The sequence below is a fragment of the Rhipicephalus microplus genome, chromosome 2 (genome assembly GCF_043290135.1).
Source record: "Rhipicephalus microplus isolate Deutch F79 chromosome 2, USDA_Rmic, whole genome shotgun sequence".
Taxonomy (NCBI): Eukaryota; Metazoa; Arthropoda; class Arachnida; order Ixodida; family Ixodidae; genus Rhipicephalus; species Rhipicephalus microplus.
The window spans coordinates 134,676,507-134,820,685 of NC_134701.1; the positions used below are offsets into that span (position 1 = coordinate 134,676,507).

The window sequence follows — 144,179 nt, forward strand, 5'->3', positions numbered from 1 at the left end:
GACGCATCGTGGTAGCAGTTATACACGAAGACATTACAGAATAGCCGCGTTTTTCAAAGATTGGGCCCTTTTTCGCCTCAGGCTGTTGACCGTGGTGCTGTCGACTCACGTGGGGGGAGGAGTGGAGTGTGGAATGATCGTAATCTCACTTGTCTGGCCGGTCTTTTTTTTCTTTCTATTTTTCAGCAAGCCGAGAGTTGCACGTGCAGGAGCTAACGTGGAGGAACCATGACGAGCTGACGACCACCGAACGGGTGAAAAGGCGCCTGCACTCTCAGAAAAATGGTGGTAGTACTTGCTAACTTTGGAGTAGTGACGGTTTGTCACATATGTTACAACCCTGGTAGTAAGCGCAGATAGTAACGGTGAGGGAGGTAATAGCTACTACCTTTGCTGTTACTACCAGCATTTAGTAACTGTTACTACCGTAGCCATTATCACCCATGGGTAGTAGGAAGCTTTAAAGGTTGCAAGAAAACAAGTATTAACCGATACTACCTTCCTTGTTTGTTCATTTTTACATATTATTTCTCCACCGCTTATGTTAATGAATGTCTTAATACTAGACAACTTCGGGTAATGAAGCGTGGTGTGCCATGACCGCGAATGAAAGGTACCCCTAACATGCTTATTGTTTTTTACCCATACATGTAGTATGCAGTAATCGTGGAGTACATGTAGCCCCTACTTTGCATGGGCATGTTTGACACAGGGGACCATTTGTGTTTCAGGACAAATTACAACAAATTTTAATCTATAGCACCATAGTACACGACCTGGTTACGTGTGTTTGGTGACGTGGCACAAGACGTTTAATCAGGCTTACTTATAAAATATGTCATATTTATATTTAATAAAATGGCCACAAAAACATTATGTACAGTAGCCGTAACAAGGTACAAAACTTGTTTTCAGGGCATTTGAATGATTGACACGGCTAATATATCAGCGTTTAAAAGGTAATAATCGTTTTTGGGGTTTTACGCACCAAAACATTGATAATATTTGAAGACGCTGCAGTGAAATAATTGTGACCGTCATCGGGGCTAATTGTGACCGTCTGGATATTTCAATGAACCGATCTTGTTAATATTTGCTGCAATTCACTAAGTTTTTTGTAATTGTTTATTACAACACGTGTAGCGCTTGCTTATGGTTCGTTGCTTATGGTTCATTTCGACATTATCGGAATGACGTTTACATATCTCGGTTGCGTAATTTAAAACAAAATATATTCTCTTGATCTATATATATCTTCTGCGTCATTATTCTGTTTATTAATATACGTCGAGACGATTCTTCTGATAAATTGTCAAATATGCATCACACACTATTTTGGCTCATCACACATTACAGCCGGGTAGCAAAATGGTAGTAACAGGGCAAGAAAGGCAGTAATGGCTGCATTTACTACCTCTTTCATTCCAGTTACTAACTGTTTACTAGCATATAGTAAACAGGTCGCAAAAAGTTAGTAACGGTTGCAGCTAGTAACTGTTTACTAACCTAGCTAGTAAACAGGTAGCAGAAGGGTAGCAACGGTCCAATAAAGGTGGTAACCGCTGCAGTTACTCCCTATTTGCTTGCAGTTGCTACATTTTTACTAACTTTTTTAAGAGTGTGGGCCCTTTAACTGTTGCAATTAAGAAAATAAAGGAGAGAATAATAATTTGTAGAATGTTTAACATTTCGTTTTGAAAATTTGAAACTTAGTTCTCAAACAAGCTTCACAGTATTAGCTGCCAGTTACACCCGTGTGAAGTGTAAATTTGAGATGGCCGGTTTGCGCTTGTTGTGCATCCCTCCACACCGCCCTTCTTTTTTCTCAATCGCTCACCGGAGTCACACGTGCGGCTCGTGTTCGTCCCTCGTGATTTTTCTTGCTCTGATTTCGGGTAGAGTGAGTGCCGCGATTTACGCAGACCATCTGCTCAAAGGCGAAAAAGCTACTGATGTGATACAATTGTTACGGTACCTCAACATTTGTGTCGGCAGCACGTACGGCTGTTCATCTTCCTCCTTAAAAATGGACACCTCGCTTACATGGAAAACTCTAGTGCAGCTTTCTTTCTGCAAACTGCAAAAATAGACGCCGCCTATACATTCTGCCAAATGCAGAATAGACGCGAAAAGTTGAAGTACAAAAGGAAGGCAACCTGGACACAGCGTACACTAACAACTGGGACTTTATTGGAAAAAAACAGATCTATATATAAACGGTGACGAGAACACGTACAGTGATAGAAATAATTAGAAGAGCAAACATATTGTATTTAATAATGCGTTTCAGCTTTTCTGGAAGCGCACTCTACATTTTGTTTAGAAGGCACTCAACGGCTTTCTAGTACGATATTGAACCAATCATATTTTTATGTGGTATCTCTGAGGTGATGCCATCATTCCAATTTCACTACTTCTTACACGGATCACGTCGTGCAGTGCCTTCAGCCGGTACATCAACTTCGTTTTTATTTTCTTTCTCGCATTTCTCTTTACACCTCAGAGTTGTTATCTGGATACTTACTACTTTTTACTCGTATGCCGCTATAACACGTATTGCATCGCACAGAACCACGAGCATGATGTTGTTCCTCCTTTGCACCGGTTGCTTTGCGAGACAGCCTGAATAAATTTTAAAAATTCTCATAGCGTGGAACGACACCACAGACAAAAAAGCCCCAAAAATACACAGCACTTCGTGTGTCTCATGTTCTATAATTCACTGTGGTGTCACCCCGCGCTGTATAGAAACAAACCCACCAAATATATTGCTTTGTCAAACTTGGCTGCAGCCAGTGTGGACACAGCCGAACTTTTTTATCTTCCGCTACTAGTATTCTGAGTGGGAATCGAGCTCTAGATAGCGTTTATTGAGAATGAACAACATATCTATGTTTCAAAGTCGATGGCCTTTCTTGGGATAGTTGAACACAGAAATGTTGGTCTGTCTGTCTGTCTGTCTGTCTCTCTGTCAGACAATTCAGCCCATCTTCCGAAGTTTAAGACTTGCTGAACGCCCAACCACCCTTAGCTGGTGGCCGCCTTCATACACGTGAACATTTTTGATCAAAAAGCAAATATTACGCATATCTGAGGCGCAACGTGAATGCGCAAGTATTAGACGGTGTGATCCTTTACTATAAGCTCTATAGATACATAATTAGGACAGTAGCGTTCCTTACGCTGCGCTCAAAATGCGATGCGTTGCACAAAAAAGCCCCCTGCCGGCGATATGTGCTGCCCCCAGGCAGTACGGAAATGGTACGAGAACAGCATCTCGGGTGGCCGCGTATGGGACCAGGACTCATGTAGTACGGCCAGCAAAATACAATTGACATTCGATGATATCTGCAGCGAAGCACGTAGATTAGTCGCCATTTTTGTTTTCATTTAAAAACACTTAAATAACACACCAAGACATATAGCTTTGTGTAGCGGTAGAGGTTTATTGTGGATGCAACATTCTCAGACATTTCAAGAAATAAATCTTTGGCAGTTGTGCGAAAGGTGCACGTTAACGACCATTAACGTTGTTGTTCATGATCAGCTCCGTGCTGGATGTGAAGGAGGAAGAAAACATACGCTCGAGATTCCTCGATCATTACCAGCCTATCTGGCAGGTTCCTGATCGGCCAGCTGCTGCCAATATCTCATCTGCGCCTTGATGGCTTCCCATTCGGCGTCACTTGGCGTATGCTCGAATTCTATCCGAGCAGATTCTGCAGCGTCAGCGTCTCGGGCTCCTGTAAGGTTGACCAGCGTCAGGGCAACAAGGGCTGCAATGTCGAAGATCCAGCTCAGTTAAAAAACGATGTCTTTGGTACTTGAATGCAGAAATTTAGGTCTGTCCGTCTGTGCACGAAAAGATAAACTGTCGTTTGCAGAGACCAAACCTTCGACCGTAAAGAAACGTTTTCATTGCTCGAGCAACTAAGCCTGGTCATCTTTCCGTCTGTTTTACGGGTATATGAGCATTTAAACTTGCGAGTATTAGCACCTCCAAAGACATGAAGGTTACTGTGGAAGGCTACCTTTCTGCCTGCTGGAGTCGCGAAGTGTGTGATCTTTTCATGAGTGTGCAGTTCACTAATAAGCACATGCGTACTGCCCGGAGGCATCCAGTCTGCCTGAAGAGACCCCCCTCTGTGAACGTAGTGTCTGCTGTGCATACCCGTTAGAGCGAACTAGGAAATAATATGCGTGAAGTAGCACTCACGAAGCGCAGCAAACATTCGATTGAGTAAGTACTTTTTTGTGGAGTTTTTGCACTCTGTTCAATTCATTGATCGATATGTGGGGTTTAACGCCCCCAAACCACCATATGATTATGAGAGACGCCTAGTGGAGGGCTCCGGAAATTTTGACCACCCAAGGTTCTTTAACGTGCACCCAAATCCAAGCACACGGGCCTAAAACATTTCCGCCTCCATCGGAAATGCAGCCGCGGAAGCCGGGAGGGATTTGATCCCGCGACCTGCGGGTCAGCAGCCGAGTACCTTAGCCACTAGACCACGACGGCGGGGCCACTCTGTTTAATTAAAAAGTTACAAAAATAACCAAAAAAGAACATCAGCGCACCGCAGCAAACAAGAAACAAAGCTACTAGTCCTCGGCCCATGTCTTTCATAAACCTGCATGAAAAAAATAGGAAAAAATTCGTGAGGTTATGTGATGAAACCTCAGATTCAAGCTGCGTTCTTTAATTAAGTAGTTTAATTCAATTTTAATTTTATTTAATTGAATGAAAATGGTCACCACCTCATTCCGGTGATGAAGCCAATGACCCGCCATTATTCGTTCGTATGTCATTTTCAGCGAGTTGAAATGACAGTGCTTTGTTTTGCAGTACAGCTATAAAGCCCCCTTTTTAGAAATACTTCCCTGAGTGTTCTGCTGATAATATTTATATTTAGATATTTCTCGTCAACTTGCTACTTTGCGCCAGTTTAGTTTATCTGCACCTGTACGCCAGTTTATTTTAGGATTTCTGGACGATCACATATTTCGCCTCTGCGGGTCTTAAGTAAAGCTTTCACAAAAGTGGGCCTTGTTGAGTAGTATAACTATAAATTAATAGTCGAATGTTACGTGGGAACAGGAGTACGTTTTAAGTTGTCTTTGCATTTAATAATCATACCCGTTCATCTCCGTATAAATGTGTGACGTGGCTTAATTGTGACCTAGCTGTTATCTCTGCACATCACTAAGCCATGGTTTTTTTATTATGGTGTTTTAGGCCAACATCAGTCATCCATGACGTCCAATGCATTGAGTTCGATCAATTTTCGTTCGACCACTACTGATGTTTATGTCTAAGAATGAAGCATGAGAATCGCCAACACTCGTTGCTTGAGTGTAGCATGCAAACATCTAATTAGGTAAATCAAACTATAGATGCGTGGTACTCATCTATCTTAGGTTACAAATATAAGAATAGCAGATTACAGAGGCTAGCATAGATGATTGATTGATTGATATGTGCGGTTTAACGTCCCAAAACCACCATATAAATATGAGACACGTCGTAGTGGAGGGCATCGAAATTTCGGCCACCTGGGTTTCTTTGACGTGCACCCAAATCTGAGCACACGGGGCTACAACATTTCCGTTTCCATCAGAAATGCAGTCGCCGCAGCCGTGATTCGATCCCGTGACTTGCGAGTCAGCAGCCGAGTAGCTTAGCCACAAGACCACCGCGGCGAAGCCTAGCATAGATGAGAAACACACTGTATTGCCAAGCGAACGTTTCGACAAGCACTCTAGACATTCGTTGCTGCCTGAGGGCTGCACCTTCATTATGAAATCCAGGCAGCTCAGTACAGAACCAGCTTCTGTCAAAAGTTATATTCGAGATGGCTCGAAAAACTTATAGTACAATGCGGTATTGCGCGTCTTAAGCCGAGACATCCACAAGTACTTGTTAAAGAAACAGTGGTCATGCCAACAAGACAAGAAGATCATGAGACGGTTTAGGTGAAACTAGGCTCAATAAACTTCAGTGTCATATATGTGATAACTTCTGTGTTATATTTACGGTGGTGTTTAAAAGTGTGACACTCACTGCCGCGACTCGCCTTCATCACAGTGAGAGAGATGGTGTTTCTTGATAGGAAGAGAAAACGGGTAAGCTGTCGATGGTGACTGTCGCTGAGGTGAGGACATCTCGACCGTGACACACAGAATAATGGAATGGGACAAGAAGGGAATAGAAAGAGAGAGTTATTGGTGAATGGAGGGGCAGCGACATCGTGTCGAGTTGCGCGTGAAAAGGGAGACGAACGGCCGGGCATGCGCGGCTCCATGCCACCCCCTGATGGCTGACACTTTGGGGCCAAATGGTTTTAGCATTATGCACCTAGCACAAAGCGGCAAACCTATTTTGCAACCGTGTCAGTTTTCAAGTTACAGCTGCTGAGGACAAGCCCTTGCAGGCAGGTTTGAGCACGCTAATACAAACAAGAAAAATCTATGCATATCTGGCTAGCCATGACGTACAAGTGTTTTTCACCACTCCTTCGATGAAGACGACCTGCATGTCGGTGCGAGAAGGTTTCGAAAGCTTTCTTTCTCTTCGTTTAGGTCTGTACGTGCTAATATAAAATTATACTATCTAGAGTTTAACACTGCGAAAACCACGACAGGATCACAAAGGGATAGTGCAAGGCTCCAGAAATTTAGTCCGTCTGGTGTTCTTTAATGTGCACTGACATTGCACAGTACACAGGCCTCTATTATATCGCCGCTATCTAATTGAAACTTCCGCGGCTGGAATCGAACCTGCGACCAGCAGACGTGCACCGTAGCTGCTCCACCACTACGGTGGACCCCGGCCGGTCTGCACTTTGAATTATGATGCAGTACTTTTTCCGGGAACGGGTCTCCGTTCCTAAAATATTCCTACAGGTACAATCACTGATAAGTTTGTCACGGAAATAAATGCAACCTTACTTCCAGCGTAGACTTAGTTTTGCGGCAAGTTGCCAGGAGAAGAAGTGTCAGATTTTTTTTCTATGCCATAGCCTCCTAGTACCGTGTGCTTTCAACTTACCGATCGGCTTCTTGGATATCAGTGGGATGTCGATTGGGAGCTTCGTCCTCGGTGAGAGTAAAGCAGTGCGCATACCTCTTTTTATACTACATTCAAAGTATTGCAAAACACAGTGACGTGTATGCATAACTATCCAGGTGTTTGGGAAGGACGTGGTGAACCAAGCGATCGCTGAAAAACAGGAGACGTGGCGCTAAAATTGCCTGAAACGCAATTCATGATTGAGGAATAAAGCCTTAACTGCTCGAATAAAAGAGAATGAAAGACAGACTTTGTTTCAAGAAGCGATTAAGCAGGGCTCAATTTCTTTTGAACTTCCCATGGTCTACCTTTTTTTTCCTGTCAAATGCAAAGCACGTATTCATTCTCTAGCCATATAGCTAAGGGTGCTCTGCTCTCTGATATAGCTCTTTAGTGTAACGCTGTATATTACTCTAAAATATAGTTCTTTTGCTCCTTTTAGCCATTGGCTGTCTATGCTTTGTAACTGTAGGCCGCCTCTCTTATTTGTGCTTGCGGGGTTGTATTCTTTTATTTTGTCGAATACCTTCTGACCTCGTCTGATGTTTTAATTGAGTTGGCGAGTATTTGAGGGCTGCAGAGTGTTCACTGTGGTTCTCAACCCGTTCTTCACGTCCGCTCCCAAACTTGACAAAATGCCGGCAGTTGGGCGTGACCCTGCTCTTGCTTGCATCCGCCAGTTCCGTAAAATGGCTTCCGAGTTACACGACACATCACGCTCCAGCTAAACCCCCCTCGCTTCCGACGGCACCTTTCTTGTATTGTCGAGCACGTATTGTTGTATTGTATTGATGTATCACTTTAACATAACTACTGGTTGACAGCATTGCAAACCACGACATATGTCACCGAGATAGTTTTCAATGACCAGGATCTCGTCAAAGGTAGAGAATAATACTGCTGTCTCCGATTACTGCATTAGTACTCATGGTGCAGGCAAACATGTGGTTACGAACCTCTAGAAAATTCAAGAAAGAACCTCTATTTCGCTTAGTCTGTTTGTGCGAAATCCCACACCGGTTCTTGCAGGTATGAATACATTTAGTTCCTCACCATCAGTCACGGAAAATGACAACAGGGCGCACGGGGCAGTGAACTTGATGAATGGATAGAAGTGCCATAAAAGCGACAGGACGCTTTCAAAAGAAAGGTACACTGAGTAATGTTACCTAGTGTTCCTATGCTATCGAATGAATACATGTAAATCAGGCTTACATACGGAAGACAAAATGGGAGAAGGAGAATACGCCATGGTACAGTGAAGACTAGAAACAGTGAACCTAGTGGCCACCTTCTGCTTTTATCCACACCCTCTTTTCGCTCACTTTTTCTCCTTCTTCCTATGGAATGGAGGAAGAACAACAACAAAGAAGGCAGGTATGTTAACCAGGCACATGTCTGGATGGGTACCCTACGCTGAAGGAATAATAAAGGGGGTTGTAAAGATGAGGGAGAGAGAGAGGGCGGGAAAGAAACGGCAAAGACACGATAAAATTGTCAGTATAGGGGCTGACGCGTACGCCACAGTGGTACAAAAATCAAAAGCGTTCACATAGGCCCGTAGTTATCAGAAAGCGCAAAAAACGGCAAAATACGTGTATGCTAGGCTAAACCCGTCTTCCCTGGCTCTTTTCTCCCTCCTCACCCTCACTTCCTCATCTCCCTTGTCGTAAGTATGGATGGATGGATGGATGGATGGATGGATGGTTGGATGGATGGATGGATGGATGAATGGATGGATGGATGGATGGATGGATGGATGGATGGATGGATATGGCTGTACTCTTTAGATCGGGTGGTGGCTAGCGCCACCAAGCCGTAATACTTAATGAACCAAAAACTAGATTTATTTTTTTCCTTTAAATAGTGAGGTTGAGGATTCGTGCTTTGCAGTGACAAGTTTAAATTTCACTCGTGCCTTGACTTTAGCCACAAATCAGATAACCTCCTTCTAGTTAATTCTACCCGCTTAAAGTCTATTTTGCCCTCCCGGTCCCTAAACCCCAGTGCTTTGAAAAACTCTGCGCCATCATCCTGAAATATAGGGTGAAGCCCTTTACAGAACATTGTCAAGTGTTCGGCAGTTTCTTCTTCTTCTCCACACGCACTGCGTACCATGTCTACCCCTTCGTATTTGGCCCGATATGTCTTGGTTCGCAATACTTTCGTCCTGGCCTCAAACAGTAGAGAACTACCCCGAGTATTATCATAGATCCTTTCCTTGGCAATTTCCTGCTTAAAAGTTCGATAGATCTCTAGTGTGGACTTCTTAATCATGGATGTATAGATGGCACCAACAAGGAAGATTTGCGAGATTTATATACATCTGCATGCAGTAAAGAAGGAGAAAGGTTAGAATTGAGATTCAGTGAGGAAAAATCGGCAGTCATGATTTCTAATGGTAATAAAGGCAGCGAGCTTAGGATACAGAAGGTCGCGCGAGAGATAACGGATAAATACAAATATCTGGGTGTATGAATAAGCAATGGGGCTAAATGCCTAAGGGAACACGAAAGATGCGTAACGACTAAAGGTAAAAAGAATGAAGCAGTGAGGAAAATAGGGCACTGTGGAATTACAATAGGTAAGATGTTGTGGAAGGAATATGGAAAGGGGTCATGGTTCCTGGTGTTACGTTCGGAAATGCGGTCTTGTGCATGAGATCAGAAGTTCAAGCAAAATTAGAAATTAAGCAACGTGGAATAGGTAGGCTTGCCTTAGGAGCTCACGGGAATACACCAAATCAGGGAGTACAAGGTGATATGGGATGGACATCATTTGAGGGCAGGGAAGCTAGTAGCAGGATAAAATTTGAGAAACGATTGAGAGAAATGGGGAGGAGCGTTGAGCTAGGAAGGTATTCAGCTACTTGTACATGAAGAATGTCGATACAAAATGGAGGAAGCGAACCAGAAAATTGACTGGTAAATACTTAGAAAACAGCAGGAGGCCGAACCAAAAAGTACTGGTTAAGAAGAAGGTGAAGAAAACAGAGACTGATATGTCAAGAATCGGCATGATTAAGAAGTCGGCACTAGAGATCTATCAAACTTTTAGGCAGGAAATTGCCAAGGAAATGATCTATGATAATTCTAGGGGTAGTTCTCTTCTGTTTGAGGGCAGGACGGGAGTATTGCGAACCAAGACTTATCGGGCCAAATACGAAGGGGTATACATGGTATGCAGTGCGTGTGGAGAGGAAGCGGAAACTGCCGAACACTTGATAATGTTCCGTAAAGGGCTTCACCCTGTAGTTAAGTATGATGGCGCAGAGTTTTTCAAAGCACTAGGGTTTAGAAACAGGGAGGGCAGTATATTATTTAACGTGTAGAAGTGAATAGAAGGAGGTTATCTGATTGGCGGCTACAATAAAGGCACGAGTGAAAATTAAAATCTTCACTGCAAAGTGCCAGTCTTTGCAGTAAAGATTAATTAAAAGGAAGAAAACGTAAATATAGTTTTTTTACAAAGTATTACGGCTAGGTGGCGTTAGCCGCCACCCGATCAAAAGCGTACAGCCATATCAACCCATCCCTCCATCCATCCATCCATCCATGCAAAGCGTCGTCTTCTTACGACTAATGGTCAGACGCGGGAGGTTTCCGTGCACGATTCGTGGGATAGTTTATGTTCGTTAAATGATATCTCGGGCTTAGAAGTGCATGTTTCTTTGTTGATTAGACGTAGAGTGTCGGATAACTCGCACAATTTTTTTTTGATTTTTCACCGGAGGTATTATGCGATAGTTTGGACTGTTGAGATTTGACATCTCAGCGTCTATAGCTTGCCAAACACTTTTTAGTTAGTGTTTTTAACGTGTTACTTAACTTCATTTTCGTACTACAGATGTCACGGCACTGCGCACTACAGATGTCACGGCGTAGTACTGCGCCGTGACAGCCCAGTCACGGCGCAGTACTACACGGTGCATTGCCTTGTAGGAGAAGGGAAAGGGGCTTGAAGGATTATAGGGTGATAGAGGTGTGTTTATATATGTAGAAAGCCGAGGCGCCCAGAGCGGCAAGCAAGCGTCAGCAGGGGCAAGGACAGGGGGTCCCAGCTATACGGTAGACAGCAATCTCTGTCGCGTCCAGGAACTCGTCCAGGCTCCACAGTGCTGGCATGTTAGGACGGAACGGGAAGAGCAAATGTTCCAGACCGGAGGCAGGCAGGCCCTGTCTCTGGTAGGCCGTGGTGACCCTCGAGTGTTCCTGGGCCAAGCCTGGGCAGGCCCAGAGGAGGTGCTCGAGGGTCTCGGGTTCCCCGCAACGACTGCAGGTAGAGGAGGCACAGTGACCCTTGGCTTGGTGGCAGGCAGCAGACCTTGGCTAGCATGTCCACCTCCTTGTTGCCGGCTTTGCCCACTTAAGACGTCAGCCAGTGGAAGTAGGTGGACGCCACAGAAGGAGCAAGGTTCTGGTCTTTGGCCACCAGGAGGCTCCCGGTCAGTCCGGCAAGTCGGGTGTTGGCCAGGATCTGCAGCGTTGCCTTGCTGACACAAGAGACGGCAACAGGCTCCATCGGGACATTATCCGTCGGAAGGTCAGCCGCCAGGTGGATCCCGGCCAACTCGACCACTGCGGAACTCACTGAGAAGAGCAGTATACACTGCCTACTGTTCTTCTGTGCAGGGATGACGCAAGCCGTCACGGCAGTTCCGTCTGGCATCACGTATTCGTCCATGTACACCTGCCGGTGGTCCTGCAGTTGCTTCTGAAGTTTGCAGGCTGCTGCCTGCTCTAGAGCCACTGCAGGTGTTCCTCGCCTTTATGCCTCATTCAGGTGGAGGTGAACCTCCGGTGGCCGGTGGTGTGGTGGTGGTGGTGAGTCAGCAGGGGTGGGCGGATCCGGGACCATCTCGTGGTAGAGCGTAGATGGAGCAGTTGGCCGGGAACCTGATGTCTGTCGGGAGGGAAGCTGGAAGTCCTGCTAGCGCCATGTTGAAAAGAGAGCCCTGTGGGACACCAGCTGTGATGTTCCTAGGCTGGCTGGTCCTCCATCCAACACGGACGCGAAAGGTCCTTCTAAACAGGAAGGCGGTAACAAAGCCTCGGAGCACCCGCTTATACCGAGCCGGTCCAGGGCCGCCTCGATGACCACGTGCGGCAGACCATCAAAGGCACTCTCAACATCCAGCAGCAGCAGCATGGCTACATCCACGCAGCTCTTCGCGTCCTCCAGGGTGGTGACGACGTCTGCAATGGAGTCAGCAGTGCACCGGTGCCACCTGAAGCCCGTCTGCTGCTCCAGTAAGAGGCCGAGTTTGTTGGCAAATCACTGCAGTCTCTCCGAGGCCACCTTCTCCACCATCTTACAGGCTGTAGAGGTCGGACATACAGGCCTATACGAGGACAGTGCAGTGGCTTTCTTCCAGTGGTTCAGGATGGGTGTCACCACCGCAGTGCGCCAGGAATCCGGGAGCACTCTGGTATCCCAGGCGTGGTTGTAGTACCCCAGGAGGCGTTGACGGTCTCCTTTCTCCTGGTTGTGGAGCATCTGGAAAGTGATTCCATCAGTTTCTGGGGCACTGCGATGCTTGCAGTTTTCAAGGGCTGTCACGAGCTCGTGCATCCGGATAAGTTCGTTGCACAGTTCCTCAATCTGTGCGACCACCCCTCCTGGATAATGGCAGGAGGCTATACACAGGAGGGCGGCCAGCTGGGTTAGTGGGGCCAGCTGGGCGACGTTCCTTGTGGCAAACCGGTTGGCCAGGAGCTCAGTCAACTCGGCGGCGGGGATGACCAGGTAGACCGCCACGAACCGCACCTGATTGAAGGCTTGAGGCATCATGAGTAGGCACCTGAGCAGGCGCCAGGCACGAGCACCACACTTAGAGTCGTTGATCGAGCAGCCGATGCTCCGCCAGCCCTGGTTCCTGCTCATGCAAGCGGGGCGTCTGCACACTTCGTCGACCCTCTGGAATAGAGTCCAAAGGTACCATAAGGCCTTCATCAGGGCCTGTCACTGTGCTCGCGGCTGTGCTGCCCTCAGTGCCAGGTGTTTCATGCCCGGGACGGGATGACCCTGCTGGACCATGGCACCGACCATTGCTGCCCTGGCACTGTCAGCCACCAGCCACATCAAGTCCCTGCCACTTGTGCCTTCCTGAACTGCCGGTAGAACCGCCAATTCACGACATGGTATTCACGATCCCGGGGGCCCTGCCGTGGTAAGGAGACAGCAGGAGGGGTAGGTAGTAGGAGACCCATATGTCCTGAGCCGGTGACTATGAGTACTGGCATCCGTCCGTGGTGGCACTGATGTCGATGGCCGTGCGTGCTGCCCGGCTACCGCCACGAATTAAAGTGGGGACGCCGGTGTTCAGTATCATCAGGCCCAGCTTCTCCAGGACGTTTTTATAGGCGTTTCGGCAAAGAGGAACATATAGAGGCACGTACGTGCGCTGCGCGTCGTCCGCGTATGTTATCCAGAACCCTCCATACGATGTCCGGAGTCACTGTGGGACGCTAAACCCCACAAAGAAACCATTTAAGGACAACCATTTAAGGACAATGGGAATTTAAGGCCTCAATAATAGATTGATTCTAACCAACTGATAACAGAGTGTATTAAAACACAAATTGCTAGATGGTTGACAGGCTGCTCACGGACAGTGTTCCTTTGAGAGACATTACTCAGGATGTCTGCTGAACAATACTGCTTTGCCGTTCGTTACGGTGAACACGATTCTGTTCAAAGTTAGTGGCTGGTTGCGGTCAGAGAGTTGACAGAAAGTTGGTAAAGAAATAAAAATATCGTAGACACTTTCTAGATTGTTGGTAGGTTCTAGCAATAATCATCTTTAGACGGTGAAGTTATCGTTACCAAACATTTTTAAAGGTAAAGTATGTTGAACCTCAACTCTGCTTTGCAATACATTTATATAGCTCAAATGATTTCTCGCATTGGTTTGTTAGTGATGAAATCGCACGATATTTAACGTTTGTGATGCATTATAACAGCCTATTGGCTGTTCCAAGTGCAGCTACTCACCGCTGACGCAGAACCTGTGCTGTTCCGTTGAGCATTTGAGGTGAGATTGGACAATAGTGGTGATTCCGATGGTTCGAATGACCACGACGACATGTTGAAGAACTGGGCGGGCCAGGTTGCTCAGTTCTTGGCAAACGTCAGTTTATTCACACACTGAAACTTATTAACAAACAACTCCTGAGGCAGACACTAAACCCGACCACGCAGTAAGAACTGGGATGGATTCACGCAGGTGTTACCTGCCAAACTTTTAATACGCTGCACACATCGACACATAATTCTCAATGTAATATTCAATCCCGGAATCAGAGTCGGCACCAAAGACGACCTCTGTGCCACTCTTGCTCAACTACTTCTCGAGCACCAAGTTAGCTTCCTTTCCACCCCGACTCATCTGAGACCGCCTTGTGGGATGAGCCCCTAGGGTCTTGATGCTCCCTCAATGAATGAAGCAACTTACTTTCTCTCAGATATATGTCTACGCCTCTACTTTCTCACACTTTGCTGCCCTTATGCTGCAGGAAATCAGCACAGAAGCAATCAGTCATTTAGTCAAGGTACAGGTTTCAAATACTGCCGCAGAACCAAATAGCCCTGCAGAAAGCCGGTCCGCTGCCTAAAGTTTGTCTGTGACAAAGCGCGCACTCCCACGCCATCCTGTCGGGAGGGGCGTCACGACGGCGAACACTGGTTTGCCAGTACATCACTCTCTTAAGAACACTTCTGCCTCGTGGGCGATTCACCAGCGAAGAGAGCCGTGCACAAAACCTCACGGGTTTTGGCAGCCAAGGCACGTGCAGGGGTGAACGGTATAGGGACCCGTCTGAGCAGTCACTTTCCATAATAATATCCCCTTTGGCCAGGTGCCGTGTACCAGCCAGCCGTCTTTCGCTTGCCCTACCATAAAGAATTGTTTGTGGACATCACAGTGACGAAAGCAGACTGCATTTTTCAGAGGTTTATTGCCGTCCAATTGGCAGCTATGTACTCTATGTGCATAATTATATAAAATATCTATATTTTGAAAAGAACGAGGTTTTTAAATACACAAACAAATATACGGGCACGGTCTGCCACCCCGTGGCTGCGCCAGTGTTTTGTCTCAATTTCCTTTGCCGATGTCCTCTTCACTTGTCCGTTAAGCAAGTTGATAAAGCCTAGTGAATCCCCTTATTTTCACTGCTACCAGGCAACAGAGACTCACGATCTTGAAAGCGCAGAACTCCCAAATAGACTCCCATAAAGCACCGTTCGTGTGGTCGCCGAACGAGGGTCTGACGCCCTCGTCTGTCCTCGCCGTCGTCGCTGCGCTCGCGGGGTGAGGGGCGGGTGATCGCGGTGCTGCGTTGTGTCAATACGCCAGTGATCCGACTGCTTCGGGGTTGTTTCCAAACTACTGAAGCCATAAGTAAACAGTGTCAGGGCTGACTGCGTGGACTGGTGGCATCTGCACACTCGTGGCATTGCGACAAGTAGTAGACGGACAAGATTTACGCGTTGGAGCGAAACTTACGGCTGTGGCCACCGGGTTTAATCGCGTGGGGAGCTTGTTTTTCGCCACGCGCGTGTTTAGCTCATGCCTAAGTTTTAATCCCCCATAGTTGTAGTTTCAATCCCCATTCTAACAGCCGCATGTAACGGCCGTACGCTGCCGTTCATGTTTTGAGCAGTTTCCAGTACTTGCTTGTACTTGCGAGTTTTAAACAGATCGGTGCGACTTGTCTAAATCCAACATTTTGTAATGTACATACCTACCCGCCCAGTTCAGTTAGCTAATGCAGGTGAACTTTCTTCACTCTGCTTCTGAAAACAGTGTTTACACTTGAGCGCAGCGTGTTCAAGTCAATATATGTCAAATTTATTGAAACAGTTATGCAAGAGCTATATTGCAAAAAAAATCACATTAGCAGGTCCCATGGTTCAGAAAAACTGCTGGGAGCCTATTGTGAATATGCATGTTGCCTGTCTGAAGCCATCCGCATGAAGACAGCAAGAGTGACTCACAGCGAAGGCTTAATGTGGAAGCGTAGAAATAATAAAGTGAGTTGGTGGCAACGAAAAATAAAAAAAATTGCTGAGACAAGGGGAACCCGATGACAATATTCACAATATTTTTACTTTCTTTGTCCATTAGTACTTTCTTACTTATAATAAAACACCTGATCCTCTCTGAAGCACGCAACCATATAGGTAACACTGTAAACTTAGAAATTACTAATGCTTACTTTATTTGTGTGCATTAAATTTTTTTCGCCCTTCTGCGGTGCCTTCAGGCCTTGGAGGTGATACAAGTAAAACATCTGGCATAAACAAACATACTCTTGCAGAAATATATTGAAAACTAAAGTCACCCTTGACCATACATAATTCAGATTTTTTTTGCACCATCTGCCTATGATCAATATTTTTTTTTTCTATTCGTCCCTGTAGTATGCTGCTCAGTACCATCACAGTGATACAGTCGGCAACCACGCACATGTTGTCAAATCTGGTTTTTGTTTTGCACTGCAACTACCCCGTATCTCCCTCGTTTTGCTTCAAATATTACCCACGGTCACATGCAAAATAGACAAGTGCAGTATTTTGGAGAATGGCTGCTGCACAAAGCTCGCAAAACTACGGCAGGCATCACGAACCGACACTGCAATGTCAAGTAAATATGCAGTTTATTTTAAAACTGGACATAGTGATCGAACAATTGTTTCACGTTTTTGCACCGCTCTCGCTGCAGGTAAAAACAAAAGACTGGGGCGTATTATGAGCACTTGTTTAAACTCGCAATTACAAGCGATATATATGCATCGATCATGTAGGCGAGCCCGTCAGTAGCCTCGAAATTGCTCAAAACTGGAATGGTGACATACGGCCGTACCTGCAACAGCGTAATAAGCTGACCGGATTAAAGCTTGACATGCGTTTAGGAGCCGTGACGAACATGCTGTGAGATCTACGGGAAAAAGTGAGCCCTGATGCTAGATTCCGTGCCGATCAGTTGTGCCCTCACGATCTCCGACGTCAGCGTAGCTCTGGCCGACTGGGCTTGCCCTACGTCATCTCCTGACGCCGACCTCCGACGACAGCGTAGCTCTGACCTACTGGACTTGCCCTACGCCATCTCCTGACGCCGACAAGAGCTCTCGCAATTGGTGCCCCGTCCTTGGACTCCTGTGACCATGTTTCCATCTTTCCTATCTCTCCTATCCCCTGATATGTCGTCGAGCCCCAGGTGGTCGAAATTTCCAGAGCCCTCCACTACGGCGTCTCTCATAATCATATGGTGGTTTTGGGACGTTAAACCCCACATATCAATCAAATCAATCAATCCCTGATATGTCGCCGCTCTCTAGCTTACCTCATCTCTCTTTCTCTCTCTCAACACCTTTATTCCTGTCCTTTTAATCCCTCCTCCCCCCTATTCCTTGTGAGCTACTGCTGAGGTGTTGCACCCTCATGCAGACAGTTGCGGAGCTCACTTTTCTCTTCTTTTCCTTCTTATACATAAACACTTCCCCTGATGCTAGCGACGCTGCGGCTAACAAATGCATCCTATGGGCAGTCCGTCTACGTCATTTGTCCGAGACTGTTTACTTACGGTATCAGTAAAGAACCCAAAAGCAATCTGATTCACAAAACACACCACGCACACAGTTGCTCTCAGTATTACCGGCGAGTCCGTGGTGGCCTTGGTTGCTGGCGCGGCAACCGCAAAAAACAGCGAAAATTCTAACTGAACGCGGCAATGACGTTTGTGGTAGCCGCTCCCAATGAGTGCCGTAGCAGACGACATGGGCGTCTTCCTTCTTTCTCGCGCGTTCTCTAGCATAAGGTTGTCAAACACGTGCCCTGGTCGACACGGAGCTAAGGTAAGTGTTCAGACGTAAGCCTCACACGGTTTGTCGTCTGCGAGCATCACTGCCAGCAATTTAGGCAGCAATGATCCAGACGAATCAAGTCAGGACGCACGTACGTGGGGACGGTGATGATCTGCTCGGTTGCCAGCTAAGTGTACTTGTGTGCCTCATATGCTTGAGTTACGATGCAAGCCGTTCCCCAATTTCACTGCGGGGTCAATCGGTACTACTTTAAGATGCAAATTATTAAAATCTTCAGCTCGACTGAGAATCGAACGCATGCGTGGCAAAAAGCTGTATTCCCACAAAGTCACTCTCTCTTAATTCGATTTCCCCCTAAAACACAGTGGCCATAACGTTAGTGCACAGTTTGACGAGGTGCTTCAATGACACGGAGCATGTCAACCAAGCAGCAAGCCATGTCTTGCATCACTAGTGCACCTCCATTTATGTCCACATCGTTGTGGTTGTGCAACTGGGCTGTTTGATCCTGGCATTGGAGGTCACATTTCAATAAAGGCGAAATGCTGGAGGCTCGGTTGCTGAGATTCACGTAAGTATTAAACAGACCTACGGGGTCAAAATTCCCAAAACCCCCCAATACAGCGTATCATGGATTTGGCACGTAAAACATAGACATTATTATAACTTGCATGCTCTGTCCCACTCGAGCTTTTATGACGCGCATTACTCAAAAAGAAATCGCTGTGGAGTTAGGTACAAATTTCGACCAACAGTAAAAAAATGTTCATCGTAGTCCATTTTCTTATACTTATGGAACCAAGCATTGTCATTTTTTGTGCACGATAACTTAGAGCTTGCTTAGGTGCTAAGATTTCTTAACATCTTATTTGTGGCAAATTTGTAGTTTCCGATTGTCTACTCGGCCTAAAGGAACTGGTAAAGTCAGCGGACATGATTATTTTACTGTTAGAAGAAAAAACTTTGTCACTTTTAAATAATAAATTCAAGGCACCGAGCAAGACCTTTGAGGTAGCTTCTCGTGAAGATGACTTCAAAGTTTCAAGCAGAATCTAAATACATTACTGAGAGAGAGGGAGAGAGGGGAGAGAGACAGAACTCTTTATTAAAATGCAGAGAATTTAGCCGGCATATAAAATTCACTGACTTACTACTCTGCGGGGGGAAGGAAATCGAAGATTGAAAGTACGAATAGGAAGAGAGAGGGAGAAAAAAATACATAACTGACATTTTAACTATTTGGTGGATATACAAGAGAAATAAAGGTTCGTGAAGATGTCTTGCCGACGCCGCATCCTGTCACAATTAACGTGCCACGATTCCCTCGAGGAAATATTATAGAAAACTCGGTTATTGTAGTTGTTAACCGACAATTGTCCTCCGAGGCCACTCGTATGGTTATTGTAATATCGAAATATAAATTAGGTGCACGCCCGAATATTTCACCAGCGTTATTGCGAGTGGACTGCGAATATTTCTCATTACACAGATTACGGCAGAAAATTAGGTGTCCTCGCCCATTTATACCCGCCTGCAAACGCCCCTTTTATGCGAACAGTAAATTGCATAAATAGCCATCTGATCTTTACCAAAATCTTTCGCGGTCAATGTGAAACAATGTTTGCACATTTGTAAAACGACTGAGCAGTCGCTTTTTATTGATGGCCCGAGTAATTTGAGCATTGTTTATTGTTATATTTAGGCTTTCTCTAAATATCTGTGACGGCAATCACGACAATGTACCAATACGTCCGCGATATTCCAGTCTCCGCTATTCTGACCCAGCTATTCTTCTGCGTAGAGTCCATTTTATCACCTCTTTGAGGCCCGCCTCGGTGGTGTTGTGGTTTCGGTGCTCCGCTGCTGACCCGACTGGTCGCGGGTTCGATGCCGGTGGCGGAGACTGCATTTCGAAAGAGGTGAGAGAGAGAAGAAGGGAAATTAAGAAAAGCGAAATACTAAAAGCCAGTGCAGTAGCATAAATCCACAACATCACTTGAGGGGACGAAGATCTTGGAATAAACACCATAATATTTTATATGCTTTATCTTATTTATATAACATTGAAATTATGCAGTCACAATCATATGTAAACATAAATGGGCATGATATCCAATAGTGCATAATAATAATAATAATAATAATAATAATAATAATAATAATAATAATAATAATAATAATAATAATAATAATAATAATAATAATAATAATAATAATAATAATAATAATAATAATAATAATAATATTAATATTAATAATCTTAATTGTCATCTTGAGTTGTACAAACCAAATAACAGGCCTGTCAAAGCCAGACAGTGGCTTGGAGGACTTGGCCCGGCACATCGGCAGACGAGAGATGACATATATATTGGAAAGCCTTTAATGTAAACAATCTGAAAAAGAATACGTGTAACCCATTGACGCTATATATAAACACAATAACAATCGAGAATCAAGTTAGCGGAAGCAATACTAGCTGAACATAAGAAATGTAAAGACCAGCATTGAAAAATTTGAAACAGATTATACCCAGTATGCAAGAAACTAGAAAAAAAATAATAATGCGATAACTAATACAGCATTAAAGAGACCTTGGGCTCTTTCGTAGACTGCGTTTAGTTGTTGCCGAAAAGACACTGTCGAGGATGTCATCAAAAACATTAGGGACATAGACCTTTCTAGTAGGTTTGCCATATCGTGTTTTGACGAGTGGTTCAGAAAAGCGGGCAGTTTTTCTAAATATACGAGGGGTAATGCAGTCGTTTTCGAACTGAGAGCCCCAGAAATGCCGTAATACAATGATTTGGTTAAAGGACGCTTTGAAAGACGGTAGGCGAAGTAGAGAAAATAAATGTACATTGTCTGTTGAAGAACAGTTATACACAATGGATTTCAACATACTTTTTAAAAGATTGTCAACTCGATGCTGCCATCGCGAAGAACAGAAATCAAATAAAGTGATGCCATATCGTAAGATACTATACGCAAGAGCAAGCATGATTGTCACTTTAATATTGGTGAGTGCAATTGATGTAATATTGAAAAGTAACCACGAGATTTTTCGTAGTCTGTCACAAGTGTAAGCCAAATGATCATTCCAGGATAGGTTGCTATCGAAGAATACGCCAAGATAGTTTATTGAATTAACATATTCAATTAGAGTACACTTACAGGAGGCGCAATCACGGGCATGAAAAAGTAGGGGTGCATTCGTAACAATTGCTTTCAATGGATTTTTAAAACTTATTATTGTGTTTTTTTCTGATTAATCACCAGACAATTATTTGTAAACCATGACGCAGCCTCATAAACACTGTCTTGTAGTAGCGACAACGCTTTATTGTAACATACCTGTTTCGTAACAGAACAGTGTCGTCTGCATACTGAAATACAAGACATTTTGGAACAGCAGCAGTAAAATCATTTATGAATATAATAAATAAAAGAGGACATAAATCGGATCCCTGTGATACACCAGCTTTCAAGGGAAGCCTATTACTGAAAGGTAACTGATTGTGTAACCGCACTAACTGGGAACGATCAGAAAGATAATTTTTTTAGAAAGTCGTAGAACAGACCCCTAAAGCCAAGAAAATAAATTTTTTCAAGCAATATTGAGTGGTTTACGGTGTCAAATGCTTTAGAGATATCAAGAAATAAAGCACAGGCAAACATGTTATGTTCCAAAGCATCATTGAGTTCATCAGAAAATTCCTCAAGTAGATCAATTGTGCCACGACCTGCGACAAAACCAAACTGGCGGCTTGAGATGAGCGAAAATTTATCTAGAAAGGAAGTCATGCATTGCAATAAGAATTTGTCAATTATTTGAGATAAGAAAGGTAAAACTGAAATGGGTCGGTAACTGTGAAGGCTATCTTTTGGTCCACCTTTAAATAGTGGCTTTACAATTGCTGTTTTTAAGTCTGATGGAAGAGAAGCCGTCTCCAGGAATCCATGAAGCATGAAAAGCAGAATTTCTGATAATGCGTCCAGATTCCGCTGCAGCAAAGATACAAAGATACCGTCAATACCTGCTGGTTTCTGCCTTTTGAAGCCGAAAAGTATTCTAGTGAGGTCATCTATTGTTAAAGTTGGAAGGAAGGGCGAGGCAAGAGTTGATTTCTTTAAACCAGAACGGCCTTTCGCCGCCGAAGGAAGTCCACCAGACACATTTGCGAAGTGGCGATTGAAAAGATCAGCTGTATGCGCAGGGTCCCCAGTAAACGCATCAGTATGATTAGCATCGCTATTTTCTTTAGCTGGAAGATGGTTTATCAGTGACCACATCCGCGCCGGGTTTTATAATAATAATAATAATATTAATAATAATAATAATAATATTAATAATAATAATAATAATAATAATAATAATAATAATAATAATATTAATAATAATAATAATAATTTATTGTTATAGTAATATATTATTATTATTATTATTATTATTATTATTATTATTATTATTATTATTATTATTATTATTATTATTATTATTATTATTATTATTATTATTATTATTATTATTATTATTATTATTATTATTATTATTATTATTATTATTATTATTATTATTATTATTATGTTCGCTGAAACAGCAATATGTACCGTTCATAGATATCTTGTGAAGCAGCGACTAAAAGTTCACACAGGGCACACGAAATGCGTCCCTATTGGTCCAAGCTTGTGTGCGTCCGCCCTTGAGCAGGAAAGGCTGCGCACTTCTAAACTAGTATCTAATACCACGTTCCTACGAAAAATAAAAGTAGCCGACGGTTAAAGAAAAGAAAACACGCCCGAGCAGGAGCTCGAACCCTGGACCAATAATCTCTTTAATACTGCATCAGTAATCGCATTTTTATTTTTTTCTAGTTTTCTGCATACTGGGTATAATCAGTTTAAAATTTTTCAATGCTTGTCTTCACATTTCTGCTGTTTAGGTAGTATTGCTTCCGCTAATTTGATTCTCGATTGGTATTGTGTTTATATGTAGCGTAAATGAGTTACATGTATTCTTTTCCTGATTGTTTACATGAAAAGCTTTTCAATATATATGTCATCTCTCGTCTGCCGATGTGCCGGGCCAAGTCCTCCAAGCCCCCGTCTGGCTTTGACAGGCCTGTTATTTGTTTTGTACAACTCAAGATGACAATAAAGATTATTATTATTATAGTTATTATTATTATTATTATTATTATTATTATTATTATTATTATTATTATTATTATTATTATTATTATTATTATTATTATTATTATTATTATTATTATTATTATTATTATTATTATTATTATTATTCACTGAAACAGCAATCTGTACCATTCATAGATGTGCGAAGCAGCAACTAAAAGTTCACACAAGGCGCACGAAATGCGCCACTATTGGTCCAAGCTCGTGTGCGTCCGCCCTTGAAGAGGCAGTGCTGCGCACTTCTAAATTAGTATACAATACCAAGTTCCTATGAAAAAGAAAAGTAGCTCGCGAATAAAGAAAAGAAAACACGCCCGAGCAGGGGCTCGAAGCCTGGACCGTTAGGTTAAAAAGCCTAACGCTCTACCGAGTGAGCTACCCAGGCTTTTTTTTCTTTCTTTATTGCCTGTGTACATACAACAGTTACAAACGAATATACATCGAACAAAGGAGAAACATGAAACAAAGAAAAGAGGTAAAAAGCGTCATATTTAACAGGCTTTTTAAAATTCCTTCATCTGTAGAAGGCTTTCTACTTGATGAAGCCATTCGGGCACCTCTTGTTGAACCTTTTGTGATTCGACGAACGAACAGGCAGATTGAAAGAAGTATTGCCTAACGGGACGTACATTAACATCAGCATGGCGCACCGCCATTCTAGATTGCCATATACCGTGCAGGCCCAGTAACATAACTAGGTCGAAAGGTATTCCTTCTTCATTTGATACTGGTAGAAATCTGATGCCATAGGCATCGAGAGGCAGATCCCTTTTCAGAGTCCTTTGGAGAACATCCCAGAAAAAGACTGCACCCCAGCAGTCCAAGAAAACATGTTCGATTGTTTCCGGCTTTCCGCAGAGAAGGCAATCAACACCCCAAGGAACGAATAAGCTATTTCTTGCATGTATGTTTTCACGGGCAAGGTCCCAGTGTGCAATTTAAAGAAAAAGGATTTCGCTCCAGGTGATACCTCCATTTTTTTTTACACGGCTTAAGACATTTTGGCCTGGGCCTACATAGTGTAATGTTTTATTTAGGGGAACAGGAAGAACTGTTTCTACTAAATTTTGTATAACGTTTCACGCGACACCGTACTGAGGTATTCCAATAAAAAACTCGTTTTTAGAAAAAGACATGAATCAACAACTTCTTTCAGGAAACCTCTAATGCTTGCTTTCATGTGGCCAGATGCTACCACAAATTCTGGCAACCGTCTTCCAAGCCTAAGCTGTATAACAGTACGTATGAATGGGTCTGGATTATTTTGGAAAAACATAAACCGATCAACTAACTGACGAAGGTACAAATGACACAGACCAAGTCCACCAGAGCGAACTCGTCTGAATAAGTTAGTTCTACTTGTTCGCTCCCAAGAAGAACCCCACAAGAAAACAGCAAATATTCGATGAAGCTTCTGTAGATTCACACGTGAACAATGTAATACCTGAAGGACATACCAGAGCTTACTGATGAAAAATACGTTAAAAAAGGTCGCTCTGGCAAAAATTGATAGCTGGAAACCATTGAGTTCACCTTTTTCTCGTAGCTCCACGGCCTGCCGCTGCCAGTACGGTTCACTGTCACAATAATACTGCAATGGCACACCTAGGCATCGTACCGAAGTAGTAGTCCATGAAATACCAGCCACAAATTGTGGAGTCACAGGCCATTCGCCATGCCAGTAACCTACGCACTTGCTCCAGTTTACCAAACTACCACTTGCATTACAATAAAGGTTCACAATTTTTATCGTTTTAGCGATACTATCGTAATCTTTACAAAACACAGCTATATCATCTGCGCATGCCAGTACTCGTACTTCAGCTTCTTGTTGTTTATACCCTACTATGTTACTGCTTTTCATAACTTTTTGGCAAAATGACTCTATATAAATTCAAAATAGGAGGGAAGACAAAGGGCAGCCTTATCGTACAGAACGTCTGACATTAATTCGTTTCTCAAGAACTTTGTTGGTGATTAGCCGAGTTTTACATCCAGTGTGTGACATTCGAACTGTATCTTGAATTACTTCGCCAACATTGACATAGTCTAACAAAGGAAAAAAAAATTTCGTGCATTACTCGGTCAAATGCTCTTTCTAAATCTATCTGGATCATCACGATGTGATCCTTTGTGTCATCGCAGCACTCCAATACACTTCGTGTCTTGTGAATGTTTGTGAATATAGTGCGCCCTTTAATTCCACATGTCTGGTGGTCCCCTACAGTGTTTTCAATAACTGTCTGCAGTCTCCTAGCTAGCACTTTCATCAAAATCTTGCAGCCGATATTTGATAGACTGATTTACCTGTACGATTTCAATTCACGTAATTTAACTGCGTCTTCAGTTTTTGGAATTAGTATCGTATGAGATAGCAGAAAAGAAGGTGGCAGAATCTTTATGTCTAAAGCTTCGTTAAAAACCGCTGCTAAGATCGGTGTTAGTTCGTGTTTGAATTCCTCATAAAATGCAGCTGCTAACCCATCAGGTCCAGGGGACCTACCCAAATGGAGGGCAATAATTGCTTTTGTCACTTCCGGTTCAGAAATAGGACATTCTAAGCTGCCTTTCCTGAAGTCTTCAACCTTTGCATTAAATTTACAAATTCATTCTTGAATTCATCTACATTTACTTTACATTTATCAAATAATGTGGTGTAGTACTCGTTGAAAGCATCCTCTATATATCTCTGTACACTTGTAACGTTACGCCTGTATTCAATCTGATGTATAGCATTCCCCTGAGCGTTTCGTTTTTCGAGACCAAGCATTCTTTTGGTCGGTTTCTCTCCTACGGTCATTTTTCTCTGCCCTTGCCCTTATATGCGCACCACGATACTTCTCCTCATAAATTTGTTCTAACTTGTACTTTACTGACCCTATATCATTTATGAATAATCCTGGCGTTTTGGTTTCCTCTGCTAGCAGTTCTTTCAGATTTAAGTGTAGGGTTCTTTCTTAATCGCTCTTTCCGTGTTTTATTACACATGAGCGTTCTATAGCTTTCAATTTTATGTTCTGTTTAAATTGTTCCCACTTCTCTCCATATTTTTCGTCTCCACTGTCTATGTAAACCAACGCCTCTCGAACACTGTCCATAAATATTTCATTTTCCAAGAGATTAAAATTTAGCTTCCACGTGTCCCAGTTAAATACTGGTCTACGTCTATCTCTTTTACTATTACAAATAAAACTAAGCAGTGATCACTAAATGAAATTGGGAGGACATTGTACTCACTGATAATCGGAACTAATTCCAGTGACACGTAGGCCCTATCTGAGCGCGCATGACTGGAGCCTTGGAAATGCTTATACAGTGTTAGTCCTTTACCAATACACTCTGCAACATCCTCAAGGTCTAAGTCAGAAATCCGATTCGTTAACGCGACTGTGCTTGGGTCGTTGAAATCGGATGTACTTGTTTTATCATCGGCACTGATCACACAATTAAAATCTCCCATTAGGATGACTATGCGATCGCATTCAAAATAAGTACGAATTTCGTCGAATGTTGCACACTGTTTGTCAACTTTGAGAGGTGCATATTAACAAATCACTCGCCAATTAAGAAAAAAGAAGGCCAAATCACAAACAACAAACCTTCCGGATGAATCATACGTGAAATTTTGAACAGTGGCACCTAAACTATCCCGCACAAAGATCACACACCCTGCCACCCTACCAACTGCATGACTGACGCTGGCGGTGTAGCGTCCTGTGAAACGCCTGTGAAACGTTGCAGTAAGCTCTCGGTGGCGTCCATGCTCTCGACTTTGCTTTCCTGAACTGCAATAATGTCCAGGTCTTGGTCCATGGCTAGACTGTAGAGCTGAGTCTGTTTCTTTCTGGAAGCATGTCCTCGTACGTTGAGCGTCGCTGCTTTCACGAACCCGCTCAGCGACGTGATCGGTGAGGGGGTCCGAGCTGAGAGCCTTGCACGTTCACTTATTGGACTGTCGTCGTTCAGGGTGGATCCAGGTTGTTCACCTTTAGTTTGAGCGGCCATCGTCGCATTTGAGCGACGACGACCGTTGTCGTGCAGCGTTTTGTTTCTTGCCTCCACTCACAACCTTCCACTGCACTTCCGACTTCACTTGTGTTTCATTTACTTGCGCGCCATCGTCCGAGTTGCTACGGCGTTTTGCAGACGCCAATTCTAATTCCATCCTTGGGGTATCCAGGTCACCAAGCAAATCCTCAATCTGGTGTGTTTCGTTTGCCAAAGAGTACTGTGAAGCCGAGTTTAGAGGAGTCGAAGTGGCGTTGGCCGGGGACGCCGGTGTTTCAGAGCGCGTTGCTTGCAGCTGCGATGCGAAGTGCATCGTGGGAGCAGGACGCGTCTGTTCGCTCGTCGTTGGGGCCGCTGGATTTCCCATTTTCCGCCCGGTGTTCGTGTCTAGGGCTGAATAAACTTGCTTGCTTTTCTTCAGCACCGGCGCATCGTCGAATGTCGTCTGCTTTTGTGGTGTCGCAGGCAAAGACGCTTGTTCAGATTCCTCCTCATCCATAAGAAGTTCACTCTGTTGAGTCCCTGGTCGTTGCCCTGCTGCTCGTGCGTATGAACGGTTGCAATCGTCTTGCTCATGACCGAAAGAGTGGCATTCGCTGCACCTTGGGACTTTGCAATCGCGTCTCATGTGCCCCATGCTTCGGCACCGCCGGCGCAAAGGTGGTCTTCCCGGCACCACGACCAGTGCCGTACTGCTGCCAATACGCACTTGATGGGGCTGTGGACACACAGAAACGCCGTCTCGTAGTTGCATGCGTATTACGCGAGTTGTCGATTCAACTACTTCAAAATCCTCCACTCTCCATTGGTCATCGGTCGCCTCCTTGACGTCGCCGTATTCATAGGAGGCACGTCGAATAGCGTCTTGTGGAACATCGAACGCTAGCCAGTGCAATTTCATCTTCACCTCTTGCCGCGTCGGGTCAATGACGAGACATACCAGGTCTTTAACTTTGAGAATGCCTGCATCTGTCAGCGCTTTCTTTGCTTGCTCGGTCTTCATGTTCAATAACCGCACGTGCGACATCTGATATGCTCCGATGCTACTTACTTGCTGTATGACGCCTAAGTCTTTGAGAGGTTTCCTGAAGTCGTCGATGCGATACGGTCGGCCGCTGACGTCGCAGTGTAGAGCTACTGCTCGACGGATCGCTTCACCTGATGCCAACGAAGGCAGAATAATCCTGTAGTTTTTTGGAACGAGGGGAGACGCTGTACCGCGGGTCGGCCGCTGTCACTGCTCGGGACGAGCTTTCCATCCTGCGTCTGCACCAACCGGCGTTCAGAAGCAGAATGACTGAGCCGACTGAGCTACCCGGGACTCGGGAGTGCGCACCTTTATACTGCTGAAACTAAAGTAAAAAAAGGAAGAAATGAAATGTTCTGTACGTGTTTCCGTTAAGAAACTGAGGCAGCACTTGTATGTCTTGCGTCAATTTTAAAAGCGAATCATTTCTTGGTCGCACAATGTCATGCTTCGGCATGGCGCCGTGCACACCTCCACTGCACATGCTCGGCTTCTCTTCTCCCCATTTGAACGCGGGTGGTGTAAATATAGTTGGAGGATGGGACTTTTCGATTTTCACGCAGGCCACCAAATGTATATATATAATCTGTTCTTTAATTCTGGTACACAATGCAGGTTTTGCATTGCTCGCGTATGAACTAGGGAGCCTTCGTGTGCGCGCGTCTCCGTGTTTTAGGGCGGTGACAACACCGATCATTGTTGCTTACAACTGGCTAAAACAGCCCCCATACTTGACGGGCCGCCATGTTGGTTTTGAGTGGTCGCTCATATACATTGACGGCAGCGTGAGTTTCAACGAGAAGAGGGTATTTTTTATATAGCAAGTGCTGAAGGCTGAAAGGTTGTTTTCTGAAGTTAGCCGCGGTTTGGTAGAACCAGAAAGACATGTTCGTGACTCGAGTTTGTATAAAATACTGTTAAAACAGTTCGTTTATCCCACTTGATAGACCCACGCATTGGCGGAGTGAGGTTATTTAGGGAGTCTATCTTTGCGAGGTGAAGAACCTCGATGTCACTATGAATGGACTTCAATGTCTGAGCGCCATTCAAGAAGCATATTCACCTTAGCACTGCAAATACCTCAAAGGCCTGTTATTGCAAGGCTCGAAATCATGCTATTTATATCATGGAACTCGTAACGGCACGGAAGGCAGGACAAACAACTGGGTAGCTCGCTATGTTCTCTGTAAACCGAATAGCTCAGCTAGCCTGTTTCTCATACCCCAAATATTGAGTTTATCCGTAATATAATTTCCTACAGCAAGTTTAGTTCCTGCGAACGAATCTGTACAATGACTGCTTAAAAACCTCACAAGCTGTAAGCATTGACCGAAAAAGTAGGGCATTCAATAACATTACACCCCCTCCCCCTAAGCCCACAAGCCTATATATTAAGCTAGAAGAAAAGCAAAGGGGAGCAACGAGGGACAAATCAAGTTTTCCAGGTCAGATTTTATTGCAAACAGCATCCAAACGGCATCTGGCCTTGTGCCTTCAAACCATCCTGCCTCCTTTGCTAGAAGCTTGTGTCCTCGCAGTGGGCCTAGAGTAAAGCAATAAGACGAAAAATCATACACGGCTCCGGCCACATATACGGAGTTCATACACATTTTCTCTACAAGCACTAAATAAAAGCGGAGTTAACGATATGAAATCATCTGTGTGTCTGGTTATAAAACAAAAGGACGACACAAATAACGATGCACCACATAGGGCATATCTGAGTTATGGGCTGACAACCGACTTGCTTAGTGCACATATACTGCTGCTTTCAGGACCGACAGATAGACAGTAGGATGGACCGACACGAACAGTAAATCTGTCGCGTTCTATGTTATTAAAGAGAAGTCCTGTTTGCAATTATTGAGCGAGTTTTGGTGTGGTTGCGCGTGTCATTGAAGTGAAGAACGAATACCCCAAGGCAAGGCGCACAAAAAGTTAGTTGCGTTGCAACTGTGCAAGACAAGCGCCTACAGGGAACGCATTCATCAGCTCGTCTGTCTACCTCTCCAAATGCCCTTCGTCAGCGACAGAGGCAAAATTGCAGGAATGCGAACATCTGCCAGCAAAGGAAGACGCGAACGGGAGCGTCTGTAGGTGGTTTACGGGCCTGGCGTTTTCCGCGACGAATGCAGCGACGGCTTCGGAAACCGACGAAGTGCAGATAGTGAATGCATGCAGGACCACATATTCGACTAGTCATATCATTCGATTGAGGAACTGCGCTTCGACTACAAGGATGAACAAGCATACTCAACCATCTTCCGCTCGCACAGCGTAACCGAACGAAGCATTATTCATCATTATACAGAGCACGTTGTCGTGCTTACTTTGCTCAAACTGCTTTTCGCTGCATGGCTAAGTCAGTCATTTCACGAAATGAGCGGTGATATACTCAACGCACTCGCAATACAACGGGTACTCACCTCACAAACACGGCGAGAAGTAGTCGCCTCCAAGCAGTCTCACTTCACTTGTGTAGCTCAGCGTTTCCGTAGGCTACAGCAAGTCGGGAAGCGGGAAGGTCTCCAGATGGTTTTGCATTGTGGCACGCCGCACCCGGGCATTTACACTTCAAAGTTCTTGTAGGTGCGCTTAGCGCGAGGGTGGTGTCGTAGCGGAAGCTACGTCTAAGGGGTAATCAAACGCAGCTCATACCGCAGCTTGCACACCCGCGCCAACATGCAGCTGGTGCAGTGCGACGGAGCAGGAACGCCTGGCCGCAAGAACCAACATGGCGCCTGTTGCCACGGAAACCGGGACTGGCAACATTGTGTTTTAGCGGGTGGCGGCAAGTGGTGGGTCAAAGGCTGTCACCATCCTAAAACACGGAGACGCGCGCACATGAAGGCTCCCTAGTATAAACGTGCAGAAACTGCACCGTGTGTTTGCAGTATTTATATATATGGGGATCAGCGTGGGAACGTTCTAGTCGCACCAATTTTTTTCGCCGTGTTTGGTTCTGTGGTCTCAGTCTGTCACATTTGTTTTAAAGACAGGTCGTTAGTCGTTTTATGCTCGTGCGAGACAAAGGAGACCCGTTTTTCCGTGCAGTTATTCAGCTGAAGCGTAGAAGACTTCTTCACTCGTTGTCAACTTGGACTGTGTGCGTGCGTTGGGTGCTTTATGGCTATTTAAAAGAATTCGTCGGTATATGCAATTTTTATTGGCACGTTTTTTTAGCTAGTATCTGGTGAGAGTAAAACGAAAAAGTTTGTATAGAGACGTTCTCGCCTGAGTAAAAAAAAAATGGCTGTCCCTTCTAGTTCAAAATCACATTTCTTTAAGTTTCATCTAGAAGTTTGAAACGTGGGTGCAAGAAAGGGGTCTATTTGTACCGTTGGAAATGCACTGTTTTCTCTGTCGTAAACCTGAAACCATCGAACAAGTTTTTTTCTGGGTTGTTGGGAAGGTGTGTCCTTCTAGGATATTCTGCACAGAACTATCAAAAAAGATTTACCAATTGATGCCTATATACGCGCTCAGGTTTTTACCAGTTAATGAAGAAGACGATGAAGCAGCTTATAATACTGTTATGCTGCTCAGCCTTCGCAGTGTTTAGAAAATGTACATGGCAGTCCACCATTCTTACATCAATACATTGTCCGTTCGTGAATACTTCTGCCAAAGGATCATGCATTTTATTGAAGAGTGTAAAATTCAAGACCTATTTCCAGAGTGGCTCAAAGAACTTGAGGCACCTATTCATATAACAGAACTCTAGTCACTATATAACCATTTTGTTCATTACCTCTGTATGTACTGTTTATGCCTGTATTGATATTGAATGGTGTGCAAAAGTTAGTAATAAAGGAAAAGTGTACAAAGCGGCGAAGCGCGCGTTCGGAATCCAGTCAAGAGCGTCTCCTCTCCGTCCGATACTACGACGACCCCAAGCAATAAAAATCTTACACTCATTGCCTTCGGTTCTCCTTCATGGAAAAAATAATAAGAATAAAGACTAAATAACAATTAGGCATTCCCAAGCCATACCCGATTACACAACATTGACATGATACCCTCACCATTCTGGAATATTTCAATGGTAGTTATTACTTGCACTATTATTATAGCTCATCGTCCTGCCAATCATCGTTCACGAATAGCCTTTAAATAATGGTATAAGGGTTTATGGCAGGCACCCCATGCCAAACTCAGCCGTACGGCTGATTTTGGCATAGGGTGCGCGTATGCTAGTGTACACGTGGGTGTTGTTCCTCTTTCCCTCAGTGTAGGGTGCCTCGATGTACTCCTCTGCGCACATCGAGGCACCCTACACTAGTGGTGATGTGAGCACTGCAATCGCTGTGACGTGTACGGTTAGGTCACATGATGTCACTAGTGTGAAGGAAAGCTGGCGGTTCAATGCGTTCTTATACCCTCGATTTCACGGCGCTTTTCTATTTGAACAGCGTTATTTTGCTCTCATTTTATGTTTGCGGATGCCTAGAGGCTACGCGATCCAGGAAAGTTCAGTAAATGTTACCGACGACATGGCACTTTTCTGCTCCGTGCCATGGGGCACTGCGCACGCAATTGAGCTTGACCTCAGTTTTCACTTTTACCCCTACCCTGGTTTGACAGAACATGAAGCGGCCATCACATTCATTTCGCTATTATTATTACTTAAAGTCTGCGGCGCTATAATGGGCACCGACCGCGAATATATAACCTAACAGCAAGGCGTTTGAGCTCCAACATGGGAGCCTTGTTCACAACGAAATGAAAGGGCGAGCAATCTAGGTATGAATCTCCTAAACATGACTTACCAACATGCATACACGTGAGGTAAGTTCCCATAATTGCGATAGAGCGTGTGCATCATACTCTCGATTTTCAGACTCAAGATAAAGCCGAGAGGCCCTTTTCTCTCTCTCTCTCTCTATATATATATATATATATATATATATATATATATATATATATATATATATATATATATATTATTGCTGCTTGCCTTCTCGCAGTGTTTGTTGTGGCCAGTTGCTTCAGTGTGTTGTGTGTTAGGCCACCACTTTCAATGAAGCCTTCTTTATTAGGTCCTAGATGCACTGCTCGAGTCTTTGCTGAAAGTCACTTGCCTCGCCGACGTAAGTTACAACCCCCCTGACCCCTCTACGATTATATACGCCACTGTGCACTGTACTGTGTGCACTGTCAGTACACGTTAAAGGAACTGCCTAATGATTTTTCTCGACCTATTTTGCTTTTAGGGCGTGACAGAAAGCTCAATCTTTGTAGTGTCTGTAACTGCAGTAGTTTAGTCTAAAACACGCCGTTATTCTGGAAGTAGTATTTCACAGTTTGAAAGGCACAAACGTATACATATAGCTTTCCTCTGGCAACGCTGAAAATCTAAAGCGATACCGCCAGCCATTCCTACGATTTGTGAAACTTTTCGCCGTTTTGCTTTCGCATGGGTTCTTGTAACTGTGCTTAACAACCTTTATTTTGAGATTTTCAGCTATATTTGAGAACGAAAAGCTGTTACAATAAAACTATGTGGCATTGCACCTTGTCTGTATTTGCACCGAGTTCTGTGCGCCTCCCCTCAAAGCTGGTGGTTTGTCCCGGCGTCGTTACTCTCTCGATACACAAGCCGAGCAAAGTAACAGAAAACGGCACTGTATACGCAAATGCACAGCAATGCTGCATAGCAATGCACGTCATTTCTGAGATAAAGTGTAGGTAGCAGAACTATGTCCCTTCAAATTCTTAGCGATCTGGAAACAGCGTGTAGGGTTGCATGAGCACGCTGAAAAGTTGCTCAAGACACTCTGACGAGCATGAGATCACCACGTCGCGCTAACGCAGGCAGTGCTACTGTGACGCATATTCCTAACTCAGGCCTAAATGTACATCGTTATAGAGTAATATATGTTCATGTTTATTAACACCATAGTTTGAATGCGAACAAAAGTTTCGTCTACCACGTAGAGCAATAAATGGTCACGTAGCCAGGTACGTCGTATCATTGACATGGTTTTGCTGCCTTAGGCCCACCAGGCTATTTTTCGCGATTTTGCCTAAAAAATACGTGTGGGCCTGTAAGCTTATATATCCGGTCCATCTTAAAGGGATATTGAACAGAATTGCAAAAAACCAGACGAAACTTCTAAGCCTTTGCCAGCTCAAACATCCACTTTAGAAGATGGTGGAGGTTCATCGTGGCAGCTTCCCTCCCTACTAATCTAATGTATGGGGCAGATTAGGCACCCTCCCCCCCCCCTGTCTTTGTGAGAGTGGCTGCCCCCCCCCCATTCCACCTGCACAAACCTAAACAAATGACACGCTGAATTTAAGGGAACTTTGTCGCAGCTTCTTTTGCATGCGTAGAGAGCACAATGAAGTGGGTATGTTTACCAAATTAACAATTGGTACAGACACCACCAAAAAAGTTGCGTACTCTGTTGCATGCTTTCTTTCGTTGGTGATTTATTGGTCAGGCATATACATGTTCACTGGTCAAACGTCATTGTGAGGTAGATGCAATCCCAAGACAACTAAAATTGTGTGCGCGCGGCAAAAACACGTCGAACTGCTAGTTTGTGCATCTGTATATAAGGTCATAAGAATAGTAAAAATTATTTTTATTTTCTTCTATCTCTGGCGTAAAGATAATTAGCGATAATATCTCCAGTTAAAATAAGTGTTTCGGTGAGCAGTCTTGCGGACGGGGCGCGGTTTCATTGACGCCAGCCGCCCCCTGTCGTCAACCTCCCTCGTCACTCGCCAGCGCCGCGTCGTGGTGCATAGAATCCGGTTTCTCTGCCGCCGCTTGGGAAGACGCCCGTTCGCGACTCATGGAAAACCTTTCTAGCTGCTATAGCTCATGACTAAATAATCAACTCTGGGCCATTCAGCAGGCCAAAGAAGCTGCTGAGAGACATGGTCTCTCAACCAGCTTCGAGGTGGGAACCCAGCCTGGTAACCTGCAGGAAGCGAATAAAGTTGTTCACACACTATAGTTTGATCCTCGCCGCACCAGCTGTGCGGCGGTGCGATGCTAATATACGTCACGGAGCGTCACAAAAGGTCACCACTCCGGCTGTTGCATCGTCGCAGCGCACGCCGCATCGCACGGAAAATCGCACCGTTTGTGCTGACATGCGATTTTTCGCGCGATGCGGCGCGCGTTCTCGCATGGCGCGGCATGCCGCATACGACGTTTCGGGACACATGGGGGAGCTATCGGCGGCAGGCTCCCCCTCATGCGGCGCCTCGGCATGCATGGTCGGAAGACTAAATTTGTATCCTTGTAATGAAGCTTAAAACAAGCAACCTTGCACAACCACGCTTCATTTCATATAAAAAAATAATGAATACAACGCCTTCGTGAATGACAAGCGCGTCGCAACAGCGGTGACAGCTCATTATATCGCTACTCCAACAGGTAGGCCTAGCATGGCGGGTGCCGGCCTTCGCCTATGCCATTCACACGCGAGCTCGTCATCGAGTGCTTCTTTTTGACAACACTATTAAGCTTTGCACTCGTATGTAATACGTTAGCCTGCACTATTACTTCTTAGATGCCATTGATGTGAAGAGCAGAGGTGGAAGCGAAGCGAGCCAGCGCACAGACGCCGGTAGCAGTGTTCACCTGCGAAATGACCTTGCATTGCTGCTCACGATCTCCGACCTCACTAACGGTTTCAAAACTGGCGTTGTCGTGAAGAAATAGCAGACTTCAAGCATCACTTTATTCAATCCGGATTAATATCACTTCACCAGAAAAGTGTATTCGATGTTTGTCACGCCACCGGAATCGGCGATTTATACAAATCCAGGTTCGCACCACTACATCGACTCGCGTGAACTCAACATTTCTAGAACCAAGTTCTAACAATGTTGCCTGAACTAGCCTGGACTACGAGTGATGGAAGTGGCGACGAGATGGCGCCACCGGCAGTGTGACGCCACTCGTCTGCTCGTGCTCTGATTGGCTGTGGCCATGCGGCGGTGCGATGCATGGAGAAAGGAAACATATTCAGTTTCTCCTTCCTCCATGGTGCGATGCGGCGACGAAAATATCTGGGCGGTTTGATGCTCACCGCACCGTCCACGCGGTGGTTCGATGCGATGACGTCACCATTCCAGCTGGCGCATCATCGCACTGCACGCCGCATCACACGAAAAATCGCACCATTTGTCTGGCGCTTTAGGTGACTGTGAACACGATAGGCTTAGCAACGACACGCTGTACGCTATGGCTCGCAAAGCTATATTTTCGAAGCTACTGTTTTACTGCAGTGCTTTTTAAGAAGTGGGCAACGTGAGTTTTAAAACTAGCATGATCTTGCGCATATTGCAAGTACGCCATTTGGCTAATAAAACAACTTTGCTTTGTCAATTTGTGTTTATTTTTGTTTCTTTTCCCCCGCATGCAATTAACGAGGCACAAAGCGCAGTAAAATTGTGTAATAATAAAGGCACAAAATAGGTCAGCAATTAAAAAAAAGTTTAATTTCACGCAATGTAATGCAAACGCACGACGTCGCTACTGCTTCCGGTGGGGACGTCATATTGTATTTTTTTTTAATTTTTTACTGTTAGTTGTCTCCTCCTCATGTAGATGGCGACGGTGGCAAGGAGCCGCCGACAACTGGATTCATGAGCTTCTATGGAAGTTACGCAACCAGTTTACATATGCCTTGCTGCCGATGCCAAGAAATCCTGACGGCTGGTCGCAGTATGACAAGTGTGACAACGGAACAACGGTGTCCTTCTTTGTAACATTCATAGAGTTATAGTATAGTGGGTTACCGGGCGTACCGTGATACCGGAATCGAAGTGCACATGCACTTCGATTACGGTATACGTACGCTACCCATACCACTTACCACACGCGGGGTATTTTTCAGATTTAACGTTACCGTGGTAGTGTAAGTGTACGTAGTGTACGTAAACATGGCGGCGCTCTCAGACGCCCGCTTCAAAGTGATTTTAGCGTAGTTGTTGAAAGATTCGCCTTGCTCTCAACAAATGACCGTTTAAAGTGGCTTCGCTTGCCTTCAGTTAGCTTCGATGACCGAGTGTAGAAAACAGATTGAAGATGGCGCTGGGAGTCGAGGAAGAAGAAGTGGCTAGGGGCACGCTCTGTATATTTTTTATTCGTGTTCTGTCAACAATAAACCGAAGACGTATTGGTTCTGCGGTCTCTTTGGTCCTTCTGAAACATGGTGCCGTGACCAGGATATCTGAGGACAGACGCAAAGACTTCAACCCCATTCGCTACAACGGGTTGAAGAACGAAGCAGCGGCGTCTGGCTCAAGGACGAATCGTCGAAAGAAGGACCACGAACGACGACTGTTGGCGACGCACATAAACAAGCAAGAGCTCTTTCAACACGTTTGAAGCATGAAAAAAGAGGTCCTATCGGAGAAGCGCAAGACGCTTTGAGCAAATGTGACAACGCTTACGAGCGAAATTCAAATGAAGATAGAAGTAGACGCCGATCAAGAGCAACTTATGATGCTTCTAAGCCAGATAAAGAGCGTGTCACAGACCCTAAAAAAAGTCCACGAACAGATTGAACCGTTCATTGAAGAAGACAACGCGGAGGCAGAATTTGAAAGAGTTTTGCATTATGAGATAAGATCGTCGCTGCAACGACGAAAATGGAGAAGCAATTACACGAGTTAGAGCAAGCGACGTAACTGACTACGAGAATATTCACAGAACAGGTGAGATCAGTGCAAGGTACTAACCAAATCTCGAAGACACAAGACCTTGTCAAGTTGCCATGACTTGAGATGATCAAGTTTGATGGGAAAAAAAGCATGGCCAAGGTTTTGGCATCAGTTCGAGACATAAGTGCATAACAGAGTGAACATGCCGAAGAATCAAAAATTTAATTACCTTCTGGCGCCTCTGAGCAGAGAGGCTGCGTCCCTCATAGAAGGTTTGCAGTTTTCTGATCAGAATCACGAGCATGCAGTCGTTCTTCTGAAAGAAACATTCGGACGACAAGATCATTTAGGAGAGACCTACATTAGAGAGGTAGCAAACGTGGAAGCAGTGAAGAGTTCTAAAGATGTAGATAGGTTGAAGAAACTCTTCCAAAAGTTGCAAGTGAACACACGAGCATTGCAGTCGTTAGGAGTGGAAATGGATAGTTATGCCACTGTGGTAGCTCCTGTTGTAAAATCTGTGCTACCAGTGGATATGAGGATTGAGATACAGATGAAGGAGATAGAGAAAGGTGACAATAGACCAGTAACTACGGAATCGGACTCAGCGTCAAGAGACAGCAAGAGCAGTTTGAAAGAATTCATGGAGTTTTTGAAGATATATATACGCAGCAGAAAAGAAACTCGAGAGGAAAAATTGAACGTGAGCCAGTCACCGCACGGTATGAGGCGCACGCTTCAAAGCACCTCGATTAAAAAATGCATCTTCTGTAAGATGACTGGACGCTACAAGGAAGATTGCAGAAGAAGCATTACTGTGCAACAAAGAAAGAAGCCTTGCAACGGGAGCGAAGATGCTTCAGATGCACCAGACCTCACCACACGGCGAAGATATGCCGCGCTAACGTACGCTGCAAAATATGCAAAGGATGGCACGCGGCATCAATGTGTCGACCACGTATGCCTGCAGGAAAGTCAGAACAGCAGAGAAGCGGTGATGATGATGAGCAAGTGCGCAAAAGCACGCAACCTGATCGGTTAGACACCAGCAAGTCCTGCAACATGCACGCACAGCAGTCTGGTGAACACAATTGCATACTACTGCAGACAGCCTTTCTGTGAACGGAGGGAGAGGACAGCGTATGCTACGCACGGATTCTGCAGGACAATGGGAGCCAGAGGACATTCATCATCAAAAGACTGTCAAGAAAACTAGCGTGCAAGTTAAAAAGATTCGAAAGGATTACCGTAGGATCATTTGGAGGAGGAGAGATGGAACTGAACATGAAAATCGTCGAGGTCAGCATGAGGAAGGACCCCTCATTGGAGCCAGTCAGGATTGAGGTGCTGGAGATAGAAGTTATATCCTGTGACGTGCTAACATCGCCACCGTTGACAATACATGAAAGAGCAAGATCGATGGGAATTCGTTTGGCTGATGACAGTGAGAAGACGGACAAAGAAAGAAAAAATATGGAAACTTCGATATTAATTGGAGCAGATTATTACTGGACCATAGTCACTGGTCGCATGCGCGAGATTCATCCCAAAGTAATGGCAATAGAAACGATGTTGGGATGGACGGTCCAAGGTCTGGCAGGACTTCATCGTGTGCCAATGATATCATCGACGGTTATGGAACTCAAAGTCAGTGTCAAGTCGGAAGTCGGACACGACTGTGGACGAACTGCATCGATTCTGGGACTTCGAAAACATGGGCATCAAGGAGAAATCAGCAACGAAGATGAGAGATGAACACGTGCTAGAGTACGTCCGGAAAACAACGGAGTTCATGCAGGAAGATACCAAGTGCGGCTACCATTGAAGGAAAACGTAACATTGGGCGACAACAACACCATTGCAGAGAAGAGGCTCATCTGGGTGACAAAGAAATTATACAAGGATAAAGATGAGCTCCTCGCCTATGACAAAGCTATCCGAGAGTACTTCGAGCAAGAAATAGCAAAAACGTCGAAGAAGATGCTGAATTAGATATACATAACAAATTTGTATACTATATGCCCCATCAGGTGGTAATTAAGAAGGACCGAACAACGACAAAAATACGGATCGTATTTGACGCATCGTCAAGCCAGAATCCTTCGAATCCTTGAATGACAACTTGGAAAATGGACCAAACCTATACCCGACATCACAAGCTTGCTGATAAACTTTCGACATCACAAGATCGCTATGGCAGCCGACGTCGAAAAATCATTTTTGCATATCAAGATACATGAAAATGATCGAGACTCACTGCGTTTTATGTGGTGGGAAAGAATACCCAGCGAAAATATGCCAACCCCGAAGATAAAAACGTTGAGGATGACGAGGGTTACTTTCGGAACTACACCAAGTAGCTTCCTTCTAGTGGCCACAATTCAGCGACATTTGGATAAATTTGAAGAGAAATATCCTGCAGTTGTGGCACAACTCCGGAAAGGAATCCACGTCGATGACGTTTTACTAGGAGCCGACGAATACTCGACATCGACAAAGATACACAACGATGCACGAGACATTTTTCGTAATGCGGGAATGAATTCAAGGAAATGGACTTCAAACGACGCCAAAATAAGAAAACTATTTAATGAAGAAGGAGATGATTTGGATCGAGGAATAAGAAAAAGGGGGCAAATCAAGACTTTCGGACTGAAATGGAATGTCGTAGACGACGTGTTGAGCTTTCCCGACACTACATGGCGAAATGACAAGGACATGAGGCAACTCTCAAAAAGACGGGTTTTGCAAGCCACGGCAAGGCTATATGACCCTCTAGGTTTTTTGACACCATCTTAAGTTAGAGCAAAAATATTGCTGCAAAAAATTTGGATGGATAAACTGAAATGAGACGACCCGTTACCAAGCCAGCATCGATCAGCTTGGAAAGACTGGTCGGAGGAGCTTGAGCACTTATATGACTTCACCGTTAACAGATGCTATGACAACAGGCAAGCTGAAGTGAAAGTATCGACTCTACACGTGTTTTCCGATGCAAGTCCAATGGCGTATGGAGCAGCAGCATACATTGTAACAGAATACTCCTATTGAAGCAATGCAGCCAATTTAATCATTGCAAAAGCTAGAGTCGCTCCAATCAAAAAAATTACGTTGGCAAGATTGTAGTTGTTGACTAACGCAACATCAGTCAGATTGGCCAGTCATATAACTGAGAATTTCATCAGGAAATTAAGGAGTGTGAAATTCTGGACTGATTCTCAAATTGTATTATGCTGGATAATGTCAAACAAGACGAAAGATCTGTTTGTTCGCAACCACGCAGCAGAAATCAAGAGCGAGTCCAACGAGAGTCAATGGGTTTATGTTAAATGTGATAAAAATCCTGCGGATTTGATGACAAGGGGGATGAAGATGAAACGTTTGCTGAGCAGTGAATTATGGTGGAAAGGCCCCACGAGGATGAAGAATGAAAAACAAAGGCCTGATTATGACATCGCGCAAAGAGCGGACAGTGATGACAACAAAAACGACGAAAAGACCATGGCAAGTTTAACTACAACCACGATTCAAGAAAAGATAATTGATGTGAACAGGTTTGGATCAGAAAAGAGAGCGTTACGAGTTACAGCGTAGGTGATGCGTTATATAGGAAACCGACGAAAATAAAGGAAAACAGGTTCGCTCACAGGAGAAGAATTGGACAAGGCAGAGTTTGTGCTGATAAAGCAGGAGCAGAAAACGTTACAAAATGCAGTGACACGAATATTTGACAACATGAATCTGTATGGCACGAACATCTTCGAAGATAATCAAGGAGTCCTAAGAGTAAAAAGGAGGCTTCAGTGGAGGGAATTGAGCTTTGATGAGAAGCATCCTATTGTTTTACCAAGAGAAAGTCACTTTTCAGAACTCCTAGTTCTGAACGCGCATCAAGTGACAATGCACGGTGGCATTGCGGCAACATTGACACATTTAAGAACGAAGTTTTCGATTGTGCGTGCCCGACAGATGGTGAAATATGTGATAAGGAAATGCATCACATGTAGAAGATTTAATTTTAGACCCATGGCACAAGAAATTTCACCACTACCAGCTGACAGGATAACGCAGACGATGCCATTCGACACAGTTGGTATATACTTTGCTGGACCGCTAAATGCTCGAGGAGAAAGGCAACAAAATTACAAAGTCCTGCTTTCTGATATTTGCGTGTGCAGAACTACGGACTGTGGTTGTTGAAGCAGAAAGAGTAATTAACAACCGACCTCTTACTTATGTGTATGACGATCCTAATGAGCCACAAGCCATGACACCGGCGGACGTTATAGGAGGCAGGCAAACAATGAACAAGGAGGAAGACAACAGACTTGGAGAATACAGTTTGCTGAATTACTGGAGGGCACGAAAACAGGCAATGTTAACATGGTGGACCAAATGGAAAAAGGAGTACCTGAGGGAGCTTAAGTGTGCCAGCAGAAAAATAGAGGGTCACACAAGTGACTTGGGGGCCAGCGGCCTCGTCAAGCTGTCCAAACTACAGCTTTTTCCGCCCGCCCCGTCATATCATTCATTGTATTGATGCGAAAATAAAGTCATTGTCATTGTCATTGTCAAGTGTACAAAAAGGAGATGTACTTCTGCTTGGAGAAGCACGAAAAAGAACACAATGGAAACTCTGCAAGGTTGAAAAGATTTTCCCAGGCAAGGATGGACTAGTGAGAACATGCTTGCTTCGTACACCTGAAGGCAAATTAGTCAAAAGGCCAATTCAACTGTTGTATTCGATCGAAGGTTGCTTCGGCATAATCTGGCCGGTGGGAAGATGTAGAAAACAGATTGAAGATGGGGCTCGGAGTCGAGGAAGAAGTGGACAGGGGCACGCTCTGTATATTTATTTATTGTTCTGTCAACAATAAATCGAAGACGTATCGGTTCTGCGGTCTCTCTGGTCCTTCTGAAACACCGAGTATTACGGGTAAGTTGGCGTAGTTTTTGAGGTAGCTTCCCATTTCAAACGCGCCTAGGCCTTACAAGGTCAATCTAAACAAATAGGCAATGGAGATGTTTTCGCGTTTGGTGCGTGTTTCATATTTATTTACTTTTATTATCATAAAGATAAACTTCTAACAATGCTTCGCGCGGTGGCATAGGCAAACATTCTCGGTTTCTTTTCATTTTCACTGTTTAACTTATTACCCATCTAATAGGTGGTGCCACCAACCCATTTGGGGCACGTAAACCACGTAAGCGCTATTTCGCTAAACTATAGGACGCTGCACACAACGAACGTTTGCTGCACGGTGTTGTGACTTCCTTTATTCATCCCTTGCGGCAGAAGAGCAGTCATCATCATTATTGAGCCTCCTCACGAGCAGACGCTTGGCCTCGTGGCAGCGCCAGCTCACCCTTGTCCTTTTCTTTCTTCTTTAGTTCCATTAAAGCCTTTCATCTGGCAAGACGTGTTTTCACTTGATGTGAGCCGCGCCGCAGCAGAAAGACTCAGAGGTCCAACACATGCTGCCGAAAACCCGGGACCTTTGACGACGCCAACATCATCGACGTTAGGAGCCGCAACACCTCGGAAGACGGCACCTGCGATCTTGACGAGATACATCGACTGTGGGTGGCAGAATGGAATGATATCTTTGACGACGCGACAGCCTGCGGTCCCAACTGGATGCCCTGTTGTCCGAGGTGGAAGACCACTTGCGAGGAAATCAAGCTGTCATGGCAGCAGCAGTCAGTGTATTCCTCGACCGAATAAGCTCATTTTATGATCAGATAAAGTGGATGAGGCAATTTTTGAGGAGACGCCAGACGACCTGTTGGACAACGAGACGTTAGACGCTGGAGAATACCGCGACAAGGTTGTTGCTCTCACAGCGAATCTACGAGTCAAGCTCAATGAATGTCTGGCTCCTCCAGCCCCACTATTTACGAACATTCACCCGTTATCATCTGGCAAAAGCAAGCTTCCCCAACTAGAACTCGTAAAATTTAATGGTAACCGCAGATTATGGCCGAGATTTTGGACGCAGTTTAAATCAGCAGTCCACAACAACAGCGAGTTAAGCACAGCTGACAAGTTCAACTACTTGAACAGTTTGGTTACCGGAGCGGCCACGTCGGCCACATCGGGATTACAAGCTACCGAAGAGTGCTATAAAGACACTAATAAAATTTTAAAGAAGCATTTCGGAGATGAACAGATGATTGTGCACGACAATTTGCAAGGTTTGCTGGATCTAAAGCCGGTGTCGTCGACAGCAGACGTTCGTAAGCTGAGGCAACTTTACGACAAGGTACAGGTTCATATTCGAAGCCTCAAGGCGCTTGGCACAAACTCGGCAACTTATTGCGCCATGCTTCGGGAAATCTTGCTAAGAGCTCTACCGACGGATATGGTGCTGCGTTTTCACGAGATGCACAAGGCATCCTCGTCGACTGCATCCTCTTCGAATACGCAAGGCAATTCAAACCGTGTAACGGTTCCAGAAGATAACGATCCTCGAATGCTTCTGGAATTCTTGGAACTTTAACTCACTTGTCGGGAAGCTGTTGCTGAACAAGACGTAACAGAAACTAGTTGAGCCCCAGATAAGGGAGGACTAAAACACAGTCATGCACGTGACGTTTCCACGACAGCTGCTCTACAAAGCTCAACAAAAAGTCCACAACAATGCCTGCTCTGCCGGTCTGAAAAGCATTCTACTGAAGTCTGTAATACGAAGGATATCAACTTCTCAAACAAAAGGGGGATGCTCATCAAAGCTGGACGATGCTTTCGTTGCCTAAAACGGGGCCACATGGCAAAAAATTGCAGAAGCCGGTTAAAATGTGGCAAGTGCGCAAGAAGGCACGCAACATCTGTTTGCGCATCCGACGACATCAAAAACGACAAGAAGGTGATACCTGCATCGGTCAATCTGGTGTCCAAGCAGGCAAGGTCAGTCGTAATGCTGCAGAGTCTGACTGCCACCGTATCGGGCACCAAATCATCCGGTCGCTACCGAGTCCTTTTTGATGGCGGAAGTCAGCGAAGCTTCAGTACAACGAAAGCTTATGGAAGACTTGGATGCGAACTAATAGAAGAGGAAACGTTAGCCATCGGTGTATTCGGGGGTGATAAGATGCGGAAAACCATGAAGAAGGTTCATGTATCAATTCTCCCTGTAAACCAGAAGCTTCCGATTTCAATAGAGGCGCTAGTGGTGCACACGATATGCACTGAATGCATTCCGGTACCAGAAGAAAACGTTATAATAAAAATGAACAAGATGCACTTGGATACGCTAGCTCTCTCTTTACAAAGAGTAGAAGACAAACAGATTGTGGTCCTTATTGGATAAGACTATTATTAGGATATAGTAACGGATACTGTGAAGCCTGTGTTCGAAAAGTTGAAAGCTGTCAAGACGAAACTGGGATGGACTAAGCAAGGACCATTTTCTACTGCAGCCGACGTTACACATTGTGCCAGTATTGCAGTCCTACGATCCACAGTGACCGAGCAAGATATCGCGAAACTTTTGACTCGTTTCTGGGATATAGAAAGCACCGTATCCCGGCCGAAAATAAAGGAACGACGGTCGCTGAATCGGTGCTGGCAAAATTTGAGAACAACATCAATAAGAAAAACAATCGATATGAAGTGGCGCTACCGTGGAAGGAAAGGGTTGATCTGGGTAAAAACATCGCAGTTGCACTCAAACGTCTGCACAGTTTGATGAAGAAGCTTAACAAAGACAGTGAGCTCTTAAAACAATACGAAGCAACTATTCGAATGTACCTCGAAGAGTTATATGCTGAAAAAGTACCTTCAAAAGAAGACCAACCAATTGGACCCCGGTATTTTATGCCACACCGAGCAGTCATACGTGAGGACCAATCTACTACGATGGTACGCATCGTGTTCGACGTTTCGTCTCACGAATCCGGAATGAAGTCCTTAAGCGGCAATCTAGAAGCTGGCCCAAATCTAAATTTTGACTTAGTGACGCTACTGCTTCGTTTCCGACGCTACAAGGTAGCAATAAATGCTGATGTTGAGAAGGCGTTCCTTCAAATTGACCTGCAAGAACACGACAGAGATGCGCTTTGCTTCTTGTGGTTCAAGACTTCACCTCAAGTGGCCAGCCCACTGCCGGAAACTGAAGTTTGGAGAATGACGAGAGTGCCCTTTGGAGCTAATTCCAGTCCTTTCCTATTGACTGCTACCTTTAAGCGCCACTTCAGGTCCGAAGACAATCGCTTTCCTTCGACAGCCCGGCTATTGCAAGACTCCATATTTATGGATGATCTTCTTATTGGCGCTGACACCATTGATCAAGCTATTCAAATGTATGAAGAGATAATTGAAATCTTCAAAGATGCTTCAATGAACATTCGTAAATGGGCCAGCAACGACCCCGTTGTATCTGCCGTCTTCGTACAAGGAATCTCTTCCTCCGAAAAAATCACTTTGCTCACCTTCTGGACCTCTGAAAGTCCTGGGCTCTATTGGAACAAACAGATGGATACCATTTCATTTAGGCCCCAGGATATTCTACAGTTCATGGAGGAGCATCGAATTACAAAACGCTTTGTGCTCCAAGCTGTTGCAAAGATCTACGACCCTTTGGGGTTTCTGTCATTTTTTATAGTAAGGGCGAAGATCTTCGTACAAGATCTCTGAAGGGAAAACCTCGGCTGGGATGACAACAAGCCAATGAAGCTGTCAGCTGTCTGGAAAAAATGGAGCAATGAGGTAGCCGTGCTACATGAGATCAGTGTTCCCAGGTTCCTCGCAGCGGGCAGCGAAGGCGCTTATCAAAAGGCAGAACTGCACATCTTTTCCGACGCTAGTGAGTCAAAATACGGTGCTGTAGCCTACCTTCGTACCGTCGATTCAAGTGGTACCGTCCACACTATACTGTTAATGGCAAAGACAAGAGTTGCGCCGTTAAAGGCAGTCACCTTGGCGAGGCTGGAATTGAAGTCAGCTTCGCTTGCAGCCCGTTTATATGCCTACATAATCAAGAACTGCGACCTGGACATTGGCTAAGTAACATTCTGGTCATATTCTCAGATTACCCTTTGTTGGATTTACAGGGACCCCGTTTCTTGGAAGGTATTTGTACGGAACGGAACGCAAGAGATCAGACATTGGACCGAATATTCTCGATGGCGATTTTGTCCCGGAAAAGAAAACCCTGCAGATTTGCTCACTCGAGGCTTGACTGTACACAAACTGAGTAGATCCCAGTTGTGGTGGTATGGACCCGGATGGCTTGCCATGTCTCATACATTCTGGCCTGAATTCAGGGGAATCTTGACCTCGAAAACGAAAAGCTCGAGGCAGCTGAGACGGGTCCAGAAATCAATATCCACGCTGTTAACACGAGAACATCGATGCCAAGGCTGATTGATAACGAACGATTCCGCAGCCTCACAAAACTAGTAAGAGTAACGGCATGGGTTTTCCGTTATGTTAAAAAGTTGAAGAAGGAAAGCGATAGGTTTGAGGGGCTGTCTGCTGAAGAAATTCAACAGGCGGAGTGCTACTTGATTCGCGTAGAACAAAGAGCTCACTTTGGTAACGAAGGCAACTGCGTCGCAAACGAGAATCCGATTCCTTCCCAAAGTCAAGTTGGACGATTAATATTGTTCCTCGACAACAACGGGCTGCTTCGGGTACAAGGAAAAGTTGAGATTACGGACAACTCGTATGGTTCTCACCATTCACTCCTCCTACCGAAAGACTGTCACTTCGTTACTTTAATCACCGATCATGCTCACGAAAAAGTCTTCCACGGAGGAGTACGAAACACACTGACTGAAATAAGAGAACAATACTGAATTCCACATTTATGACAGCTGGTGAAATAAACAATACGACGATGTGTCATCTGCCACCGCCTATAGTCTAAACCAGTCGAACAAGTTTCACCTTGTATGCCCCAGGATTGTTGTAAACAAACGCCTCCGTTTCGTGTGACTGGAGTAGATTTTGCGGGTCCACTTTACATCAAAGGGCATCTTCACCAGCGCTCTTACATCGCTCTTTTTACTTATGCTGTAACAAGAGCTCTTCACTTAGAACTTGTTGAAGATTTGACGACGATGGCTTTCCTTTGGGCACTTAGGAGATTCGTATCATGTCGAGGCCTCTGTCACACAATGTACAGCGACAATGCCCGAACCTTCATCAAAACGTCCAAAGATCTACAGAAGCTCTGGCGAACAATTCGGCCTCCCGATGTACTTGCATATTTCTCTTCCTCGAAGATTCAGTGGAAATTCATTTGCCCAAGTGCTCCTTGGTGGGGCGGATTTTACGAGAGACTCGTACGTTCTGTGAAGTCCTCCTTGAAGAAAATGCTTGGTCGATGTTTAGTAAATCAGACAGAGTTGGTCACTTTATTAATGGAAGTGGAAGCAGTAATAAATTCTCGGCCTTTAGCATATGTGCACAATGACGTGGATGAGCCATGGCTGATGAGCCATGGCCCCCTATCTCCCGCAGAATTTCTCGTTGGAAAAAGACTGACAACGCTACCACCTTACGACCTCAAAATCAAAACCGAGTTGACCAAAGATCAACTGAAAAAACTTTGGAGCAAAAAGGAAGAGGATCTGCAAACTTTCTGGTCTCGTTGGTTAAAGGAGTACCTCAATGAACTCGGGAAAACACATTCTACCAAGCAAAAAGAAATCACATATTGAAGGAAGGCAATGTAGTTCTACTCGGAGAAAAAAACATTGTCCCAGGCAACAGTGGACCTTGGTTCGAATAGAAGAACTGATCGGTGGACGTGACGGCATCGTGAGGACTTGCTTTCTACGCTTGCCCGACGGCACTGTTGTGAAGCGTCCTGTGCAGCTACTGTAATCATTGGAAGCCACCTAGCGCCATCTGTCGGCGCGGGAGACTGTTTTGACTTCCTTTATTCATCCCTTACGGCAGAATAGCAGTCATCATCATTATTGAGCCTCCTCACGAGCTGACGCTTGGCCTCGTGGCAAAGCGGGCTCACCCTTGTCTTTTTCTTTCTTTTTTAGTTTCATTAAAGCCTGGGTGATTCCACGAAAGATCGACACGGGTCCAAAAGTTGATATTTTAGATTTCATTGGGTATATTTCGTGCACCTCTCACCAGGTAGCCCGAAAGTCAACTTCGTTTTATTAGTAACAGCGTAACTTACGAGAAAAAAATATCAAGCTTCACCAACACGGAAGCACCAACTTCGTCACCTGTCATTTTCGAAAATTGCAGATGCTATAAAAAAACAAATATCTTTGTTTCAAGGTAGATATTTTTTACCTGAAATGAATGTCTAATGAAGAACGAATTCATACGGTTTCAAGCTTGCAGACCTTAAGAAAATAGCTTTAAAAATGTCTAATGTTGCGACAGTTTAAAATAAGTTAATTATTCCCCATTTTTTTTCTTCGAAAGTAATGCAAGCAGCGTTTTGAAACTTGACACGTTTCAAGAATATAGTGTGTTAATTAGGTACATAAATTATTGCTGCCGTAGGGCAAATGTAAATTTTTATATATTGCCTCAAAAATCTCATATTGGCAAAAGTGTACGCCACTAAATTTGAATATTAAAAAAACATCTTCAATTTTCTTAAAATCTCGTAAATATACAACCGAAGGCCATCATAACGCAACATATAGAAATAATGCAACATATAGAAAAATATGTTGCATTATTTTGTTTTTAGCGACAATATCCGTGGTACAAATGAGAGCTTTTTGAGAATGCGCTGATAAGTTGAGAAATCTTGAAATCGGAGCGGAAAAGCGGCAATGAGCTTCAAACGCGAGTAAACGTGACCGCATTTGGTGAAGAAAGGCTGTTTTAGCACTGTGACAAATACGTACCCATGAAAGCGCATTTATTCTCCTGATAACACAGCTCTAATGGAGGAAATCTTCGACATTGTAACTCAGTTGCAAAACATCTGTCTATATTTGCAGATAAACTCAAACATAAAAATGTTCCAACGCAAGTGTTGGGTCTCGCTAGAATAAGCATATGCGCTTGAAGTACCCTCACTGGTATTTTGGTGGTGACTGCGTGAAACAAGAGATGCGCTCAAAATGGCTGCATCTTTTGCAGATCACATTTAGCAGTACGTGACGCTAGCAAAACACGACTACGATCAGTGCCCTCAGATGTGCTTAGCCAAACATGCCAAGAACGTATGCCTGGAACACGTGGCCACAATTTCCACTGGCTCTTCTTAAACTGACGGAATGTTTCTAGCTCGTCTGCATTTGAACACAGCAGCTTGACATTCTTGAGCTTCGCGCTCATTTGCGCCACCATTTGGGATGCTGACATAAGCACAGCTGAGCTTGCCGCTCTGAGGTTATAGAGCGTAGACTGATGCTTTAGTAGGCCACCAACGCCGTCACAAGAGCTCTTGCCATGTCCTGTGGCCGAAAAAATCCACTTTGTTGATATATGATCTTTCTGACATAACTCGAACAACTGGTACTTGTTTTTGAAGTGACTGCATGCACCATCAGAAACACAAGTACACTCTAAGCCAAAAACGGCCGAAATGGGAGCAACGGCTGGTTTTACTCCTTCAGACCGACTGTTACTCTCAGAAAAGACCAAGCGGAACAAGATGGCCGACTTGTTCGAGAATGGGGAAGCAACTGTATTCATCTTAAGTTTGTAAGAGAGCAACGGAAGGAGGAACCGCTGTAAATGCTCTCGTCACGCAACGGTTACTCCCCGGCAGGACACCGCACACAAATATTCATGCCGCCCACATTGATATTCATGAGCCTGATTATTGTTTGTTCTGTGTGCCAAACTTCACCAAACCAAAACAGTGATTTATTTTAGCATCCACAGATAATAAGATAGCAGCGCTAACACAGAAGGCCTGAGAATACAGCTACGGCAAGTACCTAACACACGCAACAGCAGAATGGAGATTTGGCACGTCAAAACGGACCGAACGCCGAAACACGTCCAAAACAACGATAAAAAAAAAGCCTAGACACGCCGTTCGTCCGCGAAGGAAGGGCGTCAAAGTCGATCAAGCACCGAAACACGTGCATAAGGAGCCCCCCCCCCCCCGCCCCAGATATATCGAAGAAGAAAAAAAAAGCGGACCCAGACGCACTTTTCATCAGCCTTACACTTAGTAGCACGCTTCACCGTGTAGTTTGAGGGCAGAATGACAAATCTGCGCCATCTGTGCCCGCACGACAAGTGTGGCGCTAGTGTAGCAAGCGTTGTAATTTACAAAGTAATTTTTATTCAGTGTTTATGTTTACTAGCACTAAATAAAAATTACACTCAATTTTTTATATTTGCTATATGAGTTTTAGTGTACCTCAGTTTTTTTTACAAGTGTATTAGGAGAACACACTGAAAGCATTGCGCTGACGCCTGTGCTGCCACTGCTCGACGTTTTTTTTTTTTTTTCGGCGCAACTAGGTTCGCGTTCGCACTACTCATATTCATATGGCCTGTGGTCGGCGAGCACATGGACATGCGAGCTTGTGAGCTATGTTTTGATCGTGTGTGTGTGTCGCAGATTTGCGTTTCGACTTATTCGTGATGAAGGTTAGTGTATATTTATCTTTATGGAGCGCGAAGTTGTTGTGGATTTTGCTGCTGGGTGGAACAAACACATCGTAAACACGTCTTCAGCTTTCTGAAAGCCTGTTCGCTCATCGGACAAAGGACTGTGCATGCATCAGCGTGCAGGTGAGTGGCATTTCCAGCAACATTTAATGCTCTTACAATACATTATTGAGTGGTTGCGCTATTAAAAGAGAAATGATTTGCTCTTTCTTATTTACCGTACCCATTGCTAGCCGTATCGGACTAAATTACCTCTATTATTACCACCTGCATACCCTATTGCTTCCCCTGTCACCACTGCAGTGCCAGTGTACTTTTGCAGTTAAAAGTTCATTTCCGCAACACTACCTCGCTTGAAAAAATATTGGGGCGGGGTTGTAGCTGCCTTCATACTGGCACTTTTCTACCATTGGCTTTATGTAACGTTAACGGCTGAGTGTTGGGGCCTTGGGCCGTATTTTTTAGAGCTGTAAAGTGTATGTAAATCAGTAAGTGAATAAATCATTGTCGCATAACTTCACTGGCATAGCCAGGCGGTTGCGCACAGAATTTTTTTTAGGCCGGGCGTAGGGAGCCCATAATGACGACCATATTCACTTGCCCGGCCTATTCAGATAAGCGGACCCCCCCCCCCTCCTCGCACGCCAAAAAAAAAATCTGCCCACATCACTGTGTCACTTGCTTCACCTCTGCGCTGAACGTACTTGTTTATAAGCGCACCATCAAGCGAGCAGTTTACATATGGACAGAACAATTGGAGGAGGAATGACCCAAATCTTTCAGATTTCTTTAGTGATGCAAAACCTTCGCAAAACTGTATATTGTAAAAGACAATCATAAGTGCTGTATGTTCTCGTTAGCGTTGTCATTATTCTGCATCATAAAATCTTAATGCGCTGTGAAAACTTGGCATGCCGTTGAAGTCACATATCGACGTTAATACCAATCGACGAAAATTTCGACAACCTCAATAACAGCGTTTGGGATTTGCCGCATGCACATAATTAGGCTGATTCCCTCTTGGCTGTTCTTAACCTCACTTCACTGCTACCAAATGAAACAATAATTGATGCATGTCTTTTACTACTTTTTTTTCAGGGATATGACACAAATTTGGTTATACTGCAGATAAAGATGCTCCCAACGATGCTAAAGTACAGAAAGCAAGTGAATTTTGGTAAGTGCAGACTTTTTGTACTACGTATATGAAAGCATCGCTTTTTAGGGGGCAAACTGTGCATGTGTTGGCCAGAGAATAGTTAATCATGCCACATTACACTGGCACTGACAATTTGACATGGCTCCGCTGGCCCGTGTGTGGGCGCACACTGTTACCGTTAAGATAAATTGTTTATGTTTTCATTGCAGGGATTGCTCTTTGTACTAGAAAGCCAACTGCCAAAATTTGTTTACGCTGGTACTCCTAAAAGTAGGCTTTCCCTATTTACATAGATTTTGGCTTGCACAAAGCATAACACTTCGGCCTAGATTCACAAAGCTGTCCATGCGCAGGCCTTCATAACAGCATTTCTTGACTTGCCTTTACCCTGTTTTCTGCAGATGTTTCGTGGGTTTAAAAGTGCCACAGCATGTTGACCTCCCCCACCCTGAAAAATTTGATTTCAAAGTTCTGCAAGAGTGGGCTTAACTCTCTTGTGCACCTCCTTGCTGTTCCAAGATCCTGAAGTGTTATGTTTTTACTAGAGGTGGCAGTGTTTCTAATGTTTTTATGTCCATCACATTGACCAAGTATGCGATCTTGGCTTGACTGGTAGCACATTCTCAACAAATGTCTTTGTGGCACATGTAGAAGGCAGTACAAAATAAATAGGCAGACATTCACACCGGGAGCTAACTTCTGTTAATGCTTTTTTTTTGGAAACCACGGTGCGCTTATTCCAATTTGTCTAACAAAGCAGTAACCTGTATGGCTGTGAACCAACAAGACGTTGAACTAATAAAAGCTTCACATTTTGTTGCTCTCAGATATATATGTATTGCCAAGCTATCTAAGCTTCACATCTTGTTGCTCTCAGATATATATGTATTGGCAAGCTCTCTGTGACACTGTCTAACAAAGAATCAGAATGTGCATGCTTTAAAATATATTGCTTCGTTCACATATCTCGTGGCTGTGACTCGACAACCGAGTGAACAAATGCACCCTAGTTTACTAAATTTAAAGCATTTTTTGAAGGTAGCACGATCTACATTTTTTTGTCTATAGTTTTGTCCAGCCGTTTGCATCAGGTACAAAGAAATATACTGAAGATTATCATGTAGCCTCTGCAAATGGTTGCTTTCAAGCAGGCTTTGCATGCTTGGCTTGTGCCTACAGGTATTGCACAATTCAAGACGCAGCAGCGTATGATAGAACAGTAGAATCGAGAGAAACTATGTGCGCGAGCTAAATAAGTATTTTAACATGAGCGGACGGTACGTGTTATTTGCCACACACATGATCTCACTTAGAATGCCCATTGGTGAATGGGATCTTAGAAATGTCACTAAGCTGTGTATAGGAAACAAGTTAACTGAACCTAAGGGTATCTTCAACTGCTACAAATATGCCTTGTTGAGGTGCTGCACATTTTCTTCCAGAATATTGCGGTCTGAGACATCATGTGAAGAGCGTCTACCACATCAGCATTTATATGGCTTGCCAAGTAACGTTTGGCCAAACCTTCCTTTTTTTCACATTTAGTTTTGCAGTAGATATCCTAGAATGTAAGCGCTGCTGCAGTGTGTGTGACTCGTTATGTATTGATTCTGGCAAGTTTAACGTCACACTTCTATTTTTTTGTTGCAGCAATGAGATGCTTCACATATGCCTGCGGTGACATTCCGCTGCGCTAGCCTGATGGAAACACCAGCTGCGAAACTTGAGTTCTTCAGAATTGGAGGAGTTGCCCTTCTCTCACCAATGATGACACAGACTGCCCTATGCTAGAAATTCAAGATTGTTTTTCCACGGATGATGCAGAAAATCTTTGATGTAATATGGTGCTTGTTTAGTGCTGGCTGTGGTGTGGCGAAGTCTACTTTTACGTGTGCTCACACGTCGCCTCATAAAAAGAACAATAAAGCATTTATTTTCCTTTCAATATTGTCCACTTTTTGTGTTAGAAGCACCCAAGCAGTGCTCTTCCAAGGAGCTCTCGCCATGTGTTAAGCGTGTTACAAGCATACTCGAGATAGTCATTTCCCCAAGGAGTAACTGGAAGCATGTGCAGTTGGTTTTCAGAGAGTAACTGCAAACACGTGGGAGGAACGGTAAAGAGTAACTGTTGCTCTTAGAAGAGCAACTGGTGGGAGTAATGGTTGGTCCACAGGGAGCAACTGGTGGGAGTAACTGTTGGTCCGCAGGGAGGAACTGGAGGGAGTAACTGTTCATCCCCCGAAGGAGGAACTGAAAGGAGAGCAACGGTTCGTCCCTCTGTAGTTACTCCTTTTAGGGGAGTAATGGGAGTGGCAATGCAATTGCTCCCTGAAAGGAGCAACCCCTATACCCCTGTTGCTACCTTTTGGCTTAGAGTGTAACATGCGTGTCAGGCTTAAGTTGTTCCTTCATATAGTTGTGGATTATTTGTAGAGCAAAACAGGCATGTGCAGCATCATGGCATGTGTCATCACTGATGACGGCAAAACTTTGAACTGATTGCTTCCTTGTGACGACACACGTGAATATAGACACCTGTCTTTTGTGCCAGTGATACGACTGTACCTCATTCGGTAAAATGGCTTTCCAATCATCGGCGAAATCAAAGTGAAAATTGCAAGATTCTTTTTCTTGGTTCTCTTTCGCCTGGCGTATTGCTGATTCTTGAATGTATCTCCTCCTGAGACCCAGCGTGAGTTAAGGATAATGATTTTTGGTGAAACTCCCAAAAATGACTTTTCTTGGTACGATGGTAAAAAGTGTCATCCAGTTTTCTGGCATCGTACATTGCTTGGGCGTGGCCAATTGTCCAATGTATTGGACATCGGGTCTGAAGGTGTCTGTTGTCGGTTGATGATATTGGAGCAAGCATGAAAAAGAAATTGTTTCATTTGGTACAAAAGAATGCACACAAATTAAAAACTTTGTAAAATATTTATGGACAACATAATACAAACGACGCACAAGAATGGAGCTTAATGTCAAAACAACTTGTGATTCCAAAAGAACTTGTGGAAGAAACACTTTTTGCATGACTTTCATAATCGCAACAATTCCACGTACATTGCACCCCGAAAAATATTCATGAAAACGGTAGTACTCTTCATACAATCCCAACATCATTTCGAGTGTGCTTTCTCAAAGCAGTGCCTTTCTTTTGTGATGCAAAAAAAGTTTGCATTTGGTACAAAAAAAATTAGTTTTCATTGACGAGCCCTCCCATCTACAACGAGCAGCATTGGGGATGTCGGCAAGCCTTGGCATGTGGCCCACGGTTTTTGTTCTCACCTCACTTGGAGGCAGGGAAGCTCGTTTTTCTGGAGGAGACCAGAGTGCGTCGTCATCATCACTGCTCAACTGGCTCATCTGGGCCACAAGCACGTCAGCGACTGACATCCGAAAGTCAAGGAACTTTAAAATATCTTTTTTCTGTTTGCGCAAGCTGGACATGTCTTGCATGTACAAGATCCAAGCGTTGCAGAGTGCGATGTCAAACAGGTGAAAAATACAGCGTATCGTCCACTTCTTTACACGGGCTTTCATACGGTAGAAGCTTAGCATGCGGTCGGCCATATTGACTCCTCCCATGTTAGCATTGTATGCCTGGACAATGTGGGGCCTCGGGACATCTATGTGCCTTTTTTCTTTGGCACACCAGCGTCTGCAAGTGTCTTGTGGTTCTTTTCCATGCAACGACGACATCAGTGTCACCGGCTTGTTGCCATACCATCTGACAACAACCTGTTTATCGTCGTTTCGGACCCACATCTCAGATGCGCCACGACCCCTCTGTTTAAGCTGCGATTCCGACGAAAGCTTTACAGTCTTTGGCACACGATTGTTCATAACTGTGCCGGTTGCTGCAATCTCTTTTTCGGCCAGCTTGTCAAGTAGCCCTGAAGAAGTGAAATACCTGTCCAAAAAAAGCTTCGTTCCTTTGGTTAGACTCTGTGTCAGCCTCAGTACCGCGTATTCACCAATGCCTGAGCTCCCAGGGTGAAGAAGCGACTTTTTTCCCTGATAGATTTCAAAGTCAAGGATAAAGCCAGAGGGACTAGCCAACACAAAGTTTTTTAACCCTTCTGGGTTAGGTTTCCTTGTAACAAACTGCTTCAGGTGGGTACGCCCAGTGAAAGGTATCATTTGCTCGTCAATACTCAAAAGTTCTTCGCGAGGAAGACGCAGACACCCATTTTGTACCTCAACAACAAGCGGCCGTATCCTCCACAACCTGTCCTGCGCTTTCGTGGCATCATCTACGTCAAGGGCATTCACAACTTTGAGTCGCGACCTCAGTGTGAAAAAACGCTCTCTTGTCATGTGGTTTGCAACTAAAGGCACTTTCGTTCATTTTGCCCAGTACATACGAATTTGAGGGTACCCAAGACACGACATTGTGATCGAAAGAGCAAAAAATACCTTCAGCTCTTCAGGAGTCATACAAAGGCTCTTCCCGGTCTCGACCACATGTGCAGTGTTCATAGCGGTAGACATCGTCTCCCACATTTCATCCGAAATGTATTCTTGAAAGTACTCGAACGGTCGCCACAGGGCTCGCACTTCACCGCTGTCTGAGGTGACGTTGAAGTCCGGCAGCCATGCCTGGGGAGAACTGCAAGTAAAGGGCGTTTATTTGTGTATTTGATTTTTTATTTATTTATTCACTCATTGATTCATTTATTTATTTATTTGCTTCTTACAAGAAGCATTACAAGAAGCTGGTACTGTGCTAGAAAAGACGTTTCTCAAACGACGAGGGCGAAATATTTGTTTTGAAATTAAGGTAAGCTCGCGTCTTCGTCACCAGAAATAGTAACTCATACCTGTCGGTGGTTTTCCAAAGCGCGGCCCTTTTTGGAGCAGCAGGTGCAGTGTGTACGGGTTCCTCGTCACTGCTGTCAACATCCGGTTCTAAATCTTTCTCCAGGTCATCCAAAACGGCAACGTCCTCAGGCGCTTCTTCATCGCTGTCAGACAGGTTCAAGTCAGATGATTCCCTGGCTGCAATTCTTTCGAGTATTCGCTCGGCCGTTTCGTCACAAACGCGTGGTTGGTTTCCTGTAAAAAAACAGTAATAACACTTTTACCAAAAAAAACGAGACAGCGAAATACAGGCAGCCCATTAAGCAAATAAAAACATATTGAAAGAAACGAACGGGCAAAAAAATGTGGGTTTGGTCCCGTTGTTCAATAAATTGTACATCACTATCCCATGGAGATGTAGAAACTACGGATGCAATTCTGTACCCGCCTCGCAAATTAACGCGTTCTGGGTACGTTATACTTTCTTTCTGGTCGTAAAAATCATGGCAAAAGACTCGAAAAGTAGAAAAATCTCACTTACTTTCACGCACGCTGCCGTAAAACGCAGCGCCGCTGAAGGCTGCCATCTTGACTGCGTCCCACCAGGCTTGCTCTCGACCCATTTTTGTCCCACGCCGCTGGTGGCGCTAGTAGTTGTCCTATTTGTTGGACAGCCGGTTTCAGGGGCGTCAGAACAGCCATTATTTCTGTACTTTCCCAGAACCGTTGTCCAATAAATTGGACAAAATCTCCATAGCGGGGTCTCAGGAGGATCTTATGTAATCATGGGTAATCCACTTCACGAACCATAGATATAGTTCTCGCAGAAAAGCATTTGCCTGGGCTGTTTTTTTGCTAGATCACCATTTTCCCATACTGCATAGGATGCCTCAATATCTTCAGGGATTCCTGAACATGTGGCTGTCAGAGCGTCCTCCTTAGCACAATAGTCACAATGGCCTAAAAAACAATCACTTGTAGGGGAGCTGCAAAGACATAGTTCTTTCAAGAAGTCCGCCGTGTAGGCACCATCGGTGACGTCTTGTCGGGCAGAAACACACTCCGTGGCAATAGCACAGTATATACAAAGGCACAACTCTTGGTGTGGTGCAAGAAGAAACCACTTCGGCCTCAGTGAATAAAACTTTGAGAGCCCAATAGACGTGTTCGGATTAGCTTCTCTAAAGAGACGGTAAGCCTCGCGCACCGAACGGGTCATAAACCTTTTCGGAACAAGCTCCTTTTTTCCGTCAATAATAACAGATACTACATCTTTTTTATTGGGACTCTGCCGAGAGCAGCTATACTCATCTTTGGAGTAGTAAGCCATAGCTGCCTCGACGTCCATTGGGTTCAGCCGTGTCCTTTTTACCACATTTGGTGCTAACCATATCCCGTGTTTTGCGCGCCAGCGTCCGGATCTGTATATCATGTAAGTTGACAAGTTTGGTATAAGCGCTTGGAGTTTTCGGCGCTCTATATCGCTTGGCAACAGTGTCAACAAACGCATGCGCTCTTGATACGAAGAACACGCTTCATAGGCTTGCTTGAAGTTCTTGAACTACTGGGCACACGCACTGTATTTTAAATCTGATGGTTGAAAATGGCGGTTACACACGTTACGGTGGCATTTCGCGGTTACTGTATAATTGCTGCTAAGTTGTCTTGGCTCTGCATGAACTTTGCTATTTTGCGCATGCAGCTTCTCCAGTCGCATATGTGACAATGCTTCAGGCGTGTTTACGCACCGCTCTTGAGTTCTGCCTTTTTCTTCTTCCGGCAAAAACTTATCAGCTGTTTCAGCTGAGAAGCCATTAGACGAAGACAGCATATCTCTGAGTCGTCTGAAGCAGTTCTGGCAGACGTGGTCATTGTTATGTGCATGGTGGGCAGCTTTCGGCAAAAGCTCCTGGAGGGCAAACAAGCCGATGTCTTCGACCTTGCGGAAGTTTCTTTGATAAGGTATTTTCTTTTTATGCAACATGAGGTAATCTGAACAAAAAACTCTATCCCGGCTGAAGCGGTCAGCCATCGCCATGCTCCTTGAGGCTCAAATTACTGGCAATTCAACTATGCGTGAAACCAGCAGCACGAAAGTGACCCATCTGTCGTCTGTTTTTATGTCTCTCACGTTTAATGAGAGCAGACGTAAAACAGCGTGCACAAGTATCCACAGTGCGAATGCAAAACTGAAGTATAGTACGTTAAAATGAATTTCGCAATGTTTTTGTCGATAAAGTTACGGCAGGCGTAATCTTTGTCCCTACTTTGAACCATATGATCTAAAGCATTTCCTCCGAGATGCGGCGCACAGCAATTCATCTGTAGAGCAGACTACGGATGACAACTTGCCCTAAAGCGTGTTCTTCAGTCTAATGCGGCAGTCTTCGTGTCCCAAATGATAAACATTTGTTATGATTCGTTTATGAACTCATTTAACATTCAATTCTTTTACCCAACGTGTTGCAAACACATGACTGTCACAGCAGCTCCATCTGTGTGTCAGTAACGGAGAGGCACCACATATTAGAAGTCTCAGTGCTCTACGTATAAGAGTGAATTCAGAAACTGTAGAATATGGTGTTCTGAATAGTTACTCCTATCTGCAAAAACAGCCTTTCTTCACCAAATGCGGTCACTTTTACTCGCGTTTGAAGCTCATTGCCGCTTTTCCGTTCCGATTTCCAGATTTCTCAATTTATCAGCGCACTCTCGAAATGCTCTGATTTGTACCACGAATATTGTCGCTAAAAACAAAATAATGCAACATTTTTTTTCTATATTACTGTATGATGGCTTTCGGTTGTCTATTTATGAGATTTTAAGAAAAATTGAAGGTGGGGTTTTTTTTACTATTCATATTTCAGTGGAGTACACTTTTGCCAATATGAGAATATTGAGGCAATATATAAAAACTTACATTTGCCCTACGGCAGCAATGATATAGGTACCTAATGAACACACCATATCCTTAAAACGTGTCAAGTTTGAAAACGCTCCTTGCAATACTTTCGGAGAAAAAAATTGGGAAATACGTAACTAATTTTAAACTGTCACAAAATTAGATATCTTTAAAAGGTATTTTCTTGAGGTCTACAAACTTGAAACCGTGTGAATTCATTCTTCATTAGACATGCATTTATGGTAAAAAATATCTTCCTTTAAACAAAAATATTTGTCTTTTTATAGCATCTGCAATTTTCGAAAATGACAGGTGACGAAATTGATGCCTTCGTGCTGGTGAAGTTTGATATTTTTTTTCTCGTAAGTTATGCCGTTGATCATAAAACGAAGTTCATTTTCTGGCTACCTGGTGAGAGGTGCACGAAATATACAATACTCAATGAAATCTAATATATCAACTTTTGGACCCGTGTCGATCTCTCGTGAAATCACCCGCCTTTCATCAGGCAAGACGTGTTTTTTGCTTGATGTGAGCCGCGCCGCAGCAGAAAGGCTCAGAGGTCCAACACATGGCTGCGGCGCGGCTCACATCAAGCAAAAACAAGTCTTGCCAGATGAAAGGCTTTAATGAAGCTAAAGAAGAAAGAAAAACACAAAGGTGAGCCGGCGCAGCCACGAGGCCAAGTGTCAGCTCGTGAGGAGGCTCAATAATGATGATGACTGTTATACTGCCGCGAGGAATGAATGAAGGAAGTCACAACACACAGTAATGCCATTCCCTTAACTTACGCTGTCGCGCTAACGCTAAACTATGACTGTCTTATATTGTACGTATACTTCTTTACGTTAGCGTATTACCGGACGCCAGTTTGCGTTTACCGTCTCAACGGAACGCATGTCTTCCAACGTTTTGAGCTCCTCATACGTAAAGGTATAGTACGTACGTAAGCAAGACCCGCGCATGCACAGATTCTATTCGGTATCCGGCAACATGGTAACGTAAAGAACTATACGTACAACCTAAAGGCCCCTAACAACGACGTACACAAATACGACTTTTTATTACCGGCGACGCCTGTTCCCGTGACAGTTCACGCTGCCGTCGCGTGGTCGACGTTGCAGGCTCCGGGGAACCACGTTTCTCAGGAACACCACCGATAAGTTGCGAACGATGGCGGCCCATCTCAAACCATTTTCAAAAGGGTCCGCGGCCAGCACCTCACGTAACAGAAAAATGTCCACTTCGGGCGTGAAGTAAAACTTTCATCTGCGCTGCTTCGCCGACGGCGGCCGATCTAAGCTGTCCAAGCTTTGGTGCCTTTGTGCTATGATATTTGTGCTTAGAAGTCAGCTGATCGCTCTGGCCAGCCTCGGCTCGGCTAGCCGTGAAGGTGGGAGACATCACGGGTAACATGATGCGCCAGGTCAGCTTACCTCCGCTAGGAGGCGAGTGGTGGCAGCGTTGTTTATGCAGTATGTTTACACGGTATTATGTTTACACGGTTACAGTGTACTTGAAGAGGGCAGTGGAGTGAACGAGGTGGCCGCGCCGTATTTAGGCTGATTCTCCGGCAGGTGACAGCAGCGGCGGCGCTGGAGTCGCATGGTACTGGACCGAGACGATTCGTTTGGTGGACAATCGCAGTGACCGAGACACGGATGCCTCTTCGGCATGTGTAAGTGATATGTGTGATATAAGGAGCCGTAAAGGCGTATGCAAGCAAGCCCTGCGCGCCACATGCGGGTAACTATGTCATCAGATCACAGGAATCATCCGGATACCATCTATGTGTGGAGACAGTGTATCGCGCCGTACGAACCTCCTTCGAAGGGACAAGGCCTAGCTTGTCGGCCATGCCGACCTCGTCCTAGAGGCCTCCGAAACAGCACGAACATCTTCACATACGGACTAGAAGTGGTGCCAGCCTACGCCTCACCGCACCAGCTGCTGCGACACTCCGCCTGACCGCCCGCCCGTTCTCCTAGCTTACCTGCAAGACAATGACAGAGCGATCAAAGAGAAAGGAACGCGAGGAGCCGATGGTGCAATGTGACAGGTGCCGGAGGTGGGTGTATCTAGATGAAACGGACTTCGCATGCACAGATGCCACAGATGTGGCGCCCTTCACATGCAACCTCTGCAACGTAGTGGGGTCACTCGAAACAAGGCTTCGAGCCTCAGAGCAGGAAGTGGAGACGCTCGAAAGGGCTGTACGGGCGATGAAGGATCAAATAAAGGCATACTATGCCAAACCTGATCCGAGCGGTACCCCATAGCGAAGGCAACCCTTCAAAAACACCAAAAACATGCTACGCTTAGCTGCTCTGCCCAGGCTCCTGAAGAAACCACTCGAGAAGTGAAACCGCCGGAAGTAGAGGAGGGAAGCGGCCAATCACCACAGAAGCCACAAGAGCGGAGAAGCGCTCCGAAAACAACCGTGCATAGGGGCGGGAATGCTAGGCTAGACGAGCACAACGCCGACCGCGCTCTCGATTCGGCGAATGGAGGCAAGGAACAAGCCAGCGAAGCATGCAATTCTGAAAAGACTGGGAAAACAGGGCACAGGACAAAAGCTGAAAGCAATGGGGCTGAGGCCAATGGCCGGCCTCATACCAACACCCAGAAAACAAAACGACAGGAGAAGAAAAAGGCGCCGCCAGGCTCTGCACACGAGGTTCTAGTCATCGGTGATGGCAATGCACCTCGAATCGCGGGCGATCTTCGACGAATATGGGACAATACTGTGATTGTGAAGCAAAGGTCCGAACGCAAGGCGACCGCCGACAGGCTACAGCGTCTGCTCCGACAGCGCAGTGAAGGCGAAAACCACGGAGCAGGGCTGGTGGTCCTACACGCTGGTATACAGGATGTCCTTAATGTGGCCCCATTTACGAAGAAGCTGGTCATATGATCAGCCCCCGAAGTTGCAACTAGAGGCAAAGCAATGCGGGCAAAAGCAATGCTACTTAACACTGAGCTTAGGAAGCTATGTGGAGCTCTAAAGGGGACGTTTGTTGACCTATCCGATACACTGGCAGGCGAAAAGCGACTAGCCCAGGACGGGATCCACTACCTGTCAGCTACAACGCGCCAAGTCGCGACCCAACTGGCCCAAGCGATACGCCCTTTTTTAGGACTACAGAGGCCTCGAAGGAGCAGAGACAAGTCCAACCGCACACCTCGGTGGAAGTCAGACCCAAATGTCTCCTCGCCTACCTCGGAGACGCCAGCCACGCCCCCGCCACCGCAACCCCTTGGAATGGCAGCCGTGACTCACAATACGTCACACAGGGAGTTCAGAGACAACACCCAGGACCTCCCCCACCCGATGTACTTGATGAACACGGCACTTCTACCGACCCAAAGCACACAACCATGCCCACCGAGGGCGAGCCCAGCTCCGCAGACATGGATACCACACGAGGGCACCACCCACCCTGCAATGGTCCCATGGCGACCACCCAGCCCCGGTGCGCACCCAGAACGCTTTCACATTATGGGGGACATTGTCCGCCAACAGATAGCTGTACAATAGCCACAGATGGTCAAACACGCTATGCTCCCAAACTTAACACAATGAAGAGACGTTGCCGCCGCCACCGAAAAAAAAGAGGCCAATGCGAATGTCGGCTTCCTCAATATTCATGGAGGGCGGAAACGTTGCAAATGGGAGGAGCTGTACCAGATGCTCGAAACCGAGAAGATGACACTATTCGCAGTCGCGGAGACTCATGTTCTCGGGCTAGCGGAGCCACCGGCACACCCAAATTGGCAATGAGCGGGTAACAACAGAGAGCCCGGCTCCCGCAAAGCAGGCGGATTAGGTGCCTTGTGGCGCAATGGCATAGAAAGCAAATGGAAGAAACTGGAGGGCTCCTGCAAGGAACACATGTGGATGACGGGTGCTATCTTGGGCATACCAGTGCTTTTGCAGTCCTATACTTGAGCGTTGATCCAGGGCAAAATGCTATCGCGGAAGACATTCAACGCTGGGGCTCCAACAGAGAGATCCTAATTATGGGAGACATCAACAGACATGTCCAAAGCATCAATGGTTTCCAGGACCATAACGGTGCACTTATGCTGTAGCTAACAGAAACGTTCTCCCTTGAAGTCGCCAACCTCCGTCCCGACTGCATAGGCGAGACTACATGGAGCGCCAGAAATAGTCGATCTTGCATCGACTATATCTTCATATCGCCTAATCTAGCGGCACACCTGACAAGAATGAATGTGGATGAGAGTGGGCGCTATAGTTTGGGTAGTGACCACAATCGCATCGCCCTGACATTCTCTACCTCTGTCCATCCGAATCGTCGGACACAATGCCGCAAGTCAGCTCGACGTTACCTACCGGCAACATCCTTTGAACGAGTGGCGGAGGACTTCGAAGAGAATGCCATACATGCACAGCAAACCACATACGAGGAGTTCGTGGGAGAGCTTTTACGCACTATGTGTCACTATGACAAGTGAGTACAATCCCGAGGAGGCGCCAGACCAAAGGCCTGGTGGGAGCAGCAGGTGGAAACGGCACCTGAAGCGCGCCGTAAGGCCAATGGAGCTCACCGACACGCAGTAAAGCACCTCTCGATTGAGGAATGCCAACAGGCGTGGCAGGAGTTCTTGCGGACCAAGAGAGACATGCAACAGATGGTCCAGCAGAAAATGGCGGAAAGCAATAAAAAACAACTGCGTGCAATTACAGAAGCGGGCAACAACGGACCGTGCAAATTCTGGACATATATCTCGTCGCTCAACAACGAGGCCCCCATTCCAACTCTCCGACACGCAACAGGTCAAGCTGTCACTGACCTTGCAGAACACCTGACAAGCCACAGGCAGCGAATGTATGACAACCCGTCGCCAGAACAACAGGGAGTGTCGTACCAGCCTGGCGGAAAAAGATGTGAGATGGACAACGGCACCACGGCGGAGTGCGAATGGAAGGTGTCCCGTGTGGCAATCGACCGAGCCATGTCCAACATTGGACCCCACAGCGCCAAAGGACTGGATGAAATTCCAGCTGGGCTAGTGAAACAGCTTGGATGGAATGCAAGAAAGACCTTGGCGTCCATCTTCACTGGCATTATTATAGGTGACCCCATCCCAGAGGACTGGCGCCGCGGCAAGGTGTGCCTGGTGCCCAAGAGGGGAGGCAACAGTGACCAACTGCAACCACTCACCATCACCAGAATGGAAAACGTCACTTGCGACTTTTATCCCTAAAGCAGGCAAGGCCGTGAATACGGAAAATCTGAGGCCCATATCACTGACTTCGTGCGCGGGCAAGCTTATGGAGACGATGGTACGGGATCGCCTCTCGCCATACTTTGAGGGCAAGGGCTTCTTTGCAGACACCATGTTTGGGTTTCGCCCACACATGTCTGCACAGGACGTCCTTCTCCAGCTCCACAGGGCCGTCATACAGCCCATCACTATGCAACACAATAATAAAGGCATCCTCGCCCTTGATCTGAAGGGGGCTTTCGACAATGTTAAACACAGCAGCATCCTGGCTAACTTGAGTTCCAGCGATTGCGGGGCTAAGGCCTTTGCATATGTCAGAGATTTTCTCTCTAAACGCCAGGCACTTCTTCGGATCGAGGACGAGGAATATGGCCCGTACATTATGGGAACACGGGGTACCCCACAGGGAGCAGTGTTATCACCGCTCCTTTTCAACATTGCTATGATGCGCCTTCCAAGCGAATTGGCCAGAGTGGAAGGCACACAACACGCAGTATATGCCGATGATATTACAATCTGGACCACTGAAGGGAGCCTTGGTGAAATGCAGGAACGCCTTCAGCAGGCCGCATCCATAGTCGAGGCGTATGCCAACGATTGTGGACTCCAATGTGCTCCAAACAAATCAGAGCTTCTGCACGTTAGAGCGAAGCCAAGAGATAAGTCAGCCATACACATCTCCCTGTCTGGGGTTCCCATCAGAGAGGTGGAGGAGCTCCGGATTCTGGGCCTGTTCATTCGCCACAGACTCAGACCGGACTCCACTATAGCGAAACACAAGAGAATAGGCGAACAGGTAGGGCCCATGGTCCACCGCGTTTCCAACAAGCGGGGTGGTCTGCGGGGCAGGGACGCGCTTCGGCTCGCCCATGCCTTCGTGACTAGCCGGATCCTCTACGCCGTCCCATACCTTCGCATTAACAAGCAAGAAGATGAAATAATAGATTCCATTCTTCGTAAGGCTACTAAACGAGCTCTGGATCTCCCGGTGGCCACTTCCAACGCCAAACTGAGGGCGTTAGGTGTGCTCAACTCCTACCAGGAGTTGCGGGAGGCCCACCTTATCAATCAATATACGCGGCTCGTGCAGACGGCTCCCGGGCGCCGCCTGCTGAACCGCTTACATATACAGCACACTTGCACTGCAGAGGAGGCGGAGCGTATTCCGGAACTGTGGTGGCATATGCTCTCGGTCTCTCCCCTCCCCAGTAACATGGATAAGCACACGCACGAAAGCAGAAGACAGGCGCGGGCTCGGACGCTTGAGAGGCAACACGGCTCCCAACCTGGTGTATTCTACGTAGATATAGCAGGGCCTTCGCCCACGGAATTTTACACGGTTTGTGTAGTTCACCGGGAAAGCATGTCAATGGGCTCTTGTTCCGAGCACAAAATCCAGAGCACGCTGAGGAAGTCGCGATAGCGCTTGCTGCTGCGGACCCCAACTCGAAAGTTATCATCACGGACTCCCGCAAAACATGTGCTCATTACTTGGTAGGAGAGATATCCCCCCTAGCCAGCCAAATTCTAAAACGGGCTCTCGCTGATCCAGCCCCGAAACGCATCGTATGGGCTCCTGGCCGTCAGAGCTTACGAGGTAATGAGGCCGCTGACGCGGCCGCCCGAGCGCTTACCCACCGGGCTCCTCACATTGGCTCTCATGACTCGGAGGCCTATACACCGCTGCTGCGGTTCAAAGAAATTCTGACCTATTATCGCGACACTCACCGCCTTTACCCGGCTCCTGCAAAGGGGCGGAGTAAGGCGGAAGAGCGTACTCTAAGGCGCCTGCAGACAGGTACTCTACTCTGTCTTGCAATCCTAAAACATTTCGATGCGAACACAGATGGGCGGTGCCCACACTGTGGGGAGACGTGTGATATCTTCCACATGGTGTGGGCATGTCCGAGAAATTTCCACCTACCCCCTTCCCCTATCCCTTCCCGAGAGGCATGGGAGACTGCCCTCCTCAACTGCTCATCACTAGAGTCTCAACGGGCTCTGGTGAGACAGGCGCGAGTAGGGGCCTCGTCATGCGGTGTCCCGGACTAAGGACGCCGACTATGTAGCGGGGTCATGCTTTGGCCCCGTACCTCTGTGTTTTATAAAAAATGTTTTTCATCACCATCACCGTCACCAGTGTGCTGTATAGACTTTTCACATAGGTCATCAAGAGATGGATGAGTGGGTGGGCGGAAACGCAGGCACCACTTACTGAGCTGCAAAATGGCTTCCGTCGGAATCGGTGAGGAGAGGACAATCTCTTTGTGCTCCTACAGAGCATCGAAATCGCACGCAGGGAATCTCGCGGGCTAATCGCCTGCTTTCCAGACGTGGCCAAGGTGTACGATAGCGTGCCACACGGGCACCTTCTTTCTCGGATGGAAAAACTCAATATGCCACCTGTGTGGATCGAACTACTGCACCGACTCTACGCTGGCAACACAGTTGAAACCACCTTTGGTGGAACCCGCACGCGCCCAGTAACAGTACAGCGGGGACTGAAACAAGGCTGCCCTCTCTCCCCATTGCTGTATATGTTATACACAGCGGGTCTCGAATATGCCCTCCTGGATTCAGGTGTGGGGTTCAAGCTCAATGGGTCCTACGACGGCACCCCAACGACTTGGACACTCCCCGGCCTTGTTTTCGCGGATGACCTCGTGCTGCTGGCCGAAAATACGACACAACTGCAGCATCTGAGAAGAGTGGCAGCTTGGGCTAGTTGGTATGGCATGACGATAGTTATAGCGCGAGAACAAAACGACGACGCAGAGACTTTCGTGTCCTTCTTGTCTCTGTGTCGTCGTTTTGTTCTCGCGCTATAACTATCGTCATGCAGCATCTGGTCGAGACATCAGCCAACCACCTGGACACCCTAGGCCTGGCCTTCGATCCGAAGAAGTCAGCGGTGCTCCAGTTCTCTGGTGATTGTGCTGAGGCTGCTCTGGTACTACCAAATGGCGAGGAGCTTCCAAGACTGGAGGAATACCGCTATATAGGCGTGTTACTGTCCACCTCAGACAAGCTCATAGTGGAGCATGAAACCCACTTGAAACAAGTGGCACAGCGAGCCAGCAGCATACTGCGTCGACAATGCCTGTGGGGCTGCAGCCGATACCACATGGTGCGCGACCTGTGGAAAGCCGTACATGTACCTGGACATACCTACGCTAACTCGGCCATATGTCTGTCAGCCCCAACACGGGATTGGCTGGAACACCCGCAACGAGAGGTGGGCCGCATAGCCTTGGGATGCCATGGCCGTGTCGCCGTGGAGGCTATCCAGGGGGATGTCGGATGGTCCACGTTCGAGGCTCGAGAGGCCCGCAGCAAAATCTCGTTCGAATGTCGGCTACGGACCACGAATGACAACAGGTGGGCACGCAGGCTCTTTCGATATATTTACATCAAGTGCATCCGCAATCAATGGAGGTCCAGAGTAAAGTTCTTGAGGCGGAAATACGGCCTCCTCGACTATATCGAAACGGGACCTGAGCGAGAGACTGCAAATGGCATTCGTGACCGTGTTCGTGAGGCAGAGGGAGAAATGTGGCATTTAGCCATGCTCCCTAAGACTACCCTCCACATTTACCGGGAAAGCAAGAGAGCTATTGCGACGGAGCTAGCGCTGTACGACATCAGCTTTGGTGGTGCCCTCCTCTTCGAGGCTTAGGTGGGCGCACTGCACACTCTCGACTATCGAAGCCGTTATGATTGCGCCCCCCAGACGCGCACGGCGGTGTGCAGGTCCTGCGGTGGCGAGCGGGAGACTATCGAGCACTTGCTCCTACGATGTTCGAAGTTGACTCCCCCTACGGTAGAGGGCACCACCCTGCCGCAAGCTCTCGGATTTCTTTATGCGGAGGGAAACCACTGTGGCAAAAGTGTGCGCACCACGAAAGCTCGCCTCGAAGTGTGGTGGAGGGACACAAGACGGTCACCCACGGCGGACACACACGTTGCCGGAAGTGTGTGACTTGTGAACTCTGACGTGTGTGTTTTTTAACTCATGTTTTCTTTCGTGTTTTTTTTCTTCTTTTTTTACAATATGGCTAGGACACTTCATTGAGTCCGCCCGTTGCAAAGGGTACTTGGCCACATTATATATTTATCTATCTATCTCTCTATTTATCTATCTACTGAAGATCTCAGAAGCGTCTGCATTGGGAGCCCGCGCGAGTAGCCCGTGAAAGGATGTATTTGCTTGTTTTTATTGCGTTTAATGCATTTCGGAGCCTTTATCAGTGTATGCACACCTTTTAAGCGCAATATTGCGCGAGTAAACATGCAGTCACGCTGAAATCGCGTCGGGACATTCACTGTTTCAAGAGCCTGCTGACAAAAAAAAGAAGACATGTACAATCAAAATTTGCACGGATCCGCCTAGCTTTTCACTCAAGCAGCGCTTTCAGTGGCGCTACATCATAAGTGGTTACTGGCGTGGTACAAAGAGAAAAGTATCAAAAGCGCGCTCGTATAAGTCCCCATATAAGTCCACATGCGCTAAATTGTTTTATGAGGAACCCGATTATAAGTAAAGATGTCAGAACATTTATATTGGTGGCGATTTAGTTTTATCATCCCAGTTTTGTGGAAGATAATAATTATTGATTTCTGAAAGGCTTTCTTGTTTCAACCGCGTGTTTTCGCACTCAATTCGCTTCTTTTATGCAAGCTCCAGGAGGCCGAGCCTGGGAGCTGATCTGAAAGAACGCCTATACCTCCTAGTCAAGAACTATGTGTGAAAAGGGTTATCTTAAACGTATTAAAGAGTTCCAGCTGTATATTATACATAGCCCGTCTGTTCCTCTGCGTAAATTCACTGTAATGAGTTCACATTTTGTATCGACAGCTTAAATATTACTGCTATCCTAATATTATATATATGTAACGCCCTTGCATGCGAGAAAATTTATGGCGATGTTTGGTATCATAGGTGTAGTTCTTTTATTATTTGGCAAAAGTGTAGGCAGGCGTTGGGGAAACATTTTAGGCGTTGGTTAAACAAAAACTTTTCACATAAAAGCATTTTTCACATAAAAGTGTACAGATGTTGGTGAAAGAAAAGTGAAACATATTGCCGCTTACTCGCATCCCTAGTAAGCGGCAATATGTTTCACCTTTTTCTTGGTCGCCTCCTCTGGCGGCGCGTCTCATCTACCCCTAGAGCAGCCGCTTTTTTTACGCCATGTATTTTTTTGTCCAACTACGTTAGACTTGAACTAGTTTTGAGACCTCATACTGTCGCAAGGTGAAATTTACGGTGCGCATTAGTACAAAGGCACGCTATATTCAGCTTCACCAACTGTAAACCTTTGCCACAAGACTACCCAGGATTTTTTTTCTCTTTTTAGGGGGGAGTAACTCTGGTAATTGGTGGTCACTGTGAATACGTGTAAATATTTTAGTATACAGTGAAAAGTTAAATTACGAAAACATTTCGCGGTGTAGGGGGTTAAGATTCCCTGCCTGACCCCTCTCTACTTACGGCCTCCTGGTTCTGCGTGCGTTTGACACGGTGTTTTTTTTTCATCTCACAGCTTTCTGAGCGCCGCTAACTTCCGATAAATTGACTCAGTTATTATCAATATTGTTGACGCCTTCTCAGCGAAAAAGAGTTGAGAGAAGTCCGAATAAGACACGACCTTTCTAAATAATTTTACATCTCTCACAAGGACCTTTATGGAGCTCAAATTCAGTAGATTATCGTGTCATACTTCAAGGGTTATGACATCATGCGCTAGACATGAATGATGGGAAGGTACGAAGAAATCTGCATCAAAAAAGCGCATCGGAGGCATCGGAGCGCATTGCAGTTCCAGTGCGCGGCGTGCGGCTCTTTCAGTACTAATGGACTGCAGCGCCGCCGCTACAGGCAACGCGGAAGGCATCAGGCGGCGAGGCGTGGTCACGCCACTCAACACTTTTAGTACACTCTAACACGGTATGCAGTGCATGTGGAAAGGAGGAGAAAACTGCCGAACACTTGATAATGTTCTGTAAAGGGCTTCACCCTATAGTTCAGGATGATGGCACAGAGTTTTTCAAAGCACTGGGGTCTAGAGACAGGGAGGGCAAAATAGACTTTAAGCGGGTAGAATTAACTAGACGAAGGTTGTCTGATTGGTGGCTAAAGTCAAAGCACGAGTGAAAATTAAACCCTTCACTGCAAAGTACCAGTCCTCAACTTTACTATTTAAAGGCAAAAATGGGATAAATCTAGTGGTTAGTTCACTAAATATTATGGCTAGGTGGCGTTAGCCGCCACCCGATCTAAAGGGTACAGCCACATCCATCCATCGTCTATGGCCGCGTGGACGCATGGTCCCAGCGATTTAGTGACGCATGTGCTTGGGGTACCGCTGCCCCAACGTCCTGGGAACGCAAGCCGCTTGGGTACCCAGCACTAAAACTCTTTACTGACCAAGGTACTAGAGAGTTTTAGTGCTGGGTACGCAAGCTCTTGGGGCGTTGCGGGCGCGCGGCGTTGCGTACCCAACCCATACCCAACTGGAATGCCTTATAGAGGCGCGCACGCAAACGCAAGCCGCACGAAGGTCACACGCGCTCGCAGCGCCATAGCGTCCTAATTGTCACGTAAGTATTATTTATTATGTTTACGATTTAAAGTGTTAAATTAAACTTACATAGTCACATGAAATAAACTAATTTTAATACATCATTTTTAAATAATATGACAGTTATCAACACGGAAAAAAAACTTTTTCGTATGCGCCACACTTGCGACTGAATCCGGCACCGTCGATGCCGAGCAATCCAGACGGCCGGTCGTAGTCCAACAAGCACGACGACAGAGCAACAGTATAACGTGTAACTTTGTGTAGTTTGTAGCTTGTACGTATACTTCTTTATGTTAACGTGTTACTGGATACGAGTTTGCGTTTACCGTTCTACCGGAACGTGCCTCTACCCAACGTTTCTAGAACTAGGTAAGTTGCCAAACTGAGCGATGTTGCGCGGCGCTGCCGCTGCCAGCGACAAATGGGGCGCTACTGTCGCATCCGGATTCACTCACTGCATGCTCGCTTGTGTCACACCCGTAACCTCCGTCGGCTGTGCATGTTGCAGTACGTCGATATTCATGGATGCTTGTTTCTGCGTTAACAGTTTTGTGCCTCAGCGTGCCCTGTTCTGCTTTGTATGTGTTGCGTGTTTTCATCTTGCCCAGATGTTGCGTTCCTGGCTGTACGAGTGGCTACAGGAAATGAGAGACACCATGACATTTTTTTTTGTGCCCCGCGTGTACTTGAGCAGTGAGAGGCATGGGAACACGCTATTCCTCGTGCGGATAAGAAAACGCCCAGCACATCACGTGTGTGTGACATGCACTTTCTTGTGGAGGGCATCCTGAAGACTTTCACGCACATCATCAAGAGTAAGAAGGTACAAATCACCAGAAGAAAGTGGGACCTCGTCGAAGGATGCATTCCGCTGATATTCCCGAATTCGCCCACTTACTTTTTAAAAGCCGCATAAAGAAGTGAAAGCTGCCCGATAGGAGCGGGGTACTTTCCAGAATATTATCGGCAAAAACGAATAGAATATCTCTGAGCACTGAGCTCGAAGACAGTGAAATAAGTCCCGACTTGCCGTCAATGAGTGGCGTCATTTCGCTTCAAGACATAAAAAACGTTTGTTTGCTTGCTGCATGCTGGCTAAAAGTTGTTGAGAATAAGACGTGGTGTTTCTAGTGCTCAAAGAAGAAAAAAGAGCGCCATTTGTGGAGAAATGCGTTGTCGTCGCAGATGACATGACAGTCACCATTAGTCGCCGTCATCATCGCGTAGGCAAGTCGCCCGGCAATGCAGATACCATCACCCAATTGGCCGAACTTCACGAGGCTGAAAGTGTGTTCATTCTGTCCCCATGCGTCAGCAGGCACCCTCGTGAGTAATGACTACGAAGTGCTCGCCGATGCCCCAAAGTGCGGTCTCTGCTCAAAGCTTTGACTGCAGCTGTGTTAACAGGTTTCATTAGAGGAACTCCAGAAGCAGCAGAGGGAAGACGTGCTCAAGAAAAGGGCCACACGCGCAGCTTTTACACGGTTTAAGTTGCTAAAGAATGTTACTTACATGAAAAAAAAAGCTGACTACGTAACCAGACAAAAGCCATGCTATTGCGCCACATAGTTGTAATTTATTTTCAGGCACAAAAAACACAGTCACAAGAGAGGATATAAGACATTGTAATTGGGTTTTTCGCGTCTAAAATCAATTGTGAATGTACACTAACTAGCAACTAATGGACATACTCGTATGTTATGCTATATATATCAAGCATCGTTTATCGTGGGCAGTTCAGAAAGCCTAAACTATACTGTATTTGCCTTACACCGCTAAATATTACGCAGTATTAAGTTTCTGCGGCAACACAACAAATCCCGATAATATACTGTTGGCAAAACTCTTTCAGAATGGCCGCCCCGGCGTCTTGCCACGACGACTACGAGTTTTCGTCTGCTAGCGGAAGCTTGTTGCTCCGCCAGCGCCACCAAACCGGAAGCTGTACCAGCGCCGTGTGACGAGTAGTCTAACGCGGGCAGTTTTGCAACTTACCTATTCTAGAAACGTTGCCTCTACCAACGTTTTGAGCTCATCACACGTAAATATGTATGCCTTTACGTTTTCGCAAACCATAAATGGTGATGCTAACTGCATTCAAACTGCATTTAACTTACATAGGAATTAATCACCGTTGCTGCAAAATCACGAGACTTTTTTATCGCAAAAAGGTGAAAAATACAATGTTGCTGTTACGATAGTGTCGACATCTTGTGAAGCTTCGTGCAACCACAGTCATGAACATGTTGGCTTACGCGTAATGTTTTTGATGTGAAAATGAATAAAAAGGTTACTAATTTGTAATAAGGCCGCTGCACGGTTTTCGCACCAAACGTACAATGCACACTGTTTCTGCAATAACAATGTTGTGATTGTCTGGCTCACTACGACCGCGCTAGATGGCGCCACCTATTTATCTCGTCGGAGGGCTGGCATACTTTTAGTTTTTACGTTCCCGGCCATTCTAGCTTTGGTAATCTGGCTGAAACAATGTAATCGCTATTTGTGCTCGCACTTTGACTTATGTTAACTAGACGGCTAGAGTATCCGCAGTGCGGATACCGTCAGTTCCTGCGAAGGTGGACCTTACAAGGTGGCCGATCCATGCTGTCCGAGATTTGGTGCCATTGTGTCATGATACTTGTATAGTGGCTATCCACTATAATATTTGTGCTTAAAACTTATAAGTGATAGTGGTGGCGCTGGCCAGCCTAGGCTTTGCTCACCGTGAAGGTGAGTGACATCACGGGTAACATGATGCTCCAGGGCAGCTTATCTCCGCTAGGAGGCCAGTGGTGGCAGCGTTGTTTATGGCCGCGCGGACGCATCACCCCAACGATCTTGCGACGCATCTGTTTGGGGTTTCGCGCACGCGCAATACCGCCGCCCCAACGTCCTGGGTACGCAAGCCACTTGGGTACCCAGCACTAAAACTCCCGACTTACGAGGCACTGGGGATTGTGTGCAGAAGTGACACAGAGCCACCCGGAGGTGATGGAGCGGCTGGTGCAGGCAACTATGCAGAATTCCACACCACCGAAACAAAGCTAACGCAGTGATGGCTTGCAACGTTGTAACAGTGAATTACGTGGACGAAAATAGAAGGTGTGCACACAGAGTATACGAACTGATGCGGGGTGCGTGCGCTTGTGGACGTTTTATTTTTTTAGTTTTTAGGTGCATTTGTTTTTTTTGTCTGGCTAGGACAACCTAATTCTGCCCGTTTGATACGAAAGCATCGTCTCAAATATTCATCATCATCAAGTGGGGAAGAATGAAAATATAACAAAAAGTAAATTATACGTTTCGTCAAATAAATAAAACAAGCTGATGATGATGGTGGCCACAATTATGGTTACGATGAAATTTGTACCCAAGGTAATTTCAATCATTATTGCACTTTCGCCATTTCATAATTTCTACAACATGAAACTCGTTGTATATGTTTTCTTTTGTTTCTTTATTATATCGCACAGAATACAGTACGAAATTATGGTCATTTTGTACTTCGTGTAATTTTATTTCTGCCCGTTCACAGCAGGTTATTATGATTACGGATGCGCTTAGCTCAGAAACAAACTTAGAAAGCTGTCAGAAGAAGCTTACGAGAATTTTATTGCAATCGCTATCCAGTCTTACAGCACGATGACATCGAGCACGCAGTTGCAACTACATTCCAGAAAGCTGAAAAATGTATCACTCCAACACTCACTCGTAAAATTCAACGTGCTCGTAGCGACATCGCTGTCAAAGGAGTGTAATTTACGAACTATTGCAAACAAAAATACTGCAAAGAGAACTTCGAGTGCCCCGGAAATGTCAACCACCTGAGGTTCCTTTAATGAGAATCTAAGTCTAAGTACACGAGCCTCGAATATTTTCGCCTCCATCGAAAATGCGGCGGCCGCTGCAGAGATTCGGTCTCGCGACCTTCGTGATAGCAGTCGAGTGTCATAACGACTAGATCACCGCGATCGGGCATCAAATAAACGAGAACACGCCGCCAAACTCAAGACGCTACTAGGGACTGACAAAGCTGCATTCGCACAACAAGCTCACCAAAACAATCAGCTAAAGGCAACTCTGCATCAAGGTGAAAACAAAAACAAAAAACTGACGCAGGAATGGCAATGAAGTATTGTTCGTCGGCACAAACACCCTCCCAAACTTCGACGCGCTGCACAAAGAGAGGCAACAATTGTGAACAATTGTGAAGCAAAAACATTCAAAAGGCTTTCACCTTCGTGAAAGGCTACGAACTGATTTAAAAGCCCCCGGATCTAATTAGCAGCACATGAAGGGATGATTTGACCTTTGGATTGAGAGCCAATATGTCGGGAAGCTTGTTCAATTTGAACTGTATGCGTCAGGATATATTTTACATATACGCGCACGCAATCTCTGCAGTCATAGCCTAAACAAACGGCAAAGCTCCAACTCATCGTCAAACCACGCAGAAAACAGGTACGACGTTAAAACAAAAACCTGCACCTATATTGAATCCAGGATGTCGCCCACCTTCAGATATTTCCTGATGTGCATCCAGCAGTCGTGATTCAGGTCGACCAATTGCTTCTTACCATCGGCGCGTTTGTCACAAACCACACTGCACTTCACGACTCCTGCCAAACACATGAATTCATCCAAGTCGGAGAAGCTCTTAAGGCTTCTCGCAATCAGCGACACAGCCTTGTTTTCATCGACCAGCGCCAGTTCCTGCACTTTCTCCACCAGTCCGGAGCTGAACTGCACCAGCTCGGCGGCGGCCGCACAGTATTTGTGCCTCTTCCCCAGGACGAAGTTGGCCCCGCGTGTCACTAATGATAAGTTGCGACGCACGACGTCCTCGACGGCGAAAAATTCGATGCAGTATTCCACACACCTGTATGCTTTGATGCTCAGAAGAGTGTAGTTGCTTGTGACGTCTGCAGACAGCTTCCGGATCAGCTGGTTTGACGACCCGTGGCTGCACGGGAAGGAAGACAGATGGCATAGCGACCTACTTGAATGAAGGATGCCCACCATCATATTAATTTCGGCGTCGTCAAAGCAGATACCATCAATTGACAGCCTTCGTATGAGCTTGTTGTTGGACAATGCCTTTAACAACGTCCTGTGAGGCCTTTTGAGAGGGTCGGTGATGTCCCGTGCCGTATTGCGGAAGAATGTGAGATCCACCTCCCTAAGCGCCGTCGTGTTCGCGAAGTACTCAGCAATGAAGATGCTCAACTGGCTATTCAACGACTCCGCGGCAATACTGAGACAAAGCAACTTCACGTGGCTGCATGTCGGCAGCAGGTACACTGTGCTGTGCAGTGATTGGGTTTCGAAAGGTACACAGCACGCTACGCTGATGCAGGTAAACTCAGTGCACTCTAGGAGCTCCGAACCAGTATCCAGGTGGCGGGGCTTCACGATGGAAAAACGCTCCGGCACTCCGGTATCCTGCAGGGCACGGCAGATCTTGGTCATATCGTCGTCACTTGTGGCCTGCAAGATGACCTTTTTCAGTGAAGAGTTCTGAGCGAGCGCCTTGAATAAGTGACTATAATCAGCCGGCTTGATGATCCCCGACAACTTCAGGTGAAGCTCTCTCAGCGTCTTGTTATTTTTAAGAGCCACCATCCACAAAGACTCGCTCCGGATGGAATGTAGCTCGGCTTCCACGTTAGAGTAGAGCAGAGACGGACACCTAATACCTGAGCAATCAACCATGCGGAAGCGCCTAAGAGTCTTGTTCACGACTAGCATGTTGGTGATGACGCGATTGCTCTGGACATCCAAAAGCAGACCAATCAGGTTCAGCTCGAATAGGGTGGTGTTATGGGACAGCGCCCCCATTGTCGGACGAAGATCGGCGAATCCAGTGAGAAACGATGAAGTCACAGTCAGCGTACGAAGTGTCTTGTTCCATCTGATGTAGCCAGAGAACATCATGCCACACTGAGACGAGTCTAGACTCAGCAGACTTGCGTTGACAGACAGCGTTGTGATTGTAGTGTTCCGTTTGAGTCCGTGAATGACGATGACCGCGTGTTCACTCTCCATTTCTTGGTCGGTTATGATGAGCGTAGTCAGCGAGCGGGTGCTTGTCAGGAAATCCGAAAAGGCCTCCACGGATGCGCGGTCGAAAGGCACGTGACCGAGCTCGAGATCTCGCAGCTGAGTGAGATGCGGCAGCGCCTCGACGAAGCTCTGCGACTGCCTGATAGCTGAGTGTCGCAGCCTCAACTTCAGCTTACTGAGGCTCAGACTTTTGCGAAGTGCCTCGCGTATGAGTTCGTGGTGGTCCTCCATCATGTCGGCATTGATTTCCAGCGCACAGAAACAGCGGTGATGAGTCAACAAATGTTGCAGGAGCATGACAGCGTTCTTCTGCAGTTCCTTCAGGAATGGGTGGCTCACGTCACGCAGCTTGACGAGAGACAGCTTGCCCGGGGAAAGTTCCTTCAATTGCATGCCAACCCGCCAGAATAATTCGTTCCACACGGGGAGGTCTCCGAAGATGTTGCATAGATGACCCTCGCGGCTTGAGCACGGGGCCCTGTCGGTAGGCATGAAGCGGAAGAAGCAATATTTCTCCAAGGTCATTTTTTTGCAGTGCTCACTCATTTTTTTTCTCGTGAACTACCACGAGTGAAGAGGAATGAGAATCTGATGTACACAAGGATGAAGGATACTAAGTCTGATGGCACCTAGTAAACATTCGATACCACAGCACAGCACAGTCGAGCCGGCCGCCCGCTGTCAAGGTTTTGCAGCAATGGTGGTGGTCGTTAAAAGAAGGCGCCTAGCCGGATTGTGAGCGCGGTGCAGTGCCTACAGCAATGAATGACAGACGGAAAGGAGAGGTTGAGGAAGAGAGAGCTGGTCTTGCAGTGGGTGGCTCTGAAAAGGCGGTTGCTCCGCGCATGCGCCGCACGGTATCTGCAGGCGCGCTTGAAGCAAGGCATGCATTCGCCCTCGCCACTTCCAATTTCAGCCGTCTCTCTCTTGTTTTTCTCTCCCACAGACTAGACTTACGAGTTCCGTCCGCCACTGGCCACGCGCTTCTCCCCTTCACGATTTAGAACTTCTTTTTTCTTTCTCTTTTCTTTTAGTATATAGATCATTTTCTCTCCTCTTTCACTGCATCTTTTATTCCCATCCCCCGCGAGTGTTTTCCCTGAGACCATTATCGTGCATACCTCCCCCATTTCCCTACGTTTTTCCTCCAACATTCTTGTTTCTTTCTTTCCTTTTTTTATTGGAGAAGGATTCACCCACGACCTCCACACGCTCTGTTCAAACACTACCTGCTTCGCTTCAAGTGTAATACCCTGACCATGTTCCAGACAACGTGCTAAATTCCAGAGCTTACTTCTTCAAAAAAAAGTGCGCCGGCCTGACGAGTCTGGCAAAGACTACTGCACCCGTTCGTGGGTCGGGGGGATGCGGCATTGTCGTGCACTGTGACACACACAAACAGGCAGCCGTTGTACGTGGAAAAAGCTACGGGTAAAGCTACCGCAGAACTCTCCCCTTCTCACCATCTTGTCTTTTCGGTAAGCTATGCTCGCAATGCACGGGTTTTTGCTGGGTTTGTGTCTCGCGGTATGCGCGCAAAGCCTTCTTTCGTCGCTGGAGAAATTGTGGTGAAAGGGTAGCGTCGGTTCAGCCGTGTTGGCCGCGCACGCATTCTGCGATTTTTGTCGAGCTTGTCTACGTTGACTGAGAAAAGGGGCGTTTTTTGTCGTAAAAGTAATGCTTCAGAAAAAATTACTTACAACCTTCTCTTTGTTACAATAGGCCAATAATCTACGTATCTGATCATTTCTGGCTGCTCTTCAGAGGAAGAGAAATTATTATGGCAGCAAAGCTGAGAGGTTGACCAGAATCTGTTTTTGGCCTTCTCTACAGTGTTACAAAATACAATAGCATACCGTTATTTACTTCTAGCTTGCTTCAATCCAGTGCGCAAATCCCGCCACTTCCATAGCGCTAATCGGTTGTCCTGCTTCATTGAATACTTTCTGTGTGGATTCAAAGTATACAATAATTCAATCCTTTTTCAAGGTAGCTTTCTACTTGATTGCCAAGCAATATGATTGGTGCAATTTTATGTCTGCCCTGTTGAGTGGCTGGTAGCACTGCAATGCGCACTGCTTAGTTTCAAGGGAGTTTTACTTATGCCAAGGTTTGCATCAGATGATAACAATGTCGGATCACAAGTGCAATGTCACCTTTTACAGCTCTTTTTGGGAGCCCAATGATATGCGCAAAAGTTGCATGTGCAATTGGACCATACATGTTTTCTGCAGCAGCGTGTTTCATTTCGGATGTGTTGCATGTAGCTTGGGCGAGTTAGTCATCCATCAACTTAGCAACTAGCTTTCTCTGTACGTCAGTGTAGTGTTTCTTTCGTATAGGTACCGCGTTAACACAAGCTAAGCTTATTGCGGATGATATCAATGTTTGAGCACACGCGTTCGCTGATTTGAATATTACTTTGGTTATTTTAACCGCTCACTTAGCCAGCATCATAATAGGCAATACCCAATGGAATCGCGCGTGTTTATGATTACCCCAAGATTTCTCCCGGTTGATAATCGATCTGATTTCGCAAAATCAAGGAACATTTAATTGTCGCTTTGGTTTTTCTTCAAGCTCGTTTCCAAAGCGGCACTTGTATATCGACCACGGCTCTGGCGCATGCAAGTTTTCACTATTTGACGTGGTGAAATCATCATATCATCAAAAGGCACGACGGGTTTGGGGGCTTTGGATTTATTTCGGCCACCTGTGGTTCTTTGAAGTTCACTTTGGTCTAAGTACATGAGTGTTAGTTCATTTCACTCCCATTGAAATGCAAGTGCCGTATGCGCGAATCGATGCCACGACATCGATCTTAGCAGCGCTGCACCTCTGCCTGCCAAGCGATCACGGCGTGTTGTATGCAGAGCCAATAAAAACGCTCAGTGCAAACTTGCAGCTTAGTTCTGTTTACCTTGAGTGACGACGGGGAATGTGCCATCATCAGTTGAATAAACTTTTAGATGCGAAACGGCGGGCAGCTGGAGTGGTGACGTTTGGTGACGCATCAACGAATTGCACTGCCGCGTCGCCTATCCGACTTGCATCAAACCAGCCAGATATTTCCGTAGCCGCGTCGAACCGTCACATCACACAAAAAATATCGCCAAGAGCGTCAATAGGCAACGTATAAGTTCGGCTCACACACAATAAGCTCGCTCTTTGCATTCACGCATGTGGTTGCCGGCCTTTGTTAAAGATTGCAATCATTGTTGGTCGGCATAAAAAGGAGATGACTCGTTTGATCGTGGAGGCCGAACTGATTGACGCTCTTGACTATGTTTATATCAGCAAGCCTTCGATTGCATTGTCACCCAAGGAGCTGGGAGCTTATACGCGATGATACATGGTTTTGTCTGTGATGTTTTCTTTTTTTTTCTTTTACGGAGATGACATTGTCACGCATTTATCTGAGTGAGGCGACGAGCTTATCTGTCTGCCTGACGATTATGGCTTAAAAGCGGCTTGGTGTTCGAAAATAAACATGGTGTTGGTAGACAGCACAGCTCTTTCCTCTCAGTCTTTCCCTCCCTTCCTGTTTTCGTGTTTCGCCTCGCACTACAAAAATTATTTCAAATTTTTTATTGAAAAGTAGCGTTAAAGCACATTCAACAAGAGGACCAAATCATCTAATGTAAAAAGTCGGTGTGCATCAGCCAATGTCTCAAAAAAAAAGAAAATTGTGAACCATTTTAAAAGAATTCATGTTTTATTCCTCTCATACTTTCAAAGCAAACGTCGTCCAAGTTAGCGTAATATCCATCAATACACACAAGTTTGTTTATTACCTGTATGAGGAATGATTCAGGCATGGCCTAGATTATAGAAAACTGTTGGTATTCTTTCTTTTCACCTGTGGTTAGTGCAAACTTGCAGAAGAAGCAGGGGGCCGGGATCTGGAGTCATGTGCTCCTTTGATGCACACGCAGTCGTGTTTTTCAGTCTTTATGCTGATTCCGCACTCTCCTTGCTGGACAGTGGCTCCCAAAAAGGAGAGAGACAGAAGTTTATTTACAGAAAGACAGAGAGGTCGGCCAGAGCGATAGCTTGCTCTAGCCTGCTACAAAAAGGAGAGCGCCGTCAGTTTCTATTATAGCAATGGTTACTGGCACATTGCACGCAATTCTTAAGAGCATGCAATGCGCGCCACATGCTGGCATCCCCCTTCTCTACATGACACCAGGTGACTAGAAACATCAATATTATAATTAACATTTGTATAATAATATCTGGAGCGTTGTGTCCCAAAAGGACATTGTACTTATGAAAGACGCCGTATTGGAAGTCTTCGAAAATTTCGACCATCGGGTGTTATACAACGTGGACTGACTTCAGAGTGCATGAGGCTCTACCATTTTGCCTCCATCGTGACCACCACGGCGTGAATCAAACCCATGACCTTCGGACCAGTAGCTCAGCACCATAACCACAACTGCGTCATGGTGGCCCAACTGTTCTTCAGTGACCATACTTAGCATTTCACGTGGAGCTTGAATACGTTTTTCCCTAATTATTTTCTTCAAAGGGTGTGTATTCTTGACAGTTCATATTCCCGGCTGCAGCTAACGTTAGTCATATTGGCGTCTAGAAGTTTCCGATCTGCCTGACAGGAAACATTAACAGCATGCTTCAGGCGGGTTGTATTCTGTAAACAGTTTCAACGCAAAACACGAATTCTGGCAAAAGTAAAAAGACGTAGATTTGCCACAATGGCGAAGCTATGTGCGTGAGAAACGTGCCCAATGTTTCTCACGCACAAATGACACACAAAACGTACTCACAGGCACAAATGACCGCAAGTAGGCATCTCTGTTTTCACTTCGATGTGTCTGAAAAGCGAGCCCACTTCGCAAACGGAGATTGTGCAACGAGTACAATCACCTTTGTGCGCCCGGTAACTAAATAGAATCATTCCAAGGAAAGCCGAAGTCCCCACCGCGAAATAAGCGAGCGCACGCGTGTGCGTCCCCTCTCCGCGGGCCAAAGTACGCGTGGAAGATAAGAGCACACGCCGCCGCGTCGTGACGATATGGCGACGCGCATTCATTGCGTCATCTCGCTGTAATGCTGAAAACACGACAGTTCTCTCGAGATGCCCATAGCAAGCGGTAAGTGGTAGATATAAATAGCTTACCGTTCGAACGTTCAAGGAGGTGATCGTTCACGGCTTACTGACTAGCATCTCGCACTCCCAATTCAGCGGTAGGACGTTTGATTACGCGCACCGGTGTTTTTTCTGGATCATTTTTCTGTCTAGCGTTTTCATATATACAGATACGTATACATATAAGGTAAATGACGGCGGCGGTGACGGGAAAAAACCAGTCGAAACTGTTCATATATCTGCTATCGCAATTAAAAATAATTTCTGCAACGTACCTTTAATCATTCCGGCGTTGACAGTTGTATAACATATTATAACAGCCACACATGTAAGAAACGCCACCCATTTCGTTCAGCGTATGTCGGAGGTGACAATCGCCAGTGTCGAGAGCCTCGTGTGTTTCGATGTGCTTTCTCTGTTCACGAGTGTGCTCGTACCCCTCATGGTCTCAGTTCCCTGGACCGTCCTGGACCAGGATGACAACCTTAGTGAGAGGATGACAAACCTCAGCACGGATGAACTGTGCCATTTGGTAGAATTCTGCCTCAAAGCGACATAGTCTTCTGTCTCAGGTGATTTCTACCAAAAAACAAGTGAAACCCCCATGGGAGCCGCCATTTCGGCTATAGGGGTCAACTTGACGATGGAGCACATCGGTACACGAGCTTTGGGCACCGATTCATTGGTTCGCCGAGCCACCAAAAAAAATTTTTTTAGATATGTGGATGACGTCTTTTGCGTGATCAAGGATTATAACATCGACAGTCTTCTGGCAAACTTAAATTTGATCTAGCCGGCAATTCAATTCACCGTGTAACGTGAAAAAAAAACAAAGTTCTTCCTTTCATGGATGTGCTATTGTGAAGCCAAAAAACGGGAAGTTGGGGTGGACATTTGAGCTTCTCCGTGTACCGAAAACATACGCACACCAGATGGTATCTGCAGTTCACTCCTAACCACCCAACCGCACACAAAACATCAGTGATCAAGGCACTCCTCAATCACGCAGGGGTCATCTGCAGCTCCAAAAAATGCGAAAAAAAGAAGAAGCGATCACCGTCGACCTCCTGGACAGTGCTTACCTGAAAAACTTTATTTGTTGAGTACGCCAGCGACTTGGCGACCCCAAAACTGCTCCCTACCTGCCTTCTGCAAAGGGTGACGTTAGCAATGAGGCCGATCCAAAACATTCCTACCGCATATCTGTCCGATACGTGCCGGGAATCCTATTTGGTATTGCTGGCCCCGCATCGCACGAAAGAGGGAAAAGAAAGAGTGCGAGGAGTACGCCAGCGCGAGTATCAGGACTGCTCGCGCGCTATCGGTTCCTCTTTGTAGGGTACGTGCACGCCTATTGGTGACGTGCTGGTGACGCAAGCACACGCCCGCGATGGAATGTGCGGAGTTTTTCCGGCTGTTCTATTGTAGGGAAGCACCCACAACCTGCCACCGCACTCTTTCTCTACCTTTCCCTTCTGCGGCAGCTTGGGCTAGTTGGTATGGCATGACGATAGTTATAGCGCGAGAACAAAACGACGACATAGAGACAAGGAGACGTCTCCTTCTTGTCTCTGTGTCGTCGTTTTGTTCTCGCGCTATAACTATCGTCTTTGCTTCTGCCTTTCTGCATCCCTCTTTCTTTCTCCCTGTAAGGGCTGAGACGAACCATGCAACCCGGAAGAGTTGTAGAACGGTGACTTTTTTGTTTTGTTTAAATCAATCAACCACTACATCATATACGCCACTGGTGGCATGGCCGACGCTAATGTGCGAATTAAAGTTCGAAATTACCAACTAACGTTCAATCACATGCATCCCACTTCTTTCACACACCATACCAGTTCCAACTGCCCTTGCAGAAACGCGATTCCGACTGTAATGGCAGACGCCCAGACGCTCACATCTGAATTACACGCCAACACGTCAAACGTGAAGCGTGTTTCAGTCAACGACGCAGTTCCGAATGACATGGAAGCTTCGCGCACTTTTACGTGCGAAAGAGACGCCAGTTCGGCCGGCCCATCTGACGTGAAGTGCCTCTTCGTCGACCTCTGCATGAACGGATGCGCACGAGTGCCTCGCCAGCTACAGCAAGGCAGCTAATACGACGATCCAGGTCGTATTATTGGCATTGCTGCTGTCTGTGCTGAAGGCGTCGCGGAGGCTCTTCCCGTTGACAGCCGGAACCTCTTCGGTCATTGAAACCATCACCGTGCTATCGCCATCTTATCGAAATTCACTCGCTCGCGCCCTCGCCGCACGGTAGCGATTCATCCATCCAAGACACCGAAGGGGCGAGGGTGCTTCGGCACGATGGAACAGCCGTAAACACTTCTCTGTTTCCGTGACTCCCCGACGACGACTGCCGGCGTGTCTTCGGGAGATCGGCGGCTGAGCGAAAATTCGCTTCAAATGACCATGAAGCAGGCAATCTTGGGGGAGTTAACAATGCCCTCTCCGAGGCTTCCGCGGCGTCTGAATAGGTAGCTCGAGCACCCAACTGAAGTCTTTTCTTCGCTACCTTATTGTGTAACCCAGACCTCGGCCCTCGTTACCATGGATTATGGCGGGGACTGCGCCGCTTAGCCGGAGAGGGTCTATGGCAGAGCGGAGAGCATGGCTGATAATGAGGTGCAGGTGCGCAAGTTTAGTCGGTGTCGCTGCGTTACCAGCGTGCACGTCACCAGCACGTCACCTCCAGACGCGAACCAATAGCGCGCGAGCCATCCTGTGGCCGGCACTGGCATCCTCCTCGCACTCTTTCTTTTCCCTCTTTCTTGCGATACGGGGCCAGCGATTCCAAATACGCTGCCGGGAATCGGCGAGCAACTATCCAGGGTGGTGGGAAAAGAGAGCATTCCTATGGCGTACAAGCCCGTCTCAACAATCGGGCAATTCTTGCCGTGACCAAAAAACCGACTGCCGAAAGAAAGGTTCCCTGGGCTGGTCTACAAAATTCCATGCACAGACTGTTCCGCCACCTGCGTCGGTAAGACCAAAAACTTCCCCGAAAGTATACAATAACATCGAAATGATGTGCGTAACCTCAATGCCACACGAAGCGCTCTGGCTGAACACAGCGAAGAGATGAACCACCGCATCAATTTCGACGACGCCCGGGTCATCGACACGGAGGGTAGCCACACAAAATGGCAGTTCTTAGAGTCCTGGCCTATCCAAACAAGGCCTGAAAATGTTAACCAAAAACCAGTTCAGAAAACACTGCAGCAACAAGAACGGTGGAAAGAAGGACGATGGGTAGGGCAACACCACCAAGGAAAATCACGAGCTTCAGAGCCGGCCGAGCAGTCACCCCTGAAGAAGGGACCGAATCGGTCCCGAAATGTCAGGTCAGTTCACAGTCCTTAACTTTTATCTTTGGACTATAGATCTTTTCCAAAACGGCTGCCTGGCCGCCACCATAGTCTTTTTTTGGGCTGCATATTTGGCGTGATCCCCCCCTCCCAAAAGCACTGTGGATTCTGTGCCTTAGCTTTTGTACTCCCGCGGGCAGCCCATCATGGTGGCGTTTCTTCCTCACCTGTAGTAAGTTGTATAACTTGGCTGGAGAGTTTATGTTATTAGTATACAACCTTTGTCAACTAAGTTCCACGCAAAAAAACGGACAAAAAGGAAGAGAGCACACATGGCACCTGTCTATAGGGGAGACCCGCTCAAGTTTGCCCGGCGACGCCAGCGCTTGCCTTTCCCCTGCCAGAAAAAGCACACAACAGTAGAGTCTTCCGACCCTTCCGCTCCCTTTGGCTTCCACGCATTTGCGAAGCACGCGCTGCGCGTGAAACGTCCATCGTTCCGCGATGTCACCCCACCAGAAAAGGGGGTGACATTGCTGCGTCGTCAACTGTCACAATAGCCATGCAAACACGAATAGGTCGACTCCACCAGTGAAATTTTACCGATTCTTTAACCGATGGTACGAAACAAGCAGACGACAGAAATGGATTAAAGCAGTGCGTCGAAAAAAGTATGGAAACAATTTAAACAATTTTTTTCATAAAAATTAGCACGCGCACAATGCATTCAAAACTACGGGTGGTAATTCCTGCGTCACCGTTCCTCCAATCTATCCAGTTACTGGAAGATGCACGTCCCCATCTTAAAAGTATAAATTTTCAACGCCCGTCTTTAAAGCAGTGTTAAAAAATAGCGAAGAAATATTTTATGCTGCTACTATTATTCGATATTGTTGGGGACGTAGTAGTTGAAGCTGTGTGCACATGTGGTATCGGTAATGTGTTGTGATATATTTTTAAATCTACGCAGCGCCGACGGAAGTGTGTGGTTGCCAAAAGCTTGGACAACTATGAAAAAAAGAAAAAAATGCATTAGCCATTGTTGCACGTCCGTTGGCAGATACAGTGAACTAGTTGTTACTGAGTGTGCAGGGGAAGCCCGAACAACACGGTGCATTTTGATACGTGACCAAGATAAAATGCCTTTATAGCAATGCGCTCTTCCCCTGCAGATTAGACACACACAAAAAAGTTTCTCTGAAAGCTGGGCGCTCATCAGGATGGTACGCACGCTGTTCGTGAACTCAAGGTACCCGCGATGAGAACGGTGGTAATACGAGGAAAGACACGCGAGATATATGTCAATTATTGTTGTGGGTCAGAAAGAAGCCCTAAATAGACCATTTATTTTTGAAGTGCTGTGTATATACCGCACGATAACTTGGGTGGGTGCTAGTAAATTAAGGTATCCCAACTAATAGCAGTCACAGCGCAAGAACCGCTTAACCTAAAGCACGAGAAGCGGCCTTACCCATGCATCCAGTAACAAACATAGTGCATAATACACAGAGTAAACCAAATAAAACAGGTATATAATTATGAACGTACAGAAAGTTTTATTCACCTCTAACACCGTAAACAGCGTCGTCTTTCACTTGCGAAACGCACTTCGCTCTGACGAGGACGGCGTCGTCTGCTACAACTTGCTTCGCTGCCCTTTTACCAAATTGCTGCCACGAAAAAAAAAATCCTCAATTGCGGCATCCTATTAAATGCGGACAGAGCGCATACATCATAACCGCGCGCGACGCGAGACTCTCAAAAACACGTGCAGAACCCGTGCAGCGTACGAGCAAAGCAACGCATTTTCAAGCAGGTTGAATGGGACACCCGAGAGGCCAACACTCAAGTAACCAGTTTTCTCCCCACATTGACTGACAGCGCCACGCTCCGCAACGCCTCCCTCGGCGTGGGTCTTCTCTATGCTCTCTTCCTTCTTGCTTTTTAGATGCTGCGCCGTGCTCCCTAATGGGCTGCAGAAATTAGGCGTCTCTTCCTTTCTCTAACCACCCCACCACTTTCTTGTCCATCTTCTTGTGCAAAGCGCGGTCAACAATGGAATACCAACTCGCCCTAGAACCTGTTCTGCCAAGCGACCCCTTCCTTTACGCATTCCTCGCCACTGGTCTCACCTTTCCTCACTCTTTTTTTTTGTGTCCTTAAAGCACGACAACCCTCGAAAGGAATAATATTTCAAATTCCTTTTATAGAATACCAAACATTTAACCGAAATGAGTGCCTGTATTCATTCTAAATGTCAACACCAAGGAGTTGCTAAGCTCAAGTCACTACATGAATCAACGCTGACTTCAGTTATTCATGTTTCGTTAGTAAATATCACATTATGTATCAAAATATTATATACGCAGTGGTAGACCTCGACCTGAACTTTGTTAATATGAAAAGCGGACAAGTATTACCGTTTATGTATAGGTGGAATTCACCTCCGAGCAGCCCTGGGCTCACGCAGCTTACACCTCAGCATTTACGTCAAACGTGCAGGTAATTAGGAAAAGGCACTACTTCCGGCTGCCATGACTAGGGTCTATGTGTTGTCGTTGATTATCACGCAGAGAAACACACAGGGTGAAAATAAAGTTGAGCCAATTTTTGTGCCCACCATTCATTAACAGGCTTGATTGTACCGTATTTGTGTGCAGCCATCGCAAAAAATGAAAGGTGACGAGCCTGAGAACGTTATTCGTGGTCGAAGTAGCCGTATAGGCACCCGGCAATTCAGTTTACGAGATCTGATTGTAGCGCCAAAACACACAGCCTAGCAAATAGGCGCAGCAAAACCGAGTCTTCCAATGCGTAGCCTAGCGAGTAGACGCAGCAAAATCGGACTTGCACGTGTGTATCATTTTCTTTTTTTTTTTTTTAGTTGTGAGCAGGAAGGTCACGGCTGATTATGTAAGCGCCCAGGAAGCATTCCTTGAAAACGTGCCAAAAAGGACACTGACACTTCAGCGTGTCACTGTGTTCTGGGAGCGTTTCATTTTCTTAGTATCCCTGGCGGTCGGTACCAACAATGCTGAGGCGGCCCAAAAAGCTTCGTCGCGCCCTCTGGTCCACTATCGGGTGCCTATACAGGGGGTTGCTGCGAAGCGTCGCGACGAATGATTTAGCCGTCTTCACCAGGCTAACTATAACAAGGCTAGGGGGTGATTTTTTGAGAGTGGCTGCCCTGCGAATGGAAACTCAGTTGAGTTTAGATTCCGAAAGCTTTCTGTAACTCAGACATCTACGAAATACGAAAATAAAAAAATCGCAATAACACGTACAGTAAATGCATTGAGTTTCAATGCTCTGGCAGAGACGTCTACGAAAAGTACAACACAGCACAGTACTAGTCGTATTGATACATGCTGGGTACACTACGAGAAAAAAGGAGAGGCACACGCGTTGGTTTTTCTCGTTAAGGTGACGTGGCTTAGTACACTTGCGTCAAAGCACATATGGCTTGTAACCTTGGTCTGGTGAATGAATTTATGCTCCATACATTTTTTATTTGATTGATAAAGGCTGTGGGTACGCAAGAATACGTCTTGGCTGGCACCGAGCTTGCACTGGAACGAGTCTATTGTAGTTACGGGGTGCACAAAGGTCACTGCAATAGTTGCACAGCCTCCATTTGCGAAAAGAGCAGAGCTTTTCAGACACAGCGAAGTAACAACCGAGACGCCTACTTGCCTTCATCTGTACCTGTGAGTAAGTTTTGTGCGTCATTTGTGCGTGCGAAACGGGGGGCACATTTGATTTGCTTGCCATTCTGCGCGTGACCTTCCAATTCGTTGCTATCGCGTTCATTGCTTCGCCTTTGCGGCATAGCTATGACTTGTTTTTAGGAGATTGCTCCCTCTGTGGGGGGTCATCTCTCGTCATTGTGCCGGTGTGTACGCAAGTGCTCATTGCTGCCGCTAGAGGCACAGCTGTGCTCTTCATTTCAAGAGTACTCACTAGATGGCGTGCCGCCGCTCAGGCGACGCTCGATCCACTCTCGGTGCGTGCTCTATTTTGGTGGGAGACCACTAGGTGGCCGCGCCTATATGCAGCGCTCACTCTCGGCCCGGGCACGCTTCTTTTCTTTTTTCGCCTGACATCACTCAGTGCGCCTCGCTAGCGCTAGCCACTATGAATACCGCAGAAGCCAAGGTGGCGGAGCGGAGGGCTCGCAATGCTGCTGCAGTGCGGGTTTGCCGTCAGGGCCCCTCTCGAACTTTCCACTACTTCCTATAATTGAAGATCCTCTGGCTTTGCACTTTACGCATCGCAAAGCCATTATACTAAAAGGCGAACGTTCCTCCTAACTTATGTGACCCATAAATACGCTGTTGAACAAAATGTATATACTACCTCAGTATGTAAATATCTGTATATAATACACTGATATGTAAATAGCAAACATTGTGTATATAACGTGTTTGTACAATCACACATTATGTCACGTCGTTTTATGATGATGATTGACCTTATGCCCGATTTTCATGATTTACCGGATTCAACCCGTGGAGCAAGCTGCTTCATCATCATTCACTTCGTGGATACACGAGAATTTTTTCGTTTGTGTCACAAAACCTGTTCGTTTTCTTTTTTAATCAACCAGCCTTCTTTCACCCTTTGGTGTTTCACGATTGGAGCCGTCCATTAGTAGGGAAAGTACACCGTTCTAAGCAGTCTGTCACGCGTGCCGCATATACCATGCCACACCACACTTGTCTCAAGACACGTACAAGTATGTGTCACACGTGTATGGGGGGTTTGATGATGAACACGACATAATATTTACATTATTTTTGCATGACCTGACAGGCATATTGGTCTAATATTATTATCCGCACGTGCGGATTTTTCGGCACGCCAAGTTGAGGACGCGATCACGACAGCAGCCAGGAGTACAGATAGAAAGACTACAGAATTATAGAAATGCTTAGAGTAGTCGTGGTTCACTAAGAAATACTTCGTATTCAATATAAACACTTAGGGCATGGCATCCCGAAGCAAAGACATGATTAAGCCTCCGTAGTGGAGAGCTCCGAAAATTTTGGGGCCTCGATAGAATATTCCCTCGATCTAAATGCGACTTTCGGGTCAGGAGTCAAGCCCCATAAGCACTGCACCACTAAAGCGGACATGAAGTACACTGGAAGCACTGCTGCTGCTGCTTTTTTATTTTTGGCTTTTGCAGCTGAAGATTCAATATCGCTAACCGCTTTGGGTGGACATTTTAACCCCTCACTCAAAGTAAAATTGACATGTCTTGATGGCTCGCTCCCCGATAGGGACCAGAGGACGCGATGGAGCTCTTCGGCGCCGCCTCAGTATTGTTGGCACCGAACCCCAGGGATACCAAGAAAATGAAACGCTCCCTCGGCACGCTCAAGTGTTTTCCATTTGAATGCGAATCATTTTTAGTGAACTTTGGCGACTTTGAGCGTATCTATCTATCTATCTATCTATCTATCTATCTATCTATCTATCTATCTATATATATATATATATATATATATATATATATATATATATATATATATATATATATATATATATATATATATATATATATATATATATATATATATATATAGCTTCCCACGACTTAACTTTCCTGGCCGTTTTGATAATGGTATCAATACCAAACTTGTTATGGCATAACATGACTTTATCAGGAACACATTTGACTTGTCATAACATGAAAATCTTGATATATTTGTCATGAATTTCATGATTTCCATTTTAAGGTCCCGCAGCTCTTGCAGTAGTTTCGTTCCCATGACTTGTTGCAAAACTGGCATGGTATGGCATGATTGCATGGCAAAACAAGTGACACACCCTAACATGGAAATCATGACATGCGTGTCATGGAACAACATGACTACATGCCACACTCATGATGCGCTCGCGGCCGTTTCGCTAGCGTCACATTTACCAAGTTTGGTATTACAGTGCGTGAATGGATGACGAAGGTATGATACTGGTGCAAACATGATAAACGTGATATGCGTGTCATGTAACAAGATGACTACATGCTACTCTCATGATGCGCTCGCGGCCGTTTCGCTAGCTTCACATGTACCTAACTCGGTATTACGCGACGCGAACGGACGACATAGGTATCATCATCATCATCAGCCTGACTACGTCCACTGCAGGACAAAGGCCTCTCCCATGTTCCGCCAGTTAACCCGGTCCTGTGCTTGCTGCTGCCAATTTATACCCGCAAACTTCTTAATCTCGTCTGCCCACCTAACCTTCTGTCTCCCCCTAACCCGCTTCCCTTCTCTGGGAATCCAGTTAGTTACCCTTAATGACCAGCGGTTATCCTGTCTACGCGCTACATGCCCGGCCCATGTCCATTTCCTCTTCTTTATTTCAACTATGATATCCTTCACCCCCGTTTGTCCCCTAATCCACTCTGCTTTCTTCTTGTCTCTTAAGGTTACACCTACCATTTTTCTTTCCATTGCTCGCTGCGTCGTCCTCAATTTAAGCTGAACCCTCTTAGTAAGTCTCCAGGTTTCTGCTTCGTAGCTAAGTACCGGCAAGATACAGCTGTTATATACCTTCCTCTTGAGGGATAGTGGCAATCTACCTGTCATAATTTGAGAGTGCTTGCCGAATGTGCTTCACCCCATTCTTATTCTTCTAGTTACTTCAATCTCGTGGTTCGGCTCTGTGGTTATTACCTGCCCTAAGTAGACATAGTATTTTACAACTTCAAGTGCACTATTACCTATCTTAAAGCGCTGCTCTTTTCCGAGGTTGTTGTACATTACTTTCGTTTTCTGCAGATTAATTTCAAGGCCAACGTTTCTGCTCTCCTTGTCTAGCTCCGTAATCATGAGTTGCAATTCGTCCCCTGAGTTACTCAGCAATGCAATGTCATCGGCGAAGCGCAGGTTGTTAAGGTATTCTCCATTAACTCTTATCTCTAACTGTTCCCATTCTAGGCTTCTGAAAATCTCCTGTAAGCACGCGGTAACTAGCATTGGGGAGATTGTGTCCCTCTGCCTTACACCCTTCTTGAAACGCCAGAGGAGAGCTACTAGTAGAATTCGCAGAACGCAATAATTTACGAATTTTGAATACCTTCTACCTAAAACTAGAAAACCGCAAGTGGACATGGAGGAGCCCTAATGGCGAAAATAAGAACGAAATAGACTTTATATTGAGTGCACACCCAGGAATCGTGCAGGATGTGGAAGTGGTTGGCAAGGTACGATGCAGTGACTATAGAATGGTGCGGTCTCGAATTCGCCTAGACTTGAGAAAGGAACGACAGAAACTGATACGCAAGAAGCCAATCAATGAGCTAGCACTGAGAGGGAAAGTACAGGAATTCAGAGTGTCGCTGCAGACCAGGTACTCGGCTCAAGTACAACAGACAAATTGTCAAAATTTCAAGTACAACAGACAAAATAGAACTGGCAGAGCTTTCGAAGTTGATTAACAGACGTAAAGTATGCAATGTAAGAAGGTATAACATGGAGAGAATTGAACACGCTCTGAAAAACGGAGGAAGCGTCAAAGCAGTGAAGAGGAAACTTGTGATAGGCAAAAGTCGGATGTATGCACTAAGGGACAAAGAAGGCAAAATAACTACCAATATGGATAGGATAGTTAAAATAGCGGAGGAGTTTTACAGAGATCTGTACAGCACCCAAGACAACCACGACCTTAATACTATAAGAACTACCAGTAACCCAGATGACACCCCACCAGTAATGATAGAAGGAGTCGGAAAAGCTTTGGAGAGCATGCAAAGAGGCAAAGCTGCTGGTGAGGATCAGGTAACATCAGATCTACTGAAAGATGGAGGACAGATTGTGTTAGAAAAACTAGCCACCCTGTTTACGAGGTGTCTCCTGACGGGAAGAGTACCAGAGTCTTGAAAGAACGCTAACATCATCTTATAACACATAAGAAAGGAGATGACAAGGACTTGAAGAATTACAGGCCGATCAGCTTGTTCTCTGTAGTATACAAGCTATTTACAAAAGTAATTGTTAACAGAGTAAAGAAAACATTAGAATTCAATCAACCAAAGGAACAAGAAGGATTTCGAACAGGCTACTCAACAATTGACCACATTCATACTATCAATCAGGTAATAGAGAAATGCTCAGAGTATAACCAACCACTATACATAGCCTTCATAGATTACGAGAAGGCGTTTGATTCAGTAGAAATATCAGCCATCATGCAGACACTGCGAAATCAGGGCGGAGATAAAGTATATATAAACATTCTGGATTCTGGAAGAGATCTACAGGGGATCAACTGCTACCATAGTGCTTCATAAAGAAAGCAACAGAATATATATATATATATATATATATATATATATATATATATATATATATATATATATATATATATATATATATATCTGTGTGTGTGTGTGTGTGTGTGTGTGTGTGTGTGTGTGTGTGTGCGTGCGTGCTACGTGTGTGTGTGCGTGCGTGTGTGTTGTGAAGAGTAGAAAGTTGATGATGGCAGGTACAGCGGGTTTTCTCTATAGGGTAGCTGGCAACCCGCCGTCGTCCGGATAGCCGATCTTCGCCAGTGAGCAGACGCGTTCGTAAGAGACTGAACGAATGGTTCATTTACAATATAGAAGAAAGATAAGAACTGTACATGGATTCAGGAGATCCCGCATTGTGTACGACAGCGATTCAGTTCATTATTCAGCACATGATTTCACTCACGGCTTCGGCTTTTATAGCGCACCGTCTCCTTTACACCGAGATCCGAAGAAGGCGGCGGTAAGCCCTCTCGTCACAAATCAGGTGACGAAGTCTCAATGGTCCAATGGGAGCACGGGCGCACCACACAATGACGCACCCGGCCCCCGCCATGAAGACGCCGCAGGGTGATGACGTAGAGTCTGGAGAGGGAAGGTTGAGCTCCTCCGGGGAGATGGCCGCTAACCCGAACGTCAGCAGCGGTCCATACTGCTTTCAGCTTCAGGCAGTCCAAACGCTCGATCCTGGGGTCGGCTTCTTCGACGTCTTCCCACGCTTCAGGAGTTACGCTGTTTTTGTGACGCGTTGGTGACGACAATGAGATTGACTTAATGAGACCCGCCACAGTGGCACCTCCCCCCCCCCCCCCCCCCGCTGTTCGAGCCCGTTCAACAAAAGGCTTGTCTCGTGAAGGTTTCGTCTACAGGACAGCGTATTGCAGACTGGGCGCTGATGGGGTTGAACGCCTCCCTAGTAGACCGGCTAACGCACCATGGCGTCTGCCCAAACAAATTGCCGGGCCAAATTTAACAGCTCTTCCTCCGCCCGGAAAATTTCGGCTGGCCAGCGCTTCCAACCGCTGGGCACGAAGAGAATGGTTGGTGACGAGGACGATGTCGTGGCTTCTAACCTTCAGCTGCGAGCTTGCAAGCAACTACCAAACCACCTCACAATGAATGACAACAGCAAAACGAACCACAAAACACAATACCATGCTTCAGTCAAGCACATTGGACTCACCTAAAACCCTCCAGGCATCTCAAGAAACACAAACAAATTCTATTCTACAATATTGACAAACTTTTGTGCCACCAAAGTTACAACAATCATGCATGTGGAGATACTTACTAAAGATGGAACAATCTGCCGTGCGAGAAAAGCACACCAAGGCAAATACAATTTGGCCCCATATAACCATAATCACACTCTTTGAAAACTAGCTTTTTCCAGACATTCGCACTACTAATTTGTAACTTACATCTGCTAACTTCTCATTAACTTAATGAAACACAACTACTTATTTTCGCACAAACGCAGCCTGAACCCAACACAAGGTAACTGTGCGCATTGTTCATTCTCTAAATACATACTTGCAAAGCGTAGTCGAAAGTACCTACTTGTAGGACACCCTTACGCCAATGAAAACACTCTCACAAAAAATCAAACTGCGTCTTATAACTACCTGAAACGTATCCCTAACGGTAACGTTGGCTAGAGCGCAACTCTAAGCTCAAGAGATCACATGATCCCCGGGACCTCACTAAAATAATAAAATAAAGGGAATAAAGCTTTTGTACTACACGCTGAATTGCTGAGTGTAGCCTCATGTGAGCCCATGTTTTTAAAGAATGCACAGGACTTTGCTGTGCGCCCTAGCATACTCTGATACTCCCATCCAAAGAGCGCTAGCATGCTAATACATACCTAACCAAGGTCAGTCCCTAAAACCAAGGCACCACTAAACACGCATCTTAACGCAAATGTTCGCAAAGAACAAAACGCAATTAAAAATAACTCTAGATGCCATACACTTCAGCAGCACCTAACAAAACTTGCGTAAGTTTTGTGCTAAAAACCCTGTACTGAATGTTTCTCAAACGTGAGCCTTTCGAAAATCGCATTTGGTTTTATTCGACAACCTTTCTTGAAATGCTCATTTACTCTTTAAGACGCTATAAAACTTCGCGATACACTAAGGGGCACAGGGCAATCAAACTCCCGCTGCACTCGACAGCGCTACCGCGCTTTCAAAACTAGCGGGCGTACCATACGTCATTTACGGCTTACGTGCTCTTCTAGAAGAGGGAAAAAAGTATCCAAGCAAACTGGCCATGGACATGACACATGCATACTACTCCAAAACAAAAAATAAGCAAACAAACGTGCTTTCGAAAGCATTTCTGTGTCCCTCTTTCTAGCCTACAGCTGTCCCTCGCTCTTCAATCGTACCCGTGGCGGTCGCGTTCCTGGTGGATTTTCAGAACGCGCGACACCACAACGAGCACGTCCTACATGCTGAACAGCGCAGTCATGCCTCATTCGCGATTTCGACGGGCTTCTGTTAGTCTGGCGGAGGGGGCCCGAGCAATGTGTGGGAAAGAGCAGCCATGCCTTCTTTAGGCTAGCTCCCGTGTGGGGCTTACCTTTCTTCTAGGTCCTCTTCGACACTCTTGCCCCCGCAGGGCCCGAAATCTCCACCGCATATTCCAGGTCCGTTCGATTCATCTGCACCAGTCGGAACTGGTTTGTGGCTGTGCACGTGAAGTTCAGAAATTGGGCAGCGTGAGTTCAGCGGTGCAGGCACAGCACAACACCGAGAACGAACGACGATGTGTCGACAAGGTGCAGGCCTCATTTCTTTTCGCTTAATTTACACCATTCAGCACACACTGACCGATGGCGAATCAAACATACGGACAGTTTATGAGGTGCAAACGTCTTCAAAAAACACACCGCGTTTGTAGAGGCAGGTACGGCGCCTAAGCCACCTACGCCCAAGTGCTGCGTCGTCTGCTCAGCTGCACGCGCGGCTGCACCAAGCCGGCACCGTCAGCGTAGGAGGTGCAGGAAAATCGTGAACCAGGGCTGCAACTCTTCTGCACCTTTCAGAACTAATGGGAGGGTTCAGAGGTCGTCAATGCTGCACCACTGAAACGAATGGCAAAGTGCAGCACCTCGTGAACTGGTTCACGTGGTGCAGGCGAATCGAACGGACCTTCCGTCACGAGGGTGTGCGCTGTGGACTACTATTTCACCGCTTGTGCCTTACTTCATGCCACAGAGGCCTCTTCGTCAAACCAGCCGATAGCCTACCCTCTTTTCTCTCTCCCAGATGCTTGCTTTTTCCTTCTTGCCTTCGCTTTGTCGCGCGCATACGCTTCACTCTTTTATGGTGGCGCTTGCAACCGACCCTTTTCTCACAACTAGGAAATTGACCTCGGGTTGCGTCAACGCTGGTTTACAGCTCAAGGGTGCTTCTGCACCACCTCCCATACTACTTCGGCTCTTCGATTTTTAGGCTCTGGCGCGTTCTCGTGCCGATTCATCTGTGCTAACCCTGCACCCACACGCGCCCTAAAACGTTCGGGGAATAGCACAACGGGAGCACTGACGCCTTCCACGTGATTGCATCCGCGAAGTTCCTGTTTTAGGGGCGAAGCTCCTTAAGACCTCATGATGTCCGCCGTGTCCCATCTGTCCATAACACCATGTAACCTTCAACTTTAAGCAACAGAGGGCGCTAGTGGTAACCATTTTGCATGTACCTTCAACTTATAAGCAACAGGGGGCACTGTGGTTAACTGTATATGTGGCTGTACATAAAAAAGATAGAAAGGCAGCTGCGAAATTTTGGAACCATCTAAACTCCCTAAGAAATGAGACGAGCCTAGAGCAGAGTTTTATAACTACAGCCCAAGGTGCCAGGCTAGAAGGGGACGAAGCTATTGAATATATAAGAACAAGGGTAACAGAAAAATTTCAACAAAGAAGTACTTTATGCACCACAATAGACAAGGACGAATCAAATGGTGCAATTGCTCCATTTTCACAACAAGAGTGGGTAAGGGCTGAGAAAGGGGTTCCTAGTAGTACATCAACAGGCCCAGATGGCATTCCAATTAGGCTGATAAAGACATTAGGTCCGAAGTCTAAGCAGGCTTTGAGAGAGGCAGTTAGCACAATAATAATCGATGGTGAAGTTCCCGATGGATGGAAACTTAGCAGGATGAGCATGATCTATAAAGGAAAGGGGGACAAAGCTGACATAAACAACTGCCGTCCTATAACAGTGACATCAGTGGTCTACAGGCTGGCGATGCAGTTTATAAAGGAAAGACTGCAGGCGTGGATAGAGGATGAGGGGGTGCTGGGGGAACTGCAGAATGGGTTTCGGAAACACAGGAGGTTGGAAGACAATCTGTTCTCACTGACGCAGTGCATCGAAATAGCAGAAAAGGAACACAGGCCCCTGTGGCTAGCATTTTTGGATATCAAGGGAGCGTACGATAGCGTGGTTCAAGAAGAATTGTGGGGAATACTGGACACACTAGGCGTAGAACATGTAGTCACTAATCTTTCAAAGGTTATCTATAAAGTTAACAAGGTGTTATAAAATGGAGAAAACAGGTATCCAAGCCTGCAGAGGTAAAACGGGGGCTTAGGCAGGGGTGCCCCCTGTCACCCTTATTATTCATGATGTACCTACAAGGATTAGAGGCAAAATTAGAGGGAAGTGGACTGGGCTTCAACCTCTCTTTAGTCAAACAAGGAAAACTTATTGATCAGGCACTACCAGCATTAATGTACGCAGATGATATAGTGCTAATGGCCAACAACAAGGAAGATTTGCAGAGATTGATGGACATCTGCGGTAATGAGGGAGATAGGTTAGATTTTAGATTCAGTAAGGAAAAATCAGCAGTCATGATTTTCAATGACAATGAAGGTAGTGAGCTTAGAATACAGGAGGTCATGCTAGAGATAACAGATAAATAAAAATATCTGGGCGTATGGATAAGCAATGGGACCGAGTATCTGAGGGAACACGAAATATACGTGACGACTAAAGGTAACAGGAATGCAGCAGTCATGAAAGATAGGGCACTGTGAAATTACAATAGGTATGATGTTGTGAGAGGAATATGCAAAGGGGTCATGGTTCCTGGGTTGACGTTCAGCAATGCGGTCTTGTGCATGAGATCAGAAGTTCAAGCAAGATTAGAAATTAAGCAACGTGGAATAGGTAGGCTTGCTTTAGGAGCTCACGGGAATACACCAAATCAGGGAGTACAAGGTGATATGGGATGGACATCATTTGAGGGCAGGGAAGTTAGCAGCGAGATAAAACTTGAGAAGCGATTGAGAGAAATCGGGGAAGAGCGTTGGGCTAGGAAGGTTTTCAGCTACTTGTACATGAAGAATGTCGATACAAAATGGAGGAAGCGAACTAGGAAGTTGACTGGTAAATACTTAGAAAACAGCAGGTGGCCAAACCAAAAATAACTATCGGTTACGAAGAAAGTGAAGGAAACGGAGACTGACATGTGGAGAATGGGCATGATTAAGAAGTCCGCACTAGAGATCTATCGAACTTTTAAGCAGGAAATTGCCAAGGAAAGGATCTATGATAATACTCGGGGTAGTTCTCTACTGTTTGAGGCCAGGACGGGAGTACTGCGAACCAAGACATATCGGGCCAAATACGAAGGGGTAGACACATTATGCAGTGCATGTGGAGAGGAAGAAGAAACTGCTGAACACTTGATAATGTTCTGTAAAGGGCTTCACCCTATGGTTCAGGATGATGGCGCAGAGTTTTTCAAAGCACTGGGGTTTAGGGACCGGGAGGGCAAAATAAACTTCAAGCGGGTAAACTTAACTAGAAGGAGGTTATCTGATTGGTGGCTAAAGTCAAGGCACGAGTGAAAATTAAACTCTTTACTGCAAAGTACGAATCCTCAAACTAACTTTTTAAGGAAAAAAAATAAATATAGTTTTTGGTTCATTAGGTATTACGGCTTGGTGGCGCTAGCCACCACCCTATCTAAAGGGTACAGCCATATCTATCCATCCATCCGATGTGATGGCGCTGCTATCAACGCTATATATATATATATATATATATATATATATATATATATATATATATATATATATATATATATATATATATATATATATATATATATATATATATATATATATATATATATACACGCAAAAAAGAGCGACGGGCTGAGTATCAGCGTCGCCGTCGACGGGAAGCTACCGCAGAGACAAATAAAAAGGAAGCGGGTGCAAAGCGGCGATGGCGACAACAAAGTTCTACAGCACAGACTAGGGCTAAGGAAGCAAAGGCTAAGGCCCAAACAACGAAACGTTCCTTTCCTTTGACCGCGTCCTCTCCTTACGTGAGGCTTCCTTACAACCAAGTACCGACGGAGGAAGCAAGCGTACTCTGAAAGCTCCCTTAACCCGTCCTCGCGGGAGGAATGGTTGCCGCGCTCCTGCGTTCGAGATTATCGAATATAAGCTTTGCTCACAAGCGCTTATTCTGTAAAAAAAAGTTGGGTCACCACATCACTTCCAAATTGAAGTGTTAATATAGAGACGCGTGTACGCTTTCTTCCAACTACGATTACTGACTGTGAAAAGCCACCGTAGTCGAGCGCAAAACGTGGTGCATTCTAGCAACACTGAAACGCCCGCCTCTTTAAACGCTGTCATAGTGGCCATAACGCTGTCAGTCTTAACGCGCTTCACGAGTCAGAGATGCCTGCAAAAACCCCCTTCTCCGAAGATGAGAAAGATCTCGTCCAGGACCTTGTGCTCAAATACAAGGCCGTCATCGAAAATAAGCGTACGGACGCAATGCCCATCAATGCAAAAACCAAGGCATGGGAAAAACTGTGCACGGACTTCAACTGCAGGCCCTTTGTGCGCCCTCGGGACGTCAAGCAGCTAAAGAAGCTGTGGGACAACATGAAGCAAAGGTGGAAGCGGGAGAAAGCGAAGCAAATCCGTGACGTCCTCACTACAGGTATGTTTCCCTTCTTTGTAAAAAGGTCGCCGCTGCTACGAGTTTTGGGGTATTTGCAGGAGGCGGCCCCCCACCACCGCCTATGGATGAAAGGCTCGCGCAGATCGAAGGCATCGTTCCGCACCTGACCACGCGGGTGCCAAATCCTTTCGACAGCGACCGGCCGCTTGCCACGCCAGCAGCCCAAAGCGCGTCGGAAATTCTGAACGGGCTGATCTGTGAAAATGGACCAGCTGACAGTGATGAAGGTATGCCGCCTTCTGCGAACTCGATAGCGCGGCCACGGAGGTAGAAACCTCTGCAGGCAACGTGGGCGTTTCTAGCACACCAAAGGTCACGAAAAGCGGTTGTGTTTACACGCTGTCGTGATGTAGCAAAGCATGCAGATTCCTGTCCGATTTATCTGCACTGCCACCCTGTAATGCCCTGTTCGATCTTTCATTTTTTTTCCATTGCATAGTAGTACACATGCATGATCAACCTTGAGGCCAACCTCTATGCTTTTCTGTGTAACTAGTAACAGTGCAGAAATGCACAAACGAAATGACATTCTGGTAGATTGCTCTGTTTCAATTATTTGGGTGAGCGCCTGTGCCAATCACGCTAGAATTTTTCTTTCATGCATAGAAATATGTTTCACGTGCTGTGCATGCTGCCCCACCAGTATCGTATACATAAGTGAGCTGTTGTCAGTGCATGCAGGTAATAGTGTTTATTGTCATTTCAAAGTATACAAACATCTAGTAAACGAAGACCGTGAATAATATTGGTATTTGTTTCATGAGGTGCTTCCTCACATTTCTTCGCTTGTCTTTCATGGATGAAACAACTTTTATTGCAGACCAAACAGAAGAACTCAGCCAAACCGACAGAGCAGCTATGCAGTCAATGCTGCAGAGCTCTCACACACCATCCGTGGTTGGTGAAGGTAGCTTATGCTTCGACGACCCCAAAGTCGATGCGGACATGAGCCAAGAGGAAGCTGCTCAGCCAGGTGCACAAAGTGAAGCACCAACAGCTGGGTCAAGTGTGCGGAATGTCCGCGGAGGCAGGCTGTCTCTGTTGCAGCACACACTCGACGTAGAGCTCGAGGCTCGCCTTGATGCTATAAAAGCAGATAAAAAACATAAAGAAATTGAGCACAATCAAAGAATGGAGTGCATGAGAGAAGAGCATGAGATCAAAATCAGCACCTTGAAGAAGCAAAGAAAAAATTGCAACATCCAGCACAAAATCAAGCTTCGGATCTTAAAAGAAAAAGAAGAAGTACAGAAACTGAAGCAGGCGCTCCTAAGAAAACAGCTGCAGGCAGCAGACTCTGAATAAAGGAATATCTGAGAGCATGTTTTGGAAACTTGTCACATTAACATGCAACAGCAAGCATAAGTATATTTCTTGCTGTTGTTAAATCATCAGTTCTTTTCAAGTTGTTTTGGAGATAACACACCAGATGTCTCAAATGTTATATTTAAACGTCACCAAGTGTAGTGTCTGAATGTACATGTGCCTGTTCAGCTGATGTTTTGAAGTTTTCATAAAGTCATTTGAAGATATGAGCTGTGTCATGTACATTTTTCATTTACTGAAACACCACAGCGGTGCAAGTAACACTGCTTGGATAAATGCATGCAGCACTCTTTAAAGTCAACCAGACTGAAGAGAGACGACGTAGAGCAGGAACATAATTTTTGAAACAGCGCCTGAATGTAGACACTTACTTCAGGTTTGCACTGGACCTGTGTGTTCGTTCCCAGAGGAAAAACACCGGCGGATGTAGCAGCTGCGTACTTGTGCACCAGCAACAGTGTCGGGATCTCCTTGGCTGGGGTTGTCGGGTAAATTAACGTCGGGGTGTGCTTCATCGGAGAGTGGACATGGGTCCCTACGCAAACAGGCAATGTTGTGGAGCGCTGCACATGCTGTTATGATAGCTGCAGACCGATCAGTGTCCGTCAGCAGCTTTACCCGCAGGCATGCGAAGCGCCTTTTCCACACTCCAAATGCACGCTCCACACTGTTTCTCGTTTTTATGTGGCTCTTGTTGTACCTGCACAAAACGAGAGAATGTGCAAATCATGCATGAGCAGCAAGCGCTATGTGCAAAAGCATTTGTGAACATGTCAAGATACAGCCACTGATACATCATCACAATTATTAGGAAGAAACAGTTTTGTTTTTGAAGATAACAACTTGCGTGTTCCATTTTAAATGTGTTTTGATACATCCTGTGTTATTGGCATGTGCACATCATGGGTATGCTTTTCGAGATAACAAAGAATTCGCTGTGGGACAGCAGACAGTAAACCTGTTCAGAGACTGCAGTAAAGCATGTGTATGCTTGTATGGGAGCAAATTTAAAATTTAAGTGGTTTGCGTCTAGGAATACCTTTTCTCTTTGTTTTTACAGTGGGCTGTACAGTTGCAGGTACTTCATTTGTTCCAAGAAATTTTGACATTTATCTTATAAATGGCAGGTTTTTATTCTAGTTTTCATAAGGGACACTGCAATTTTAGTGCTTCAAGTACTATTGTGCCAAGTAGCGCACCTATTATAATTTTAATGCTGAGGTTCATGTGCTGTTACCTCTTTTCTGCGCTTGTTTGAGGATTCTTCAGTGGTGTCATGAGGAATGGTAGGCACGCATACCCCTGGTCACCAAGGAGAACGCCAGGTACAGCCTTCTGTTCGTAGAGAGCCATCACTCTGCTGTTGGTGAATATTCTGCTGTCATGCACAGATCCAGGCCAACTGGCAACTACGTCAAAGAATTGGAGCTCGGGACCAGTGATAGCCTGCGAATCAAGTATTGTGCATTTCTTAGAAATATTTTCACACAAAAGCAACAGCCATGTTTCAATGTGTGTAACTTGGAAAATTCTAAAAATGTGCACTTCCCCACCACAAACCCTCATGCAACTGTTAAGCACACTGTGTCCGGATAAGAAGTGGCTAATACAACAGGCCTTCACAACCCTTGGTTTTTATCAACCTACATGACAGTTATGCAATTTAGATCAGTGCATTGATGGTGCATATTTACTGAAATTTATTTTAAGTTACTGATACACAACATAGTCATGGGTGCGACATTACTGATTATCACATTACCATGTTCAAACGCCAGCTAAGCTACTTTAAAAATGGCGATTAAAAAGAAAGTGACATTCAAGGAGTACCTTTCTGAAGCTGTACGTTTCATATGTAAAAGAAAAATTGGAAATGGACAGTGGTACCTGAATGGTGTGTATTCACCATGGGCATGTGCAACAAAAGTAACCCCATTTCTACAGCAACGGCACAGCTTTGAAAACGTGCGTCTATACAACGCTGTCGGAAAAGTTACACACATCAAACAGGTTAAGAAAAGAAAAAAAAAATGAGACGAAGGCGTCACTTTACCTGCACATTAAGTGAGAAGTATCCCTTGCGGTTGCGGAAGACCTCGGCGTTCTCGCCTCCAGGGCTCACAATCGGGACGTGCGTGCAGTCTATACACCCCGTTACACCTGGAAACAGGCCAATTGCGTAGAAGCGGGCCATCACAGCATTCGCGTCTGCTGCATCGGGGAGTCGCACATATTTGGGAAACAGCCGCAAACATATGACCTGGGTGATCTCCCAGACACAACGCGACACATACTGCTGTGAGACGCGCACGAGGTCGCCAACCACTGTCTGCATGGCACCAGTGCCGTAAAACCGAAGCGTGATGAGCACCTTCAGCAGCGGTGGGAGCGGGGTTCCCCTTCGGTCCGTGTTCTTTTTCAACTGCAGTTCCGACATGATTGCAATGACAGACGCCTTGGTGAAGCGAAACCTGAATGAAAAATCTTCTTCATCGTAGAATTCCATGGGGTTGACCGCATCGCGAACTATCCTCACTGCCGGTGAATACCGGTAGACCTCTCCGAAGGCGAATTGACAAGCGCGGTTCAAGAAATCCCTGAAGTCAGCCGCACTCCCGTCCGCCCACGACGCCATTTCTTGTTTTACTGCGCGCCGTCGTGCCTGGCACCGTGCACGCACGCTCGCCGCTCGTGTCTTCCCGCAGAGGTGGGGTGGGAGGGTTGCCTCGAAAACATCACGTGGGGTAGCTGTGAGGCGAAGCGCTCGTTCAGGGCAAGGAGCGGACCTAAGGGCGCACGAAGGTAGCCCCGAAGCAACCTTAAGCTGAGGAAGCACCAAGGAAGCCTTTACCGAGGGCTCCTCAGTGAGGACGCTTTCAGAGTGACATAAGGCGGCCTCACAAGAATGAAGGCTTCCTCACTGAGGAAAGGAACGTTTCGTTGTTTGGCCCTAAGCGGGAAAAACGCCAAGCTGCGCGCAGTTCAGACAACTTGAAGCGGATGCAAGGCGGCAATAGCGACAAGAAAATTCTACACCAGAGACGATAGCTAATGAAGCTGTGATTATGATGTCAAAACGTAACCGGGAACTCGGAACCTCATATCAGCTATAAACAAGAATCGCCGCTATATCACCATCGGTCTCAGCACTATCTCTTTGAATAAAAAAATATATAAGTATCACAACCACAATCAGTCTCAGTACTATCTCAATTTAATCACAATAATCACCTCCGAAAGCTTCGCCTCATAAATATCTTCAAGCTGCTTGAAATGCAGTGATTTTTTAATTGACAATCGCACACGTATGAGCGCTGCCTCTTGAGCAACATTGGTGGGCGCTGAGGGTGGGGTCGGCCGTTCGGGGTATCATCTGGTGCTCTTTAGAGTACCCGGTTCGCGGTAGCGGTGGACAAACAGACAAAAGTACAGGCAGACAATTATGTACACACAGACAGGCAGGCAGGCAGGCAGGCAGGCAGACAGACAGACAGACAGACAGACAGACAGACAGACAGACAGACAGACAGACAGACAGACAGACAGACAGACAGACAGACAGACAGACAGGCAGACAGACAGACAGACAGACAAACCAAAGTTTTTGCCTCGAAGGTCCCCAAGAAATACTATCGTCTTTATTAAATAAAAGAGTGGCCTATTCAAAAACCTGTTAAAACGTGGTGCTCGGCAGAGCTGCGCAAGTGAACAACTCGTGTCCCAAACAATCACCCTTCGTCTCGAAGATAACTTTCTCGTGCGGGCGCATGAACTCACTGGCTATGGCGGGCGGCAGACTGCTGCCTACGTTGTGGTATTTCGTAAGGTCTGCGGTAATTCGTCTGGCTGCGAACTGAGATTTCACTTGTATGAACCAAAGTGCGAGGTCCGCAGTCGAAAAAGGGGGCAGCTTACTGTCGACTGAGGAGACTGTCGGTGGGGCGTCAGTCGTGGACGTTTAATGAATATTGCAGCTGGTTCAACACTCCGGTCGCTGTGTCTGTATTCCGGGTCACCAATGTTGAAACGAGGCGCTCGGCAGAGCTGCGCAAGTGAACTACTCGCGTCCCAAACAGAAACTGACTTTTACTATCACCCTTCGTCTCGAAGATAACTTTCTAGTGCGGGCACATGCACTCTCTGCCCCGCACACAGAAGCGCCGCTTTGCGTCGGCACAAACCATACCCTCGGTCGACATGACCAGGGTCATGATTGATTGATGATTGATTGATTTGTGGGGTTTAACGTCCCAAAACCACCATTTGATTATGAGAGACGCCGTAGTGGAGGACTCCGGAAATTTTGACCACCTGGGGTTCTTTAACGTGCACCCAAATCTGAGTACACGGGCCTACAACATTTCCGCCTCCATCGGAAATGCAGCCGCCGCAGCCGGCAATCGAACCCGCGACCTGCGGGTCAGCAGCCGAGTACCTTAGCCACTAGACCACCGCGGAGGGGCAACCAGGGTCATGGGTCTGCTTATTGAAGCTAAGGACAATGATGGATAAATCCTGTTTAGAGAAGAAAAAAAATAACAGAAAGGTAGGGAAGTTAACTAGACTAAGTCCAGTTTGCTACCCTTCATGGGGAGAGGGGAAGGATGGATAAAGTGAGATTAGGTGGAGATACACATTGTACATAACACACACACCACTCACAGAGTTCAGACTTCAGTGGTGGTTGCACAGTGACATTGCTCTCAAGTATTGTAGAAGGGCTCGGGCGGCTTTCTGGGCTGAAGCACGTAAAATGCCACGCTCCCAAGATCTTCTCCAGAATAAAGAATAGATCCTGCAGCCTTCCTAAGGCACACTGGAGAATCCGCTGATTTTTTTTTAAGTCTAAAAAATGGTACAGGACATGTTCGAGAGTTTCTACACAATGACAGTTATCACAGTTGTGGAGTCAGCCATACAAATGCGATGACTTAATGAAATGGTGAAGGTAACGCCGACCCACAACCCATAGAGCATTCTAGCGTCCCGTCGCAAAGTCTTTGATGGCAGCTGTAATTGAAGCAATGAAGCGATGTTCTGTGGGCGTCGAGTGGAGTTTGGTAGAAGATTCCAATCTATAAGTGTTGTATTGTGCGTGATGCGGCGAATTTCTTTTGCGGCATCACCCCTTGACAGGAGTATGAGCAGTGTGGGTGCTCCGTTGTGGGCACAGCTGGCAGCATTGTCGGTGAGGTGGTTCCCACCAATCCCACAGTGACCAGGCAACCATTGAAAGTTTTTGTCATCCCTTTTGCTAGTGGCGCGATGACAGATTTCATTAATTTGAGACACCATCTGATGGTAGTTCCCGCCTCATAGACTTCCCATACATTGAAGGGCTGCCTTGGAGTGGCAGAAGATAGCCAATTTACCAGGGAATTGTCACATAACAAATCCAATTGCGGCTAAAAGTGTGGTGAGCTCGGAGCCCGTAGAGGTTGTGACGTCTGAAGTCTTAAACTTGACGGTGATTGACCGAAATGGAATTGAACTTCCCGAGACTGAATCGTCCGTATATATAAGAGTTCCGTTTTCATATGATATACGCAAAATGTCCTATGAGATCTGCTTGAGGGCTGCAAAGGACAGGCTAGCCTTTTTGGTTATCCCCGGGACTTCAAGGAGTACAGGGGGTCTTTGTAGGCACAACTCCGGGCAAAGCGGTATGGTTGCCGGTGAGAATCTCCAGAAGATGGAATGCTGGTTAGCCGTCACCACTCTGGAGAGTTATGCCTTCGGTCTTTCGATTGGCAGGCTAGCAAGGTGGTGGTTAGGCACTCTGGATATATGACCATTGTGCACCAGGAGTGTGTCGACAGTTATATAGGCCGTAATAAGGTGGTCTATTGCAATGACCACCTGGTCGTTGCAACCGTGTTAGCAGACCTAGGCAATCTCAAGCATGTGCGAAGAACTTGACCTTGAATGCTTTGCAGGAGCCGGATGATGATTTTTCCGGCATTTTAGAACACGGATATGCTATACGAAAAATACCACAAGAAGAGCGCTCTGTACAGTTGAAGCATGGCTGACACGGAAGTTCTTCAAGTTTTACTGGCGAGAAATTTCATTAGATGGGCGATAGAGCTGAGCCTCTTCTTCAAGTCCACGATGTGACCCCTCAACGAAAGATTTCTGTCAATATTGATGTCCAGGAATCGATGACGTCTTGTATACGAAATTCTGATATTCTCGATGGAAACGGTGTTCCAGAACATTTCGTTGCGAGTGAAAGGAACTAAGGCGCATTTCTCGGGGGAAATTCTTACTCCTCGAGCACGAAGATACTTCGACGTTGTTGTCGCTGCTTTTTGGAGCCTCGCCCGTACCTGGGGTCTCGTGACTGCCGAAGCCCAGATGCAGATGTCATCTGCATACACAGAAAGGTTGAATGATCGAGGCAGAACTCGGGCAAGTCCAATAATCCCGAGGTTAGACAAAGTAAGGCTGAGAACCCCACCGTGTCGCCACGAACGGTGCAGCCTTCTGCAGTGTGCATGAAAAAGGTTCTCTTCGATAAGTAGCTCCAAATCCATTTAAACATTTCTCCACCGATTCCAATATTTTCCAAGGCATCGAGAATAGCGTCGAGCATTACGTTGTCGTAGTCCCTTTCACGTCGAGAAACATAGCAATAGATATGCGCTTGAGGAATTTCTGTTGTGGCACAAAGGTCACAAGGTCGATGACATTGTCTATAAAAGAACGGTCTCGTCGAAAACCAGCCGTAGCCTCTGGGTATATATTGTAGCGCTCCAGGTAACGTTCGAGGCGTGTGTGGACTATTTTTTTTCGTTACTTTTCCACGCAGCTAGACAGCGAATAGGTCGGTATGATGCGAGGTCAAGCGGCGATTTTCCAGGCTTGAGGATCGGTACCAAGTGGCTCGATTTCCACCTATCAGGAATGACACCATCAGTCCATGACTAGTTGTAGCTTTCCAGTAGCAGGTCCAGGTCTCGTCTTCCAAGATGGCATAACGCAGCATACGTGGTGCCATCCGGCCCAGGTAACGATGAACGCCTGCAAGTATCTAGGGCTGCGTCCAGTTCCTCGAGTCAGAAAAACACATTTAGTTCAGGAACAGGCGCTGCAGGAGCATCGCCGAGAACCTCATCACTCATGGTGACCACATCACCCGCAATGCTCACGCAGAAATGTTCGGCAATATCAACTTGCAGGCGGCCTTATTGGAGGGCCAGTGTCCTCAATTAATGTCGTTGTTTTAGATCTTGAGACTACTGAACGCAACTGTAGCTCAAGTAATGAGGCTCATAAAAAGGGCATATTCAAACAACACTGTAGCATGAGAGAGGAAAACATGATCAGGTATATACAAGCTTTTATGATAAGCATAGTATACATAGCACTTGAACTGGCAAGTCGCCGGAAATATCAAATTAGACTGCGTCATTCGGGAAATATTCACACTAGTCCAGGACTATTCATTGGCACAAGCACGAACGAACTGCTACAACTAGGCCTGCTCAATACCATAGATGAGCTCATTGAGGCGCAACGTACGGCACAATACGAACGTCTCTCTAAGGCACAAGCACGAAGACATATCCTAGAGCGAATAGGCAAATGCACAAAACATGGCTTAAAGGTGAACATCTCAAGATAGACCAAGGAAACAATGATAATACCCCCTTGCCCCCTTGCCAAAAAAACATGCACCCTGAACACAATAAGGACACACGAGAGCAAAGGAGATACAGAAAAAGTTCGGTAATTGCAAGGACACACTTTTCGTAGACGCTGCTCGATACAAGCAATGGGTTCGTGAAAGCCGCAATCGAAAGCAACAAACATTGCATGGCGTGCGTGACGATACGCACTAGAAGCACCGAGACAGCGGAAGAGGTAGCCATAGCGCTCACAATATCTCCGACAAGCGCAACCGGGATGGTCAGTCACTCTCAAACGGCTGTAAGAAACTTTGCCAACGGCCACATCTCCCTGGAGGCACTACGCATTCTTCTTGTAGGATGTCGAGCACGCAAATGAAAGATATGCATTATTTGGACACATGATTACGCCTTCGTGGAGGACAGGAATGACGGGGTTGTACATGACGCAGCTCGAGGGCTTAACGACCAAGCTGCACTCTCATCTATCTATCTATCTATCTATCTATCTATCTATCTATCTATCTATCTATCTATCTATCTATCTATCTATCAGTCTACTTCCGAGTGGTCTCGTGACTGCCCCGTTAATTCAGGGTAAAACGAAACTTGTATGGAAAGGTAAGAAGGTTTGACGAATATGGGTCGCTGGTCATGAGATGAATATGTCCACATCCCTTCGCGTACGTCGGCAGACCCTTTCTGCCAGAGATGCGGTGCATACAACAAAAGAAAAAAAAATTACCAGAACCCACGTACCTTAGGAATTGCTGTTATGCGAAGCATGCAGAGGAAAAGTGGCTGTGTTGTAATTTTTCTAGAAAGCCTAACGCAACTAAATGACGACAAAGATAAACACGAATGTCTTACGCACAGATGAATGTCAAACTGCCGCATGTTTACTGTTGCGTAACGATGCCAACAGCAACATGGGGGCTAACAATACCAGAAGTGGTAATGTGCTATGTAGCGCTCGTGCTTCTGAAAATGGCGGACCTTTACACTGCTAGATAAATGAGCTTCCGTGGATGGCGCTTCACTAGAATTGTCGTTAATCCGACGTGACGGCTGTGTGATAAAAGTACGTATGTATGTATATATGAGACCGCATAGCCAGTACTGAATACACAATTGACATTTCACGAACTCTGTGGTCTACTTAAAAAGTAGTTCCGAGACTTAGCGTAGCTCTGAGGTACAATACTTCATTCCCACGCAGATTACTGGGGTTCGATTCCTGCTGGGACCATGAGATTCATTGTATGCGTTCGTAAGGGCAACGCCAGCGATGAAAGCTTTTAGGGGCGAAAGTTTTTAGGGCTGACCGGTTGGCGTCCATCACGCTCTAGAAAACCCTAACAGATACTGAACACCTGCACAACGAAAACGAAAACATATATGTAAACAACCGGCTTTATGTGCAATCAACTATATCACTATAACTATACTATAACTATAACTATTCCGATGTCTGGTCCTGCCGTTCCTTGGTTCATATAAACTGTAAATCACCTTCAGTGCATTGCGCTTAACTACAGTTGATGTTAACACGGCGTGACGGCTGTATCGTAGAAGTACATACGTACTTTTTATAAAATTGATTAGTCATTGCCGCATCCCCAATTGACGCTTCACGAACATTACGATCGACTTGAAAAGCAGTTGCGAGATCTGGTGTGACTCTGTGGTAGAATACTGGGTTGCCACGCAAAAATGCTGGGTTTCTATTCCGGCAAGGACCCTGACATTTATTATTCACATTAGTTAGCTCAATGCAGCCGGTGTCAACATTTTAACACTCACGCGTTAAATTTACATATCCGTGTTCTCGTCGTTCTTGTGTAGATATGTGTCAATCACGTGTCACACATACCAACATGACCTAGAAAAACTCAAGGCCCCCACACGGTGCCTTGACGTCACGCAAGTCAGATCGTCCTGGAAGTTGGCTTCACCTCACCCAGTCGCTCTCTGTTAGTGGCGCGGTGTCGCGAAACTAACATTCGCTCGCTCATGTTGCGCACAACAACTAGATAACATGCCTCGTCTACAATTATGCACACAGCTTGGCCGGCAAAACTACCACAGATGGCAGCCTCATGGAGGCGTTATGTTTTCTGAATGATTGGGAGGGATTCATCTAAATTTCTGTCCTCAAGTGATCACTTATTGACCCTGCTGTGATTGCTATATATTTAATACTTCTGGATGCTATATCCTGGTGTTTCAAAAGCTCTAACAGGTATATTTGAAAAATAGCATAATTTGACGTTGCATGAAAGTAAAATATCAGCAGCTGAAAGTGAAAAAACAAACATACTCATGCTCATACATAAAATGACACTCATTTCTGCTCAGCAGCAGTAAAAGCTTGTTTAATACATACAGTGGTGACAGACTGCTCTATCCAGGACACATTAGTAAAACTGCACATGCGACTCAGCGTCTGGAAGAAGTAGGTACATTTCTGTGACAACAGGGCACGAATTGATGCCTCAAACATGCAGGACACAGATGTGCAAGATTTTCGTGCAGAACAGAAAGATGGAGATTAGCAGCCCACTGACAAATGACAGGACGCGGGGTATTTGCTTTATTTATTTATTTATTTATTTGTTTATTTTGAACAAACATTGGTTTGTCCAAGGGGACATGGCTAAAGGCGAACATTGCCTGACTGGGCTGTGCCACCCATACAGCAGCAGCAGCAGAAAGACGACATTTTGTACATAAAAACATACATGAAAAATAATCAACTACACTTGTTTCATACAAATGAGATGTACAATCAAAATCAAAAGCAAAGGCAATAAGAGAAAAAAGAAAAAAAACATCAATTTTATACAATTTAACAGGTTTTTAGCACAAAAAGTTGACGCACAAATATAACAATTGATGCACGTGTAACTCTCGAGCAATAAAAAAAAAAGAACTGAACGACAACCAAGTACAACGTGATAGGGTTCGCGAGCCGCATGCGAAAAAAACAAAACAAAGAAAACATAACATTGATGCGGAATTATAGTCTTCATAGATTAACTTTCGTTTTGTCCTCTGAAAGAAATAATTCTCTTATCGTTTTTTTTGAAATTCTTGCTTCATAACTCCAGAATTTAGGAGATCTGTGGTTAGGGCATAGTCGTTGAGGAGGTTAGGAATTAACTTGGCACTGATGAAAGCAAAAACATTACATTCACAAACCATACTGTCAAAATAAGACTACCTAAAAGGCGCCTCAGCTTTCAGCAGTTTCAAGTTTCAAGTTCTAGCTTTGCCTTTGTGGCAGCCAACTTTTCATTTGGTGTTTTTGTCTTTGTTGCAGACAACTTGTTGTTAGCTGTCTTGCACAAGTTGTTTAGAATGGTGTTTGCTGCAGCACTTAAAATGAAATGCATGACCTGTTGAGGAGCATTCCCATCAGCACACACATCCAGGTCCTCATTATCACTGAGGATGCCATACGCAAGAGCCACTAGTACTCCTCTCTGCTTAGTAAGTGCAAAGAACTGAGAGGCGAAGCGTGGACTCCTTAGCTTGTCGAGCACTATTTCTGTGGTAAGCACAGCATTTATAACAAGTTCACGGGGGCACTTAAACCCACCCCTGGTCATGCTCGTAATAAGGACAGTTTTGGAAATGTCTATCTCTGCATCATATATCACCAGGTTTTCTTTGCATGATTGGAACATAAGTTTCTTTGGTGCAGCATGAGCACGGTATCTTGCAACATATGTGACAGCTAGAAGCCTTGCCACTTTCTTCTCAATATCGCTGTCACTAACCGTGACATCTAAGTGACTTAACAATGAGCTGACACTGATGACAGGAATATCACACCGCATGTCAACATCTCGCAGCTCAAGCACTTTCTGTAACCGCAACTTCGTCTCGGACTCGTAAATCTGCCTAATTGACACATGATAGTGGGCACCAGACAACTGTCGGTACCGACCAAAACAATCTTCGAGAGAATATGTCTGAAACTTGCCCAGCAAAACGTGCATACCAAGCTCTTCAAGGCAGTAGATAGCGATCTCGTGGATTGCGTGAGTTGTATGAAAATAAGGCTAAGTGTGTGGCCCTTGTAGTTGTGGGCTAAGTTGTGGCCCTTGTCAAATGTCCTGCATCATGCTTCAAACTCTCCGAGTAGTCTAGGCACTGCATCATTTTCTCCAAAAACTCTAACTGGGTGCAAGATGCCGAGGTAATAGGCTTTTGCAGGTCATCTAAAAGCCTCTGGCCCTTTCGTGGAGTTTTAACATTAACAGTATTCCACCATGTTAGCCCCATGTTGATGTACTGAGCTGTGCTATCAGCATGCTGAAGATTGTTATTACGAAGTGCTGCCTCCGTTGATGAATTGAAGATTCTCAAAGCCAACTTAACGCCTTGCCTCTCCATGTTAGACGGATTTAAAGCCTTCAACGAGAGTGTCGGAGCAATCTTCAAAAGCTCGTTTTGTTCAGACTACTGCAGCTCACCTAATGTCTTGAATGATGCTGTTAATATTTTGGGTGTGGCTTCTATGCTATTTGGATCTGGGAAGTACATGCATCTTCCTGCATTGCGTTGATTTAACCAGTTATTTCGGACACATTTTAACAAGTGAACAAGGTCCACGACAAAAACAAAGGTCGTGAATGGTCAGCTGGATGTCGGTAAACTATCTTTAGTCTCGGGGGGCTTGAAAACAACGACATTGTTTTCCTGTTGATAGAATTGTTGTCCGAGATCACAGCAATCACTTTGAATCCAGTATGCTCAAGCTTGACAACTAGCATTCGCAAAAAATCATGCAAGCATTTCGCATCAATTGTAGCCACTGGCAAAATATGCACATCTTTGTGATAAGATAACAAACTCTGAGTCATAAAGACATATGCTTTTTTTTGCTGGGCTTGTGGTGTTGACTGCTGCACCTGTTATTGATCCAGCTTTCAAATCAAAGTATGACTGAATGTGGATTTCATCCATCATTAAAATTACTCTCTTTTCATGTTCTTTCATTGCGGCAACAACCTTCTTAGCATATGACAGAAAAGAGGAGTCTTGCTGTTTCATGACTGGGCTGACCTGTTGAGTGGAGCAGACACGTCGTATTGTTTCAGGATGAGGCAACTTTACTTTCAGTGAGCCTCTGAGGAATCGGTACGCATGCGGCGAAATGGTGTAGAGGAGACTTGCAAATACCAGCAGGTCTGGCGAGTAGCGTGCTGCGTTATTAAGGATGAGCTCCACTTGAGATTTAAGGAACTTCATGATTTCCAGATGCCATCCGTGAAGCTGATGCTGCTGATAATTGCATATCAGCTCCTCCAACAGTACCATCACAGACGTAAGCACTTGACGAGCCCACTGGACATTGTTGGAAGCATCAGGAATGCGCAGACGCTCAGCACGATGAAGGATGTCACACAATTGCCGCAAGTCCTGCAACTCCGCAGGCACACTGACACCATCAAGTTCCACAATGCGTGTTTTCCCAAAATACACTTCCCCACACATGCTGTCTCGGACTATCACTGATGAACGCACAGAGGCCCCTCGATCAACAGTCAAATTCAGGAATAGAACCTTCGAGTCCATGTTAATCACAGACGAAAACGGTGAAGTGTTAAAGCTTGGAAGAGCATTACGGAATTCAAAAAAGCTTGTAACTTTGTGTTGCTTGTCTTGTTGTCGTTTTTCTTCCAGAGACTTTTCAATGACGATACGGAGTGATTTGTCCTCAAGACACTTTATTTTCTCCTCCGGAGCCTCCCGAGTGCACGCATTTTGACGAGAGAGGTACTGAGGACAATTAAAAAACACACTCGGTATCGCATCCGGCTTCAGCCGGAAGACTTTCAGCGGCGCTTCAATAGTCTTCCCCGTCTTCAAGTCTGTGTACTTTGACGTTTTCACGTAGTCGCTGGCCAAAAAATGCTTCTCGCAGAGCTGAAACAACAACAACAAAAGGAAATTATGTGGGAACACGTTTCATACAGCCGAAAACAAGACGGTTGGGTTTGGCTTTCAATACAACAAATAAACTGTGAGCACGTTTCAGGCTCCAACAAAGCAGGCTGGGCAATTTCGCTGGTGCTGGATACACTCAGCCACGAAAACGTGCATTGCATAAATAACAAGCACCCGTATCCAACCATAAAACAAACCTTACAACTGTGTTCTTCATAGGAGCGAAATCCTTTCGCGGAACCGCTCTTGTCCATGCCGCCCGCCGCACCGGGTCGTTGGGAAACACGTGCACTCGCACGCTCGGCTCTCCTGCGTAGTTCGACTTGCAGTTTGGAGCACAAAAGCAGCCGGGCATCCTTCCGGTTCGTTCACACGCACAAACACCACACGGAATAAAGAATATACGTCTTCGAAACGTAAAAAAGACACACGCTCACATGCGAACGAGTGACTTCCACTGCTCCTTAGATTGCTTCGATCCCTGTGGTCAGCAAATGTGAAACGGAGTCCGAGCGAAGTGCGTGGGAATGCGGCTGCTTAATAATGTTTAAGCAATATGGTGTGCCGTTATTTGACAATGCGGTTGGCTCATTAAAACCGAATAGTTAAATACTGCAACCTTTGGCAACGTTCGCGCCTTAATTGTTACAAAACTAAAAAAAAATTGTTTCGGTACAAGCCAGAGTCAATGCGCAAGCCACTGCGAAGCATCTGTAGCTGTTCTTGTCCGGTTGTGCGTTCACGTGATACAGACGTTGGGCGATACTGTCGCCGAGCCATCCGAGTGGTGATCTGAGCTTGGTGACGTAAGCACTTGAGCGAGGAGGTGGCGCGGGGGCCTTCACTTTTTCTAGGTGGTGTTGCACATACCCTCCTACCAGTTTCCTCTATGCACTTTACAGTGGCACATTGCCACAGGCGGGTATGGGCCGCTCTCTAGCGAAAAGTGCTTGAGCACGTACGCGATGGGATTGTGGCGTTATTCATGTCATGGCTAGCGATTCATATTCGTCGAATCATCTTACCTTCCCATACTAATATTGGTTTACCCCAAGTTGAAGGGGCGATAGCAAGAGCACGCAGACGTGGGGGCATAGATAGATAGATAGATAGATAGATAGATAGATAGATAGATAGATAGATAGATAGATAGATAGATAGATAGATAGGCAGACAGGCAGGCAGGCAGGCAGGCAGATAGATAGATAGATAGATAGATAGGCAGACAGGCAGGCAGGCAGGCAGATAGATAGATAGATAGATAGATAGATAGATAGATAGATAGATAGATAGATAGATAGATAGATAGATAGATAGATAGATAGATAGATAGATAGATAGATAGATAGATAGGCAGACAGGCAGATAGATAGATAGATAGATAGATAGATAGATAGATAGATAGATAGATAGATAGATAGATAGATAGATAGATAGATAGACAGATAGATAGATAGATAGATAGATAGATAGATAGATAGATAGATAGATAGATAGATAGATAGATAGATAGATAGATAGATAGATAGATAGATAGATAGATAGATAGATAGATAGATAGATAGATAGATAGATAGATAGATAGATAGATAGATAGATAGATAGATAGATAAGCTCAAAGTCGCCGAAGTTCACTAAGAAATGCCTCGCATTCGAAGTAAAAGAGAGGTGCTCACACTTGAAACTAATGATACATGCATGTACGTATGTTGCTGCGTTTTAAGGCATACATAAGCGGACTGCTCGCACATTTATTGTTTCGTTGCAAACGAGGCTGTCGGGCGAAAACTGAAACGTTCTGCTTTTATGTAAACATTAGGGGTCGGTTTTCATTGTAACGCCATGGGCTTGAAATAACAACCACAACAACAAGACGAGAGACAGAGATGAAAGTGCAATCAAGCTCTTGCAAAGCAGGGTAAGGCAAAAGGGAAATATCATGGTGGACTCCTTGGCATACATGTCTAGCGCCTCGACGCGCGGTACCGATAACGTTTACGTCTTTTTTCGGGATTTTGTATTCTTCAAACTTTAGTAAACATGAAATGTAAGCAACACAGTGCTGTTAAAAAGCGAGAACACCGTGAAGCCGTCTTTATAACCCACGCACGCACGGACGGACGGACGGACGGATCCGGCTATGCCCTTTAAACTGGGTGGTGGCTCCCGCCATCTTGCCATAAGGTTAAGTACTATCGCTATGTGGTGAAGGATTGAATTTCACTCGCGCCTTGATTGGAGCCACCAATCAGTTAGCCTTCTCATGGTTATCTCTACCCGTTTAAAATATCGTTTTCTTTCACTGTCCCTAAACCCCAATGCTTTGAGAAATTCCGCGCCATTATCTTCGACTATAGGGTGGAGCCCCTTACAGGAAAGTATCAAATATTCAGCCGTTTCCTCCTCCTTTCCACACGCACTACATACTGTGTCTGTGGGTTCGTATTTGGCTCGGTACGTCTTGGTCCACAGTACTCCCGTTCTGGCCTCGAACAGCAGAGAACTGCCCCGAGAATCATCGTAATCTTTGCTTTTGAAGTTTCCTGCACTTTGGTGTGTCTCCAGTGATGATTTTCAAATCTTCCACATGTCTCTCTCTCGTTCCTTCATCTTCTTCTTAACCGATGTTTCCGTCTGGCTTGGTATTCTGCTGTTGTCTAAATACTGGCTTGACAATTTTCGAGTTTGTTTCCTTCATTCAGTATCGACATTCTTCATGTACAAGTAACTGAAAAATTCCTAGGTTAACGCTCCTCTTCCATTTTTCTCAATTGCTCCTCAAATTTTTTTCTTGCTGCTAGCTTCCATGCCCTCAAATGATGTCCATCGCATGTCTCCCTGCACCCCCTGATTTGGATTGGGGTCTTCCCGTGTGTTGCCAAAACAAGCCTACCTACGCCACGTTATTTATTTTCATATCTTGCTTGAACCTCTGATTTCATGCACAAGGCCACAATGCCGAACGTCGAACCCGGGACCATGACACCTTTCCAAATCCCTCTGCCAACGTCATACCTAATGTCGTTCTACAGTGCCCTATTTTTTCATTACAGCTGCATTCCTATTACCCTCAGTCATTCCGTATCTTTTGTACTCCCTTAGATACTCAGCCCCGTTTTTTATTCATGCTTATTTATTTATTCATTCATTAAAAATACCTGCAGCGCCCATGGGCATAATTGCACGGGGGAAATACACAACGTAAAATACGCTTACACAAAAAAAACTATTCAAAAACAAGATGAACACAAAAACGGATCATAAAAAATGCTGCTATGACAGTAGTATTATGTCCATGAAAGATGTTTGATGTTGTCCTTGAAAAGTCTGCAACCTCCTGTGGAAGCCGATTCCACTGGAATATTGTGAGCGGAAAAAAGGAGTATTGGGAATTGTTTGTTCTGCAAAAAAATTTCATTTTTAGGGGATGGTCAATTTTATTAGATAAAAATGATGAGTTTGAATGTAAGATTGTTTATCTATTTTGATCAACTTACGAAATATTTTGAATAGCATTTCTAATTTCAAGAGTTTCCTACGTGATACTAACAAATCCCATGCTAACCATAGTTAGGCGTGGTTACACTGACCCTAATGTCATCGTTGCTAGTCCCAAAACGAGCTGCGCGGTTTTGTACAATCTGGAGCATATTAGACAAAGTTTTTGTTTGTGGGTCCCACACCACACAGGCGTACTCTAAGGTAGGTCGGAAATTCAAAAAGTAGAGCAGTTTTCTGATTTTGGGAGGAGCTAACCGAAAGTTTTGTTTAACAAAGTTTAACATTCTGCAGGATCTCGCTGGGACATATTCAACGTACTTAGTCCAGGTAAGATTTTATGAAAAGTAAACGCCTAGGTATTTATACTCAGCTACTAGCGTTAGCTGAATGGTATCTAATGTATAATGAAACAGGTATGGGTCGCATTTACGAGTGAGGGAGACAAACTGGCACTTCTTAGGGTTCAGATTCGTACGCCACTTATCACACCAGCGCATAATGCTGTCTTAATCACGTTGCAAGTAGTGATGGTCAAAGGTGGATTTATTACAGCAGTAAATCTCACAATAATCTCCATACAGACGTGCTTTTCATGACACATTCTGAGCAATATCGTTGATTTACACAAGGAACAGCAAAGGTACCAACACAGACCCCTGTGGAACTCGCGAAGTAACAGCAACATATTCAGGTTGGGAACCATTAATTACGACACGTTTCATCCGGTCTTGTAGGTACCACCTGATGCAATTAAGCAATGCGTGCGTAATAAAGAGGGTTCAGAGGTTATGTAGCAGCCGAACATGGGGCACAGAATCAAACGCTTTCTGAAAGTCCAGGAATATGCAGTCCGTCAGCACCCCAAGGTCAAATGAGCAAAAAAGATCATTACTGAATTTGATGAGCTGTGTTGAACATGAAAGACCAGACAAAAATTTATGCTGAGATTCGGTAAAATAATGTTATTCTCTAAATGTTTCTTTTAGACGATGTAGACTATGTGCTCTAATAATAGTTTTGCTGCACACACTTGTTAGAAAAATTGGTTTGTAGTTGGAGACAATATTTTTTGGCCACATTTACGTATTGGAACCACATATCGCGACATTCTATTTGCAAGGTAAACAAGAAGTACGCAATAATTTCTCAAAGTTTATAACAAGGTAGTAGGAAATTACATCAGAGCAAGCCTTTAACACATAATAGGGTATACCGTCAGGGCCATTTGCAGAAGAAGCCTTTACTTTGTCAAGCAACCTAAGTATATCACCATGTGTTACCACCGGCTCCGGCATAGGTTTAAAGACATTGTCAGGAATACACGGAACATCACTGTGACAAGGGTGCGTAAAAAAGCCTGAAAATAGTGATTAAAAGCAGAAGCTTTATCAGTATCATCAATTAAAAGTACACTACCACTGTTTATGCTCAAGTTGCCAATTTTTTGTTTGCTGGTTGGTTTTAAACACTTCAATACTTCTTTTGGGTTATTTTGTAATTTTGGGCCCATGCTATGAAATATTTTTCATCGGCAATCTTGTTTTTTTTATATCTTTTCCAAGTGACTTTAACACCATGATCACACCAGGATTGCGTTGCTTTCAATAAGAATTGAGAAGATAATGTCTCTTGTTGATCATTCGCTTGACTTCCGGAGTAACGCAAGGTTTATCACTACGTTATATGGCAGACAAATGTTTACTTGGAACATGTTTGCCTACTATCTGCTTTAGTGTGAAGCAGAATGTATCTCACAGGGTGTTGCAATTTGCGGACTGAGCTAAATGTTTTAATTCCCGCAGAAAAATGGCAAGCTCATTCAATGACAAAGCATACTTTCCTTTATAAAAAAGAGATCTTTTACTTGCCGATCATGCGCACAAGAAAAGGGGACTATCAAAACACGGGCCACAACACAGTCATGCTCACTAATCTCAGGAAAAACTGAGTTATCATGCACGAGAAACGGTTGATTTGAAAAGAGCAGATCTAAGACGGAATAACTATTGGGGCCACACCTAGTAGATTCACTAACAAACTGATACATGTCATTAACAATAATTGCCTCATGAACGCCGAATATAGGACAGGTGAATTCCCGAGAACAGGTATGTTGTTCACCCACCTAGCGTGGGGCATTTTGAAATGGCCGCCTATAAGATAGTCAATGTTTATTGTAGAAAGAAACTTGGAAAGGGATCTGAAAGACTCAGGCGATACTTAGGTGTGGGGACGGTAAAAAGAACAAATTTTCAGAGACTACCCAATTCTAAAATTGATATTCAGACTCGTAACTCACTCGGAACAAACAAAAAGGGGTTGACATGGGAGACGACTAAGCCCGAAAAACAAGAAGGAAGACGCCACCACCACGCGTTGTGATTAGAACGGTGAACGTGAAAACCAGGTGGAAAAACCTCTGCGTCAACAACAGATTCGTCAAGCCAGAATTCCGTGCCTATAATCACGTTAGGTTTCACTGAAAAGGTCAGAGAAGCAAATTCATCGCCCTCGTTTTTTCTGCTTTGGCAGTTAACGACCAAAACGGTAAGCTCAGAAACTGGATGAGAGAACGTCTTCTGCCGCAAGAAAAGCAAGACGAACCATTCAGCGAAGCTGAAATACGGTATGCTCTACAGCAACTCAATGGCAGATCGGCGCCAGCCAGGGCCAGATGGCATCGAGAATAAACTATTACGGAATTTAGACGATAAAGTAATTGTGATTATCACAAAGAAGTTAAATGCGACATGGGAAATGGATACCGTGCCAGAAGAATGGCGTAGTGCCAAGGTTTCGCTCATCCCGAAACCTAGAAAACCACTGAGCATCGATAACTTAAGGCCCATATTGCTCACATCTTGTGTTGGAAAAGTAGCTGAGCATGCAATACTCAACCGTATCATGGACCACATTGAAAGTAATGGGCTCTTTCGACACAACATTATTGGCTTCCGCAGGACACTATCCACACAGGACGCCATGTTGATGTTAAGAGAACACATATGTTACGGCCTCCTCCACACGCCCAAAGCCATATTAGCCCTGGACCTTGCCAAGGCCTTTGACACCGTAAAACATGAATACATACTGGGTGAAATATAGCACATGAACCTAGGCGAGAAATTTTACAACTACATTAAAGGTTTTCTGGCGAACCAAACCGCCACCATACGCATAGGACAGCAATGCGGTGAACCCGAACGACTCGGAAATATCGGCACCCCACGAGGGTCAGTGCTCTCGCCATTGATCTTTAATGTGGCGATGCACAGGTTGTCGGAGAAGCTTGCTCAAATCCCATCCGTGCACCATGCCATATACTCGGATGATATTACCATATGGGTCCCATGTGGCCACTCATATGGTGCCTTGGAAGGAATCCTTCAACAAGCACTGACTACAACTGAAGAATTTCTTAAGCCAACTGGACTCGCACTCTCCCCCACTAAATCTACTCTAAAGCTCTTTCACCCTCGACGAAATTTGGGCGAAAAGGAGCAGCAAGTATTGCTCAAAGCTGAAAACAACCAAACGATGCCGCAAGTATATACGTCAAGGTACTATGGCTAACGTTAAGCGCCAAGGAGGGCCAAAACAAGGAAGCACTCAAGCGCCTTGAAAAAAGCACGAACAATTTTGCAAGAGGCATTGCTAGAATCGCCAACAAGAGAGCAGGCATCCTAGAAGACAACATCGTGAAGGCGTATCACGCCTTTCTCGTAAGTCACGTAGCATACGAGTCCCCGTTTCTGAAACTTACGAAGGCTGAAATCAAAAAGGTCGACTCCATGCTCCGCAAGGGACTGAAAACGGCACTCGGCTTGCCCAATAACACGAGCAACGAGAAACTCGAGCAACTTGGTCTGCACAACACAGCTGAAGACATTTTTGAGGCTCAGAGAGCGGCACAGATCACACACCTGTCGTTGACGCAGGCACGCCATCTCATCCTACGAGACGCAGGCATTTGCCCAATTTTTCAACCAGAGAAAAGAACACAACTTGGTAATGACGTGAGGAAACACATTAGGGTTGAGCTAATCCCCCGCAATGTTCACCCTACTTTCAACAAAGGGCGAAGGAAGGACAGAGCAAGGGCGCTCATAAACAAGGCAAAAAACACAACACGCACGCGCTATTCCTAGATGCCGCCCGCTACTATGGCAGGGAGGCGTTTGCCGTAGCGGTCGTTGATATAGACGGAAACTTCATGAACGCGGCAACCGTCCAAACAAGCCATGTCCACGAAGCAGAGAAATCGGCGATCGCGCTAGCCTTGCAAAGCTGCCAAGCCTACTCCACAATATACACAGACTCTAAGACGGCGGCACGAATGTTCGCGGATAGCCTAGTAGCTAGAAGCACTGGAAAACTCACCGTCAACGCAATAAGAGAGCACGAGAGCAAAGAAACCCTTGTTAAAGAAGAGAAAGCTTAAATATACGTATCCTGGTTCCCAGCCCACATGGGACTGTTACTGGGACTCGACCACTGCAATCCCAACGAAGAGGTCAACAGCCTGGGGCGTGAGCTCACACGCCGTGCCACGGACAACGACCCCTCGATGAGTGAGCAGTACGAGAATCTCTGCAGCCAGGACAAAGCACGCACATACCAAGAGATCACTTCACATTACCAGGGACAAAGACGTGCCTTCCCAGCACCGCAGCCAAAACTTAACAAAGCACAAGCTCTCACTCTCAGAAGATTGCAAACACGTACGTACCTAACACCATCCACCTTACACAAAGTCGACCCCGACGCACCACCCACATGCTCCCTTTGCAACCATCCCTATAGTGATTTTGAACACATGCTCTGGCTGTGCCCTACCCATAGCACAGCACAACTGAATACCCAAGAGGCTTGGCAGGAAGCCCTCAAGAGCAATCAGTACAAGCAGAAACTACAGGCGGTGCAGAGGGCCCGGGACATCGCTACAAGCCTTCGGCTGCCAGCCCCATCCTGGGCGGAGCCTCCGGGTTAAATTAAGGGTCGGAATGGCCCTTTCTCAGCCTCCTCAGGATATGTTTAAATAAAGTCGATCTCTCTCTCTCTCTCTCTCTCTCTCTGCCGACACACGTACAGCTCTGAGGAAACATTGCTCGGGTACCACCCTTTTTTGCTATTTTTTCCATTCACTCAGGATATCCTGCGTGCTATCTATCATACACGAAGCTCTTTTTATCAGCAAAGAGCTTATAGTATCCAAGTTTCACAGGGCATTTCAGCGCTCTTGCATGTTTCACAAGTTTAGATCGTGCAAGCCTGATGTCCGGGCTGAAATCCTCACGAATAGCGAAGTTAGTGCCTTTAAGCTTATTACCAGGAGATAGGAGGCGTTCCTTATCCTTGATGTTAAGAAACTTAATGACAGGCTGGGTTTTTCTTTCGTGGAATGTGCCAAGCCGATGACAGAGTTCTATATTCACTGCAGTAATCTGTTCACCCAGGTGACTTTGTAAGAAAAATAGCACTTTCTCCTCTGACTCTAACCACGTTTCAGTGTTTGCGTCATGTAGGCCAAAAATATTTAGGTTGTTTTTTCCGGATCGGTTATTCTCACTATCGAACGACACCCTAAGCTTCACCACGTCTTGACGAAGGGCATCAAGAACGCATTCACTGGCGACGAAGGCGTGATCGGAAGCGATTCTATTGCGGAGGCACGAGTCTCTAAAGCATCAAACCTAGAATTGACAATTTCATGGAATTTCTGGATATCAGCCATATCTTGCGGTAAACGTATTTGATCGTAATTAACTCAGTAAGCATTTGAGTCACTGAATTTAAGTCAGCATCCGCAGAATCAAAATCGCCCGTCTCATCGGGAATGGACAAACCACGCAAACGAGTGCTAGTCTTGTTTAACTCAGGAGGCCCCGAATCCAACTCTACATCGCCGGACAAAAGAAGCTTGCTAACGCAGACTATAAACCAGAGCAAAAAGACAGAATATTAGAGATACGTACAAGGCAAATTGTGTGGGCGAGGCAACAGCAGCAGGAAGCGATTATCTGAACGAATGCACTTCACATTTGCAAGGTAACATACCCGCGTAAAAAGCAGAAAACGGTTCAGCATTCCCCTAGCGCTATTGTGAACTCGCCCACAGAATAAGAAAGGCGTCGACGATGTCCTTATGTGCTCTGCCGACGATGTCACTGATTCGGCTAGGTCTAAGATTGGAGCAGTCGGGAAGTCGTCATCATAAATGAAGGCGCGTGGAACATCAGCTGACGAGGCAATGATCAGGCCTGAACTATCTCGAGTTAAGTGGATAGAGCCGATGACGCCACTAAGACCCGAGCTGTGCACATGCCGAAACTCAGTCAAAGAAGTGTGCTTTGTTCTATTGTTTTCCGGGCGAAGAAATTCGTATGAGTCAATGAGAGGATCGGCATAGCAGGCCAAAAACTGCGCAAAAAGCAGAAATGGTTATGGATTATGCTAGCGCTGCTGTGAACTGCATGTCATCAATTAAAAGTACACCGCCATCTTTATGCCCAGGATGCCAATTTATTTTTTGCTGATTGGTTTTAAAAACACTTTCACATTTCTTTTGGGTTATTTTGTAACTGCAACGCCGAAATATTTGTATTTGTTCACTATTTCTAGCGTGACTTCCTGTAGCTTATGCTCGATGAATTCGTTGTCATTAAAAATCATGATAGCCAATTTTTCCCCACTGAACTTCAAATTCAACTTATCTCCCTCATTGCCGCTGACGTCTATCAATCCCCGCAGATCTTCCTTGTTGTCGGCTGCTAACACTATATCATCTGCATGCATCAATGCTGGTAATGACTGTTCAACGTGCTTTCTTTGCTTGGCAAAAGAGGTGCCGAAGTCGAGTCAACTCTTCTCTAATTTGGCTTCTAGTCACTGTAGATGCAGCATAAATAACAAAGGTGACAAGGGACATTCCTGTCAAACCCCGCGTTGTATCTTTGTAAATTTGGATACTTGTTCTTCTTCTTTTATAACTACATTGTTTTTATAGATGTTTTTTAGAAGATTAGTTATTATATCTTCCACATGTACTGTGTTTAGTATTCTCCACAAGTGTTTCTTGAATCACACTATCGTAAGCTCCCTTGATGTCTAGAAATGCCAGCCACAGTGGCCTGTCTTCTTTTTCCGCTAGTTCAATACACTGCATCAATGAAAACAGATTGTCCCCTCACCTCTTTCGTTTACGAAGTCCATCTTGTAGTTTTCCCAGCATCGCCTCATTCTTCACTCATGACTGCAGTCTTTCTATTTGCATAGGACGGTAGTTGTTTGTATCAGCTTTGTCCCCGTTTTTGTTATAGGTCTTGTAGTGACAAATACGGGCTCTAAGAATGACGAAGAAGACGTTTGTCATGGCGGAGGCTCGTGCTGCTGCAGTTGCTGCTGAAACCGCTGGTTGCTGTCTTGGTGCTGTTAGGCCCAATAAACAGTTGCTCTACCCCGGCGTGCGTCTAGCAGTATTCTTACATTTGGTGGAGAGTGCTGGTTGTCTCCAACTGGAACTCCGTTCATTGACTCTACCTCAGCCCCTCGCCTCGTCAATGCCTGACAACATGACCCAGCCCCCTGCAGTGACAATCCCATCTGTCACATCTTCCGGAATGCCACGACAGCGAGATCTAGTGATTTTCAACGCGACCGACGACCAAGACGCTGAAGACTGGCTGTCGCAGTATGAAGCGGTAAGCGCTCACAATAAGTGGGATGACACAGACAAGCTCGCTCACCTCAATTTCTATCTCGCGGGTGTGGCAGAACTGTGGTTTAACAACCACAAAGCGGAAATACACTTTTGGCCTACCTTCAAGACGTGCTTCGCAGAAGTCTTTGGCCGACCCGCTGTTCGCAAGCTCCGCGCCGAACAGCGCCTGGGCTGCCGCGCACAGCGCTCAGGCGAGACCTTTACCTCGTATATTGAGGATGTTTTAGACCTCTGCCGTCGTATCGGTTCAGAAATGTCTGACACTGACAAAATACGGCACATCATGAAAGGTATTGAGGACGATGCCTTCCACATGCTCGTTGCGGAAAACCCGCAAACCGTCGCCCAGCTTATTCAGCACTGTCAGAGTTTCGACGAGCTGCGGAGAGAGCGGATTTCTACTCGACGTCCGAACCTCGACACGACCTCTACATCTGGGTTAACCATTGGCGCTGTTTCCTCCGAACAAACCATGTTAATGCAGCAAATCCAGCAGTTTGTCCGAGAAGAAGTTTCGTGCTAATTGTCTTTTGTGGCGTACGTCCCGACCAGTGACCACATGCTGACCCCAACGCTCCGCAAGGCAATCGAAGAGCAAATATCTGACGCCCTGTCTCCCACATACAATCCTCCGCCTATCTCCGCCCCTATGACTTACGCTGCGGCCGCCAGACGATCGCCGCCGTCGCTACCAACCGTCACGGATCTTGCTAGACAGCCCCGTCCCCTCTACGCAGCAAGTCCTCCTACCCGTCGCCACCCACATCCTGTTCGCCACCCCACACCACCATCAACATACCCTTGGCGCACTCCAGACAATAGGCAAATTGCTTCTTCTGCCAGCTTCCTGGTCATGTAGCACGCTACTGCCGTCGTCGGGATTACAACCCAACTGCTGGTGAGGCGACTTACGACTCCTATCGTCCAGAGCCACCACAGCCATCTTCGTTCCACCCCACGTCGTATCAGTCGCGGCCACGTCGCCGCGGCTTCGACAGGAATCGGTGGCCCTCACCACGTCGCCGCTCTATTTCTCCGATGCTTCCTCGATCACCACCCGCCCAAACGGAAAACTGACCATCGCAGTTCCCGAGGCAAGGGCTGCACATATATTGAAACCTTCAAGGCCTCCGTTTTTACCTGCTAATGAAATAACTGTGCATATTGCTGGTGTACCTGCGAAAGCACTCGTTGATACTGGTGCTGCCGTGTCTGTGTTAAGTGGTGAATTGTGCCGCAAGTTGAAGAAGCTTACGCTGCCGCTTACCGATGTCTCTCTCCGCACAGCCACTGCGCATCACATCCAACCTTCTGCGGCGTGCACAGCTCGACTGGTCATCCAAAATATTTTGTATGTAGTCGAATTTGTCGTGTTTTCCCCACGTTCACACGATATCATCTTAGGCTGGGACTTCCTCTGCGCTTATCATGCCGTCGTTCACTGTACGCGTGCCGAACTGGAGTTGTCGACGACGTGCGAACTGCCCTGTGTGAAGCGCCGACGTCTGAAGGACCTTCTTTCAAGTCGCTATCTTCCCGAGTCACCGTAGCCGCGGACACTCACATCCCTCCTCTATCATGTGTTCATGTGCCACTCTTCTGCGACGACACACCCTCTGTCACCACCCTCTTTATCCCCTCCGACACCTTCGGCTCTCGCAAAAGCTTCCTTCTCCCGTTCGCAGTTGTCACCGGAGAAAACTAACGTGGCTCTATTTATATAACGAACTCGCTTCCTTCCCCGGCCATATTATTCCGTGGCGAACTCCTCGGTCACCTTGAGGAAATCGATTCTGTTTCATCCAGTCACCTACCTGATGACTTGTCATCATCTCACTTAAACACCACCACCTCTGATACCACCCCCACTTCATCTACAAAGATTTTTTCCCCATCCATTGACCCTAAACTTCCCGTTGCTCAGCGCACCCAACTCCTGGCTTTACTCGATCGCTTCAAGATGTGATTTGACCATAGCCAACCTTCTTTGGGTCGCACGTCTGCCATCGTTCACAAAATCGACACCGGTAGCCATGCACCTTTGCGCCAGCGCCCATATCGAGTTTCTCACACTGAACGCCGTGCCATTGATGATCAGGTGAACGATATGCTTCGACGTGGTGTGATAAAACCTTCAAACAGCCCTTGGGCCTCTCCGATTGCACTGGTGAAAAAAAAAGGATGGCGGCATCAGATTTGCGTTGATTACAGGCGTCTTAACAAGATCACCAGAAAAGATGTTTATCCGCTGCCCAGAATCGATGACGCCCTCGATTGCCTGCAAGGAGCAGAGTTATTTTCTTCTTTAGATCTTCGATCCAGCTACTGGCAGGTCCCTATGAATGAAGCCGACCGCTCCAAGACTGCGTTTGTAACGCCTGACGGATTGTACGAGTTCAACGTCATGCCATTCGGCCTTTGTAATGCGCCTGCCACCTTCGAGCATCTCATGGACAACAACCTTAGAGGCTTTAAATGGAACACATGCATGTGCTATTTGGACGACGTCGTCGTTTTTTCGAGGGACTCCCACCTCAGCCGTCTAGCAAGCGTCCTGACTTGTCTTTCGAACGCTGGACTGCAGCTGAATTTGAAGAAATGCCACTTCGCTGCCCGCCAGCTTACCATCTTAGGGCATGTTGTTAGCAAGCATGGTGTCCGTCCTGATTTAGCAAAGCTTCGCGCTGTCGCCGACTTTCCCAGGCCAGCTACACTAAAAGAACTCCGCAGCTTCATCGGGCTCTGCTCATAGTTTCGCCGTTTTGTGCGCAATTTCGCCCCATAATCGCACCCCTGACGCAGCTACTTGCCGACAACCAAGACCTCTTGGCGTGGTCCCCAGCATGCGACGAAGCATTCGCGTTTTTACGCCATCTTCTGACATCACCGCCTATCCTACGCCACTTTGATCCAGACGCTCCAACCGAAATCTATACGGACGCTAATGGAGTTGGCCTCGGTGCTATTCTTGCTCAGCGTAAATCTGCCTTCGATGAGTATGTTGTGTCCTACGCTAGTCGCACTTTCACTAAAGCGGAAAAGAACTATTCAGTCATCGAGAAAGAATGCCTTGCCATTGTTTGGGCAATCACAAAATTCTGACCTTACTTATGTGGCCGCCCATTTGACGTCGTGACTGATCACCACGCATTGTGTTGGTTGTCGTGATTAAAAGACCCATCTGGTCGCCTAGCTCGCTGGGCACTACGTCTCCAAGATTATGATATTCGTGTAATTTATTGGTCAGGCCGCAAGCATTCGGACGCCGACGCTCTTTCTCGCTCGCCACTTCCCCACGATTATGTTGCAGCACCTGTTTCTAGCTGCGAATGTTCTTCGCTTGAACAGGCCGACATGTCCGCTGAGCAAGGCCAGAATCCATGGATAGCGTCTCTCTTAGAGTACCTGTCTCAGACGTCTCCACGTACCGACAACCGTTTACTTCGACGAACTGCTCGCCATTTTACCATCCGTGACGGTCTTCTGTACCGGCGAAACTACCTAACTGATAGCCGCAAATGGTTGCTGGTATTACCTCGCCACCTACGTTCTGACGTCTGTGCCTCCTTCCACACGGATCCGCAATGCACCCACGCAGGTGTAGTGAAGACGTATGCTCGCCTACGAATTCGATATTACTGGCGCGGAATGTACCGCTTTGTTAGGCAGTACGTCCGTTCATGTTCCTTGTGCCAACGCCGGAAGAGCTCCCCTCGCACATCTACAGGGCCACTCCAGCCACTGCCTTGTCCTTCTCGGCCTTTCAGCCACATCGGAATCGACTTGTACGGTCCCCTACCACACACCAAATGGAAACCGCTGGGTCATCGTAGCCGTAGACCACCTTACGCACTACGCCGAAACTTCGACGCTTCCCAAGGCCACTGCGCGTGAAGTCGGCCTGTTCATTCTGCACAACCCGCGAGATTCTCAGTGACCATGGGCGTTCTTTCTTGTCGGAAGCTGTAGAAGCCCTCCTACGCGAATGCAACATCGTGCACCGAACAACGACAGCATACCACCCCCAAATCAACGGGATGACCGAGAGATTTATTCGCACGCTGGGTGACACGATCCCCATGTATGTTTCTGATGACCATATGAACTGGGACTGCATATGCCATTCGTTACTTACGCTTACAAGAGCACAATTCAATCGACAACTGGATTCTCCCTATTCTTCCTTCTTTATGGTCGGGAACCTTCATCGTTTTTGGACGCTATCCTTCTGTACCTACCAGACCCTTCGGAATCGACAACTTCGGCCGAAGCCGCCACATATGCCGAAGAATGTCGGCAGCTAGCACGTTCGCTAACAATGCACGATCAGGCGTGCCAGAAGCACTGGCATGACCGACGCTCATCCTTTTCGTCATACGCGCCTGGGGCAATCGTGTGGCTCCGCGTGCCATCGTCTGCCCCAGGCCTTTGCTCAAAGTTTATACCCAAGTATGACGGTCCGTACCGGATCCTGCACCAGACTTCACCAGTCAACTACATAGTTGAACCTATTCAGCCACCTACAGATGGACGGCGCCGTGGGCGCGAGACCGTGCACGTCGAGTGCCTAAAACCTCACTACGACCCACCAGTCCTGTCTGAGCCATCGGTTGCCAGGATGGCTCCTTTCGCACCGGGGAGTCAATGTAGTGACAAATATGGGCTCTAAGAACGACAAAGAACACGTTTGTTGTGGCGGAGGCTCATGCTGGTGCAGCTGCTGCTGAAACCGCTGGTTGCTATCTCGGTGCTGTTAGGCCCAATAAACGGCTGCTCTACCCCGGCGTGCGTCTAGCAGTATTCTTACAGTCTCTCTAATTGACTCCTTGAGTGCCGGCGCACCGTCTAATAAGCATTGTTGAAGTCACCGAAGAGCCGACGCCTTGAGTGGCGGCGCGTCGTCTAGAGAGCGTTTCTGAAATCACTGGAGAAGTGTACAAGCCGCCGCGGTCGGACAAGGAGAGGGCATAAAAAGCTTGAACAACAAGTACCTACAAAGACCCGTCTGTATAAAGATAACAAAAATTCACTTTATTTCTTGCTAATTGATTTTAGAAAGAGATTTGGTAAATCGGGATTTCTCTGATGACACCTTCATTAAGTCAAGTGCATAGCAACAATGAGCCCCATGGGGGCCTGCCAGGAAATGGAAAATTTCTCGTTAGATTAGGTAAGCCGTAAAATAGAGTTTCGCGAGGCCGTGTTTCAACTATACTTCTACGATCACCTTATATGAGCACCACGAGCAGCGGAATATCGTTTTTTCGCCTCTAGCTAGCGCAATTTGAAAATGTGCTGAATAGACGTATTTTGCATGCATAACATGTGGCAAGCACGGACACCATCTAGCTTCAGCGCCACGCGCTGCGCAGAGGTAGTGTGCATGGTCCACTTCATCCACGTGCTACTCCGGGGACGAGACCCTGATGCTCTGCCTCGTGTTTATGAGTTCTGCTTACGTTTCCGTACGAGCCGCAGTCGTTTATTAATTGTCGTTTGTTCTTTGAGGCTTTCACGTGCCCTGATTTGAAGACGGACGGGACGCAGCAAGTCAAACTCTGGCGAACAGCTATTTATATTCACGGAGGTCCAGAACACCATTTATTCTGGACAGCCTGATGATCGAAGTGGAACTGGCGGAATCGGGCTGTAGTCGTGCATGGTCCTGGGCAGAAAAGAACAGCCAGCTCCAGCGGTCGGGTGTTTTGTCTCTGTGTTCTTTTTATTACAAAGACATAGTCGACAGCATAGACATACGCACGAGGGGGGGACAGGGGGGGGGGCCTTCTAGTCACCTAAGGGGTGCGCCTCAAACCAACTTTCTCCTCCCACCCTGCGCAGATTTATGGTGGATCGGATGCAGAGTCATTCGAATACAATGTTCCGTCTACGCTCGTCACCCCCGGAAGCACCTAGCGCTTTGAAGCTATTGCGAGGTTCCGGTCGTAGCTTCTTCAAGTAAAAATTTGTTGGATCCTTTAGGACGTTGATAAATGGACCCTTGAAGTCAATGTTTTCTCTGGGGCACTCTGCGTGGTACTTCTGCAGAATTTTTGAGGCACAAAAAGCAAATGTAAATCTATAAACAGATTGTTACCGCCTGAAAAATGCCACGACCACATGCACACGCACCCAAAAGAAGTGAAGTGGTTACACTGCAGCTTTTGTAGTGAGCCTTCCTAAGACTTGCAAATATATAGTTTCAGGTAGCTTGTTAACCTTCATTGGGCTTGTCGCTTTGAATGGTGGCTGAAAAACAGTCAGGAAAGCGATCAAGCGCTTTATATTATAAAACATGAAGGCTGCATTTCACTAAAAAACTTTCCATTTACTACATGCTGTCCTTGACCCAAGCCAGAAATAGCACACGGTATTTTTGGATGTGTTGTAAAATCAAAACATAGTGGGAACACAGGAAATTACAAACGAAAACGCTGCATGCATGTGCCTAAATCTGTCCGTTTTTCAAGCGAGTAAAAAATACAATGTTTCTGCAATCCTCCTCAAGTTTTGTTATCTCACAGTTTCACTGCCAGTAATTATCAGCGTGAACCACGCCTACAGTGTTCGAGAAGCTTCAGGACTGCAGTAGATCATTTTGTTAGGATTACGCGCACCTCATGAACATTACAGATTTTGCCGGAACCTACGTCACTGTTAGCGATAACGTTAGAATATTCGATGGCAGGTGTATCAATGCCGACACGCTTCGACGCTTGTCAGTTGATCAACGGCCGACTGTCTGTTCGCCGCTATCAGTGCCCGTGTGTTCCTGTAATCTGATTTTTAGTTTACTGGCCACAAGTACGGCAGAATAATCAGTTTCATCTCAACATCGAGTCTGCTTGCTCCGTCGACGTCACGACTCCGTGACAGTGTGATATTAACACGAGGTAGGCTGGCAACTATAGTAGCCAGCCTCTGAGGAGGACAACGAAGTAGTTCTGTGCGCGTGCTTTGGTGTTCGCGTTTCTGGCCCTTGCGTTACGAAAGTAAACGCCCTATTTTGTACCTGCGTACCTGTGTCTTTGTGACATTTTCTGGTGGAGGTGCTGGGTACGGTAGATGATGCGGTCCCCTGAGAGCACCCCTGACGCAAGTCCATCGAGTAGCTCAGCCGAACTTACCCCTGTGCACCTACGTTCCAGCCGTCGTCTCCAGGGACTCGAGCCACAGCACGGTTTGCTGCCTGAACGTCAGAGGACTATGAATCAAACACCGCCTAACGTCACCGCGCCAGCACCGGGGCACCTGGTTATCAACCAGCCCAAGACGCCGAAGACATTTCACGGAGCTGCTTTCAAAGATGCCGATGACTGGCTCGAGCATTTCTACCGGGTCACCGTCATCAACGATTGGACCCCAGAGCGTAAGCTACGCTATGTGTACTGCTTCCTGGAGGACTCCGCGAAAACGTGATTTCAGAACCATGAAGCACTGCTTACGTCATGGGATGAGTTTCACCGGCAGTTTCTCAAGGCCTTTGCTCGAGAGGACAGGAAAGAGACAGCAGAGCGTGCTATAGAGGCAAGGGTTCAAGGCCCTAACGAAAGGGTGACGACTTACATAGAGGGCATGGATCGGCTTTTAAGGTGTGCGGAGCCCTCTATGTCCGAATCCAAGAAAGTTCACCACCTAATGCGTGGTGTTAAAGAAAAGATTTTTGCCGGCCTGATTCGAAACCCGCCTGCGACACTTGCGGAGTTCCATGAGGAAGCCACTGCCATGGAGAGGGCCCTTCAACAGCGTGCCAGGCAGTATAACCGTGGTGTAAATCCAAGTGAGGTCACTTCTGTAACTCTCGGCAATGACATCAGCGCGTTGCGAGAGCTTATCAGAGCTCTCATTAAGGAAGAGCTTCAAAAGATGCAGGTGACTGCTTCACCTGTAGAGCAGCTCTCCACTGCGGAGGTGGTACACGCCGAGCTACGACGTCAAGCCGTTCCCGCTCCCCAACCGTCCGAGGCGCCAAAACAGAGGCACTGCGTCGAGATGAGCTACACGGAAGCAGTGCGGCGTCCTCCATCGTGCAGTTCAACCAGCGTATTTTAACCCAATGAGCGACGTGCTCAGCAAATGGAGGTAGGCTTCCGTCCTCACAGCTCGCCGTTTATCGCCGAAACAACACCAAAAAAGAGTGCCTAGCAGTCGTTTGGGCCATTAGCAAGTTTCGACCCTACCTATACGGCCGGCCATTTCAAGCGGTCACTGACCACCATACGCTCTGTTGACTTGCTAATCTACGGGATCCATCAGGCCGCCTCACTCGCTGGAGCCTCCGCCTTCAAGAGTACGACGTAACGGTGGTCTACCGATCAGGACATAGGCATACAGATGCTGACTGCCTGTATCGTGCTCCTATATCCCCGACGTCAACTGACACTGAACAAGATTTACCGTTTCTTGGCATCGTCGATGTGGTACGGATGGTTGAGCTTCAACGTGAGGACACTGAGCTACTTCCTGTAATCCAGCATCTTCAAGAAGAAGACGTTATCGTCCCACGCCGGCTCTTGCGTGGTTTAACATTGCATTGCCTGCGGAACAATGTTCTCTACAAGAGAATTCTCGAGAGCAACCAGGAACCTTTCATCCTCGCCATTCTAACGGCACTGCGGGAGGAAGTTTTGCAGGCGTGCCACGACGATGCTTCGGCTGGTCACTTAGGCTTTAGTAGGACATTAGCGTGCATCCGACAGAAGTACTACTGGCCATAGCTGTATTCGTCCGTTCAGCGCTATGTCCGCACCTGCCCTGACTGTCAGAGGCGTAAAAAAGTTCCACCCACAAAGCCCGCCGGTTTCCTCCAACCTTTAGATCCACCTCCAGCACCATTTCAGCAAGTGGGAAAGGATCTTCTTGGTCCATTACCTACGTCATCTTCAGAAAATAGGTGGATAATTGTTGCAACGGACTATCTGACTCACTATGCAAAAAAAACAAAGCTGTGCCAAAGGAAACTGCAGTTGAAGTCGCCAGATTCTTTGTCCATGACATTGTTTTGCGTCATGCTGCACCTGCTGTCCTCATAACCGATCGCGGAGCCGCATTTACAGCAGAGTTATTGCAACAAGTCACCAAGCTGACGCACACAAACCACCGGAAAACAACATCTTATCATCCCCAAACGAACGGCTTGACGGAGAGGTTAAACGAAACACTGGCCGACATGCTATCTATGTATGTTGATGTAGAGCACAAAACGTGGGATAAAATTTTGCCGTATGGCACGTTTGCTTATAACACCGCTGTGCAAGAGACCACAGACCTAACACCATTCAAGCTTGTCTATGGCCGTCGCATCACAACACCGTTAGACGCTATGCTCCCCGTAGACCAGGACACCAGCGGAAATGACAGCGTTGACGACTTGGTCGAGAAAGCCGAGGGAGCCCGCCAGCTTGCACGGAACCGCATTCGCGCGCAGCAAGATATCGACGCTCGCCGTTACAACCAAGGCCGAAGGAACGTCTACTATCAACCAGGTGACTATGTATGGGTGTGGACACCAGTTCGACATCGTGGGGTTTCGGAGATGCTATTGCGATGCTACTTTGGCCCTTAAGAAGTTGTGCGCGGCCTCAGTGACGCGAATTACTAAGTAGTTCCCCAAAGCTCCGACACCAGTTTAAACCGAACGCGTCCACGTCCAGAAGTAGTCCATGTAGTACGAATGAAACCATACCACGCCCGCGAGTTGTGAACACTTCGAACTTTTTCTTTATTATACTTAACAGTGCGGGCTTATTTTTTTCGTTGACGTGATCATTTTTTTTTTCATGGCCATCTCTACAATCTTAGTCAATCGACCGCGACGGTCGCTCTTGGAAGGGGGGAATTGACGCAAGGTAGGCTGGCAACTATAGTAACCAGCCTCTGTAGAGGACAACGAAGTAGTTCTGTGTGCGCGTGCTCTGGTGTTCACGTTTCTGGCCCTTGGGTTACGAAAGTAAACGCCCTGTTTTGTACCTGCGTACCTGTGTCTTTGTGACAATATTACAACTACTTAGAGAAACAGGATTTAGGACGTTAGACCCAACGTATCAATCAATTACTTTAAAAAACAGCAAGCCTTAAAAAATTAAACCTCTGAAAGTGACAGCGAGCTCATGGGAACCATGCATCTTAAGTTCCTAAAATATATTTTGGGGTGCTACCTTGCAACATTATCAATTGTGACATTGGCCCCATCTTCTGAGCGAAATTTACGTAACCTTGTACGCGAGCATGCACAGGAAACTTCAATTGTTTTCTGAAAAGGCTCAGCCCATCTTTTGTTTACAAGAGATGTCTTTCGTTTGGTTTGAATATAGGTTTTCAATACATTTTGAAAATACCAAGCACGTACCGTTTGCCACACCACCTGGCAAGAAAGATTTGGGTGCACTTAAGGAACCCCAGGTGGTCTAAATTTCCGGAGCCCTCCACTACGGCCTCTCATAATCATATAGTGGTTTTGGGACGTTAAACACCACATATCAATCAATCAATCAACCACCTGGCAAGAAGGTATGCGCCCGTAAATATTGAAAGGGGTTCAGATGAGTCAAGCTTGAGCAGTGAAAGACCGAAAAACTGTAGGCCGTGCCAAAGCGATCTTTAAGCAGCCATACAATATAGGAGGAAAGCCGTATATGTATCGTGAGTCAATAAAAGACTGTGTGCGATTTGGCGCAGCTTCACGATACTTCACGAAGGGTAAAAGAAACCTTAGTAAAAGTCGGTTAGGAGTAACCCAATGGTAAAATGCATGAACGTGTGTTGTCAACATGCGAGAAGTCACGTGGCTTTCATGTCCTGTTACGCCACCGATGACGCAACCTTGTGGCGCCATCCTGACGTCACAGAACATGCCATCACTACGACACTGTCACGTGACATTGTTGGTTCATCAATTACGGCAACGCCTTCTCTAAAAAGATGCCTGTAACTTGAGCTGAAGACCTGGTTCCAGACCTTCCCCTGTTGTCTCCTCCTCCACTCCCCCAAACAGTGTTAGAGTTACTGTATAACGGTAGCATATACCGTAACTTTAAACAGTGTCGGCTGCGAGCGCTTGCTGCGGCGGCCGTTTTAAACCTTGCAGCCTCCAAGATTAAAACAACGTCTATTGCCGTCTCGGAGGCAGCACGGTCGTGTCTCTGTGATGGCGTCACTTCCGAATGCACTGGAAGTAGTAGTATCGGCTTCGAGCGCTCCACGCGGGGAAAAAAAACTTAAGGATGAGGAACCTTCCGTCCCCATGAAAAACGTGTGACGTCGCAGGCATCTTTACAAAGGTGGGTGCGTCGATCCGTGAGCGAGTGTAACGCCCCGTGTGAGGCGGAGAGCAGCTGGGCACAACAAGTGCAGATAGCATTCGCTCTCTGCAAAAACGGCGACATGCGTGTAGCCCGCTGTTCATCGCGTTGCACAGTGGAGTTGATTTCCGTGAAAAATACTTGGTTAGACCATGGGCGCTATGCAAGATCGGCAGAGCTTCGCAAATCTCTGAATCTTTCCGAGCTCTGTCGACACCCCCTTTTGAATGAGCCAACAGTACGAAAAAGTCTAATCCATCCATCAGTGCGCTGTGTTTCATTGATTACGCTGTAACAAAGCATCACGACAAGGATGGTCGACAAAGCTGGGCGCTATTTTCAGACCAGATGCCTCTTTTTTCATTTGTATGTTGTTACACTGAGCACAGAAGTGCACCCACGCAACAAAAGTGTCAAAAACTTTGTGATGATATTTTTTTCAAACACGGTGTGATTACATTTCTTTTGAAAGTTTTCATGCCTGCACTAAGTCAGTTTTAGAATATTCAGCATGGTGGCCTCTCATAATAGTTCCGGAAGCGCGTGACATGACGACCGCAGCTAAACCCGAGGCCACGTGTTTATCATCATGATGGGCCCGCATATTCTAGCGTGCTGCTCAGCCGGTTCGTGCCTTTGTCGTCTGCTAGCACCCGAGCCTGTGCACCCGGTTAGTTGGCTATTTGGCGGGGCAGTATGATTAGCTAGTGAGGCCAGGACATGCTATGACGAAGCCTATTACCACAAGTCGCAGTAAGACTGAAGTAATTACGCCACCTCTTAAGAAAGCCATGCTAATGAAGCCATGTAAAGCTAGGGACGGGCTAACTAAAACATGATAGTTGATGAGCTAACTAAACCCTGCAAATAACAAGAGGGTAATAATCAGTACGCTGAGGAAAACAGGAAAACCATGCTAGTTGATCATTTCTACTATACTAATTATTAGGATTGTGCTAATCAGAGTTACGTTCAATAGCTCTACACTGATGATGATTTTGCTACCTTTTAATTGAAACGTTATCAATGAAAACAGCACAGCTCAGTGTAATGCACCTCAATTCTTTGTCGATTCATATAAACACATTATTACTGAGCCGATGTTCACTTCCAAGCTGACCAGAGAGATGAGTAGATGAGCGACTTAAAAAGCTGAAAGAAGCTATAGGTTATCACAAGCTCCTCTATGTCTTCAGCCTTGCACGAATAGTGCAAGGTGACCGAATTATTATCTATGCAAAGATGCTGCTGCTTAGCGCCCACTGCAGGAAACGATTGACTTTCACACTGACTCCATGGCAGTCATACGTTGAACTGGTGTCTTCTCAGGATCAACTAGTTTGTATCCGAGTTCACGCGCCAGTCAGTTTGATTTACAGACGCCCGCAGCGAAGATCAGGTGCGCCCACCACGTTTGCTCTTGCCGAGGAGCAGTGCTCACGCTGAGTTGAACGATTAATCTATCAGCTTTGTCACGTAGACTATGCACACACGCATGCAGAAGTAAAAGTGATATCATCGCGGGGCTACGATGTCTCGCATTCAATTTCATCGCGCTCACGACGAATCCACTCACAGCCGCGTTGCCGCCATGATACGAGCGCCACTGGTGACAACCTCTTGTTATAATCGTCAGTAATATTTGACAGAAGCGGAAATAGCAGCACGTGCTGAGTGCACACCCTTTATGCCTTCGAGAGTGGAAACCTTCCCGAAAGAGGACAATCGCCCTAGAACACGGCTGTGGAAGGCTCGTGTTGGGTTTGCAAAAAGATAGCTCAGCAATCACGCTGATGTCGCTGCACTGCATAAATGTTGACTGAGTGGCGGCGCTGACGCGTTCGCACGCAGTGTTCTTCTATAACCACCACAAAGGTCTCACATGCGTTTCCAACTTCACACGCTTCCTGTAGCCATTTTTATGAATGCTGCTATAACGTGCTTCCCACTGTCTTCATGCCATGACATGAAGACAGTGCGGAGCAAGCTCGGAGCAAACTCGTCTGCCCGAAAAGCTCACCTCATCCTCCCCGGGGAACGGAAACTCCCCATACCTCCCATGTAATCGCTCTCGCATGCTGATCCGCAGCGGCAGCGCCGCTTTTACTACTGGAGGTTGGCGGACATCTTACTAGAAATAAATCACGAACAAAGACATTTATGGCATCACTGAGGAAGCCATGAAATAGAGGGGAAGGATGAAAAAATGAGAAGACGAGAGTTACGTCAGAAGGCCTTCATTCCCACTTCGCATGCAAGCGGAGTGCGTTCGTTCAGGTCCACCGGACGCTTGGGCGATGCGGCAATTCGTAAAATCTTGTTCACTATTTTTTAAATTTTATTCGTGTGTTCTGAAGTGACGAAAGTTAAGATAAGCGATTCCTCAGTAAGACAAAACTCGATTGGCGCAAATAAATTGAACTTTTTATTGCAGGTATTGTATAAAAAACACATACACATAGTTTGAAAGTGCCAATCTATCAAAGCAGCTTCCACTTACAAGTGACATACGCAAACAGTTGTTGAAGGTCAAAAACTTTGGAGACACAGCGCCGGCCAAACTAAAAGTTTAAAAAAAGGTATGCTTTGTTTGGTGCAGTGTCTCCAGGCTTTTTTTACCTTCAACCATCTATCATTCCTATCAGATGGGCTTTCGTCAAAGCTTTAAATTTCACACAAATATGATGATATGTGGGGTTTAACGTCCCAAAACCTCCACATGAATATGAGAGACGCCGTAGTGGTGGGCTTCGGAAATTTCGACCACCTGGGGTTCTTTAAAGTGGACGCAAATGTGAGCACATGGGCCTACAACAATTCCGCCTCCATCGGAAATGCAGCCGGGATTTGATCCCGTGACCTGCGGGTCAGCAGCCGAGTACCTTAGCCACTAGACCACCACAGTGGGGCCACTTCAAGCTAATAGTGAGGAAAAAATTTAACCTAGAATATCCGAACGCATGCGAGAATTGTCAACTGTCGCGCGTAGGAGACGTCGTATTTGACTCAATCACGTTTGTTATGACAACGCGCATAGTTTTCTTACAGAACTTGAGTACCAAACGAAACTCAAGTTAGGAGGCTCGGAGAGGCTAGAAGCAATCAGAAATTTTACGAGAACGAACGTCGCTGGAAACAGTGTTTCGGCAAGTGGACTTGTCCTCGTCAGGGCAACAGCATTGTCTTGACGAAGAAATGTTCACTTGTCAGAACGTTGGTTTCAGCGACATCCTCTGTAGTAATTTTTTGAAGCATTTAGTCAATAACATGTTTTTGAAGGACAGTATTTGAAGTAAAGACTCACAGATTTTCAATGTGCAGCTACAAGAATTTCATGGCCACGAAGCATCCTATAAATAATCATGATCATTTGAACTGTACATCAAAATTAAAGGAAACTATAACTATGTAGCCGAGGCAACTCAAATTGAAGCCTTTCAATAAACTCATTTTTCTAATAGAAGCTTGGCTGCCGTCGTCGCAAATCAGTCAAGGGACACTGCACTTTTGTCAGTCCAGTCAGGCTTGCAAGATATGGGTTTACTCATGTACTCATGCAAAATCAATACTTGCTCAAATAATGAGTCCAAATTCTTGTGCTCACCTGTTGCCTTTAGGAAACGCTGATTCACCTTCGCAGAACTAGACATCTATGGGTTAGTGCACCGCAGAGCCACGGAAAACATGTGTTGCCCGAATTATACAGTTTCGACGAATGCATAGTTGATTTGTTGGGAGTAGTTCAGTGCGGCTTTTGTTCTTTGCCCGCCACAACTTGCTGCCTATCTTTCCCATAGGCACGCCAACCGAGCGAGATCACTGAGTGCGATCAAAATTCTAATATCGCTGAGCGAGTGGCGAGAAGGAGCGGGGGCAAGCGCTACGATCTCGTTACTTCACGAACTTCGCCTGATTTTAGATTCACAAAGTAAGGACTAAGAAAAGACATATAAAATTGAAATTATTTACAGGGGTAAGACTTTTTTTATTTGTGAAAACTTGAGAAAGCCGATGAATGCGAACTTTCACATTCCCCTCACTACGTTCAAGGGGATCTTAGGATGACCAGCAACTGCTACGGGCGTGCAAGTGCCTTGAAACCAAAACTATAGCGCTGAGTTTTTTCATGCCTGGTTAGACTGCAATCTGGTGAACTGTTTTGTCATGTTCATGGCTTTCGCGCACGTGTTTAGTTCTTCCGTTTCGTTTTCTTCTCGATAATGGTGATAATATCTGGGGCTCTAAGTCCCAAAACCACGATATGGTTATGAGGGACGCCTTTGTGGAAAGCTTCGTAATTTTTTACCATTTGGTGTTCTTTCAGGGGCAATGACATGACACACGACACGCGCTTCTATGATTTCACTTTCGCCGAAATGTGATTGCTGTGGTCGGAATCAAACCCGTGACTTCTGTGTCAGCAGTTGAGCACTGTAACAGCTACACCACAGAGGTGGACCGTTTTCTGTTTGAATAAAGCACTCGGTTGTCAGCTGGCGCTCGTATAGTCAGTCTTATGCATGTTTCGTCTTTAGCGCTCTTTAAAAATAGACTAATAGAATAAACTGACTTAAGACGATCCATTTCACCTTCAAGTAATTTGAAGCGAATGCATAAGGGGTCAACTTTTTTTTCCCTTTCTAAACAGAGTCCCGGCAGCAAAATCAAACAAATTATCTTTCCTCGGTAAAATTTCTCACTATTGTGTGCGCACAAGCTACTCGTGAGTTAGGCCGGTTTGTGCCATCGCGTGACAGGCAGATTATGACGGCCCGTGGCCAGAAATTTTGGCATTATTAGTGAAGGCCTAATGGTGACCAGGACACTGAATCAGTAAAACTGTTTTCTTACTTTTTCTACCTGATCATGCATAAGGGCGAATAGGTTGAATGAAGAGGAACTTCAGACACACCAGCCTGCCTGGGACACTTTCTC

The 144,179-nt window shown here is 46.0% G+C and overlaps 1 protein-coding gene and 1 long non-coding RNA gene across 2 annotated transcripts; both read right to left on the minus strand.

The window, feature by feature from the left end:
• Nucleotides 1-19,566: 19,566 nt before the first annotated feature.
• On the minus strand, nucleotides 19,567-81,216 carry LOC142786322 (uncharacterized). The gene is made up of 2 exons (XR_012889011.1): nucleotides 80,999-81,216; nucleotides 19,567-19,798 (listed from the first exon to the last, which is right to left on the minus strand). It is a non-coding gene; the product is annotated as an uncharacterized LOC142786322 (long non-coding RNA).
• A 21,268-nt stretch (nucleotides 81,217-102,484) lies between these two features.
• On the minus strand, nucleotides 102,485-105,822 carry LOC119185972 (putative nuclease HARBI1). Its single transcript, XM_075886829.1, has 4 exons — nucleotides 105,188-105,822; nucleotides 104,372-104,580; nucleotides 103,506-103,834; nucleotides 102,485-102,892 (listed from the first exon to the last, which is right to left on the minus strand). Exons 1-3 carry the CDS (start codon nucleotides 105,767-105,769, stop codon nucleotides 103,507-103,509), a joined length of 1,119 nt encoding a protein of 372 aa, XP_075742944.1. The 5' UTR covers nucleotides 105,770-105,822; the 3' UTR covers nucleotides 102,485-102,892; nucleotide 103,506.
• Nucleotides 105,823-144,179: the final 38,357 nt, after the last annotated feature.

Excerpts from the sequence above, each read along its gene's own strand:
- LOC119185972 (XM_075886829.1), bottom strand. The coding sequence starts at position 105,769 with ATGGCGTCGTGGGCGGACGGGAGTGCGGCTGACTTCAGGGATTTCTTG. Across the intron at positions 104,581-105,187 it reads ACTTCTCACTTAATGTGCAG|GCTATCACTGGTCCCGAGCT; the intron begins GTAAAGTGACGC and ends CTTGATTCGCAG. Across the intron at positions 103,835-104,371 it reads CAAACAAGCGCAGAAAAGAG|GTACAACAAGAGCCACATAA; the intron begins GTAACAGCACAT and ends CGTTTTGTGCAG.